Source organism: Pygocentrus nattereri, chromosome 17 (genome assembly GCF_015220715.1).
Source record: "Pygocentrus nattereri isolate fPygNat1 chromosome 17, fPygNat1.pri, whole genome shotgun sequence".
NCBI classification, from domain to species: Eukaryota; Metazoa; Chordata; class Actinopteri; order Characiformes; family Serrasalmidae; genus Pygocentrus; species Pygocentrus nattereri.
In genome coordinates this window covers 13354335-13488657 of record NC_051227.1, presented here as the reverse complement: position 1 = coordinate 13488657, position 134323 = coordinate 13354335, and the positions used below count along the sequence as shown (strand labels likewise).

Genomic DNA, 134323 nt, shown 5'->3' with positions numbered 1-134323 from the left:
TCAGTTTCTACCAGCACTGACGATAAAGACGATATTGTCAGAACAGCACACTGTACTGTATTGTCACAGCATTTATCACAGTAATAATGTATATAATCATATTTCTCGGTCAGACACTCTTAAAGAGGTGGTTCTTCAAGGGTTCTTTAGTAAATAAAATGGTTCTATATAGAACCATGAGCACTCACAGCTGAAAAGGTTCTCTGCATGGTGAAATGGTTCCTTAGCTTGATGGAGAATGTGTTGTATATGGTTCTATACAGGACCAAAAAGGATTCTTCTTTTTCAAGCTTGTGATAGTCTAAGAACCCTTTTTAGTGCTATGCAGAACCCTTTTCGAGAGTCCCTGAAGAACCATCCTTTTTAAGGGTGTGCTGGCCATGCTGGTAAGTTGCTCGGGGGCTGATGTGTTAGAATGTAGAATTAAACCAGGCTTATTCCACTGAGAACACTGAGTTCCACTGAGTTCCTTCAGAACGTGGAGCCACAGCAAATGCGAAGGTTTGTGAAGAAGGAACAGGAAAAGTCTCTGGCATGTTTAGTTTTGACTGTTCACTTGCTAAAGCAAGATCTGAATCCTCTGTTACTGAAGTGCCAGCAGCTTGAATTGAAAGCAACTGTTCAACATGTATCCTCTAAACTGGGTTGTCCTGAGTGCAGACATTGTATAAAACAGGTCCAGTCCTTTGAAGAACAACTGCAGGAACCCACTTCCACTCTTTTGTGGAGTAGTTGCGGGCAAGGACATGATCTCCCTCAGAGAACTGCCGATCTTTAGAACACTTGTTATGTTGGTTGACCTGACCTTGTTGTTTTTAGTGGACATGTGTCTTGGTAGGTGTGGGTCTCCACAAATCAAGTCGTGTGCAAAGCTGTCATTTCATGAGAAGACAGGCAGGAGATGCTCCAGTGGATGCGTGGGGGGTATTGCGATACTTTAGGAGGATGTATTGAGATGCTGCTTGAGAGGAGCTTCATGCTTTGATGATTTCAGTGCATGTGTTATGCTCTGGATCATTCTCTCAGCTAGCCTGTTCGTAGATGGATGGTAAGGGCTTGAGAGGATGTGTTTGATGTCATTATTCTGTAGAAACTCCTCCATCTCTCTAGACACGAATGATGGGCCATTATCAGTAACCATCTGCTCAGGTAGCCCAAACCAGCCAAACAAAGCCTTCAAAGCCTGAATTGTGGCCTCTGAAGTTATTGTAGGCATAACTGAGACTTCAGGCCATTTGGAATGGGCATCTACAGCTACTAACAACATAGCACCCTCTACTGGCCAAGATGCACATGTTGCCACGGACTTGCTGGCCACTCCCATGGATGTAGCGGAGAAGGACTTGGCGTATTTCGAACTGTCTGACATAATGGACATGAGTTGGCAGTTTCCTCAATTTCACTGTCCAGCCCTGGCCACCAAAAATAACTATGTGCGAGCTCCTTCATGCGGACAATGCCGCAGTGTCCAGAATGCAGCTCTTTTAAGACTGGTCTTCTCAGTTTGTGTGGAATGATCACACGCAGGCCCCACAGCATACACCCTACAGTAGTCAACTCCTTCCCCCATGAAAAGTAAGGCTGGAACTCAGGTACTGCCACCAGTGTTTGCAGTGACTGTCCTCGTATTAGACAGTCAAGCAATTTTGACAGTGTAGGGTCTGCTCTGGTGGCTTGTTTCACCTGGTGAGCAGTGACAGGTGTGTTTTCCACCATTTGAATAGAAATGGAGTATAGAATAGAAATAGAGTAGAAAATGGGTCTCGTGGGAGTCTCGACAAACCATCTGCGTTTCTGTGAGCTGATGATTTCTGGTATTTGATCTCATAGTTGTGAGGTCCAAGGATAAGTGCCCATCGCTGAAGTCTGCTTGCTGCAAGAGTTGGCAGACCCTTGTGTGGACCAAAAATTGACATAAGTGGGCGATGGTCTGTTAACAATATGAATTTGCATCCAAAGAGGTAAGTGTGAAATTTCTTCACACCAAAAATTATTCCAAGTGCCTCTTTTTCAAAGGGTATTTTGTCTCTGCTTTACTTAGAGTTCTTGACGCGAAGGCTATTGGTCTCTCTTCTCCTGTTGGTAAGATTTGAGACACTACAGCCCCAACCCCATATGGGGATGCATCACATGCCAGCTGCAGGGACAAAGAAGAGTCAGAGTGTGTCAGCACTGTTTCATTTGTGAGGGCTGCTTTTGCTTTGTTGAAAGCCATGTCACACTCTTTGGACCATTTCCATGTTTTGCAATCACAGAGTAATTCATGCATTGGTTTCAGTAAGATAGCTAACTGGGGTATGAATCGGCCATAATAGTTCAGAAAACCAAGGAATGACCTGAGTTGGCCAACGTTCTCTGGAAGAGGGGCATCCACAATTGCCTTCAGCTTTGATGGGCAATATGTAGGCCATCAGAGTCAATGACAAGTATTCCACTGAAGACTTGAAAATGTCACACTTGTCTTTTCATACCCATAAGCCATACTCTTCAAGTCTCCCCAGTGCCCTGTCCAGGTTGTTCAAATGCTCGGTGTCATTTCACCAGTAATTATAATGTCATTAAGATAACACTGTACCCCTAGAAGACCACTTAGAATTTGGTCCATGGCCCGTTGGAATGGTGCAGGCGTCAAAGTAATACCAAATGGTAACCAACAGTATCTGAATAATCCTCTATGAGTTGTAATGGTGAGAAACCTCTGAGAACTCTCTTCCACATGCATTTGCAGGTATGCTTGGCAGAGATCAATTTTGCAAATTTTCTTGCCACCAGCCAGCCCTGCAAAGAGATCTTCAATATCAGGCCCTGCTGCCTGTCATTGAAGATCTCTTTGCAGGGCTGGCTGGTCAAAGCTGAAGGCAATTGTGGATGCCCCGCTTCCAGAAAACTTCAGCCAACTCAGGTCATTCCTTGGTCTTCTGAACTATTATGGCTGATTCATACCCCAGTTGGCTATCTTACTGAAACCAATGCATGAATTACTCTGTGATGGCAAAACATGGAAATGGTCCAAAGAGTGTGACATGGCTTTCAGTAACTCCATACTGTTGAGTTACTAGCACTGGATTCACAATAACCTTAAAATCTCCACACAAGCGAACTGAACCATCTTGTTTGAAGACTGGAACAACAGGTGTGGCCCAGTCACTGTGGGAGACAGGTACGAGCACACCTTGTTCAAGCAGACGGTCAATATCAGCATCTACCTTCGGCTTGAGAGCATATTCTTGCTTTAAGAAACCTTGGCTGATGATCGGGCTGTACTTGGAGTTTCACCTTGATATCCTTCATGCTTCCCAGTTCATCTCTGAATACAGAGTTGTGTTGCTTTAGCACTGCTACCAAGCAAGATTCTTCAGCTGATATTGATTGTACTCTTGACCAGTCCCACCTCAATTTCTCCAGCCACGGCCTTTCTAAAAGTGCTGGATTGTCACCCTTCACAACATAGAGTGACAGACTGGCTTTCTGTCCATTTAGCTCTACTTGAACTTCTGCTTTGCCAAGCACTGGGACAGTCTCACCCTCATAGTTTCTCCTTGTAAAGTGTCTCTGATATCAATGAGACAGCAGCTCCTGTATCAATTTCCATCCTTATGGGATGTTCTTCTATTAGAACTGTGGCGCCACAGGTTGCAGAGCCCCCTTTTACTGTCAGTATCTTGATAGGCAGCGCACCCTCACTGTCACTTGCACTGCTATGTACACGTGTCTCTCTTACGGAGTGCAAATTTTTCTTTTTGTAATGCAAGTTCACATTTTTGTCCCTCTCTGGTTTATTTTGGCGAGTTCCACCTTTCCACCTTTCTGCTTAAGACTCCTGCATGCTCATTCAACATGCCCCTTTTTCTCACATTTATGGCAAATGGGATCTTTTGCCCAGCACCCAGTAGGTAGATGGCCTGTTTGTCAACACCGATAGCATTGCTTTGCCTTCTGTCTATCCTGTCCTGCTGTCACATTATACACTCTGGCTGAAACACCTAACTGTTGTGCCTCTTTGCCACCAATTCTATTGACAATGCTATTTCAATGGCTTTCTTTAGAGTGAGGTCAGCTTCAGTGAGTGACCGCTTCTGTATCACCCCACTTCTCAACCCATACACTAACCGGTGACGGAGAGCATTGTCCAAGTTATCTTTGAAATCACAGTGTTCAGTAAGCCTCTTCAATACTGCAACATACTGTGCAATGGTTTCTCCCTCCTCTTGGTTTCATTTGTGAAACCTAAACCTCTCTGCAGTTTGCAATGGCTTGGGTGAATAGTGTGAGTCCAGAACTTTAACAATGTCAGTGTATGACATATTACCTGGTTTCTCTGGCTGGACCGAGCTCCTCAACAGGCTAAACATCTTTGCTCCCATCACACTGAGGAACATTGCAACTTTCACTTCACCTTTAATGCTGTTTTTGCTGCTACAAAGAAGTCAAATCTCTCAATGTAAGCTCCCCAGGTCTCCACTGACTCATCAAATGCTCCAAAAGCTCCAGTTAGCAAAGCCATTTTCTTTCTGTTTTTGGTTAGCTTCTTTCTCACAGCAGTGCTAGTCCATGTGGGGTCTCTTACTCTCCCTCCCCTGTAAACATGCAGGCATGTCTCTGCTCCGTACGCTACCTGTGCAGCTCGCGGTAGCCACTCAATCCAGCAAAGAACTTTTACTCAACGACGACAGCAGCAGAGTGCAGCAAAAGCTTGTCAAATCTCCACGCCAGTTTTATGTTGTATCCACAAGTGATATAAACTCACACTGAGACAGGGGAACGATTATTTTGGTTTACTGAGTAGAAAATAATCGTACAACAACTCTCCAATAGTTACTCCAGTCTGGTGGGGCTCAAGACTACCTTGCTCATCATCCTTTAGTGCTCTGAAACCACAACTACAGATAGCCATATAGCTCAAAGTACTTTTCAATATACTACAAGGACAGCATGTATAAACTGCTGTACAGGGAGTTTCTCATTTTCTAAACGTTACCAGTTTCATTTCACACCTGCACTGATTGGTAGTTATTGGGACTATGCTGAAACTCCCATCAGGGCTCCAAAGTAGAAAACCACTTCACTGCGTATTGTTTGGTAACAGCAGTGTGTGAAACACCCGCTGGTATTCAGGAGGTCCCATGTTGGCTGGCTACTCATTTACAGCATTTGGCAGACGCTCGTAACCAGAGTGACTTACAATTTGATCATTTTTATACAGATTTGAGAATGTTGTGTTAGGAGTCTTGCCCAAGGACTCCTACCGGTTTAGTGAAGGGTGTTTACCCAGGCAAGAATTTAACCCCAGTCTACAGCATAGAAGGCACATGTGTTACCCACTACGCTACACCAACCACTACCTACTACACTCTACCAGCCAATACCCACTACACTATACCTATCATTACCCACTACACTACACCAACCACCAACCACTACACTATATCAACCACTACTCGCTCCACTATATCAACCACCAACCACTACACTATACCAACCACCACCCACTACACTATATCAACCACCACCCACTACACTATATCAACCACCACCCACTACACTATATCAACCACCACCCACTACACTATACCAAAAACCACCCACTACACTACACCAACCACTATCCACTACACTATACCAACCTCTGTCCACTACACTATACCAACCACTACCCACTACACTATATCAACCACCACCCACTACACTACACCAACCACTACCCACTACACTATATTTTATACTATATTTCATCTGTGCAATACTCAATACCAAATTGTAATTTTCATTTGGATAACAATAATAATAATAATTTAATTTTTTTAAAATTATGTGTGTAATAACTCAATATATAAAGTAATAACAGCAATAATTCGAACTGCTTTATACAGTATGCTTCATATTTTTTATAACAGTCACTGCCACTTTAAATGTGTACATATTACACATTTCTTAAGTTATTCAATTTTAAGTTATTAAATTAATTACATTTAATTAAGTTATTAAAGTGTTTATTCTTTTACATAAACGGTTGAAACTTTAATGACTGCAGTTTCCCTCTGGGATCAGCAAACTATTCTGAATCTGAATCTGAATACCAGCCACTACCCACCACACTATATCAGCCGTAAGGGTCCAGACGGCCCCGCCTGCTGCCAGCAGAGGGCGACGGCAGCAAGCTGTCCAGCCTGCTCCACCAGCTGCCAGCAGAGGGCAACGGTGGCAAAGGGCCATAACTTCAAGAAACTCCAATTCCCAGAAGCCCTCAGGTTGATGAGGTATAAATTGACTCACCTGTGGACTCCACTACTTAAGGCTGCGGCAAACAGTAGCATTTGTCACACCTTTGTAGAAGGGTGGCTGGTATGGTACTTAGTGTAAGAAAAGAAAAGACAACGCCCATGCCCCAAAACTAAAGAGAGAAAAAGAGGGCAGAGAGAAGAAATTGCCCCAAAACTAAAGAGAGAAAAAGAGGGCAGAGAGAAGAAATTGCCCCAAAACTAAAGAGAGAAAAAGAGGGCAGAGAGAAGAAATTGCCCCAAAACTAAAGAAAGAAAAAGAGGGTGGAGAGAAGAAATTGCCCCAAAACTAAAGAGAGAAAAAGAGGGTGGAGAGAAGAAATTGCCCCAAAACTAAAGAGAGAAAAAGAGGGCAGAGAAAAGAAATTGCCCCAAAACTAAAAAGAGGGCAGAGAACAGAAATTGCCCCAAAACTAAAGAGAGAAAAAGAGGACAGAGAAAAAAATTGCCCCAAAACTAAAAAGAGGGCAGAGAAATGCAATTGCCCCAACACTAAAGAAAGAAAAACGGGGCAGAGAACAGAAATTGCCCCAACACTAAAGAAAGAAAAACGGGGCAGAGAACAGAAATTGCCCCAAAACTAAAGAGAGAAAAAGAGGACAGAGAAAAAAATTGCCCCAAAACTAAAAAGAGGGCAGAGAAATGCAATTGCCCCAACACTAAAGAAAGAAAAACGGGGCAGAGAACAGAAATTGCCCCAACACTAAAGAAAGAAAAACAGGGCAGAGAACAGAAATTGCCCCAACACTAAAGAAAGAAAAACGGGGCAGAGAACAGAAATTGCCCCAACACTAAAGAAAGAAAAACGGGGCAGAGAACAGAAATTGCCCCAAAACTAAAAAGAGGGTACAGAAAAGAAATTGCCCCCAAAACTGAAAAAAAGAGGACAAAGCATAACTGTCACAGAGTCTACCTTCCCTTCACTCTAAAAGACGTGTGTTGTGTTCCTTTCTTTTTTCATCCTTCTAACTCTGTGCTGGTTTCAGCGTCTCTCTCGTTTCCCGCCTCTGCGTTTTCCCTTCAAGGTGCTTTAGCCATGGTGAGTCCTGTTGGTGCAGTGGTAACTCCACGGGCTGCTGATCAGTACAGCGGCAGTTCGAGCCTTGCGTCACCTCAATCATAGCCTTCCAAACACGTGTACAGACATCCACACTCAGTCTTCATTAAACTTTAACACTTCAGCCTCAAAACCCTCCTCAGTGACTCTGACTCTGTTTGGGCTGAGAATCAGGCCTGAATAATCTCTCCACTGCTGTAGAGCTGCTATGGCTCCACAGCAGATTTAGATTTCTAGGAAAAAATAATATGAACCACCTTTACTGTAAAACCGTTATAACAGAAATTGCCCCCAAAAGTGAAAAAAGAGGGCAGAGAAAAGAAAGTGAAGATGGAAAAACTGAAGATCAGCGCAGACTGCTGGTCACACAGCAACACAGACAACGAAACGGCAAAGAGAGAGAAGATTAACGTCGATAATCTGGCGATGAATGGACTTATTTACGTTTATAATCACTTTGGTTGCTGATGCATTTAATCTGCAGCAACTCTCGAAACTGAAGTCGCTTCTTTCTCCTGCTTCTCATTCAAACTGTCCTGTTCCACCTTTAATGGCGCAGCAGGACAATCAGGCGGCTCAGCCACCATTTAAGGTGGAACAGGACAAATCGAACAAGAAGCTGGAGGATGAGTAGTGACTTCATGTGGTTCTGCTTGATCATAAGAGCACGATGCGTAATGCATTCAGCAGAAGTAAAAGGATATATTTCATATTTATTACTTATTTACATTTCATTTATTATGTAATGACATTCATATTGCATTCAGAATTGACTGTTCACCGATTTACTTCACACATACACACTTAATAAAGATGGTTCTTTAGTAAAAGGAATGGTTCTATTTGGAACCATGAGTATAAGATGAGGTACATGCTTAAATGACTCTTCATGGTGAAGTGGTTCTCCAGATTGGTGGAGAATGTGTTATAGAACCTTTTTGAAAAACTTAACACTCAAGCCTTATTTGGTGCTGTATAGAACCATTTCACCAAAACCATTTACCTGTGAAATGGAACCATAGCCTTTACTAAAGAACCCTAGAAGAACCACCTTTTTAGGAGGGTAGAGCGCGAGCGATGATTAAAGAACAGCTGAGACGTGCCTGCCAGAGGGAACGTCAGTGAGCAGATTTATGACTGGTTATTAGATAAGCTGTATAAATGCCTCAAAGCAGAAGTTCAGCTAAGGGTTTGGTGGAGCAGTGTCAACATTGCAGCATATCAGCCCCTCGGAACTATGAGGTTCTATCAGTTATTCACACACTGTTTTCATGTTCTTGACAACTTAACATTCTGTGAGGAGGTGTGTTGTGGTGTGTTTTTTTTTTTTTTTTTTTTTTTTTAAGCTGTGCCTTTTTAGACTCTATCTAGAACACAAAGGTTCTGTCTCAAATCGAACTCTAACTTGGTTCTATGAGGTTCTGTCTGTGAGCCAATCAGCACTTCAAATACACGCATGAGAACCAGTCTGGTTCTGTTTCTTTGTCGTGCTGCTGCTCTGCTCAGCCTGTCGTCTTACAGCTTCTTAAAGTCTGACTGTCTTAACCTTTTATAAATATTAAGCTGATTATATAGTGAACGATTGAACTGATGGGGTCTAAATTATACCATCATTCATTCATCCGTCTCTTCTTTCTTCTGTCTCCCAAAATAAGACATTTCGGCTCATTAGAGTCTCATTAAAACGAAACCTCACACGGCCTTTAGACTGACCGGCTACTCTGACCTGCTAGGACAGTTTATTATAGCAGCCGGTTTCTGTCTCACCTACAGGACACCTAGACTACCCCCTCTAAAACTGACCTCTGCACTGGACATAATATTTAGCACTGACCTTTATGCTTAATCAGTGCTTTTTGAATGAGGAAAAGACTATTTGCCCTAAAATGAGAAATAAATGTCATTAAAAAATAAATAAATACTAAAATGACCAGTATTACCTTCAATGTCCTGATAGTTTAAATGCTCTGATACACTGATTTTTGTTTGCAAACTGTGTGTGTTGTGAAAGTCGTTGCTTCTCTTCATGTTTTGCCAAATAGAAACTTATAACTCCAAGCAGGAACTTGGGTTCTCAGGAGTGGAAGGTTCTCGTTTGGCCTGTTCCAAAAACTCATGCACAGATTTGATGGGGTTGATTTTGTATATTTAGTCCACTCAGGGCATCTGTCAGTCATACATACAGAGACATGTTCACAGGTCAGTTTTGCTACTTGGCATAAAGAACCTTCTAAAGCTCAACATCTCTGAACTGCTCAGAACACAGAACCTTATAGCTCCAAGGAGACAATAGCTGCATAATTAACTGCTTTATTTTTTTTCTTAATCATCGTGTGTGTTGAACACAGATCTGGTTCAGTGAAATCCTGCTCGTGCTTCATTCATGACATTTTAACTGATGATTTAACTGCTATAGAAATGGCTGCAGGCAACAAATACCTGGTCTTGTTCATCACCACTTTACAGGAGAAAGACAACATACTTAATTTTTAATGTAAGTCAATGGAACCAGACGTCTTTTCACATCTTTTTGGGCAGTTTCTTGTGGTCCATATCATGAAATTTACACACCATGTAAAAGGCAATAGGCGTTTTCAGATTGTCAAAAACTGAAATGACGAACGGAGATATGAGGTTTTGTTCCGACAGCAGTGATATGCAGCTATTGTGATGCACATATGAATGTATTATATCGCTGTTGTCATGAAAACCCTCATATCCCCAAAATGATATCATGGAGAAGAAGAAAAACACACTTTACTTTTGATGCAAGTCAATGAAACCAATTCCCCCAATTCATGTCCATTCATCATGAAATTTCCACACTGTGTAAAGGAACAGGCGTTTTCAAATTAACAGAAAAACCACAGAAATGGAGAAAGTGCTATGCAAGTGCAGGCCTAGAGTGGCCCAATTGGCTGGTTAGCTATCTTACCTCAGCTGAATTCAATATACAATACTCGGCACTGACCTATAAAGGTGTTAAAGCACCAGTTAGAAGTCAGAATTCTGGTTGGTTGGTTTGGGAAAAACCCCTGATGTCCCAGTAAATGCATTGTCTTGTCTTATATTTACATGATTTTGCCTCAACCTGACTGACAAAAATGTACCCAATTCACAGGCTTATCACACCATAAACATACAACTGTGGAAAGTACTTTCATCTCAAATTGTGGTTAAATTATCAGGTGATTTTATGAAATAATTCTAAAAGCTTTATATGCTACATCTTTGCTGCTGTCAGAATGAAACCTCTCCTTCATTTTTGATGTTTTTTAGTTTTAGACATAATTTGAAAACGCTTGTAGCTCCTTACATTGTGTGTAAATTTCATGATGAATAGACTAAAAGAAACGGCCCAAAATGACTTGGAAAGATGTCTGGTTCCATCCATCCATCCATCCATCCATCCATCCATCCATCCATTTTCTAAGATGCTTCTCCGTCAGGGTCGCGGGGGGGTGCTGGAGTCTATCCCAGCAGTCTTCGGGCGGAAAGCAGGATACACCCTGGACAGGTTGCCAGTCCATCGCAGGGCAGACAGACAGACAGTCACTCACACCCAGGGGCAATGTAGCATGTCCAGCTGGCCTGACTGCATGTCTTTGGACTGTGGGAGGAACCCGGAGAACCCGGAGGACATGCAAACTCCACACAGAGAGGACCCTGGTCGCCCGGCCGGGGAATCGAACCCAGGCCCTCCTCGCTACCCACCTCGCCTGTCTGGTTCCATTGACTTACATTAAAAATAATGTGGGTTTTTTTTTTTTCCTTCTCCTATATGGTAACTTTACAGGAGATACGAGGTTTTGTTCTGACAGCAGCGATGTTATACATTTTTGCTTTACTCAACAGGTACGAAGAAAAAGTAGTTGAAGCTCCTTTTTCTTTTTTTTTTTTTTTTTTTTTTTTTTTTTTTTAATTAATTAATTTATTTTTTTACCTGATTTGCTTAACCGGTATACTTCAAAGACAAGGACTCGATCATTCAGCATTAAGATCACAGGCGCTAGATATTAAACTCCTCACCATGAACTTTATGAAAGGGTTAGGCTTCACTTTCAATACAAAGTCAAATTCATTGGATGTTTTGTCTATAAAGCAGTTATTGGTCATCTTATTTCATATTTGTCTGCATTCATATCAAAAGTCTTGGTACAATAAGTTCTAATATTTCTATTAATCTGGAAGCTCTGCTGGTACAGTCTGAATATGGCAAGGCAGCTTTTAGTCAGAGCTCAATCTGCCTGGAATGATCAGCAGAAACACATGAAATTGGAGCAGGTTATGTCCTCGAGCGATTTAAAATGACTGCATCATTCTGTTTTGCTCTTGGTTTTGCCTCTGATGTGGTTCTGTTTGTTTCTTTGTTGGCTGTTTTTGTGTTCTGCCTTCTTGGCTATGCCTCACTTAATCTCAGTTCGATTACCTGGTTAAATAAAGCTAAAATAAAATGGTGTGAATCCAATGCAAAATTTTCCAAAAATTCTTTTTTTTGAAGGTTATATGGGCAGAGACGATGTTCAATATAATTTCAAATGTTCAGTGGCCTAATAGGTTGGGAGAGCAGACAGCCCTGTCCCCCTCACCTTCCTCCAGCTCATTCCTGGGGACCGCAAGCTGCTCACAGGCCGAACTTGGAGATATAATCCCTCCAGCGGGTCCTATAACGACCTCAGGGTCTCATCCCAGTAGGCCATGCCTGGTTAACCTCCACGCGGAGGCATCTAGGGGGCCCAAACCACCTCAACTGGATCCTCTCAGTGTGGAGCACCTCAAAGTTCCTCCTGGATGACAAAGCTCCTCATCCTGTCAGTGTAGCCCACTACCCTGTGAAGAAAGCTCATTGGATCTGTGATCTCATTCTTTCGGGCACTACCCACAGCTCCTGACCACAGGTGAGAGTGGCTTAGCTCCCTCTTCCCCACCATAGTCCAGTACAGTGACCGCATTACTGCCTATGGCCAGTCTCACGATTCTTCTTCCCATCCCTCATGAACAAGACCTCAAGATACTTAAACTCCTCCACCTGGGGCGAGTTCTCTCCCCTTACCTTACCCTTTGGTCCAGGTCTGATTAGAGCCGCGATAATAAAACCCTGCAGGAGAAGTTCAATTTCAGTAATCGCATTATTGCTGGACACATTTATCAACAAACCCACCTGTTTATAGGTTTGTAATCATAATGTCCATTCTCTCTCAAGAAGAAGAAAAGGCATCGTTCCTCATTGATAAGCATGTTTGTTAGAGAATGTATGTCAGCTTCTTTTGTTTTTGGCCGGTAAATGCTTGAAATACTCATTGTGGTTCTGTATCTCTCGGTGAGAAATCCGTCCACCAGACAGGCTGTAATCCTATAAATCTCTTCCACTTTACAATGTTTGCCTTTATAACTAACCGGGAACACTGCAAATTACCGACAGTGACAGAATACAGAGCTTTATGCAGTCGCTACCTGCACAGAACTCCGGTTCCCAAACCACAAATCACAGAAAGGATGGAAGCTGTCGTTCTGCAGGGGATATAAAGAGGGAGACGATGGATTGGCCTCCTCTCACTGTTCACGGACCTGCAGCACTCAGGTAGGGGTTAAAGACAGCTTGCATACATTTACATACGATCATTTATTCAGCAGTATTTACCCCAAAAGACTGTGTGCTTATAATTGCACTATAACTAAACATAAACGTCTTACAGTGAAGCTGGACAATGTTACATGTTGCTGTTGTCAGAAGAAAACCTCATATCTCCAAAATGGTAACTTTACAGGAGAAGGAAAAAACATACTTTACTTTTCATGCAAGTCAAGGGAACCAGAATTTTTTCAGAGTAATTTTCTGCCGTTTCTTTTGGTCCATTCATCATAAAATCTACACACACATTAAAGACCAGCAGGCTCTTTCAAAACATGTCAAACTGAAAAACGACAAAACTGGAGATACGAGGTTTCTTCCGACAGCAGCGATATATTACTTACATTCTTACAGAAGATGGTTCTTCAGAAGTTCTTTAGCTAAAAAATGGTTCTATATAGAACCATGAACACTCAAAGAATACTTTGCTTGCTTAAAGGGGCCTTTGCACTACGAAAGGGTTGATGGTGTTTTTAAATGGTTCTATATTGAACGTTTTTGGAAAGGGTTCTGTCACACCAAAAAAGCGTTCTGCTACTGTGATTATGCCGAGCTTGTTGCAACAGAAGAACCCTTTTTTGTTGATTCTATAGAATCCTTCAAGGGTTCTTTAACATAGATGGTTCTGCCCTTTGCATGATTTAAATGGTTCTTCAGATTTGCTAAAGAATGTGCTGTATATGGTTACGGGTTCTATATAGCACCCAAAAGGGTTATTCTATTGTCACGGCTTTGACGTTGTAATAATAGAAGAACCCTTTTTCTATATAGGAATTCTGTTTCTGTATAGAACCATTTAAACAGAACCCTTAAACAGCCAACAGTATTAAGGACGAGGGTAAATGGTTCTTTGCATGATAAAATTTGTTCTTCACTGAAACCCACACTGAAGGCAAATGCAGTGAGATGTGTTTGGTTCTCAGGGTTCCTCTGCTGCTCCGTCCATCATGACTGTGTCCTACACGCTGGAAGTGGCCAACGCCAGGTTTGCTGGCTTTACCAAACTTCTGTTCCGGTGGAAAGGCAGCATCTACAAACTGCTCTACAAGGAGTTCCTCGTCTTCTGCTTCCTCTACAGCTTCTTCAGCGTCATCTACAGGTGACGCCTCGCAGTGCGAGGATGACCTGCTTCACTGGAAACACGAGGAGTGATTTGCTCTTGCTGTTCCTTTTAAGAACCAAGAATACTCAAAGAACCCTTTTGCATGATTAAATGGTTCTTCAGACTGCTAAAGAATGTGTTGTATATGGTTCCGGGTTCTATATAGCACCCAAAAGGGTTATTCTATGGTTACAGACATTGTAATAATAGAAGAACCCTTTCTGTTTTTCTGTTTAGAACCATTTTGTTCCCAAAGAACCCTTAAACAGTCAACTTGTGTGTGTAAATGGTTCTTTTCATGATAAAATGGTTCGTCATACTGATTTAGAATGTGTTCTATATGGGTACATATTTTTGAAAAGGGTTCTATATGGCACCAAAAGGGTTCTTCTATTGTAACAAGCTTGACATGATCACAATAGCAGAACCCTTTTTTTTTTGGTGCCACATAGAACCCTTTTTATTTGTGTGTGTGTGTGTGTGTGTGTGTAGGAGTGCAAGAGTATCAGGACAAAAACTGCTTCAGTAACAAGCAACTTCTAGAACTGCAGTGCTGTATTTGGTTCCATATTGAACCTCTTAAAAAGGGTTCTGCTATTATGATGTCACGCTTGCTACAATAGAAGAACCCTTTTTGGCGTTGTATATAACAAATTTTTCAAAAAGCTTCGATATAGAACCGTATACAGCACATTCTCAAATAATCTAAAGAACCATTTCACCATGCAAAGAACCATTTAAGCATAAACTGTTCTTTGAGTGTTTATGGTTCTATATAGAACCATTTTCTTTACTAAGGAACCCTTGAAGGACCGTCTGTAAGAGTTTAGAGCTGGGAAACATTACAATACACATTATTATACACAGTGTGAGGACGAGCTGCTCTACTGAAAACATCTACTGTTCCTTTAAGAACAAACATCTGAATGTTCTGTCACCAGATAGCAGCTCTGTGTTGTTCTTTTGGGTATTACTTTTAAAAAACAATGGTTCTTCAGGGGTTCTTTAGTGAAGAAAATGATTCTATATAGAACCAAGAACACAAAGAAGCCATTTAAGGGTTCATTGCATGACAAAAGGGTTCTTCTATTGTTACACACTCTTAAAGAGATGGTTCTTAAGGGGTTCTTTAGTGAAAAAATGTTTCTATGTAGAACCATGAACACTCAGAACCGTTTGCATGATTAGAGTTCTTTGCATCATGAAAGGGTTTTTCAGATTCAACCTTTTTAAAAGGGGTTCTGTATAGCACCGAGCGAGGTTCTCCTGTTCTGATGTCTTTTTGGTGCTGTGTAATCTGCCTGACTTCAGTGTTGGACGGTGAGGCTGCGAGAGCCGCTTAAATCTGGTTGTGAACCTGTTTTCAGGTGTGTCCTCAGTGGAGGCCAGCAGGAGCTGTTTGAGAGAGCCGCACGCCACTGTAACAAATTCGCCAAACTCATCCCCATGTCTTTTGTTCTTGGTAAGGCAAATCTAGAACGTCCATCTAAACCTTTCCTTTGAAACCCCCATGAGCTGACCACTGTCCAGCAAACCCTCATGGATATGGTCATCAATACCAATGGACAAACTTAAGCTTCCAGTCAGCTGCTGCTGTTTCAACTAAACGGCCTTCTTTAGTTCAGGTTATAGATAACGGTGTCATGCACTCTTTAAAAAGATGGTTCTTGGGTTCTTTAGCAAAGACAGTGTTCTATATAGAACCACACTCAAAGAACGCTTTGCATGCTTAAGGGTTCTTTGGTAAAGACAGATTCTACACAGAACCATGAACACTCAATAATTAACAATAATAATAATAATAATAAAACAATAATTTGCATGCTTCAGGATTCCTCAGTAAAGACAATGGTTCTATACAGAACCAAAAACTCTCAAAGAACCCTTTGCATGCTTTAGGCACTCTGCATGGTGAAATGGTTCTTCAGATTGATGGAGAAGGAATTTTATATGGTTCTCTATAGAACCTTTTTGAAAAGGGTTTTGCTATTGTGTTTGTGTTGCATTTTTAAAATTGTTCTATATGTAACAATACATTCTCAATCAACCTCAAGAACCATTTCATCAGGCAAAGAACCATTTAACCACACACTTAAAAAGGATGGCTCTTCAAGGGTTCTTTATAGAATCATGAACACTCAAAGAACCATTTGCATGACTTTTCACCATGAAGTGGTTCTGCAGATTGAAAAATGTGTGGTATGTGGTTCTACAGAACCGTTTTGAAAAGGGTACTTCATAGTCTCAAAGGGTTCTGCTTTTATTACAAGCTTGACATTGTAACAATAGAAGAACACTTTGGTCTTCACCACATTCTTCATTAATCTGAAGATCCCTTTAATCATGCAAAGTGTTCTTTGGGTGTTCATGGGTCTATACAGAACCATTTGTCTTTACTAAAGAACCCTTGAAGAACCAAACACGTTCTGGTTTGGACAGGGGAAGCTGGGTGAAGCACATCATTGTTGTAATAAAGTAATAAAAGTCTAAGCTTTACTAACTGAACAGACTGGGTTCTCCAGGGTTCTACATCACGCAGGCGTTCCAGCGTTGGTGGGGTCAGTACACCAGCTTCCCACTGCCCGATAACCTGATGATGGTGGTGTCCGGCAATGTCCACGGGGCAGACGAGCGAGGTCGCCTCCTGAGGCGGACGATGATGAGATACGCCAACCTCTCCTCCGTCCTCATCCTGCGCTCCATCAGCACACGGGTCCACAAGCGCTTCCCCACAATGCAGCACATAGTGGAGGCAGGTAGGAGACTCGGATCAGACAACAGTGTACCTGCTCTTACCAGGGTTTACTGGAATATGTTCAGACCTACAATAGACATGTTCAAGTGTGGAATTCTGGCCAGACTAATGTTATACATTTGCTAAAGTATCAAATAATTCATATCATTGTTATAGATCAAATTAACAAACAATGAATGTGTTTACACTTAATAATCTGGGTCAGTAACCAGTTCACTGTGCTTATTTTGATTTATGTGGGATGTCACCAGCAGGGCTGTGTCATTTTGAACGGAAGTGAAGTAAAGGAGCTGGAGAACTGGATGTAACTGCATCCGAGCTTTAATGTCACAGCTGTGTAATATAATATCACTGCCCTGAATGTAGGATTTATGACTGAGGAGGAGCTGAAAACTCTCGATCATCTGTACTCGGACTTCAATAAATACTGGATGCCTCTGACATGGTTTGCAAACCTGGCTTCCAAAGCCAGAGAGGAGGGCCGAGTGAAGGACGACATGGCCCTGAAGCTGCTGATGGACGTGAGTGTGTTTACACAGACTCGCTCTTTTACAGTCTGTATCAGTTACGAGGACCAGATATACAAACTAACACTAGTGACCAGTGATTCGTCCTCAGGACTGGATTTTGTTTGGTTTCATTCAAGGTGACTTGCTTTGCTGTGATGATTAATATTTCCACTTTTGACCAGTGGACTCTGAACAGTCAGGACTCATTAAGTTTACTGTTTATTCATTTTTAACTGTTTTCACCACCAACTTTCATTTTTTTTAAAAAAACAAGCCATATTGTCGCTTCACTCCTCTGACCAGAAATGGTAAACAAAAGTAAACGTGCTTCACCTAAATAAACAGACTCACTGCTAGGTTTGCAGGGTGTGTCACTTTGTGGTTGCTACAGTATCCCAGGTGGTCCCAGGTTGCTAGTCATTTGCTATGGTATTCAGTTGGCTCTGGGGGTTGCTAGGTGGTTGCTAAGCATTTGCTATGGTATCCAGGGCATTTTCAGGGGGGTTGCTAGATGGGTGCTATGATATCCCAAATGGTTGGTAGGGAGCTGCTATGGAGTTGCTCTGGTATCCCAGGTGGTTGCTATGCATTTGCTAACGTATCCTACATGATTAATGGGGTGGATTAACATGATTTTATGATAAGCTGAGTGCACCCCACTTTTTTTCCAAGAGGAAAAGTATAGTGTAATTTAATGATGGCACGGAGACCATATGTCTGGTCAAAAATCTGTATACAAGCACACCATTCCCAATGAGAGTGAACATTCCAGAGTTGGAATGGTGTCACGCAGGACGTTTTAAGGCTTGCAATGTGCAATCTCTAACAAAAATGCTGTGAAAATATGAAATTTTCTTTCTGATCTGATATTTAGCCCCATTGTATTTGTGATGAGCAAAGTTATTTATGAATTCATGTGATTTGGATTGAATGTAAACCCTGCTGTTGTAGTGGTGGTGGTAGTAGTGTATATACACACTTGAAGAACCATCTTTAAGTGTTTTTGTTTTCTTTACTAAAATTCTATATAGAATCAAACACTCAAAGAACCTTTTCCGTGATTAAAGGGTTCTTTGCATGGTGAAGCAGTTCTTTAAAAGCACAGCAGATGTGTTGCACGTGGTTCATATAGAACCTTTTTGGAAGGGCTTCTATAGAGAACCAGAAATGTTCTATTGTCACAGGCTCGACATCATAATAGCAGAACCCTTTTCAAAAAGGTTCTATATAGAACCGTCTACTGCACGCTGCGATCTGCAGAATAATTTCATGATGCAAAGAACCCTTTTAATCATGCAAAAGATTCTTTAAGAGTTCTACCAACCAGCTTTTTAAAGACTGTACACTTATTTCTAAATATGTCAGTGTTTTCAGGAGCTGCCGTGTAGAAATGTCCCTCACCTGTGCTGTTTAGACTGCATTGTGCCAGTAAATCTGGACTGCACTGACACTTCTGACGCCTTGACTACTTCTCTGTCTGTCAGGAGCTGAATAACTACAGGGCGAAGTGCAGCATGCTTTTCCACTACGACTGGATCAGCATCCCAATGGTTTACACTCAGGTAAAGCAGCTGTCATGAGGAACTTCATGACATTTGAAGGTTAAAAAAAGCTTGACTTTGATTTAAAACCACTGTGAGGGGTTTGTAAAACTTCATAGTGACTGTATCGTGTGTGTTAGTACCTGCTCTGTGAGGGTCCATGGGGGTCCTGACCACTGAAGAACAGGGTAAAAGGGGCTAACAAAGTATCAGAGAAACAGATGGACTACAGTCTGTAACTGTAGAACTACAAAGTGCAGCTATACAGTAAGTGGAGCTGATAAAATGGACAGTGGGCGCATAGAAATGTTTCTTCCTCTGTCTGTAGGTGGTCACTCTGGCCGTCTACTCCTTCTTTGCTTTCTGTCTGATCGGACGTCAGTTTGTGAAACCAGAGAGAGCCGACGAACACAAAGTTCACGTGGATCTGTACGTCCCCGTCTTCACACTGCTCGAGTTCTTCTTCTACGCAGGCTGGCTGAAGGTTGGATTTAAAACAATCAAACAAACAAAATGCTCATATTAGAGCAATAGAACTGTACCTATCATATGCATATCATCTACTTAGAGGTGTATGGTTCTGTCCTACATGAGTGACAGACACCCTAAATATGTTCTAAATGTAAAAAATCTAAATTTGTAAATGAATTTTTTGGAACCTTCTAATCCTGAGAACGCATCTCTGTCAAAACATGAAAGGAAGCGTCAATTTTCAAGGAACATAAACAGTTAAAACCCGCAATTTGTTTTAAAGTGTGTGTGTGTGTGTGTGTGTGTGTGTGTGTGTGTGTGTGTGTGTGTGTGTGTGTGTGTGTGTATATATATATATATATAATGACATTTATTTATTTATTTATTTTTATTCTTGTTTTAGGACAAATCTTCTTCTTTTCCTCAATCCAAAAAGCACTGATACATAGATTAAGCATAAAGGTCAGCTAAATATTATGTCCAGTGCAGAGGTCAGTTTTAGAGGGGGTAGTCTAGGTGTCCAGTAGGTGAGACAGAAACCGGCTGCTATAATAAACTGTCCTAGCAGGTCAGAGTAGCCGGTCAGTCTAAAGGCCGTGTGAGGTTTTGTTTTAATGAGACTCTAATGAGCCGAAATGTCTTATTTTGGGAGACAGAAGAAAGAAGAGACGGATGAATGAATGATGGTATAATTTAGACCCCATCAGTTCAATCGTTCACTATATAATCAGCTTAATATTTATAAAGGTTAAGACAGTCAGACTTTAAGAAGCTGTAAGACGACAGGCTGAGCAGAGCAGCAGCACGACAAAGAAACAGAACCAGACTGGTTCTCTTGTGTGCATTCGAAGTGCTGATTGGCTCACAGACGGAACATCATAGAACCAAGTTTGACTTGGAGACAGAACCTTTTTGTCCAAAAAGGCACAACTTAAAAAAAGCACATCACAGAATGTTAAATTGTCAAGAACATGAAAAAGAGTGTGAAATAACTCGACTTTGGAGAATGTCAGAACCTCAAAGTTCCGAGGGGACGATAATGCTGACGAGGTGATAAAAACCCTGTTCATTTTTAAAGAACGAAAAACTCATCTGTTTGCGCAGGTGGGAGAGCTGATCATCAACCCATTTGGAGAGGACGATGATGACTTTGAAACCAACCAGCTTATTGACCGAAACATTCAGGTAACTGAGACGTAGCTCAGTGTTGGTTCCCTTTCTGCAGTGAGCCATTGTAACAGCTGCCTGCCTCTGCATTTATCACAGGTCTCCATGCTGGCTGTGGATGACATGCACCAGAGCCTCCCTCCTCTGGAAAAGGACAAATACTGGACGGAGAAAAGCTTCAGCCTGCCCTTCGGCCCAGCTAAGCCTGTCTTTATGGGCTCCACCTACGACATGAGGTGAACCTTTCTTTGATGATCTCCGCCAGTTTATAGTAACCGTCAGAGGTCTGTTACCTTTTTCTCAGGCGAAAAGGTGCAAAGACATTGTTGAGCTAATATTTCATCTGTCACATCAAAATCTCGCTGGCCTTTACACTGTGTGAACACTTCCTTATAAATGGCCCAATAAAAAGAGAAAAAGAACAAAATTCTGTCACATTAACGTGCCTCAAAGTTAAAGCTGCTTACTTCTGTGTAAGATTTGCTGTTTAAACTGAAATAAGTGTCATTACTGAGAGAAGAGAATGAGAACAGGCTAAAACGCGGTGAGCGTGAGCTGCTGTGAGTCGTCCTGTAAAGCCTGAAACAATCATTTAAAAGTCAGAGGCGTCGGGTTGGAATCTTTTCGGGACCACATTGTACATCTTTATGTATTAACCAGCTTGATGTTTCAGCCTCAAATGATCTCCATCAACACTATACTGATGAAGATGTGATGACAATAGATAATTCTACACGTTGTGTGCAGTTACACATTTCCACCAAAGAGGTCACCAAATCCCCAAATCTTACACAGTGCAGCTTCAACTACATTTTTCAAGTTACAATTCTGAGTATGGAAAGTGTTGCTGCTGCTGTAGCCTTTCCGTTTCCTTCAGGGTTAAAAGTTCCTTTTATGCCTTGAATGTTTTAGGGAAATTGATGACAATTTGGAGGACTCAACCACCAGCTACCAAATCCCGATGCTGCCGGTCAGCGTGTGGCCGCCTACCCCCAAAAAGCAGAAGAAGAGCCAGAGACTGTCCTGCTGCACTAAAAAAGTGAAATCTAAGAAAAAGACGCACACAAAAGACATGGAGACCGTCGACATCATGCCAGCTAAGCCGTGTGGGTGTGAACAGCAGCAGCAGCAGCACTACGAGGAATCAGTGGAGAGGCCCCAGTGTGTGGTCACTCTGGGCGAGGCAGAAAAGGAGCAAGAGACAGATTATACAAACAAGTCTGTGGCCTGAGCTGCTGACCCTCATTACTGCCTCACCTAATTTGGGTCTTCTTTTTTTATTCAGCACAAAAATTCGAAATTTTGCACATTAAATTCCATGTATTTTGAAAGTCCTCCTGTCTGATCCATTCGGCGTAAATATGGTGAATGTGGTTGTTTTGATTGTCGCTGCTGTAAAACCTTCCAACACTGAAGTGTCCTTTAATAAATGCTCTAATGAAGTTTTATTGCAGATCATTTTGGATCATTTCTGTTTTATACATTGTGAAATGTTCACACAAAGTAACACAGCTGATGTTTTCAAACAGTCAAATTCAATAAGCAGAGTTAACGGTTTTGATTATTTGATTTACATGATTTAAGAACTTCATTATGGATTCGGTCTAAAAATCTTCAGCTTGTACACATTTTTAAAAGATGGTTCCTCGAGGGCTTTTTAGTAAAAATGAAAATGGTTCTACATAGAACCACGAACACTTGAAGATCCCTTTGAGTGATTACAGCGTTCTTTAGATTGATGGAGAATGTGTTGTGTAGATGGTTGTATACAGAACCTTTTTGAAAAGGGCTCCATATAGCACCAAATGTTCTTCTATTGTTATGTCAATCTTGTATGCACTAGAAGAACCTTCTTTGGTGCTATAAGGAACCATCTACAACACATGCTCCATCAATCTGAATCTATTGTCTTTAGTAAAGAACCCTTGAAGAACCATCATTTTAAGTGTGCACTAATTACAGGTGGACAATATGGCAAACACATACATATTTGTCTGATCCACTTGTACCGGCACAACACACACTAACACACCACCACCACATCAGTGTTACTGCAGTGCTGAGAATGATCCACCACCCAAATAGTACCTGCTCTGTGAGGATCCATGGGGGTCCTGACCACTGAAGAACAGGGTAAAAGGGGGTAACAAAGTATCAGAGAAACAGATGGACTACAGTCTGTAACTGTAGAACTACAAAGTGCAGCTATACAGTAAGTGGAACTGATAAAATGGACAATGAGTGTAGAAACAAGGAGGTGGTCAGAATGTTATGCCTACTCGGTGTGTATTTGTTTTTTATTTGTATTTTTATATTTTTATTTATATTGTATTTTATTTCTTCAAGGGTTCTATATATACACATGTTTCCAAAGGTTTTCAGTCACCCATCCAAATCATTGAATTGGCATGCAGACTGTTTCTACAGACATTAGTGAAAGAATGGGTCGCTCTCAGGAGCTCAGTGAATTCCAGTGTGGTACCGTGATCGGACGCCATTATAACAAATTGGAAGTGATCAGGAACGACAGCAACTCAGCCACGAAGTGGTCGGCCACATAAAATGACAGAGTGGGGTCAGCGGATGCTGAGGGGCATAGTGCACAGAGGTCAGGAACTTTCTGCAGAGTCAATCACTACAGATCTCCAAACTTCACGTGGCCTTCAGATCAGCTCAAGAACAGAGTAGAGAGCTTCATGGAATGGGTTTCCATGGCCGAGCAGTGGAATGCAGTGGTGTAAAGCGACTCCACTGGACTCTAGAGCAGTGGAGACGTGTTCTCTGAAGTGACCGGTCACGCTTCTCTATCTGGAAATCTGATGGATGAGTGTGGGATTGGCGGTTGCCAGGAGACTTGTACTTGACTGCATTGTGCCTAGTGTAAGGTTTGGTGGAGGGGGTATTATGGTGTGGGGTTGTTTTTCAGGAGTTTGGCTCGGCCCCTTAGTTCCAGTGAAAGGAACTCTTAAAGCTTCAGCACCAAGAGATTTTGGACAATTTCATGCTCCCAACTTTGAGGGAACAGTTTGGGGACGGCCCCTTCCTGTTCCAACATGACTGCGCACCAGTGCACAAAGCAGGTCCATAAAGACACGGATGAGCGAGTTTGGTGTGGAAGAACTTGACTGACCTGCACAGAGTCCTGACCTCAACCCAACAGAACACCTTTGGGATGAATTAGTGCGGAGACTGCGAGCCAGGCCTTCTCGTCCAGCATCAGTGTCTGAGCTCACAAACGCTCTTCTGGAAGAACGGTCAAAAATTCCCATAAACTCACTCCTAAACCTTGTGGAAAGCCTTCCCAGAAGAGTTGAAGCTGTTATAGCTGCAAAGGGTGGGCCGAAATCATATTAAACCCTATGGATTAAGAATGGGATGTCACTCAAGTTCATATGTGTGTGAAGCCAGACGTCCGAATACTTTTGTGCGTGTTTGTGTGTGTGTGTGTGTGTGTGTGTGTGTGTGTGTGTGTGTGTGTGTGTGTGTGTGTGTGTAAACACATTTTCACAATACATGTGATATTTTGATACAGTGTATTTGTGGTGTCGTTTAAAAACTAAATTGAGACTAATTCTGCTCTCTGATTTTAATGAAGCATGTTCTGTTGGTCAAAGTTCAAGTACTGACCGTATGCATGATAAACGTTTCTCAAAATAAAAGTTCATCACCAAAATATCATCCAATGATCCAAAAGGCATCATCACCAAAATAATATCTCTAATTCTGTATTTCTTTTTCTTTAAATTGTCTCAAGGCATCATCACAAAATGCTAGGTAAAAATTAAAGCACGGCTGGGCCTTGACGTTTTTTTTAATATTAATCATTTTTAAGTGGTCGAGTTTGACACATCTGCACTAATTCATGTAATATTTGATTATAGTTAACCCTGGCTAAAGCATAATTACTCATTTAACATTAAATTTCTACATTTGGTGCATAACTTGAGACAGGGAATCTATCCTGAGAGCAGACAATCATGGGCCTATATTAACATTCACTTTACAGATTAATTTAACTGCAGTACAAAAATGACATTTTAAATCTACATTAGTGACATTTTAAACTCCAACCAAACTTTGGTTCCAAAGCGCACTTGGTCATGTTCATAAACTTTTTATTTCATAAGCTCCATTCAGAAGCTGGGCGTCGTGTGAGGCTGTAACTCTTCTCTCCAGTCAAATAGATGGTGATGTCATTTTAAACCCTTATAATAAAAGAAGCTGAACTCAGTTTGTTTTTCTACTGAAAGTCGAGCCGTTTTTCCCCAAATCTGGGCTATAAACTATAAACAGACGGCGTCTCTTCAGTGATCTGCTCTAATCTGTAACATTTTTCTGTTCATTTGAGGGGAGATTTACAAAAAATAAATAAACAAACCAGAACACACCCTGGAGAATAAGAGGTTAAACCGGCTGGTGTTGCTGACGGACATGGTTCTGCTGTGGTTCTGCTTAGTTAATGTTCCAAAGTTACATTTCAGCCTTTTTACTCAGCTCTGTTGATCTGATCTGTGAGTGAAGTCTTGGCTTGGTCAGTTCTGGCTTAAGGCTGAAGACTGAACTCAAAATAGCACCAGTATTCATGCATTCGTATAGTACAGTACAGTACAGTACAGTACAGTATAGTAGTGAATGTAATGCAGTTTTGGGTTCAGGTGAAGGCAATTTCCACATAATTCAGTGTTCAGGTGTAATCGGAGATTCAGAGGGTTTGGTGTGAAATGGTTCAGACGTCTTTACAGTGGTGGTGATAGGAACCAGGCGTCGCCATGACTACAACACAGATATAGACGTTTTATTTACCATCTAGAACCACCAGAGAACCTACACAAATCTTCTGAGTTTATATGGAACGTTGATGGTATGTGATTACATCACAAGCCTTGCTTCTTCTCAGTCTCTTGACTTTCTGGCTTTGACAGAGACCTGGATCACTCCAGAGAACTCTGCTACCCCTGCTGCTCTCTCTTCAGCTTTCTCTTTTTCACATTCTGCCCGCCGGATTGGAAGAGGTGGAGGCACGGGTCTGCTTCTGTCTAAACACTGGCGCTTCACACCACTTTCTTTTCCACAGCTTGTTATCTCTACTTTTGAATTTCATGCTGTCACTGTGTACTTTCCAAGCAAATTTCACATTCTTGTTGTTTATCGCCCCCCTTCTGCACTAGGTCACTTTATTGAGGAGCTGGACACTCTCCTGAGCCTCTTTCCAGTTGGTGAGACTCCACTCATCCTACTTGGTGACTTCAATTTGCCGTTAGACAAGTTACAGTCATCCTGCCTCCTTCCTTTGCTGTCTTCCTTCGACCTGACCCTCAACCAGTCACCTCCCACACATAGAGCTGGCAATGTCCTTGACTTGGTCTTCACCAGACCCACGTCTGCAAAGGACCTTGTAGTAACTCCACTAACCTGTTCGGATCACTACTTTCTCTCATTCTCCCTCTCTCTCCCTTCTCTCCCAACTTTCCCTACTTCATCACACACCACCACAACACATCGCAACCTGCATTCCATCTCTCCCTCAAACCTTGCCTCTTGTATCACCTCAACTCTGCCATCCCCTGACTCCTTCTCTTCCCTCTCAGTGGAATCGGCCACAGATACACTTCTGTCCTCCATATCATCTTCTCTTGATCATCTATATCCTGTCTCTTCCAGACCATTAAGATCATCTCCACCTGCTCCCTGGCTGACTGAGGCTCTACGTAGCAACCGACGGGCTCTCAGACTGGCTGAGAAACGATGGAAGAAGTCAAGACTCACTGCTGACCTTCTTTCCTATCAAACTCTTCTGTCCAAGTTTTCTAAAGAGGTGACTGCTGCTAAGTCTTCTTTCTACAGAGAGAAGCTTGAGGCATCTGCAGCAGATCCACGTAAACTTTTTAGCATCTTTCCTTCCCTCCTTAACCCTCCCCCTCCTCCTTCTCCCATCTCTCTTACTGCTAATGACTTTGCTTCCTTCTTTAAAGAAAAGGTGAATAAGATCTGTGACTCCTTTTCTCTGACTCCAACCACTGTATGCCACCACTCACTCTCTCCTAAAACTCTTACCTGCTTTTCTTCTCTTTCAAATGAGGAAGTACATAAACTACTAACATCTTGTAACCCTACCACCTGTCCTCTGGATCCCATCCCATCTACACTGCTCCGGTCTATCTCTCATGAACTTCTTCCCTTCATTTCCTCCGTCATCAACAGCTCCCTGTCATCTGGAATGGTTCCATCTTCTTTCAAGGCAGCTAGGGTGGTCCCCATCCTAAAGAAGCCGAGTCTCGATGGCACCGACATCAACAATTACCGACCGGTATCTCTCCTTTCCTTCCTTTCTAAAATTCTCGAACGTGCTGTTTACAACCAACTATCTGTCTTTCTCTCTGAAAACCAGCTACAGGACCCCAACCAATCCGGGTTCAAACCAGCCCACTCTACTGAAACTGCACTCATCGCAGTTTCAGAGAAACTCCATGCAGCAAGGTCAGCTGGACTGTCATCAGTTCTGATTCTTCTCGACCTCTCTGCAGCCTTTGACACTGTCAATCACAAGATTCTTCTGTCTATCCTTTCTGGCCTTAGCATTTCAGGAACAGCATGGAAGTGGTTTAAGTCCTACCTAGAGGGGCGCTCCTACCAGGTAACATGGAGGGGCTCAACATCCACTCCATGCAACCTCTCCACTGGTGTTCCTCAAGGTTCAGTTCTGGGTCATCTCCTATTTTCTCTCTATACCCGCTCACTCGGACATATTATTTCTTCTCATGGCTTTTCATGTCACTGCTATGCTGATGACACACAACTCATCCTTTCTTTTCCTCCTAATGACCCACAGGTCTCGACTCGGATCGCAGCATGTCTGGCAGACGTTGCATCGTGGATGACAACCCACCACCTCAAGCTGAACCCAAACAAGACGGAGATGCTTTACATCCCGGGATCTTCTGGTATTCGGTGTGATCTCTCAATTCCCTTTGAGCACACCCTGATTACTCCATCTACAGAAGCTCGTAGTCTTGGGGTAGTTGTAGATGACCAGCTCTCTTTCACGGCTCATGTTGCTAACCTGACTCGGTCATGCAGATTTCTCCTTTACAACATCCGGAGAATTCGACCTTTTCTCTCTAGAGAGGCCACACAGGTACTTGTTCAGTCTTTAGTCATTTCTAGACTAGATTACTGTAACTCCCTTCTGGCTGGTCTTCCAATGCGTACCATCAGGCCACTGCAACTGATCCAGAATGCTGCAGCTCGACTTGTCTTCAACCTTCCTAAATTCAGCCATGTCACTCCACTGCTGCGTTCCCTTCATTGGCTTCCTGTAGCAGCTTGCATCAGATATAAAACCCTGATGTTGGCCTACAAAGCCAAAAATGGTCCAGCTCCTTCCTACTTGAGATCAATGGTGAAAGCTAGATCCGTACCGAGAGACCTTCGTGCTTCAAGTACGGCTCGACTTGACCCACCATCTTGCAGATCACAAGGAGTTTTCCTTGCCTCCAGACTGTTCTCTGTCCTGGCACCAAGGTGGTGGAATGAACTTCCCCTAAGTGTCCGAACAGCAGAATCACTTGCTGTCTTTAAACGACGTCTGAAGACCCATCTCTTTACACTACACTTATCTAATCACTAACACTGTCTATTAAAGATCTTCACCTCTTTTTGTTCACTGTATTTTATTACAAACTTTTTTTCAGCAGGTTTAGTGTTGTGTAGACTCTGTGTTGAGTTGTAGGTATTTTTCTACTTGTATTTGTTTTAGGTCTCAATGCATAGATAACTTCAGGTAGCAATTTAGAGCAAAGCTCTTTAAAATTATGTCGACCTTTATTAACATGAGATATTCTGAAGTAATGACAAGCACTTTTGTAAGTCGCTCTGGATAAGAGCGTCTGCTAAATGCCATAAATGTAAATGTAAATGGTAGTGAAATATATAAAGCTCCTCTGGTGACGTGGTGAGTATTTTTAAATAGGTTGCCTGGATATATGAATTTGTGGCCTCAGTATAGTAAATGTGCGGTCTGGATATATGAAGGTGGGGCCTCAGTATAGTAATGTGTGCACAAAGCTGTCATAAAACAGCGTCTCAGTCATCAGGCAGTGAATTCATAGCCATTTCATGTAGGAACTTTCTGTGAGGAGCTTTTAGAGGGGGACGTCTGGTTCCTATCACCACCACTGTGAACAGCTCTGACTCGGTAAGTTTATCTAGAACAGAAAGTTTCACACCAAACCCCCTTTTGTTTACATCTGTTGATTTATGGTTGTGGAATCTTCCTCTAACGTGACGTAACTCTCACTGCGCTGGTAGTTTGATATTTTTCCTTTCCTGCGCAGTAAAACGCCGTCATTAAACGAGGCTGAGCCGAGCTGAGCTAGTGCCCTAGGTAGGCTGCCTGCGTGCGGACTCGGACTCGGACTCGGACTCGGACTCGGACTCCCCCCCCCCAGTCTTCTCGCAAAGTCTCGCGATACGTGCGTCCTTGAAACATGCCCATGATCCTTTGGGGTCCCTCTTTCTAGCCGGCGCCTGAGAATGGGTACGTGTTTACAGAGCCGAGCGGGGAATAATCCGCCGCCATCTGCGTGTCTAGCGCTGTTTTTTGTTGTAATCTTTATTCGGAGTGCTGCAGTAGAGATGTCCTCCGCGCTGTACGGGCATATTTCGGTGCTGAGCGGCGGTTTTCGGTGTTATTTTTGTGTTTTCTGCGGAGCGGCTGCGGGTGGGGAGGGTGGCCGGGCCTAAGATGGCCGGGCTCGTGTGTGAGCCGTGGAGCTGGCTCGCTGGTGTGAAGTTCAGCGCGGCGAGGTTAAAGCGACCCGGGCCGGTTTTGGAGGTTTTCAGTGGTTAACGTCGGTTCTGCGCGTTTCAGAGCTGCGAAACGCCGCGAACCCCAGGCTGGCTAGCGCGGCCGGCTAGCCTAAGACACCGCGCGGCCCGGTTCTCCTCTAGCGGGCCATATTGTTCTGGTTCTTCCGCTCGGACTGGGTTTATCCGCCGAGTCTGTGCCGAACCTCTGACTCGAGTCTGAAATCGTGACCCAGACGGCGAGTTCGCACGGGCGCCCTGCGGCAGCGTGTTAGCCGAGCTGGCCCGGGGCTCCGAGCGGCTTCTTGCGCACCTAAAGACGGTTCGGCTGTTCGCTGGTAAAGGGAACGGTTCTGTTTCCATATAGAACCTAAAATGTGCAGACCTGGATGACTTCTTGTCTGGTAAAGTGGTTATTTAGCTTGGGGGATGCTGTATGGGTCTGTGTGGAACGTTTTTTGAAAGTTGTTACTGAAGTAGCACCGAAAAGGTTCTGCTGTTGTAACTGTGTAGAACCAGAATCCTTCTTGCTGTTATTTAGAGCTCTAAAAACACGCCGTATTAATTTGAAGAGCCATGTAAGAAACAGGTGGTTTTAGATTGAACTCGTGGTTCTGTAACGTTATAGAATCTGTGTTGAAGAATATTTGTTTCCTAGAACCGTTTGCATGCTTGAGTGGTTCTTTAGCTGGGTTGAATGCGTTGTGGTACTGTACATCTTTTAAGTTGTTTTCTAAATGGCACCATAATGGTTCTGTTGACTAGTACCAGAATCCTTCTTGCTGCTATTTAGAACCATAAATAACATGTTGTATTAATCTGAAGAACCATGTAAGAATGTAGGTCGTTCTACCACGTTATAGAACCATTGTCTAAGGAAGTTTGCATGCTTGAGTGGTTCTTGGCATGGTGAAATGGTTCTTGATTGAGTGTGTTATGGTTCCTTTTTTTTTTTTTGAAAACGTCTCTATAGCACCAAAAAGGTTCTGCTGTTTTGACTGTAGTACCAGAATTCTTCTTGGTGTTAATTAAAGCCATATACAACGTTCTGTCGATCTGAAGAACCAAGTAAGAATGCATGTACTTGTACATTGAACTCATGGTTCTGTCTAGACCTGTTTTCTAGAACCATTTGCATGGTTGAGTGGTTGTTTGCCTGGTGAAATGGTTCTTCAGATTGATGGAGAATGTCTTGTTCTGTATAACACCAACAGTGGTTTTGCTGTTCCATCAAGCTCTAAACAGTAGAAAGAATGTTTACATGGTGCTCTAAAGAACCTCTATCAATCTGAAGAACCATTTAAGCATACAGGTGGTTCTAAATGGGACCGTTGCCTTCAGTAAAGAATACTTGAACCGTTACTGCTGTTTAGAACCTTTTTGCATGGTGAAATGGTTCTTCAGATCAATGGTGAATGTTTATGGTTCTGTCTAGCACCAGAAAGCTTTTTCAAAGAGGTCCCATGTACAACCGTATGTCAGATCATTTCACTGCAGAGAACCATTTTAAGCCTACAGATGCTTCTAAATAGAACCACTTCTTTTAGTAAAGAATCCTTGAAGCCTGTTTCTAGGTGTCTATAGATGGGACCGTGTAACTTGAGTGCACATGATGATCTCTTTTTGCGGAATCCGACTTTAATGTGTGGATACACACCTTGGAGAACTGAGCACTCGGGTTCCTGGACTTGAGGAACTCTGATGGCCTGGACCTCATGCCTTGATTTGAGCACTGATTGTCTTCTCTCCATCCAGGTATCTCAAGGGACAACTGGCATAAACGCCGCAAGACTGGCGGCAAACGCAAACCCGTCCACAAGAAGAGGAAGTATGAGCTCGGCCGGCCGGCCTCAAACACCAAGGTAAGCCTTCAGCCCACGTGGAGGTGAAGCCCACGTTCGGCCTGTGTGAGTGATGTAAACACGTCCTTAGGTTGGTCCTTTTTGGCCGTTTTGGTCAAAGCTCTGGACCTCCCAATGTTAGGATTAGTCATAGTTACACTGACACACAGCTGTCCTCAGGAGCCTCGGCTCGTCTGGGATGTGGGTGTGGAGATCCTGTTGAGTGAAGTGCTTTGATCTAACACGCCTTCTGCTCCATACAGCTTGGACCTAAGCGCATCCACACGGTGAGGGTCCGTGGTGGGAACAAGAAATACCGTGCCCTGAGGCTCGACGTGGGCAACTTCTCTTGGGGCTCAGAGTGTAAGTGGGTTTGTTTGCCAACTCTTCCAGAGTGGTGTTCCTCAAGCCAGTCTCCAGGACCCACCAAGCCAGGGCTGCCCAATCCTGGTTCAGGAGATCAGCTCAAACCATAATCTAACACACCTGGTCCGGGTAACTGAGGCTTTCAGGAGCATCCGAATACTCAGGTGTGTTGGATCTGAGCTCTCCAGGACTAGGATTGAGCGCTCCTGCACCAGGCTGCCCATTGCTTTAACACCAGCTCCCAACACACCTGAACCAAGTTTTTATGAATGTGGAGTATCCGCCACAGGTGTGTTGCTTGGTTAGGCTGCAAAATGTGGCTTGCAGTTGGGTCCACTCATTGTGAAGATTGCAGGAGCACCACTGCTGTGTTAATAAGGCTAAAGTAAGTGAGTATCGTTGCTGTCCAGAGAATCTCCAATCTCCAAAATAGTAACTTTACAGAAGGTAGACATTCTTGCCCTTCAGTGTAAAGAGAACTTGCTCCACATGATTTTAGTGTTTCTTTTAGCCTGTTCATTGTGAACTGTTCACACAGCGTCCAGGACAGCTGGTGCTGGAATGATCTTAGAAAAATAGCCAAACATGGAGATGCATGGCTTTCTGTGGACAGTGACCATGTCTGAGCATAAACCATCTGTTTGATCCCCAATTTTAGGTTGTAAAGCAGCGTTAGAGGGTTTAAAATCATGTCTTTCGATGACGATACCTTGTCCAGTTCTGCTGCTGAACATTTGTGATGGATACCAATGTTCCAACGCTGAGAAAGACCTGTTGCTCCTTTTATTTTTTGCTGCTACATGTTCAGAACGGTGGCATCTGAGTGTTTGTGCTGTTTTTTGTTCCAACAGGCTGCACCCGTAAGACCAGGATCATCGATGTGGTCTACAATGCCTCCAACAACGAGCTGGTGAGAACGAAGACCTTGGTGAAGAACTGTGTGGTCCTTGTGGACAGCGGTCCATTCAGGCAGTGGTTCGAGTCTCACTATGCCCTTCCTCTCGGACGCAAGAAGGGAGCCAAGCTGGTATGTGTCTTTTCTGCTCCCGGGGCAGATTCCCTGCCTCTAGGCATGTACCAGTATACAAATTTAATATGTAATCAGTTTTATTGCAGTTTTGAATGCCAGGGCCTTGGTTTTTGTTTTCCCTGCTCTTGTGGTTAACTCGATGTGAGAAGGTATTAAAGACCTGTTTGTCAGGAAACCTGTACACCTCCTAATTGGCTTCGATTACTTATTAACTACATTAGCTTCCTGCCTCCAGTGTAAAACTAAAGCAAACCTCAGACATCAAGAATATATGTTTGGAGTTTGAGAGAGTGTAAATTTGGGTTTTCGGTCAAACCATAGATTTAATTACTTGATTTGTGGACTGCATTAGAGCTGGGGAAACGGCCTTGTCTCGGGGCTTGGACTGAAGACCCTCAAAGCTTTGTTCATGGTCTTTCTGTGATGATAACTTTGTCCAGTTCTGCTACTGAGTGGAAGTGATGCAGTTTAAGACTCTGAGAAAGACCAATCAATTGAGCATGCTTTCAGTTTTGATCAGAGCTTAAGACATTTTTCAGTATTTGCGTATCACTGCTGTCGGAACAAAAACTTCATCTCTGTTTTTTGGCATAATCTGAAAATGCCTTTGACCTCTTTACATTGTGTGTAAATTTCATGATGAATGGACAAAGAGAAACCCAAAATGGCTTTGAAAGACGTCTGGTTCCATTGATTTGCATTAAAAGTAAAGTAGGTTTTTCCCTACTCCTGTAAAGTTACCATTTTGGAGATACAAGGTTTTGTTCCTACCGCAACGATTATACTGCTGAAGCATAGCGGAGTTGTTTGATTCATTTAAACAAGCTTGTAATTTGTCCTGCAGAGCCCTGAAGAGGAGGACATCCTGAACAAGAAGAGGTCAAAGAAGGTCCAGAGAAAGTTCAGTGAGCGCAGAAAGAACAGCAAGATCAGCCCTCTCCTGGAAGAGCAGTTCCTGCAGGGTAAACTGCTCGGTAAGACCCGCTTCCACCAAAACAGTCCGTGTTTTTAAGCCTCGCATTGGTGTGATGAGACCTTAACCAGTTCTGCTACTGAAACCACAGCGATGAAACCTACCAAACTTCTGACTCGTGCTTGAACGTGATGTGAATGACTTCAGGCACGTCTGAATATTTGCTAACGCTTGTTTTTGTCTGTTTTGCTGTGTTTCAGGCTGCCTTGCCTCCAGACCCGGACAATGTGGCAGAGCTGATGGCTACATTCTGGAGGGTAAAGAACTGGAGTTCTACCTGAGGAAGATCAAGGCCAAGAAAGGCAAATAAATGTACAGCTCTGTTTGATACCATCACTATTAAAAAGGAAAATGCCCCACAGTTGCGGTGTTCGTCTATTTTGTAGGGCTGTGATGCACAGTTAAAAATTAACTACTGAGCTGGACTGTTATAGGAAGTCAAACTGAGGCAGATGCTCAAGTTGTAAGGCAAAGTATTCAGTAGCTGCATCAAATCTACATTTATTTTTTTTTGTAAAAGTTCCCCTCAAATAAACAGAACACGTTTTATGATCTACACAACTATACGTTTAAAATTTACTGCTGAAAGGCAAAAATCTCAGACGCTCTTTGTGTTATATTATTAAAGTAATCACTGTAATTCAGCAGATCACTGAAGAGACGCCGTCTGTTTATAGTTTATAGCCCAGATTTGGGGGAAAACGGCTCGACTTTCAGTAGAAAAACAAACTGAGTTCAGCTTCTTTTATTATAAGGGTTTAAAATGACATCACCGTCTATTTGACTGGAAAGAAGAGTTACAGCCTCACACGACGCCCAGCTTCTGAATGGAGCTTATGACACATGAAAGTTATGAAGTGCATTTTGGAACCACTGGTGGTCCCAAGGAGTTTGAGGCTATGGAAAATTTAAAAATCAACCTGGTCTAGCTCATCTACTAGGTTCTTGCTACTGTGTTATTACTGAGTATGTGACTGTAGGGAGGAGGCTACACACTTCTGAATAGGACACCTCAGTTCTCAAACTATTCAGTGTCATTTTCCAAGTCTCACAGACTCTTGATAGCTTTTGTCTGTTTTTATGCAGTAGAGAAGGGGTCGACTCAAATTTGATCATTTTAAATGGTCTCTAAATCACAGGAATGATCACATTGATCTTAGACTTATACGGGTGAAAGAAATGAAAATGGGCACTGCTGTGTCAAGAGCCCAATTAAACCACCTCAGTGTCACTGCTGGACTGAGAATAGTCCACCAACCAAAAATGTCCAGCCAACAGCATCCTGTGACCACTGATGAAGGACTAGAGGATGACCAACACAAACTGCAGCAGCAGATGAGCTGTCGTCTCTGACTTTACATCTACAAGGTGGACCGACAAGGTAGGATCGTCTAATAGAGTGGACAGTGAATGTCTGATCCACTCGCACCAGCACAACAGTGTTACTGCAGTGCTGAGAATGATCCACCACCCAGATGGTACCTGCTCTGTGAGGGTCCTGACCACTGAAGAACAGGGTAACTATCAGAGAAAGGCTGTGACTGTAGAGCTACAAAGTGCAGCTATACAGTAAGTGGAGCTGATAAAATGGACAATGAGCGTAGAAACGAGGTGGTCAGAATGTTACGCCTGATTGGTCTATATTGTGTTATGGTTCATATACTGGTGTTAATAAAACACTGAAAAGGAGTGAATGTTTAAGATATTGGTTTATTATGTACATCTGCAATTGGCAACACTATAGATACGTTCTCGTGGATAGTGATGTCTAAAGCTACCGATGTAAAAATCCTGTGGTGTAAAATTGGTAAACGTGATGTGGACCGGTCACTCTTCCCAAGGGCTCATGTCTGTGTCGATGGCCACACAATTATACGCAGCGTAGCGAAGCTTCTCTTCACAAACTTTAGCACTGCAGAACACAAACACAGAATATTGATGAAATACATATAAAAACCAGCATACAGTGCCGTGAAAGTGTTTGCCCCTTCATAATTTTCTCTATTATTGCAGATTTGTCACTTTAATTAGATTCTAAATCAAAATGTAATATAAAGCCCTATTTGAGTTGGATTAGTTTAACCAGAGGCGGTCCTGTAATGTAATTTGTAAAGGATTTCACTTCTAAGACTGATACGTTCATGTCAACATTGAACCCATTTCATTTTAATCTTAAACTTCCAGTTAATATTGGATGGAATGGATAGAATAGCCTTGGAGAGAATGGACTCATTCATCGTAAACACAGCCCAACAGGACACACACACACTACACTGCACTGCCCTGAATGAGGTACTTTCAAAACATCTGATTTATTTCTCCGTGCCAAAAACGACATAGATCACAGACTCCAGTCGTCCTGTTTTGAACCGGAGAATAAAGGAACTGGAACTGTGCCCAGCCCTATTTTAGTGGTTAGTCTCGTCTCCCGCTCACCAAAATGACTCCGGTACCGATGTTTATTAGCAGGATTTTTATGATGTTACTGTGAGGTTAATTTGAACAGGACTACTGTTACTGAAGGAGCTCTGTGTTCGAGGAATTATTACGTAGCAGACTTTAAAACTGACGTTCGTACAGGATTAAAAATCACAGATCTCATCTGTCACTCAAATTACAGCACCTCCCCAGATGAAACCAATCCGGCTTCTGTAGGGCTTAAGAGAACTGTTTGTATTACATCATTATTCGATGAGCAAAGAACCTTTTGTGACTTGGATGATTTGCCTCTCTGCCTTCTTGGCAGGCCGCCTACTCCAGGGAACATTCACTCATGTTCCTAGGGCTCTCAGTTAGTAGGCAACAGCCCTCGCTATGGTTCTGGGACGTCCTAGAACCCTAATAATGATTTTGTAACCCTTTCCACACACATATATTTAAACAGATATAAATATATCATCACTTCTGGATTTTCTTTTGATCGTGGCCTGGTGTGCTAGTAAAGACCTCATCACTGTGATGGTAAACCTCAATATGAGTGAGGCGTACATTCAGCAGGGCTGCTTGCGTTCAAGCCTGGCTGTGTTGAATCAGCTGAACCGCATCTTCAATTTAATTTAATGGGTTTTATTGCCTGAGTGAATAAGGGGGCAATTACTTTTGCACATGAATATCTTTGCTACTTCAGTATAATAAATAATAATAAAAAAATATGCTTTTATAAGATTACATAAAGTGAATATTATATTTTGTTTAAGGGGCCCAAATCCTGCATTTTTATTATTTTAATTTTTTTATTTTGTTACTGTGCCTTTACACTGATATATGTAAATGAGTTCTCGTTTGATTGGCTGCCCTCAATTAGGCCTCCTTATAACTTCAGAGTGAATGGGCGGGGCCAAACTGAATAGGTACATAAGTCAATTATTTTTATGGTTTTAAAACCATAATAATGTTTACATATTACTAACAAATACTTTATTTCAAAGCCAGTGATGGAAACTCATTTTTTCCATGATATGAAGCCTCTAAAGACCTAAAAGCATTCAGTGTGACACACGCAACAATGAAGAAAATAAAGGGGGGGGGCACTTTTTCACAGCTCTATATGTAAACATCTCTGATATGTCACAAGCAGTGTGTGTTTCACAGAGCGTGAAATATGAAGTCACCTTGGATATTTTGGTAGATAAAGTGTGCTGGAACAGGTTGAAGACTGTGGAAGTGCATCTGTGGTTTCAGATCTGTATATAAATATAGAGAAATTGGTCAGTGATCAGCAGAAAGTGAACAAATATTTAAAAATCACACACCGCGTTTTCGGCCACTACGTCATAAAAGGCTGTTCCAAAGTGAAGGACCCTTCGTTTATAGCCTAGAAATGCAGCCCATGCTCCATGAGTGATTCAGAGGATGCAATTGATGTAGCCGCCTTTGGTTACCCACAGTTCTCTGCACACGAATGACGCAGAATTAAAAAAAAAAAAAAAAACAGCACCATGAGAATGTCGGAAGACGAAGCCGTTGGAGCAGACCCTGATTTAAATGGAAGTTGTTCACGTCCTTGAATTCGTCTTTGTTTCCTTATAAAGCGTAAAATGATTGATTATTTAAAGCATCGTATATCGTCCATACACGGATCAGGAAGAACATCATGACCACCTCCTTGTTTCTACACTCACTGTCCAGTTTATCAGCTCCACTTACTGTATAGCTGCACTTTGTAGTTCTACAGTTACAGACTGTAGTCCATCTGTTTCTCTGGTACTTTGTTACCCTGTTCTTCAGTGATCAGGACCCCCATGGACCCTCACAGAGCATGTACTATTTGGGTGGTGGATCATTCTCAGCACTGCAGTAACACTGACGTGGTGGTGGTGTGTTAATCTGTGTTGTGCTGGTCTGCGTGGACAGCAGTGCTGTTGGAGTGCTGGAGTTTTTAAACACTGTGTCCACTCACTGTCCACTCTATTAGACACTCCTACCTTGTCGGTGCACCTTGTAGATGTAAAGTCAGAGACGACAGCTCATCTGCTGCTGCAGTTTGTGTTGGTCATCCTCTAGTCCTTCATCAGTGGTCACAGGATGCTGCCCACAGGACACTGTTGGCTGGATATTTTTGGTTGGTGGACTATTCTCAAACACTGAGGTGTTTAAAAACTCCAGCAGCACCGCTGTGTCTGATCCACTCAGACCAGCACAACACACAGTAACACACCACCACCACATCAGTGTTACTGCAGTGCTGAGAATGATCCACCACCCAAATAGCACCTGCTCTGTGAGGGTCCATGGGGGTACTGACCACTGAAGAACAGGGTAAAAGGGGGTAACAAAGTATCAGAGAAACAGATGGACTACAGTCTGTAACTGTAGAACTACAGAGTGGAACTATACAGTAAGTGGAGTGTAGAAACAAGGAGGTGGTCAATATTATTGTGCTACATAAGAACATTTGAAGGTGGAACCTTTCTGGTGGCATCACCACAAAGCATCGTTAGGACTGATCCATTTGTGTGACCAATACGCTACTAAGGAGAAATCTTCATAGGAGGTTCACTGAGGTCCCGTCCTACGTCGGCTGCAGCTTGGGCTTTGGAACGCAGCTACAGAGAGCCAAGCAGAGCACAGACTTACCCTTGTTTATCTGGGAAGATGTAGATCGGAGCAGGAAGTCGACTTCTACCCGTCACAAACCTTAAGAACCTGCTGCGGTCCTCTGAAAAATCAACACAAACAGGCATCAGTGACATGAAGCATTTTTACAGGATCAGTAAAGAAGTGGTCAGCGAAAGGACCTGGACATGTACTCACCGTTAGTAAAGTTGGTCAGGGCCTCCCAGAGATACTGCACTCTGATATCTGTCGGCTCCAGATCCTCATAGCGAGCTGGAGGAAGATAAACAGAACTCATTACTGTGATTATCACAAAAGAGCAGTCTGTATTACATGCATTAGCAAAATATGAGTAAATAAACAAACTGTTTAACTTAAGCCCAGTTCACACTTGAGTCATAGAAGACAGTGGAGAGTTACAGCTTCAGTTTTACAACAAAAAAAGAGTCCTTCAGCAAAGACCTAACAGACCTAACCTTCAGTTAAAAAAATAAATAAATAAATAAATAAATTAAAAAAACAACAACAAGTGGAGGTTAGGGAACCAGCCTCGTGACCGGAAGGTCACTGGTTCGATCCCCAGAGCCAACAGTATATGACTGAGGTGCCCCTAAGCAAGACACCTAACCCCCAACTGCTCCCCAGGTGCTACGGATAGGGCTGCCCACCATTCCGGGCAAGTGTGCTCACTGCCCCCTAGTGTGTGTGTGTGTTCACTAGCATGTATGTGGTGTTTCACTGCACGGATGGGTTAAATGCGGAGGTGACATTTCCCTGTCGTGGGACTAATAAGGGTCTCTTAATCTTAATCATCATGCTTGTTATACTTAAAGCAACACTGTGTAGGATTCGGGGATTTGGAGACCTCTCTGGTGGAAACATGTAACTGCATGCAAGGTGTGGAAGAATGTTTTATAACACCGCTTGTGCTTTGGATCCTAAACAAGCAGATAAATCTGATTTTTTTTTTCTTAAGACATCAAGGAGCAGCAGAGAAATCTGTAAGTTTATTAAGAATTAAGGCTTTTACGAAGAGCACAGCATTAATCCTGAGTTATTCTTGGGAAGTAAGTAAAGGCACAAGGAAAATACACGGTTTTAAAGGGCTCAGGGTAAAGGAGGGGCTCACCTGTCTACTAATTTTGCCCTTCCCACGTTCATGCATCACCTCTGCATAATTCAGGAACCTTTAAACTATTAAACTATAAAATTCTCCTCACTTTTGTGAGTGTAGAGAACTCAAGATTTAGTTTGGTCAAGATCTTCAGCTGTACAGTGTTAATTTTGAGATCATTTGAGGCCGAAACATCGAGCTGGACCTTTTGTTTGCGCCTGTGTGTGACATTAACACGTAAAGACGCACAACATGGTGTGAAAAACTTACTTTTATATGGCTTTACAGCACGACTCACAGCAGCACACCCGCTCCATATTTTAGTGTATTCCATTTTCTCCTTACTCAGTAACGCTACTTCTTTATTTTAACAAAAATATTACACGCTGCTGCTTCAAACTTCTTAAATATTGTAGTAATATTTTTATTTCATTATTATGTTTTGACTGAAAACACCCAGCAGAAAATGATCCAATCAGGACTGTTTTCTCTGTGGTATCTAAGTAGATACAGCCAAGCAAGCTCTCCCATTGGTTAGGCCTTCAGGAGCTGCACTAAGGTCCATAAATAAGGTCCAGGAATAAGGTCCACTTATTTGGTGCCCCAGTGATCTTTGTTACGTTTTCAAATGAACCACATTAACAGAACATTCACACCAGGGCTCATTTTAATCTAAGGAAATCTGACCACTGTGAGCATTCTAACACCGTTTGGTCTTGTCAGCTGACTGTAAACTGGGCTTTAGATAACATTTATATAAACTGAGATACAGGTTACTCTGATTCAGTACAGAGTCGTTCTGCAGAGAGCGGTCAAAATCAATAGTGAATGCTTTTCGCCTGCAGTGCTGTGTGAGGTCAGTGACTCACTGAGACGTTTTAGAGCCTCCACAGTGATCTCTGGGTCTCCGCACACTTTCTTCTCCACCTCCTGCCACGCCAGAAGATCCAGGACAGCCTGCGGCACCACCTTCAGAAGGCCTGCCTGAATGGCTGCTATCTGTAATACGTAAACAAACAAATGTTTGGTTAATTTGGCTGAGTTTAACATACCGGAAAAAATAAAATGTGTGCCATAACTTTTGCACAGACTGTGTTTTATGTTACATATTTATCCACAACACATGAATAAACAGTAATTGTGAGTGGAGATATGTAGAAGTGTGCTCTCAGCAGAGGATGTGTTCAGTTATTCACACTCCAAGTCAACAACAGCATGGAATTTGACCTGGGGTGCCCAAACATTTGCACACAACTGTATTTATATGGTGATTTATCATCAGCTGTAAGCAGCACATCCATCCTTTTGTTTATATATAATTAAAAGCACCAACTTTAAGCATGTACACAGTTCTCGACCTTATATTTTATAGTGTCCATGTGTGTATACAGTGTGTCTGCGCAGGTGTGTTTTACCTGTTCCCGGCTCTCCTCAAGTCTGGCTTTCTGCACCAGCCGGACGAACTCCATGCGGTCCTCATAACGCACCACCACTGACCCGCCCCCGGGGATCAGCTCCACCAGCCGGCCGTCGCTCAGCGGAGTGCTGTACACCAGCTCCTGGCCAAACTTAAAGTCAAACGTCTCCTTATCCATGTGCTCCATCGCCTCCAGCAGCTTCACCTGAACACATTCAAACACAACACGGGAAACTCAGACATGAAAAGTGAGATAATCATTTCAAGACTCGATTTCAGTGTTTACTGAAACAACACTGCAAAAAATGGTGTATTGTCAAGTAAACATACCTTAAATACTGTTAACAAATCTAATATTTTTCATGTGGAGATTGTAAGTAGGGCTGGGCGATATTGTCATAAGAATGTCATATCGTTCGATATCGATACATATCGCGATAAATGTCAAATCATTATTTCTTGCAGGTTTGAAGGCTGATTTTTGCTCCCGAGTAGTTTATTGTCATTTTAAACTATCCATTATGGTCAGAACACGACAAACACTCACCAAACAGTGGAACATGACAAATCTCTCAATGGACAGCGGGACAAAGTTTCGGGGAACCGCAGTATATCGGATGCTGGCTGTGTAAAAGCATTAACCACAGTGTAAATCTCACACCAGACAAATCGGGGCTTTTTTGTCTTGTTTGATCAACAGTAACATCAATTCGCCGTGCTGTGTGAGTGACAGAGCGCTGCTTACAGTTAGCCAGCTGCTAAAATCAGGTAGCCTGGTGAAGAATCCAAACCCTAACTGTACCAGGGGAACAGCCTGATGTCTGGACAAGTGAAGTTTATTCGTTTGCGTGTAGGTACCAGACAGCCAGCCAAGCCTGCAAGACACTGGACTGACAGTTTTATAGCTGGACTGATGCCAAGATTAGACCCAGCCTATACAGGACAAATGACAGGTGTGACAAACACGACATTGTAGGGAAAAACAGCCTAAAATACAACTTCAGCGCATGACCATACAATACTGCTTATAATAATGTATAACACAGCACTAAACACATTACACAACTATAAATTCCTTCATTGGGAAGATGGCGCTCTCTCACTCTCCAATGCCACATATACAGAATCCTCAGTTTACTTTTATCAGGCCTGTAACTCACACGAACCCACTTTCTTTCACTGTTTTTGCTTGTGAATGCACTAATACTAAAATATGACTGAGTGCTTTAACAGTGCTGTAGTTTTGATGAGAAAAAAAAGCCACCAGGGCTGTCGCTAAACGTAGAAGTGTGAGAATAGCATATTATATTGAACATTTATCAAAGATTTCTTACAACCCCGATTCCAATGAAGTTGGGACGTTGTGTAAAACATGAATAAAAACAGAATACGATGATTTGCAAATCCCTTTCAACCTATATTCAATTGAATACACTACAAAGACAAGATATTTAATGCTCAAATGGATAAACTTTGTTTTTTGCAAATATTCACTCATTTTGAATTTGATGCCTGCAACACGTTCCAAAGAAGTTGGGACAGGGGCAACAAAAGACTGGGAAAGTTGAGGAATGCTCAAAAAACACCTGTTTGGAACATTCCAAAGGTGAACAGGTTAATTGGAAACAGGTGAGTGTCATGATTGGGTATAAAGGGAGCATCCCTGAAAGGTTCAGTCGTTCACAAGCAAGGATGGGGCGAGGTTCACCACTTTGTAAAGAACTGCGTGAGTAAATAGTCCAACAGTTTAAGAACAACGTTTCTCAACATGCAATTGCAAGGAATTTAGGGATTTCATCATCTACAGTCCATAATATCATCAAAAGATTCAGAGAATCTGGAGAAATCTCTGCAAGTAAGCAGCAAAGCAGAAAACCAACACTGAATGCCCGTGACCTTCGATCCCTCAGGCAGCCCTGCATTAAAAACCGACATCATTCTGTAACGGATATTCCCACATGGGCTCAGGAACACTTCAGAAAACCACTGTCAGTGAACACAGTTCGTCACTCCATCTACAAGTGCAAGTTAAAACTCTGCCATGCAAAGCGAAAGTCAGATATCAACAACACCCAGAAACGCTGCCGGCTTCTCTGGGCCCGAGCTCATCTGAGATGGACTGACGCAAAGTGGAAAAGTGTCCTGTGGTCTGAGTCCACAAATTGTTTTTGGAAATCATGGACGTTGTGTCCTCCGGGCCAAAGAGGAAAAGGACTGTCCGGATTGTTATCAGTGCAAAGTTCAAAAGCCAGCATCTCTGATGGTGTGGGGGTGTGTTAGTGCCCATGTCATGGGTAACCTGCACATCTGTGAAGGCACCATTAATGCTGAAAGGTACATACAGGTTTTGGAGCAACATCTGCTGCCATCCAAGCAACGTCATTTTCAGGGACGTCCTGCTTATTTCAGCAAGACGATGCCAAGCCACATTCTGCACGTGTTACAACAGCGTGGCTTCGTAGTAAAAGAGTGTGGGTACTAGACTGGCCTGCCTGCAGTCCAGACCTGTCTCCCATTGAAAATGTGTGGCGCATTATGAAGCGCAAAATACGAGAACGAAGATCATACATCAAGCAAGAATGGGAAAGAATTCCACCTACAAAGCTTCAACAATTAGTGTCCTCAGTTCCCAAATGCTTATTGAGTGTTGTTAAAAGGAAAGGTGATGTAACACAGTGGTAAACACGCCCCTGTCCCAACTTCTTTGGAACATGTTGCAGACATCAAATTCAAAATGAGTGAATATTTGCAAAAAACAATAAAGTTTATCCGTTTGAACATTAAATATCTTGTCTTTATAGTGTATTCAATTGAATATAGTTTGAAAAGGATTTGCACATCATCGTATTCTGTTTTTATTGATGTTTTACACATGTCCCAACTTCATTGGAATTGGGGTTGTATATTTCTATCAAGAAAAGTTAATTGCGATGATTATTATAGTTTTATCGCCCAGCTGTAGTTGTAAGCTTAATTTAACGTTATTTGCCTTTTTTTAAAAACATTATTTACTTGTATTAGGAAATTTTATTAAGTAAAATTATCTCACTATACTGGCAGATAATGTTCCTTGTTTTAAGAAATGTGGAGGCAAAATTAACTGCCAGTATATAGTGAGAGAAATTTACTTAATAAAACTGCCTTAAACACATAAACTATGTCTAAAAATGAGTGAGAGAATTTTATATCAAGTACATCTCGAAAAATCTTAGACATATTGACTAGATTTAGGATCACTTCACTTGAGATGACACTATTTTTTGCAGTGAATATAGTGCTTAAGTTGGTGTTGCTGACCAGCACAGAGTCCACTGCAGGAAAATCTTCGCTCCAGCTGACTGCCTCTCCAGTGAGCTGCTTCCACACCAGCCCAGGCAGAGCAAGAACCTGAACAAAGGAATCCAGAGAAATAAACACAGGAAAGCACATAAGCTGTTAATACTTTACAATAATAGGTTAAAGGCTCTTTAAAGGATCACAGCAGAATATGTCATTCACCAAGAAATCTTTCCCGCGCAGAGCCGCTCCCATGAGCTGCCCGATCCACTCCAACTTGTGGAACTCTCGGCACGACGGGTTAGGCACGTAAAAATCTCTTGCCTCTCCAGCTCCCTGATGAAGAAACAAGTACAGAGTCATTCTGCTGCCTGAGCTCATAACAGCTCAACTCAAACAGGCAGAATCCCCATTATTTCCATTTTCTTCGTTCAATACAAACTATATACACTGATCAGCCATAACATTCTGACCACCTCCTTGTTTCTACGCTCACTGTCCATTTTATCAGCTCCACTTACTGTATAGCTGCACTTTGTAGTTCTACAGTTACAGACTGTAGTCCATCTGTTTCTCTGATACTTTGTTACCCCCTTTTACCCTGTTCTTCAGTGGTCAGGACCCCCATGGACCCTCACAGAGCAGGTACTATTTGGGTGGTGGATTATTCTCAACGCTGCAGCAACATTGACGTGGTGGTGGTGTGTTAATGTGTGCTGTGCTGGTAATGTTCTGCACACTTACATCTGCATGTTTGCACCTTGTACTGTCTATTCTGGTCCATGTTGCACGGTGTTGGTCCTGGAGGAACGTAATTTCACTCCACCGTGTACTTGTACACAGACGCAATGACAAAAGCCTCTTGACTTGACTTGTACTGGATGTTACTATACTGATAGGTGTTGGATGGACAAAGGCCCAGTCCCATTTCTTTTTACCCCTACCACTACTTTTTGAGTGTCACCCTAACCCCTTGGAACTGAGTTACAGGGCAGTGGTTGAGATCTTTCCTCTGAAATGAGAGCCTCAAATAAAAACAGCATCACTTCATTAACAGCTACTAGCGCTGCTCTGTAGGAGACCCTGCCCGTCTGCAGTGACAGCAGAGGAGGGGAAAGTTCAGCTCCTCACTGCTGGGCTTTAGTTACATTTAGGGATCACACGCCTTCAAAGAGGGGGGCAATTATTTATTATCACCACCCCTAATTCTTCAGTGATATGAAGCTGAAGTCAGATATTCTCGTTTCTTGTTTGAATTTTCCCGTTCCACCTTAAATGGAGCAGCAGTTCTGATGTCTGAAGTGCCAGAATGTAACTGCTACATCATTTAAGGTGGAACGTGAAATTTAGCTACAGAGACACCAGCACAGTAATAGCGATTTTTTTTTTTTATGCTTGCTAAAAAGAAAAGGACCAAAATACTGCTACTACTACTACTGCTGCTACTACTACTACTACTGCTGCTACTACTACTACTACTGCTGCTACTACTACTACTGCTGCTACTACTACTACTACTACTACTACTACTAATAATAATAATAAATACATACATACATACATACAACATTAAACTAATATAAAACAGTGGTTATCTTAATTTTTTAACAGAGAAAATTCTCGCATTTATGGTTTTCTTTGGTCTTTTGTTCAGCCGTCTTGTCAGTTTTTCTTTTCTCATATCTCTCTGTTTAGAATCTCTGAAAAACCTCCATTTGGAGGGTCATGCAGCCCTCGCTTCACCCTCCCCTCTATCTTGGCACAACTTACCCCTAGACGTGATTGTGCAAAACAGAGGGGTGAGGCCTAGGTGGTAGGGGTGAGGGGTGAAATGGGATTGGGCCTAAGAAGTTCCACTGCAGTTTTATAAGTTAATCTGTACTAAGGAAGTTTCTTAAGCTGCAACTTTTCTACTTTATTAAAGTCGTCTCTTGTGAAGGTATTTTCACCTTTACTGCAGTCGTTATTTCATTACAGCAACAATATTTTTACTGGAGTGCTGGGTACCTGGTTCGAGGTTCTGGTGAAGAAAGGCAGAGGCATGGCACATTCAGCCGAGCTGGGACAGAGTTCCTCAGACATGTCCGCCAGACTGTCCCGAAAGCCTCCTCCTAGACAACAGGGAGAAAAGTGTTTAGGCCTTACTTCTTAAAGGGCCCATATCTTACACCGGTATGGACCCTTTAACAGTGTTTATACACTACATCAAGCTTTTGTATTTCAAAAAACATTAGAGTGGTGCAACATTGTTCTACATTAATGTGTATATTTTTACATATATATTTATACATATACAGCAATGAGGCATAACATTATGACCACCTCCTTGTTTCTACGCTCACTGTCCATTTTATCAGCTCCACTTACTGTATAGCTGCGCTTTGTAGTTCTACAGTTACAGACTGTAGTCCATCTGTTTCTCTGATACTTTGTTACCCCCTTTTACCCTGTTCTTCAGTGGTCAGGACCCCCATGGACCCTCACAGAGCAGGTACTATTTGGGTGGTGGATCATTCTCAATACTGCAGTAACACTGACGTGGTGGTGGTGTGTTAGTGTGTGTTGTGCTGGTCTGAGTGGATCAGACACAGTGGTGCTGCTGGAGTTTTTAAACACCTCAGTGCCGCTGCTGGACTGAGAATAGTCCACCCACCAAAAATATCCAGCCAACAGCGTCCTATGGACAGCGTTCTGTGACCACTGATAAAGGACTAGAGGACGACAAACACAAACTGTGCAGCAGCAGATGAGCTGTCGTCTCTGACTTTACATCTACAAGGTGGACCGACAAGGTAGGAGTGTCTAATAGTGTGGACAGTGAGTGGACACAGTGGTTAAAAACTCTAGCACTGCTGTGTCTGATCCACTCCCCGTGCTCTGTGAGGGTCCATGGGGTTCCTGACCACTGAAGAACAGGGTAAAAGGGGGTAACAAAGTATCAGAGAAACAGATGGACTACAGTCTGTAACTGTAGAACTACAAAGTGCAGCTATACAGTAAGTAGAGCTGATAAAATGGACAATGAGCTGGTCGTAATGTTATGCCTGATCGGTGTGTGTGTGTGTGCGCATACATACACATTCACTCAGCTGTGCACCTGTGTAAATGTGATGTGACAAACATGATTTGGTTTGGTTTAAATTATATTAGATCTAAATAATCCCTTTAGAGCTGTTTATCCTCAGAAATGAGGCTCAGCTTAGACAGCAGCCGTCTGACTCCATGGGCAAAATAAAGAAGTGAAAGTTCAAGCGAGTCTAGCTGCTTAAACAGAAACACCAGGACTGTGATGTGAAGCTGTTACCTTGATCGATGATCCCCTCTGCGATAAACTTACACTCCCACCACTGGTCATGACGCACAGGCCATCTAAGGTCATAAACATGGAGAACATTTGTTATTTTCTTTTCAAAAACAGGGTATAAATAATGTAAATGCCTCCTAAAAAAGTACAAGTGTCCAAACACTTGAGTGTATAAATTGTGTGCATCTCACTGTGTTGCACTGCAATGGGTACAATTATGTTCTTGAACTAAAAACACTGAGTTTTTTATGTGGTGTATACAGTAAAATAAAACTTACCTGTAGTCTAGAGTCTTTTCATATTTGTCTGATGGCTTTAAACCCTCATACACCTGCAAGATGGATCAAAAACAAACAAAAAAGTCAAATTTATGATACGGAGAGAGAAAAAAACGATGGACAAATTCAGGCTGCTGCTGTTTTTTTTTTGTGACCTATGCAAACATGGCTCTGCCCATGTGTATAGCTAAGTGTCACACTGTCAGAAACCACACACAGTGCTGTGCAAAAGTATTTACCCACACCCAATTTCTTCTATTTTTGCTACTTGGTCACATTGAAATGTTTCAGATCATCCAATTCATTTTTATATAAGACAAAGACAAGGCGAGTGAACACAGTGCAGCTTTAATATGATCTTTCCATTTATTAAAGATAAAGATTTATTCCACATCTATATCACCCACGGTTACTGTATAGTGTTGTGTTTCTGCTACTGGCTGCTAAATTTCCTTTGAGATCAATAAAGTATCTATATATCTATCTATCTATCACGTGAAAAAGCAGTTGCCCCCATAACCTAATGACTGCTTATGCTGCTGAGGACAGTAACAACTGCAATCAAACGACTGTGATAACTTGCGATGAGTCTTTTACATCACTGTGGAGAAAATATGGGCCACTCTTCTTTGCAGAATTGTTTCAATTCGGCTGCACTGCAGGGCTTTTGAGCACGAGTTGCCGGTTTAAGGTCTTGCCACAGCATCTCAGTGGGATTCAAGTGAGGACTGTGGCTCTCCAAAAACTCTCCAAGACACAATCAGAGGTGGATATGAAATAAATTGATGAAATCATCATTCAGAGGCACCACTTTGTGTTTACTTGGGTACATTAGACTTAGACAGTCTAATTAACATCGTACAGTGCGCATTAGAATGAAATTTCGCTGCCTTGGCTCAGAGTATATCGGTAACATAAGTATTACGATGTAGTGCAAAGTGTAGTGCATATGTAAACATATGTATATCAGCAGATAAATAATTTTAAATAAGAATATGTACAAGAGTATATTGCACTGGAGAGCCCAAGTATGAGGTAATAAAAAAATACAGAATAGGAGCAGCATGTCATTTAGAGTTCAGCATTCTTATGGTGTGTGGGAAGAAGATGTTTTTGAACATGGCTGTTCTACTTTGAAGGCTTCAGAACCTCCTTCCAAAGGCCAGCAGCGAGAACAGTCCATGGTGGGGGTGGGAGGGGTCTCTGTTTATGTTCTGAGCTCTGGTCACTCAGAGGCGCTGCAGGCTCCTGCCCAGACAGAGACCCAACTGGTCAGTATACTCTCTACAGTGCCTCTGTAGAGGGTGGTGAGAATCGGAGGGGGTTGGTGTGCTCTTTTCATCCATCTCAGGAAGTCCATGCGCTGCTGAGCTCTTTCTCTATCTTTGTCTAATATTGAAAGTAACTCATGATCTGAAACATTTATGTGTCACAAGAATGTAAAAAAAAGAAGAAATGGGGAAGGGGCAAATACTTTTTCACAGCACTATAATCACATCTGTTACAGATTACTGAACAAATCAAACGCTTTGAGTCATGTATGTGATGACTCGTGCACAAAACTACCTTGCCTTGTAGCATCAGTGCAAAAACTAACTACACTTGGAGTGAGTGAGTGGGTGATGAGATTACCTGAGTGAAAACAGCATTTTTGCAGGTGGGGTCGAGGCTGGGGTTGTCCCGGTGCTCCATGGCCAGGCGGCGGTTAATATAGAGGCGAGGCATGAAGTTAGGCTTGCTGGATTCGGAATCTTTCAGGCACTGGATGATGAGGGTTGAGCGGCGTTTGGACAGAAGCAGGAACTGCTTTATACTCTAGGGGGCAGCAGAGAGTAACCTGTCATTATTCTGAATGCAAATAAACCTGGCAGCAGCTCCTGAAGTCCTGAAATACTCTGCATACTTTAGAGCTGTACTCACAGCAGACATGAGCAAACAGCCTACGAAGACACTAATGAGGGTAAGTAAATATAGAAAACTGGTGGGAATCAAGAGGATTTTAAAAAGAATCAGTCTTCAAAAAAGAACCTGTACATAAACGGAATGACATCATTGCCACTCAAATCCCAGCATCTCTCAAAACACTTCCTTATGGGAGCGCCAAAATGTAAAGACATCACTTTCTATTTGTCTATACATCATGAACTGTGAACACAGCATGACAGAGACAATGTTCTATTGCTCAATGATTAAGCTCAGATTACAGTGACCCAGTCATCTTTGCACGAAGGGTCATTACGCCACTCCTCTGTTGACGGACTAAACCTTAATCTAGGTGTCCATAGAGCAGTTACAGCTGACAAAGTATGTTCAGCTAAGGGAGTTGCCAATCAGCCCTGTCCAGAATACAATCTAGCTCACCTGAGTGAGCAAGCCAAGGTGTTCAGGAGAAACAGGTGTGTTGGGTTTTAGGTTAGAACTAATCTCCATGGGGCTCAAGATCTGCATGAGTCGGGTCCAAATAGGTGATTTAATCCTATAACAGTGCTAACGGGGGTGTTGGTTCCGCTGTGGTTAAATACTCACTTTAATCTGGTTAAAGGTGCCCAGGCTGTAGTCCCAGGCTGGCACCAGGTGAGGCAAAAGGCTATCCAGGAGTGAGATGAACCTAAAAATGTAGGAAATTAACACAGTGAATGGGCCGGGACTAACTATGGCAGAGCCATGTTTAAAGCTACTGAGTTCATCAGTGCAACTCTCTACTGCCAGTGCTTGTCTATGGAGACTTTATGACTGTGCACCTGACTTCAGTAATTAGAAGGTGTGTCTCTAATACTTTTAATACTTTTGTCTCTCACTTTCCATACATGTGTGTTTATGTACACTCACCGGCCACTTTATTAGGTACAGTTTGTTCAGTTGCTTATCAAAAATAGGTCCAAAAATCAGCCAATCACATGGTCGCAACTCAATGCATTTAGGCATGTTAGAGGTGGTCAAGGCAACTTGCTGAAGTGCAGACCGAGCATCAGAATGGGGGAAGAAAGGTGATTTAAGTGACTTTGAACGTGACATGGTTGTTGGGGCCAGACGGGCTGGTCTGAGTATTTCAGAAACTGCTGATCTACTGGGATTTTCACGCACAACCATCTCTAGGGTTCACAGAGAACGGTCAGAAAAAGAGGAAATACATGCTATTGATAATGACACTATGATAACTACACTAAGATGTCCAAAGGCTATAGAGCAATAACGTGGCCATACTACTGGCCTGAAGGAAAGTCAGTGTGTTAATCATTATATATAAATATTGTGGGCAGGACCGCAAGGGCTTGTGAGTATATTTTGTTTTTTCCATCTGGATTAACATACCCAAATCCTGAGGCAAATTATTTAGTAACTACATGAAATACAAGTAAATTTTTGTTTTGTTTTTTTTTTGTTAAAAGTTTCTCTCAAATTAACAGAACATGTGTTTTATGATCTACACATATCACTATATGTTTACAATTTACTGTTGAAAGCCAAAAATCTCAGATGCTCTTTGTCATTTTATAAAAGTAATGTTTACAGAGCAGATCACTGAAGAGATGCAGTCTGTTTATAGTTTATAGCCCAGATTTGGGGAAAAAAGGTTAAAGCCAGTGCTAATAGACATAAAACAGGACTGACTATCTCCAACCTGCAAACCTGTGGTACTGGAAGCTTTAGTGCTGAATATTCAAAGCATGTATTTCTGCCATCACGTGACAGTAAAACACACATAATTTGTTTGTGCAGGAGTGGCAAGTGCATAATGACCAGCCTCTTTTACAGCAAACAGGGTCTGTGTGTTTGCTTTAGATCCGGTTGGTGTAGTGATTTTAAACAGGCGTTCCTGTAGGCGTCTCTCTCTGTATGTGAGCACTACCTCAGGATGACGAGCGCGCGGCGGTACAGCACGTCAGGAGGAGTTCCCTCCAGTCGAGGGTACCGCACCAGGTGGGGCGACTGGAACACGTCAGCGTTCAGACCCAGATCACGTTCACATGAAGACTTTATCTTCAGCCCTCGGATCCGCACGTCAATCCCCCCATCTGAGGAAGACCACCACAGATGATTTAGGACCAGAACAATGAGTTTAAGTTCACAGAATAGAAAAAAACTCTCGAATGGTCAATCGACCAATACAGTATCTCCCACCATGGATTTGAACATATGGGTATCTGAAAATATGGATAACTCAACTGGTGTTAGAAGAAGGCATAGAATAAGTGAATGAAGGCTAAACCATCTATGTTTTTGTTTTTTAGCACCTCATGGACTTCACTAAAGTGAGGGTTCAGTAAATGACATTGTGTGTCCTTCTTTATTCATAACTATAAAAATATTTTCTTACTGGAATCTGTTAAAATGGGCCAGAAAGTAGACTGGATGTTGAGATCTGACACCCGATGCTGTAACAGACACCGTCAAATTCTTGCCAAGTCAATAACTTTGGGTGTCATGTTGATGACATCCAGAATTATTCTTGCATTTTATTTCTTTCTTTGAGATCCACTTATGACACGTGTGATTTCATGTATCATACATTTCTAGATGACCGCATTCAAACCCCTGATAGACCAATAAAACAAGCCAATACTATAGACAGAAAATTACCATGCCTTTAAGACGGATATATACTATATTTCCAAAAGTATTCAGTCACCCATCCAAATCACTGAATTCAGGTGTTCCAATCACTTCCACAATCACAGGTGTAGAAAACCCAGCAACTCAGCCAGGAAGTGGTCGGCCATGTAAAATGACAGAGCAGGGTCAGCGGATGCTGAGGGGGATAGTGCGCAGAGGTCGCCAACTTTCTGCAGAGTCAATTGCTACAGACCTCCAAACTTCATGTGGCCTTCAGATCAGCTCAAGAACGGCGTAGAGAGCTTCATGGAATGGGTTTCCTTGGCCGAGCAGCTGCATCCAAGCCTTACATCACCAAGCACAATGCAAAGCATGGAATGCAGTGGTGTAAAGCGCCGCCACTGGACTCTAGAGCAGTGGAGACGTGTTCTCTGGAGTGACCAATCACGCTTCTCTGTCTGGAAATCCGATGGACGAGTCTGGGTTTGGCGGTTGCCAGGAGAACCGTACTTGTCTGACTGCATTGTGCCAAGTGTAAAGTTTGGTGGAGGGGGGATTATGGTGTGGGGTTGTTTTTCAGGAGTTGGGCTCGGCCCCTTAGTTCCAGTGAAAGGAACTCTTAAAGCTTCAGCACCAAGAGATTTTGGACAATTTTTTGGACTTTGAGGGAACAGTTTGGGGACGGCCCCTTCCTATTCCAACATGACTGCGCACCAGTGCACAAAGCAGATCCATAAAGACATGGATGAGTGAATTTGGTGTGGAAGAACTTGAGTGGCCTGCACAGAGTCCTGACCTCAACCCAACAGAACACCTTTGGGATGAATTAGAGCGGAGACTGTGGGCCAGGCCTTCTCGTCCAACATCAGTGTCTGAACTCACAAATGCGCTTCTGGAAGAATGGTCAAAAATTCCCATAAACACACTCCTAACCCTTGTGGAAAGCCTTCCCAGAAGAGTTGAAGCTGTTATAGCTGCAAAGGGTGGGCTGCCAACATATTTAACCCTATGGATTAAGAATGGGATGTCGCTCAAGTTCATATGCGTGTGAAGCCAGGCGACCAAATACTTTTGGCAATACAGTGTATGTAAATGAGCTTTGTTTGACTGGCTGCCCTGTGCTGTAACTCATTCAAAAAGCAGTATGGACTGAAACACTCTTTATAACTTCAGAGCGAATGGGCGGGGCTATAGGGGAGCGACATGGACTAGAGAGCGAATGGTATGTTTTGAAACTTTAACAATGTTTATATACTACTCTAACTCTTTGATTTAAAAATATGAGGACAATTACATTTTCCAAGATATGAGCATTTAAAAAAAAAATCACAAACATTTCTTATTCTTACAGTACAGAATAATGTGTTTTGAAAAGCCTGTGGCTGAATAAAATCTGCTGCATCTCACCTCTGCACTCCTCGATCCTGATCTCAATGATCGGCAAGTGTATCGTCATGTCCTCCAACACGCACACCTCACCGATCAGATTCCTGTGAATGAATATCGGAATACAGTGAAAGCACCCAAACACAAAGTTAAAAAAACATTAAACAGTAAAATATAAACATTAAAGGTTATGCTCCACGGGTGGCTGTGGTTTATCTCTTCATCATTCTCAGAAAAGAATCTTGAGATGTTTCTCTTCAGCCATGCTTTCATGAATTCATTTCAGTTTTAAGTAATTCGAAATTTCTTTTCTTGAGAAGAATCTTAAGACTTTTCTTTTTAGACCTGTTTTTATGAATTAAGTTTGCTTTGTTTTAGAAACTCCGATCTTTGAAGAAGAATGTTCCTTTTAGATGTTGTGTTTTTATGTGTTCATGAGTTTTGTTTTTAAAAGTTCTGGATATTTTTTTAAGTAGAACCTTAAGACTCTTCTTTTTAGACGTGTTTTCATGAATTTTGTTCAGTTTATTTTTCTGTAAAGCACCTTCAGTTGACGTTGACACAAAAAATGTGCCTTATAAATAGACGTTCTTCTTCTTCTTCTTGTTATTATTATTATTATTATTATTATTATTACTACTTCTAGCCAGTATATCCACTATTTCTATTTATGACATGTTGTAGGACTATTATAATATTAAACCTATTTCTATACAATTTCACCTGTTTTAAAGCGCCCATATCACACCCTTACATTTGTTAAGCCATGAAAACCAACTCATTTACATATATCTGCCTATTCAGCCTATAGCAGCTTGGCTCCACCCACTCAGGCTAAAGTTATAAGGAGTGTTTTCAGCCCAGGCTGCTTTTTTGAGGCAGCAAATCAGAACTGAGCTCATTTACATATATCAGTATTAAAGGCACAGCAACAAATACACATTGTTTAATTCTAAGAGATAAATGTACAAACAATCAAGCAAATGTTTTGTGGACCTCAAGGGAAAATGTAGGATTGGGGCTCTTTAATGAATTTTATCTAATGAAAGTGTCTTATTCCAATGGCAGACCATTTTAGCAGTTTTGAGAAATAATGCAAACAGTTTTGCTTATTTGAAGACAAAATATCAAACTATTTATAAACCATTTATTTGCCAATGGAACAAGATAGTTTCACTAGATAAAGTGACATAAAACTGTGCATAAAGAAATGAAAAACCCAAAAATGTTCATACAACTCTCATAATTGAAGTCGAAGATATATTCTCTAGATTGAAGTTGCTTTCAGTTTTAAAATGCCTGATGATCCCTGAGGAACTGTGAAAAGCGTTTTTGAGGAACTCACTCATCAATGTTGACGTCGCCGTATTTCTTAAGGTTATCTCCCTCCCCACCAAACACTGTCACTCTCTTAGGCATGTAGGTGTCATCTGTAGAATCCACTGTCAATATCAGCTTACTAGAGAAGGAAAAATGGAAAGATGGAAAAGATACACAAACAAAAACCACGGTGAGAAACCAAGAAAAAATGCAGGGTTGAGTCAGTTACTCTAAAAGCAGGATTATGGATCCTCTATTAAATAAATCCAAACACTACACAGTCATTAAAGGGCAAAGTCTCCATTTCACATCATTCAGTTGTGAAGGTTCTTGTGAAATGCTCCAGTGCTCTTCAAGAGAAACTTACTGAGTCAGAACAGTTCACAGTGGTGGTGACAGGAACCAGATGGCCACCACAAGTTAATGGTTATGATTTCACTGCCTGATGTCTGAGACACTGTTTTATGATAGTTTTGAGAAGATTTTCAGTTAATTCATGGTGGAGTGGCACAAAACTCCACGTGTAGGTTCACTGGTGGTTCTGGATATTAAATATTTGTGTTGTAGTCATGGTGACGCCTGTCTCCTATCACCACCACTGTAAAGACATCTGAAGCATTTCACTCCAAACCACTCTGAACCTCTCTGATTACACTTCAGAGGAACTTGTGAAATTTGGTGGAATACCCTTTTAGTGACAAATTAAGGGTAGTAGGGGCTAACTTGCTTTTGATATTGTTAATAAACCTTTCTTGGGTGAAGCGTTTCTTTACTTAAGCAGTAGAACCTGAGAGGAAGTGTGTTATTGTGACATTTTTATGAAGTTTTTGACAGAAGAAGCTGTGACAGAAGAACAGCCGAACAACCTGGAATCAGCCAGAAATGAACCCAGTACCATTCGCCAGACGTGTTGTCTGATCTTCAGTCTGACCAAATCAGACTGAGCCATAAAACTGACCCAATATCAGGTTCAGCTCATCTTTGTCAGTTTTTTTCCAGATCAGTATTAATGTTGTTTTGTTCCAGCCAGTCTGTAAAGCTTCTTACAGCCTGTGTAGTTTGGCGCATGGTACTGGGTTCATTTCTGGCTGATTCCAGGTTGTTCAGCTGTTCTTCTGTCACAGCTGCCGACTGAAAAGCTGCTCAGTGGTGATGACAGTTTGGGAATTTAGTGTCGTCTCATCTTCAGAGTCGGACCAAATCGGCTTTCGCTCAAATGTGATCTTAACAGTGTCTGTTTTCTGTTTGTGGCAAAGTAAGAAGTAAAAACATTCAAATGGCTTGAGCGTCTCATACAACTGCTTCGCAACAACATCTCAGCAGAGTGATAGTGTTTGTGGAAAACCTGTGATGTTATGGTGAAATATCAGCACTGTTCGAACTTTCTCGACCAATCAGCTCACGTGGCCGGAACTAACTGTTGTATAAATGTACAAAATCCACCCCCTACACTAAACTAAGACACGTTTGGTGTCTGAAGTGGATACAATTTTTAAAAACTCCAGCAGCGCCTCTGTGTCTGATCCACTCAGACCACCACCAGTGGTGTTAGTGTCAGTGTTACTGCAGTGCTGAGCATGTTTGGTGAGATGACTGGTGTAGAACTGCATGGAATTGAGGTGTAACCACTGTCCCATAGATTCTTGCTGGGGAAGTGGGGGTTGGGAGTGCACATTACATTGCAGTGCATGCTGGGGATTGTAGTGCAGCAATGCAGCAATGTGAAATGAACTAATATCAAGAAAATCTAAATAATTTTGCGTGCTGGACAGGATTGTGCTGTGGACCTGATCTGGCCCACTTATCGGCTATATGTTTGACATACAGGGCACACAAGCTAATTGTTAAGCTACATTAGCATCGTAGCTCCAGTGCAAAACATCTCAGTTTATTGGCTACATTTAATGACTAAACTGAGTAAATCTGATTTTCCGCTGAACTATCGGATTAAAGTAGTAAACTCACTTGACCACAGTTCCTCTCTTCATGTGCAGGCGGATCCAGTGCTGTCCCTGCATTCCGTCGCTCTCCCAGTACGTCTCAGTGTCTCCATCAGTCAGGCAGCTGGCTCCACCATTCGGGTCCTTCTTCACCAAAACACATTTACTAGCATACAGATTCAACTTCAACATGCACATCACTGCTGTCGGAAGAAAACCTTGTATCTCCGAAATGACAACTTTACAGGAGAAGGGAAAAACCCACATTACTTTTAATGGAAGTCAATGGAACCAGAATTTTTACAAGTCATTTTGAGCCACATCTTTTGGTGCAGTCTTCAAGAAATTCACACACAATGTAAAGGACAACAGGTATTTTCACATTACATCAAAAACTGAAAAACGATCAAGGTTTTCTTCCGATATTCAACTTTAACAGTTATTTTAAATGTGCAAAGCAGGCTGTGGAGTGAGGTTCATCTGTATTAAAGCATACTAGATTAATTATACATCTGAATGAAGTGTATTAGATTAAAAATACAGATTTGGCTGGACTACAATCTAAGATGAGCTGGGGGCTGAACTCTGCTTAAGGGGGAATTCCATCAGTTTTCCAAATTTTCCTCAATATTTAAGTGGTTAAGATGTAAACAGAGTCATTCAGAAGGGTTTGGTGTGAAACGCTCTGTTCTAAATAAACTTACCGAGTCAGAACTGCTCACAGTGGCGGTGATAGGAACCAGACGTCCCCCTCTAAAAGCTCCTCACAGAAAGTTCCTACATGAAATGGTTCTGAATTCACTGCCTGATGACTGAGACGCTGTTTTATGATAGTTTAGAGAACTTCAACTCCATTCATGGTGGAGGAATAATAACATTTCTTTACAATCAGCTTTTCATATAAACTCAGAAGACTTGTGTGGGTTCTCTGGTGGTTCTGGATAGTAAATAAAATGTCTATATCTGTGTTGTACTCATGGCGACCCCTGCTTCCTATCACCACCACTGTAAAGACGTCTGAACCACTTCACATCAAACCGCCCTGAATGCTTCTGTTTACATTGTAATGTAACTGAATTATGAAATATTGGTGGAATTCCCCTGTAATATTATCCAATATTGTCCAATAGGCCACAGCCTGCTGTAAAGGCTACTGTAAAGTGATAAAAACAGCTCTGATTTGGTCTCTACATACCGAGCATGAGGAGACATCAATGCTGCTCACGCACTGCTTCACACTGCCTAGGTTTTCATCCTCTTTACCAACATGATCATAAAAATAGTGAACAAGGTCCTCATCACACTCAAACGTCCAGGTGGCGGGAACATATCTGAAACGTAGCAGAAAAAAAACGAGCACAGGGGTCACACAAAGGTCACAACCGGCTTTTGAGATTATGGCTACGTTCACACAGCAGGTAAAAGTGGCCCAAATCTGATTTTCTCACCAAATCCGATTTTATAGTTTGGCTGTTCACACTGTCTTTTAAATGTGGTCTGTATGCGACAGTCTGAACAGATCAGCTCCTAAACTGAGCCGTATGGTCAAAAGAACAGGGCTTTACATGGTTCGTCCAGAGGTCAACAATCATGACGGCCAGCGAACGCCTGTCGCTCCCGAAGCTTCAGTTTCGTCTTCGCCAGCATCGCAGGAGTGATTATGAAGCTCCAGTGGTGGACAGCTGGGCTCATCACTCACAGTGAGCTCGATTTCACTGTAAACAGTGCACGTTATTCGACCACGGCCACTTCTTTGGTTCGTGTCCTCAGATTCTTTAAACTGTTCTCTGACGCTGCAGCCTCGGTCTCCTCGAACACGGTGCGGTTACGATGAGTCTGTTTATGAGCCTCAGCAGCGCAAAATTATGATGAATGTCGAGTTGGATTGACGTAAAAGTCACATGAATTCCGATCTGGCTGTTCAGAGTCGCATCGCTGTGGATCGGATACGTATCGGATTTCAATAGCACATATGAAAGAGTCTCAAATCGGAATTGAAAATGTCAGATTTAGTGTGTTTATCTGTTCACAGTGACACACAGACACACATCTGTGTCACATTCGGACAAAAAGATCGGATTTTGTAGCCTATTCGGCTACATTCACATTACTAAGTTAAGGTGGCACGAATCAGATTTTTTGCCCTAATGTGACTCAGATCTGTTGTTTTCAGGGCTGTGTGGACACAAATCTGATCTTTTCAAATGCAATCTGAGTCACTTTCCTATGTGGTTCTTGTTTGGATACGTATCTGATTCGTGGCCAGGGTTCATCACATTAATGACGGATTTGAGTCACTTACTTAAACAAGTGTGAACCGTCGAGTGAGAGAGATCGGATTTGAGCAGCAAGGATTGTAATGTGAACGCAGCTTTAGAGCCAGAATAAGCATCAAGAAAACAACCAAGAAAAATCAACAATCATGTAAATGCGTAAGAGAGAAGTTAGATTAAAGGGCCCATATCGTGGAAAACTGAATGTTCCTCATGCTTTTTAATAAAATAGTTTGATTTAGTATATAAACACTGTTTACATAAGACATCAAGCTTCAAAGACAGTTTTGCATTTATTGTTTTTGTGATGTCATGAAAACCAACCCAATCTGCCCATTCAGCCTACAGCAGTTTAGCTCCACCCATTCATGGTGAAGTTATAAGCCGTGTTTCAGTCTGGACTGCTCTTTAAGAGAGGTACAGTACAGGGTAGCCAATCAAAGCAGAGCTTATTTACATATCACTGCTGTCGGAAGAAAACCTTGTATCTCCATTCTTGCAGTTTTTTTTAGTTTTTGACATAATTTGAAAGTGCCTGTTGTCCTTTACATTGTGTATACATTTCATGATACATGGACCAAAAGAAGTGACCCAAAAAATGTCTGGTTCCATTGACTTACATTAAAAGTAAAGTGGGTTTTTTCCTTCTTCTGTAAAGGTTTTGTTCTGACAACAGTGATATATCAGGCTTAAAGTGTTAAGCTGTGGCTGTACATAAAACCACACAAAATATTTAATTGAAAAAAGCATGGAATATGGGGCCTTATAATGCTGGTGTCCTTCCCACTTCATCCAAACACCATCAACACAAATCCTGTTTCCAGCTCCACCAACCTGAGCTTCTGCACCGCGGCCTCATCATACTCTGCCACTCTGGGTTTGCCCCCCAGGTACAGGCAGTTCTCCGCATCCACCACCTGCTCCCACCTGAAAACAGCCATCAGCAGGATCAGGATCACTCAGAGCTCGGAGCTACAGTGTCTAGAGCAGCCTAGGTTTAGACTGTGGTAGAGGTTATAGCTGCACTATTACTGCTCTATCTGCAATATTTCCTCCTGAACACAGTGCCAGACGTGTTAATGCACCATAAAGTTCAAACTGTGGTTAATCCCATATTAAGACATTGTGCTTGTCATCTACGTTACCCCATTTGTTAGTTCACTCAACAGTGTCAGTGCTGTGCTGAGAACAGACCACCACCCAAATATCATCTGGACAACAGCAGCCCTGTGTCAACACAGTGTAGGTGTTTCTAATAAAGTGGCCAGTGAGTGGAAGTACAAGGTGGGTGTTTCTAATAAAGTGGCCAGTGAATGGAAGTACAAGGTGGGTGTTTCTAGTAAAGTGGCCAGTGAGTGGAAGTACAAGGTGGGTGTTTCTAATAAAGTGGCCAGTGAGTTGAAGTACAAGGTGGGTGTTTCTAATAAAGTGGCCAGTGAGTGGAAGCACAAGGTGGGTGTTTCTAATACTAACTTTTAGGTTTAATCAGGTGTGCCTGAGCAGGTAAACCACTAAGCTTAGGGTTTCTTCTGAACTCACTGACATCACTGTTTGGGTATTTGGTAGATTATAATCACAGGAAAACAGGAAGAAAATATGACAGCAACAAAGAAAAGCCACATCTTATGTGGTTATGTGACACTCAAAAAAGCTTTAGCTGTACATTCATCTGTACTACCAAGATCGTATTAACACGTGTGTGATGCGGACTAGAGGAACGTTTGTACTGGAAAAAGAATTCTTTTTTATATGTTGATACCGTCTATATATTTCCCTCCCTGCAGTGATGCGAACCTCTGTTCATTAGCTCTTATGGAGACGCATATCATATCGAAATGAGTCAGAATGCACATCCATACACCAAACAGCACTGGACTAAAGCCCTCCAGGACCGAGGCTGGATACCAGCTTAAAGATGATTTCTTGCGCTTTTTTTCAAAAGGTTCTATATAGCACCCAAAAGGGTTCTGCGATTCTTACAGTGTTAACCCTTTTCAAAAAGGTTCTAAACACAACCATTTATAGCACTTTCATGCACATTCTCCATCAACCTGGACAAATATTTCATGATGCAAAGAACTTTTAATCATGCGAAGGGTTGTCTGAGTGTTCATAGTTCTACATAGAACCATTTTCTTTCATAAAGAACCCTTGAAGCACTGTCTTGTTTACGCGTGTAGGTGGATCTTAATTCCTACACTGTGTAAGTGTTTACCAGCCCACATTTCCCGTACCGCTGCCTCCCTCAGTGACAGTGGATCACAGATAAGGAGCGAACCTGTTGCAAGGCTTGTGGTCGTAGCCGAAAAGCTGCTGCTCCCTGCTGGCTGTGTCCGGGGCTTCAACGGGAACGAGCCGGTGTCCTCCCTCGGCGTGTTTACAGGCCAGGATCCAGCCCTCATCCATCTCCACTCCATTGCGGTACTCCTCCAGCTGCTCCTATAGAAGGAGAAAACATCAGAGAGAAGGAGAAGACGCTGTAATATCTGCAGAACAAGCTACTAATACAACTCCTACTCACTCACATCTTTTACATGCTTATAACTGCTCTCTTAGCATGACTTGAAAGGGGAAGTCCAGTGAATTTTCTAAAATTCTGTGTACTTATATGGCCAAGATGTCTGAGATGTTTATCTTTTGGGATAGTCTCAAGAAGGTTTTGGCCTACAGTGTATTTTTGAGTACTTTCATGGTGGAGGGATACATGCAGGGCGCTGTGAGGCAACAAAATAGTCCCCAAAGAAAACTTATTTTTCAGATTTTACATCATCAACATGCCATATAAACGTGTAGGTTCTCTGGTGGTTCTGGATAGTAAATAAAATGTCTATATCTGTGTTGTAGTCATGGCGACACCTGGTTCCCATCACCACCACTGTAAAGACCATTTCACACCAAACCACTCTGAATCTCTCTGTATCTATAAATTTTGAAACATTTGGTGGAGTTCCCCTTTTTCCTATCTGTAAGAAAAGTACTTGACTGACTTGATGTTGGCCTTTACATTGTGTGTAAATTTCATGATGAACGGTCCAAAAGAATCCGCCTAGAATTACTCAGAAAAACTTCTGGTTCCATTGACTTTCATTGAAAGTAATGTATGTTTTTTCCTTCTCTTGTAAAGTTACCGCTTTGGAAATACGGGGTCTTGTTCCGACAACAGCGATACTTTTAATATGTTATCACAACTATTATTGTTTTAGTATTGTTCTCTACTTTATCTTGATGCTCTTATCCTACTCAGGAGTTTTATTTACTTACTTTTATGAGTCATTTTTATTTATTTTTGTATTATTCATCTGCTTTAACTGTTTGTCCTGATTGGTCTTAATTGGTTTAAGGTTTCCTCGTTAATTTTATTTACTGCTTTAATAATAATTTAGTAGCCATACTTCATTTTCTCTGCTGTACTTTTAGTACCACAAACATTTATTTTACTCTTTTCAGTCCCTTCTTTACTGAATAATGCTTGGCTACACTGACCCAACATACTGACTGGCCACTTCAGCGTCCAGTTTTTACGCTCATTGTCCATTTTATCAGCTCCACTTACTGTATAGCTGCACTTTGTAGTTCTACAGTTACAGACTGTAGTCCATCTGTTTCTCTGATACTTTCTTACCCTGTTCTTCAGTGGTCAGGACCCCCATGGACCCTCACAGAGCAGGTACTATGTGGGTGGTGGATCATTCTCAGCACTGTAGTAACACTGATGTGGTAGTAGTGTGTTAGTCTGTGTTGCGCAGGTCTGAGTGGATCAGACACAGCAGTGCTGAAGTTTTTAAGCACCTGAGTGTTGCTGCTGGACTGAGAACCAAAAATATCCAGCCAACAGCGTCCTGTGGGCAGCGTCCTGTGACCACTGATGAAGAACTAGAGGATGACCAACACAAACTGTGCAGCAGCAGATGAGCTATCATCTCTGACTTTACATTTACAAGATGGACCAACAAGGTAGGAATGTCTAATAAAGTGGACAGTGAGTGGACACAGTGTTTAAAAACTCCAGCAGCACTGCTGTGTCTGATCCACTCGTACCAGCACAACACACACTAACACACCACCACCACCACCACCACCACGTGAGTGCTACCGCAGTGCTGAGAATGACCCACCACCCAAATAGCACCTGCTCTGTGAGGGTCAATGGGGGTCCTGACAACTGAAGAACAGAGCTGATGAAGTGGACCCTGGCCACCAAAAGTTAACGCTACTAACTACCTTGCTGATTTTGACCCACAGGCCGTGGCTGTTGTAGTACTCTTCCCCTGATGTCCGTATGCAGGTCCCTTTTTTAGGCTCGATGGTGCATTTGGCTGTCTTCCTGTTGGGGGGCTGGTTCGGGTGGTCCCACACTGGAACCAGGGTCTTACCCCCGGAGTTTCCACATGAAGCCGAAGAGGAGGAGGATCCGGAGCCGGCGGACGAGTCCTTACAGATTTTGTAGCACACCTCCTTCGGCACGAAGCACAGGCTCTCCGGCAGAGCTTCGCCTCTCCTGAAGCACTCGATACAGCGGTTCAGGCAGCGAATCCGCCCCAGGAGAAGGTGAGGGTTCTCCCCCGGAGACATCTCTCCCCTCGCACGGGTCCTGCGCCGCGGCTCCTGGCTCAAAGTCCGGCCAGCTAACTCAGCGATAACGTCAACAAGGAGTTGTTGAAGCTAGCTAGCAAGCAGGAAAGCGGTTAAATCACACACGACAGCTCCCTTTTCCCCCGTTTTCTCTCGTTTCTCCGCCTCCGGTCACCGTTGAGACCCCTGTTATGGACACAAAAACCAAAAACAAGACAGTTTACGGTCTTACAGACACCAGAACCTTCCCCACAGCGCTTAGCCCACAAGCCACCAACTGTCATACTGGCTAACGAGTCCGACTCGTCAGCGAGTCGGCTCTTTCCAACTGAATCTTTTCCAGTGATTTGGGCGAACCGATTCACAGCTCCAGCTGACTCTAGCGTTCAAACCAAACAAGCATTAGGATTCCCACCCTGATGTTTTTACTTTTTCTAATGGGAATTGGCTTAATGGTTTCCATTAGAGACCGCTAGCTTGCTGTGGAACACCTTTAGGTCCCATTAGTAAACCACCAAATGCATATAGAATCAGCCAAAACTATCAGGAACCTACAGAGCTCCGCTGGTGACATCCTGTAGAAATGAAAAATAATGCGTGGCCACGACTTAGTAAGGCGTGGGAATGAGATCCTAATGTGTGGCCACGACTTAGTAAGGTATGGGAATGAGATGATTAAGTCATGGCTATGACTCAGGAAAGCGTGGGAATGAGATCCTAATGTGTGGACACAAATTAGTAAGCCGCAATCTCGTTCCCATGGCCACAACTTGATTATCTCATTCCCACGCCTTACTAAGTCGTGGCCACACATTAGGATCTTGTTCCCATGCATTAATAAGACGTGGCAATGCATTATTTTTCATTTCTACAGGATGTCACCAGTGGGGCTCCATAGGAACCAACAGAAACACTTATTGGGTTCTTTTTTCAACGGGGTGTTGAAACATTAGAGCCCTTTACGCTGTGATATCAGCCCATCAGGAAAACACAGAATACCATCAGAGGCTATTGGACACCATCAGGAAATAACAGAAATGTTGAATGTTTTCCTTTGGTTTTTTCAGCAGGGAACAGAGTGTGTTAGACAGGCTGAAGATGTCTGGCAAACTGAGAATGACAATGTCAGAAAACCACACACATCACTGCTTATTGGGAAGAAAGCCTGGGAACAGGATCGTATAATGTGTGGCCACAACATAGTAAGGTTTGAGAAGTCATGGCCATCACTTAGTAAAGCATGGGAACAAATTAAATATGCTGTGGCCATGACTTAGTAAGGCATAGTAATGACATAATCATCCAAACTTATGCTTTCATACGTAATGACTACAATATAACTTTCCCAACTTAATTATCTCATTCTTACACATTACTAAATCACACCCACAACCTATCCTAACTTAATTATCTCATTCATGGCCATCTTACCAAGTCACAGGCACAACATAACTTTCCCAACTTAATTATCTCATTCCTACACCTTACCAAGTCACAGCCACAATATAACTTTCCCAACTTAATTATCTCATTCCTACACCTTACCAAGTCACAGCCACAATATAACTTTCCCAACTTAATTATCTCATTCCTACACCTTACCAAGTCACAGCCACAATATAACTTTCCCAACTTAATTATCTCATTCCTACAGCTTACCAAGTCACAGCCACAATATAACTTTCCCAACTTCATTATCTCATTCCTACACCTTACCAAGTCACAGCCACAACATAACTTTCCCAACTTAATTATCTCATTCCTACACCTTACCAAGTCACAGCCACAATATAACTTTCCCAACTTCATTATCTCATTCCTACACTTTACCAAGTCACAGCCACAATATAACTTTCCCAACTTCATTATCTCATTCCTACACTTTACCAAGTCACAGCCACAATATAACTTTCCCAACTATCTCATTCCTACACCTTACCAAGTCACAGCAACAACATAACTTTCCCAACTTCATTATCTCATTCCTACACTTTACCAAGTCACAGCCACAATATAACTTTCCCAACTATCTCATTCCTACACCTTACCAAGTCACAGCCACAATATAACTTTCCCAACTTAATTATCTCATTCCTACAGCTTACCAAGTCACAGCCACAATATAACTTTCCCAACTTCATTATCTCATTCCTACACCTTACCAAGTCACAGCCACAATATAACTTTCCCAACTATCTCATTCCTACACCTTACCAAGTCACAGCCACAACATAACTTTCCCAACTTAATTATGTCATTCCTATGCTTTTCTCAGTTATGACCATGCAATAACTATCTCAACTAATTAATTATTTTTTCCTACGTCGTACTATGTTGTGGCCACACATTATTTTTATTCATAAGGGATGTCACCAGCGGGGCTCGGTGTGTTTTCGATGATACTTTCATTGTGGTTTGAGTCATTAAACCGATATTTCTCTAAATTCTCTTTAGATTCTCCCGTTTTCTCTCACTGCACTCTGTAGGCTGTTCAGTCATGAATCGATCGCAGGTGTGAACGGAGGGAATAAACCCGAATTAAACCGAATAAAACCGAATTAAACCGATTAAAACGACTTCATTAATGACTGAGGGGACGACAGTAAAGCTTACACGGCAGAGGAAACGATGACTAATCACATGACAATCATTGTGCTCCACCCCCAACTACCCCCCCCTACACACACACACACACACACACACACACACACACATTCGCTCGAACTTTTGCTTCATCGAATGAACAGGTCGAAAGAATCGGTTCGATGAACTGAATCCAACTTCCCTTAACTGAAACTGTAGGGAGTCTGTTGGCCGACAGGGTTCGCAACAGCGCAGAAGCTTTAACTGACAAGCGCGCCATCTGCTGGCCTGTTCTTTATTCAAAACACAAATAAATCCATCCATCCATCCGTCCATCGATCCACCTACCTACCCACCCACCTACCCACCCACGCTCCTATCCATCCATCCATGCACCCACCCAACCATCCATCCACCCATCCACATATCCATCTATTTATCCACCTACCTACTTACAGTAGGGCAAAAAAGTATTTAGTCAGCCACTTATTGTGCAAGTTCTCCTACTTAGAAAGATGAGAGAGGTCTGTAATTTTCATCACAGCTACACTTCAACTATGAGAGACAAAATGAGACAAAAAATCCAGGAAATCACATTGTAGGATTTTTTAAGAATTTATATGTAAATTATGCTGGAAAATAAGTATTTGGTCAATAACAAAAGTTCAACTCAATCCTTTGTAACATAACCTTTGTTGATGACAGAAGTCAAACGTTTCCTGCAAGTCTTCACCAGGTTTGCACACTGTAGCTGGTATTTTGGCCCATTCCTCCTGCAGATCTCCTCTAGAGCAGTGATGTTTTGGGGGTGTCGCTGGGCAACACAGACTTTCAACTCCCTCCACAAATTTTCTATGGGGTTGAGGTCTGGAGACTGGCTAGGCCACTCCAGGACCTTGAAATGCTTCTTACGGAGCCACTCTGTCCGTCTGTCTGTCTGTCCGTCCGTCCTATCCATCCATCCATCCACGCACCTATCCATCCACTCACATATCCATCCATCCACTCACATATCCATCCATCCACCCACCTATCCATTCACCCATCCACCCACATATACATACATCCACCCATCCACCCACCTATCCATTCACCCATCCACCCACATATACATACATCCACCCATCCACCCACCCACTTACCCACCTATCCATCCATCCATCCATCCATCCATCCATCCACCCACCCACCTATCTACAGTACATTATCCTGATCACACTCCTGTATCAGTGATACTGTAATGGAACACATATTTATGCTCATATTTATAGTCGTGTTTACAGTGCCAGCGCTGTGATTAATCAGCGTGTTGTGCAAGAGCCCACGATGTAGGCCATACTAACTCAGGAAGTAGGGCTAAGGTCGCAGAGGGCGTGGCCACGAAGCACGTGATCAAACCTGCGCTTGTGACTGGCTCGGTGAGAAAGAGCCTAAGCGACAGCAAGTGATCACGTGAAACAAATCCTCGCCTGTGATTGGCTGCGCGCTCGGAGCGGTCAGCAGGGCGACGAAGCGCTGGTGGGTGTGGCTGCGCGCTCGGAGCGGTTAGTCGGGCGAAGAGGCTCCGGAGGGTGTGGTTGCGCGCTCGGAGCGGTCAGCAGAGCGGTCAGCAGAGCTGAGAGACGAGCGCAGTAAACATGCTGAATTTCGGGAAGGTATCCGCTTCTTTCCGGGCCTAAAACTGGAAGCACGGGGCGCTTTGCGCTTCATTTAACCCGCTCGGCTGCTAACGCTACTTCTTCGGCTTTTCCGTTCCACCTTAAGTGATACTGTTACTGCTGCACCGTTAAAGGTGGTGCTTGAACGCTTTGTGCTGATTTTCAGCAGTTAAAATGATTTAAGCGTAATTACGTGTTTGGAATGTGGTTCCCAAGGCAGTAAAGCGGACCACCTTAAACCGACAGTGCCGTGGAAGTGACCCTGACCTCTCGCGCTCGACTTTGGCCTGAAGCTCTTTTTGGTTTTTTTAGCTGTATTTCTGTTTAAATGCATATTATTGTATCATTAATGCCTGATTAATGTGTTTTTGCGTGATTTTGATTTGCACGTCCAGAAATCAGTGCGTATGAAAATGTTAATAAGCTGCGGCTGTAGTGGGATCGTTTACCAGCTTTGAGCGTTTGGGCTTTATGTCGGGTCACTGGGTCTCAGCTCCAGTACTGCAGCCCACATGCACAACATATATCAGTGGCCAGGGTGGGCTTTATCAGCCCTAAGCCAGGTTTTTTGGGGGGCTGCCATCTGCTAACACCCCTAGACCTCTATACCGCATTACCTACAGTTTAAGGCCTCGATTTCGCATTATCAGTGTTATTTGGTGACATACTTGGTGTGTTATTAGTGTTGTATTTAAATGCTCTTGTGCTCATTTATTTAGCCTAGTTTTGTTTGTTAAATTACAGATTTTCTATATTTCGTCATCATGTAATCCAAACATTTCTATGCTTAAATATTAGGGCTGGACCCAAATGTTTGAGGTTGGTTCGGATATTCGTTCGTTGATTCCTGACGAAGTTTTAGAGCCCAAAAAATGGAATTTGTTACAGCCCTAACAAATATATGCAAAAATTAGACGTTTTAGTCTTAAATACACACTCCTTAGTTACCAGCGCTAGCTTATATATTGAAAAATTAGAGGCTTATTAACAATAACTACTACAAGTGGTGTAAATTGCATTAAAAAAGCAAGAAAGAAACTAGCAATTTTGTGTATTGCTGATAATTGCATGGTAAAGAATGTCTATTTACCGTATTTATATTACAATTTAAAAACAGAAAACTGTTTGTCTGAATCGACTGATTGTTTTCTGAGGGGGAAAAAAAAAGAGTCACATTGTTAAGCCCTCAAACCAAAACATACCTTTATTATTTAGTTTATCTACTCATCTTTGATAATTTTTTTTTTTTTTGAGACATGGCTTATCAGTTCACTAGATGTTTTTAGGGGACCTCTGGTAGCCACAGAGCCCTAAGCTGCTGCTTATGTCGCTTATTAGGTAGAGCCGGCTCTGTTAGTGACCTTTCTTCTATTCTAAATCTATTGTTTTGCCTCTTATATCACAATATTACACTGACTACAGAATAAGACATGATAAAAAAACAGATGCTTCTGAATCCTTGTGTTCTACTACGTAAATTCTGGTGTTTGTGTGTGCAGGTCTTGCGGGCAGGTGTTCGGGCAGGTCTGCAGTTTCAGAGCAAAGGAGCTGCAACAGGAGCTCAAGTGGCCAGCGCAGCCAAAGCGTCCCATGGGATATCTTTTGGTATGTTTACTGCATAGCACAAAAGGGTCCCTCAGTCCACACTTTGGTGACAGCAGCATCCAGATCTGTAGTGCAGGAAACCTTGAGGGTGCACAGTTTAAATGCTTGCATTTGGGACAGAACTGTGTGATGTCCATGCTCCATGTGTGTTGCGCCTGGTGTATTTGTCTTACTCGATATATTTTTAGCTACTTTGCTTATCTGCAGTGACTCGGTTCAGGTTACAAGCACAGTGCAAACTCATGTTGGTTACAGCTGTGAACAAAGTCGTCCGCTGTAACTGGTCCTTGTGTGTGTCTCGGTAAATTTTGGGTGTTATAGTGGGTGGTGTTCAGGTTACAATTCATCATCAAGTCGCTTTGTTCTACCTGTTTTCCCTGTTGTGCCAATGTTGATCCCTTTAGCTGAATCAGGGATGTTTTAGTCTCATTTCAAATGAAAATGAAAACACAGCAGACTGCCCATCAGCTCCCACTGTCCACTTCACCTGAAGTCGTCTGCTTTGCTTTCGAGTCAGTGGACATAAAGGACAGCAGGTACTTTGGGGTTCATTTTCTGTGACTCTTCTGTTTCCTCTCATAGCACCTGAAGAGCCGCTTGATTTGCTTTTAGCTGCGTCAGGTAACACTGTGGCCTCAGGGGGCGAGGGCGTGTATCAGACAAATGACAGAGATTTGAATGTTCACTTCTTATTTTAATTTCTTGTTCTACATAAAATATTGCAGCAGGCATCTATGCAGGTGTCAAAACGTAACTGCTACTCCATTTAAGGTGGAGCCAAAGATTGTAACAAGAAGCCAAATACAGCTTTTAGAAATTTAGGTATGAAACAACATTCAGCACCATGTTAGAGAAAAGTTTATCTTTATGTTGTTTAGTTTTGTTTTTACTGTTTTGCAGAATGAAGGGACATCCCAGAATAATAAGCCACTGTTTTACCTAGTTTTACCTATTTACCTACTTGTAAGATTTTTTTAATATATCGCTGCTGTTGGAATAAAATATCTTATCTCTGAAATAATAACTTTACATATTTCAGTGTAACCACACATTTTTCACAAGAAATTTTCGGATGTTTCTTTTGGTCCATTCATCATGAAATTTACACACAAATTAAAGAACAGGCATTTTCAAATTATGTCAAAAACTGAAAAACAAGATACAAGGTTTTGTTCCAATATCCATCAAATATTCTGATACCATAATATCTGCTGAAGCGCCAGAAATGAATTATACCTTAAATTTTTGGCCATACCGCTCACGCCACAGGCTGCAGCAAGTGTGCATAGAGGGCGCTAGTGAGCACGAAAGCCAGAATGAGAAGTGGGACACCCTACAGCCTTGCTGTCCTTGTCGTTGCGGGACAACTTTTTTTATTGAGTCCTTGTGTTTTTAAATACATAGAGGTTACTCATTTTCCCTGCTTGCCCTCAGAACTCACTGACCAGCAGAAGGAATTCAAGGAGGTAGCCAGAAAATTTGCTCAGGAAGAGATTATTCCAGTCGCTCCGGAGTATGACCGCAGCGGCGAAGTGAGTTCATCACATGCTTAAACTGAACTGACGTTGAATCTTTAAACACGCTTTCTTGATTTTTGTATCCGTATGTTTGTCCCGTCTCCTCTGTAGTATCCATTTCCCCTCATCCGGAGGGCGTGGGAGCTCGGCCTGATGAACTCCCATATTCCAGAGGACTATGGTGAGTTAACATGCATGTCGGTCCTTTAAGTTTTATATCATTATTATATTACCGTTATTATATATTTATTGTGCTTCAGCTCTTAGTGACTGATTACTTCGTCACTGTTCCAGGGGGTCTGGGTCTGTCCAGCTTCGACTCCTGTCTCATCACAGAGGAGTTGGCGTATGGATGCACAGGAGTGCAGACGGCTATCGAGGCTAACTCTCTCGGAGTAAGTCAGACCTGTTTGGCTGTAATGTCTGGTTCTGATCCTGGAGGCTCACAGCACTGCGGTGCTTTACCTGCTCTACAACATCTCACTCAGCCAGAGATGCACAGAGGTGCATTGAGAAGAGGGGTGTGGAGGCTTATAAGAGTTTATATAATATAATAAAATCACTATAGATTGAGTTATTGAGTAGTTTAACTACAATTTTGGTGATCAATCAAGTTTTTTTTTTTGTATTTTTTGAACAAATTGTGCAGAGCCTTCCAATGATTCCAGAATATTTACTCCAAACTATAAAAAGGAATCCTTTGAAAATACTGTGTAAATGATTAAAACACCACATAGTCAATAACAAACATAAACATGTTTGTGCATCTGCCTCTGCTTTTTAAAAAAAGGACCAGCGGAATTTAAAATAAGCTGTATCTGGGAATCTGCAGGTATCAGCTTAGTTAATGTAATGTATTTTAAATCAATACAGTTAATATAATGTAACGTAGAGACTTTGTGTAGCTTTCAAATTGCACATAAATTACTAGCTGGAATAATATGGAGTGTGAATTTTAATTGATTTCTTTTTTAAGTTGATAGTTGTGCTGGCCTTAGAGCTGTTTTCTATAGTTTGACAAAATTACAGATGCAGGCATTAAGCTACAGTTGTATGCAAAAGTTGTTTGTCATATTTTATCATTTTTTAAAAATGAAAATAAGTGAAAGGGCTCGTATTGTGAAAAACTAACCTGCATAAACAGCCTGTTCTGCTTTGTTTCTGTGATGTTATGTACCCACCTATTCAGCCTACAGTTCAAAAAGCTCTAAAACATATAAAGTAGTTAGAAAATGTTCGTATAAAAGCCACACAAACATTGTTACACTCAGGGGGAAAATAGAATACAAGAACACTGTAGAACCCCTTTAACACACTGTACACACTTAAAAAAATAAAATAAAAAAAGATGGTTCTTCGAGGGTGCTTCAGCATTCTATAGAACCATGAACACTTGAAGAACCCTTTGCATGAATTTCATTTGCATCATGAAATGGTTCTTCAGATTGATGGAGAATGTGTTTTATATGGTTCTATATAGAACTTTCTTGAAAAAACGTTCTATACAGCACCAAAAGGGGTTTTTCTATTGTTACAGGCTTGGCAAAACCCCCTTTGGGACTATATACACTCTTAAAGATGTTTCTTTAAGGGTTTTTAGTAAAGTTAAACTTGTAAAGGGTTCTTTGCATCGTGAAAGGGTTCCTAAGAATGTACTGTAGATGGTTCTGTGTAGAACCTTTTTGAAAAGAGTTCTAGATAGCACCCAAAAGTGTTCTTCTATAATTACAGGGTTGATACAACAACAGAAGAATGCTTTTTGGTGCTATGTACACTCTTACCACTGGTTCTTCACAGGTTTTTATAAAGACAGTGGTTCTATGTAGAACCATTAAAGTGTTCTTTGCACCATGAAAGGGTTCTCAAGAATCTGCTGTAGATGTCCTTGTTGAAAAGGTCCTAAATAGCACCAAAAAAGTCTTCTACTGTTACAGCCTTGACATTTATACCAGTAGAAGAACCCTTTTGAGACTATGCACACTGTAAAAAAAAAACAAAAAAAAAACATGGTTCTTCAAACGTTCTTCAGTGATTTCTATGTTGAAATATTAGAAGATTCTTTGTATCACGAAAGGGTTCTTAAGAATGTGCTATAGAACGTAAATAAAACCTTTTTGACGTGTTCTATATGGCACCAAAAGGGGTTCTTCTATTGTTATGATGTCAAGCTGGTTACAATAGAAGAACCATTTTGAGTGCTATATTGATCCCTTTTCAAAAAAGTTCCGTATAGAACCATCTGTACATTCTCCATCAATCTGAAGAACACTTTCATTATGCAAAGAACCATTAACTCATGAAAAGGGCTCTTTGAGTGTTCATGGTTCTATATAGAACCATTTTCTTTAATAAAGAACCCTTGAAGAACCATCATTTTTGAGAATGTATGGACGACAAACTTGATGTAAATGTTAGAGCTCAGTGCTCGTCTCTCCTTAATAACAGCAGTGAATGGCTACGACTCAGTAAGCTGTGGGAACGAGATAGTTAAGACGTGGTCACACGTTTGGCTGTAGGTGTCAGTGCAGTTTGCTGTAATTGTTGCGGGGAAGTTAAAGCGGGGCAGGTGAAGTTAAAGCGGGGCAGGTGAAGTTAAACCGGTGCTGCCGTTTTGATCTCTGTTAATCCTGTAGAGCCTAAATCTGAACTCTGTGTTCTTGTGTTCCACAGCAAATGCCGGTCATCATCGCTGGTAATGAAGCTCAGAAGAAGAAGTATCTGGGCAGGATGACCGAGGAGCCGCTCATGTGTGTGAGTGGTCTGTTGTCCCTTATGTGTTTCCTAAACGTCGCGGTCAGCTGTGTATGCGGTCACTGTAAATTAGGGGCAGATACCGTTACTCAGTTCAGCTCAGCAGCGTTTAATTCATGAGTGTTCGGTGTGATCGTATGCGACTGTGTCCGTATGCTTTTCTAAGCGTATTATGGATTTTGTTAGTACTTAAAGAACCCCGACTGTGTATTTCATTACAGAGAGAGCAGAATTAGTGTCATTTATTCGGATTTGTGCAGAACAGTGTGTGTTTAGTAAAAAACGTCTTCAGTTTTTCATGCTATTATTTTCAAATGTTTGTCTATTTTGACTCACACCTCAGAAATTTGATCCAGGAGAGATGGAGATGCATCATCTCACCCTCCTAACTCTACAGAATTCTTGAAACATGAATCTTTGGTGCTCTTCTTGAATCCCAGCACTTCATCACTCTGGATTTGACATCGTCATTGTTTGTTACGTTGGGAGTGACACAAAAGACATTTTGAAATCTGAACTGAGCATCCAGACTGAGACGCATCTGGAAAAATCTGATTGGAATCACATTTCAAACCACCTTCAAATGTCAATCTGGATATGCCAAAAATCAGATTTCATGTGGGTTTTAGCTGTGCGGACAATCGAAAAAAGGTCTGAATGCAATCTGGATATGCAGAAATCTGATTTAGGCTGTCTGTCTGAACAAGGCTTTAATCATAAACCTCTGAGGAAGAAAATGTGAAAATGTCTTGTAAGTATGGTTATGTTTATGCTGCGCCACCTGCTGTCAGTACATAACGGATATCTGGTTTGGTGTGTAATGTGTGAGGCAGGCGTACTGTGTGACGGAGCCCGGCGCAGGCTCCGACGTGGCTGGCGTAAGGACTCGAGCTGTGAAGAAAGGGGACGAATACATCATCAATGGCCAGAAAATGTGGATCACCAACGGAGGAAAAGCTAACTGGTGCGTTTACTCGTTTATTGAGGTTTTCTCTGAGCACACACTGCATGTTTATTCATGCTCATTCATTGATCAATTTTAGGCTCCCTGTTAGATAAAATATTGCAACATGATGTGGGTTTTTCAAACCGAAATGAGGGCGGAAATGCGTGACTGAGGCTGGATAACCTGTCCATCCAAACCAAAACGCACTTCATTTCCACAGAAAACAACAGAATGTAGGATAAATTTGTCTCAGCAGCCGTGCGTCTTCACCGATGTCTACGGCATCACAATACAATCGTGGCGCTGCCAGACAGCAGTTTCGCCTAGCTAGTAGCTAATGAGGAGGCAGAGAAAAATATTTAAGATAAACATCGATAATTTGGCAACAAATGGACTTATTTGCATTTATAATCACTCCAGCTGGTTTCCTGATACATTTAATCTGCAACAAGAAACTAAAAAAACTGAAAAGTCAGAAAACTGAAGTCAGTTTCTCGTTCGCCGGCTTCTTATTCAGATTCTCCTTAAATACTGCAGCAGTTACGTTCTTTAAGGTGGAACGGGAAAATTAGAACAAGAAGAATGAGAAGAGACTTCAGTATCATAAAAAGTTGGAATGCTGAGAAACATTTTACAAGAAACTGATCTACTTCTGAAGAAGAGTTTCCTGCTGGAGATGTGAGAAAAGCTTCTCTAGCTGAGCTGAAGCTTAAAGCAGAGCAAAGCAAGTCTGTGTTTTCATTTAGATTATAATTTATAGCCTAAACGAAGACGTCAGCACACACTGGGATACATTTACAGCCAAGATGGTAAAATAGATGTAAAACGTGGCTCCCAAGGTGGTTTGATTTTTGTTAAAAGGACAAAGCGGCTCTTCGTAACATTTGGGTTGCGACCTCTGATCTAGGTCCAGCCAAAATCTGTCACACCTGCTCTAGCTAATCAACTTCACCTGAAGTTTATGACTGAATCAGATGCGTCAGTGTTGGATAAAGGCAGGAACAGCATTCAGCTGCAGGCTCGAACTAAACTTTGCCAGAAAGTAGGTCTCCAGTGGGAGAGTTGGTTGACCAGTTGGCTCCCACCCGTGACATGTCACGTTGGGTTTCATCCTAATTTGAAATCATGCCTCTGATATAATAAACTTTTCTATTTGTTTCAGGTATTTCTTGCTGGCCCGCACAGACCCTGACCCCAAATGCCCAGCCAGCAGAGCGTTCACAGGCTTCGTCATCGAGGCGGACACTCCGGGAGTTCAGCCCGGCAAGAAGGCAAGAACCTTTCAGCTGCTGAGAATAAAGCCTGATTAACGCTGTCCTGGCATTGCTACATGATGCTGCTATGCACTGTTCTTGTTCTGTCCACAGGAAATGAACATGGGTCAGAGGTGCTCAGACACTCGTGGGGTCACCTTCGAGGACGTGAGAATCCCCAAAGAGAACGTCCTGCTCGGCGAGGGAGCGGGATTTAAGATCGCCATGGGGGCTTTCGACAAGACTCGACCTCCTGTAAGAGTTTTCTCCTCTCTTAAAGTTATCATTTTGTTTAAATCTAATACCCAGTATTAGTCTACCCAGACGCACTCGATCAAGACGTGTTCGGTGTCTGAAATCTGCTTCTTTAGTTTTAGTGCTGGAGTTACGAGGATAATGTAGCTAACAAGTAAAGGAAGCTTATACTGCACCAGTAAGCATGATGCTAACTGTAATCCTTAAATCTTGACACATTTGCCTCCAATTGCATCAGATAGTATCAAGTAGACTTCAGTTTCTGGGAACTAAAAAAGTACACCTGTTTTTATTTATAAGTATCATCATGTTGTAGCTCTGCAAGTATTACCAGTACTCATAATTTATCATTAAGTTTTATTTGGAAGCAAATGGTTTCAATTCTTGAAACACCAAAAAAAAAAAACGATGCAATCAGGATTGTTTTCTCTGAGGTAGATACAGCCAAGTGAGCTCTCCCATTGGTTAGGACTTCAGGAGCTGAACAGATGGCCTTATATGGTAGATTGACTACCAGTATAATGAGTCAGTGAATAAGGAATCAGGCAGTCATGATTGGATTTACTTCTGGAAGTTCTAGATACGTGACTGACTGAATAGCAGTCAAAGTCTAAGCAGGTTCTGGTTAGTTGTTAGGAATGGGAAACAGTGGCGGTGGCTCTTTGCCTGGACTCTTTACTGAAAGTCACTGTAAAACTGATACATACAAGCTCAGATATATATGATAATGCTTGTTACAAGCTTCATATGTTTGTGTTTAATCTAGAATAGCCAGCAAAGTTCATGTGCGCTGCTGTTAACTTGGTGCTAACATATTATTGCACATCCCATAGGTTAGCTAGCAGAAATTAGCATTCTCATTTTTTGAGTTTTTATTTTTGTGGCTTGAACTAAAGGCCTAATTGTTGATGCTAAATGATGAGCTGTTGTCTATGATTTGAACTGGGCAAGATTTCTCCACTTATGTCTGTTTTTATATTCTGTTTTTGTGGTTGTCAGGTTGCTGCAGGTGCAACAGGACTGGCTCAGAGAGCTCTGGATGAGGCCACCAAGTATGCCTTAGAGAGAAAGACTTTTGGCAGGCTTATTGCTGATGTAGGTGAACTTAACTACGCCCTGCTTATCCTGTTCATGCATCTTATTTGTCTAAAATCTAAAAATCCTTTTATTTAGCCTAGTGCACTAAAACCAGACACACACAGGCACACACTATATATTCTGTAGTGTACTACATTCTGTCAGAGTGACTGTGTGGATCATATGAACATTATAGAGCTTTTTAAATGAAACAGTAGAAGCCATATCGCCCCCTACGCTTCCTGTAGTGTATTACAGTCTGTCAGAGTGACTGTGTGGATCATATGAACATTATAGAGCTTTTTAAATGAAACAGTAGAAGCCATATCTCCCCCTACGCTTCCTGTAGTGTATTACAGTCTGTCAGCGTGACTGTGTGGATCATATGAACATTATAGAGGCTTTTTAAATGAAACAGTAGCAGCCATATCGCCCCCTACGCTTCCTGTAGTGTATTAAAGTCTGTCAGAAAATTAGTTGCCTTATTTCCATATTCGTCGTCATCATTTCCTAATTGTGGCAATCCTAATAGGGAGCATTTAATGAGGTTATTTTGGATGCATCCAATTATTTATTTCTTGTAATTATCAAAGGACCTCATTTTTTACCCTTTTTCTCGTGCAGCACCAAGCCATTTCCTTCATGCTGGCGGAGATGGCCATGAAGGTGGAGCTGGCCAGGCTGGCCTATCAGAGATCAGCATGGGAGGTGGATGATGGCAGAAGGAACACTTACTACGCATCCATCGCTAAAGCCTACGCCGGAGATATCGCCAACCAGGTCGCGACTGATGCCGTCCAGATTTTTGGCGGGAATGGATTCAACAGTGAATACCCTGTGGAGAAACTAATGAGAGACGCGAAGATTTATCAGGTCAGAAAAGCAGTTTGTGATAAAATTTATTTTAAAATGAGTTCTTAAAGGCTTTTAGCACACATTTAGCACGCATACACACAGAGCACTGTATCTACACTTATTTTATCAGCTCCACTGACCATACGGGAGCACTTTCACCCTGTTATTCAATGGTCAGGACCCCCACAGGACCATCATATAATTGAGTGGTGGGTCATTCTCAGCACTGCAGTAACACTGACTTGGTGGTGGTATGCTAGTGTGTGTTGTGCTGGTACGAGTGGATCAGACACAGCAGTGCTGCTGACGTTTTTAAACACTGTGTCCGCTCACTGTCCACTCTATTAGACACTCCTACCTTGTCGGACCACCTCGTAAAGTCAGAGGCGACAGCTCATCTGCTGCTGCTCAGTTTGTGTTGGTCATCCTCTAGTCCTTCATCAGTGGTCACAGGACGCTGCCCACAGGACGCTGCTGGCTGGATATTTTTGGTTGGTGGACTATTCTCAGTCCAGCAGTGACACTGAGGTGTCAACTCCAGCAACACTGCTGCGTCTGATCCACTCAGACCAGCGCAACACACACTACCACACCACCACCACATCAGTGTGACTGCAGTGCTGAGAATGACACACCACCCAAATAGTACCTGCTCTGTGAGGGTCAATGGGGGTCCTGACCACTGAAGAACAGGGTAACAAAGTATCAGAGAAACAGATGGACTACAGTCTGTAACTGTAGAACTACAAAGTGCAGCTATACAGTAAGTGGAGCTGATAAAATGGACAGCGAGGTGGTCATAACGTTATGCCTGGCCGGTCTATAATGTACATACATTTTTCTTCCATATGGATGGGCTGTCCACCAGTGCACATATGAAAATTATGCTGCAGAAACCAAACTTGCGACGTTACAAGGAGTGTTCCAGCCTGGACACAATACACGGCAGCCAATCAGGAAGGAGCTCATTCACATACATGTGTTATAGGCACAGTAACATAAACAGTCTGTTTAATTCTGAGAGCTCTAAGGTGGGAAAATGACCATGTAAAGATGAAAATATGATTCTTTTGGGGGGATAAACCATGAAAACGGTAGTATATGGGCTCTTTAATGCACAAAAAGTCTCGAATCACCGGTGACATTTGGTGTTTTTTTTTGTTTGTTTGTTTGTTTGTTTTTTTTAAGTGTTTTTAAAACTTTGAACATTTTCTCTCCTTTCAGATTTATGAAGGAACTGCTCAAATCCAAAGGCTCATCATCTCACGAGAGCATCTTGCGAAATACAAGCGGTGAACGTGTCCCAAGACGTCACCAGCAGGAGCACTTGTTTAGTTTGAAGGGGTAGTGGGTGGGGCTGACATGTTAAAATGGCTCTAAATGATCACACTAATTCAGGTTCTGTTGTTTTAACATGAGCCGCTGTCCAACGTGAAATGTCAGTAGCCCGATTGTTCAGACCGCGTCTTTTTAAGATCAACAAACAGTTTGGTTTCTATCTTCTGCACCATTTGCAGGCTCTTCTACACATGAATGGTTTTGATCTGTGGATCTCAGGATTGTCACTAATGCTATTAGTGGTTTGCCTTAATTGTGTCGACTGACCTTGATCATATATTGTATATTACGTAGAACAATTAAGTTGGAACTGAACAATGAAAGAATGAACAGCGCAGAACATGTAATGCGTAAGCTTTTCTAACTGGTATGACTTCCAATAAATAAAGATTAATGTAAAAATACCTGTTTTACGGTTCGTTTTCTGCCACAGTGGTGCTGTTTTGGTGGAATAGAGGCTGATATTTGTGTTCATGGACAGGTTCCTGTTCGGTTCTTCTGGCTGATGTTCCTGCCAGAAAAGAGAAGCCATTGGGCCTTCATTATATAAAAGAAGGTTCTCGGCAACAAAACCTTTGATCTAGTGTTTCAATCTATTGTAGCTGCTTAGAAAACAATGGCTATAATGCAGTAATGTATCCTGTCATGTTTTCATGCAGAGAGACCAGAATAGCCCAAATAATCAGCCTGTTAATGTACCGTTAGATGTCTAGATGAAGATAAGTACATATTCAAGAACGATGGTTCTGCAATTGTTCTTTACTAAAGAAAATGAAAACAAAAACCACATGAACACTCAAAGAACCCTGTGCATGATTAAAGGGTTCTTTGCATGGTGAAAGGGTTCTTCAGATTAATGGAGAATGTGCTGTAGATGGTTCTATATAGAGCCTTTTTGACAGGGATTCTATATAGCACCCAAAAGGGTTCCTCTACTGTCATTATGTCAAGCTTATAACAATAGAAGAACAGTTGTGGGTGCTATATAACCCAGGCTGTAATCATGCACACTTTATAAAAAAAAAGTTCTTCAAGGGTTCTTTACCAAAGAAAATGGTTCTATATGGAAGCATGAACACTCAAAGAACCCTTTGAATGATTTTTTTTTTCTTTGCATCATGAAAGGGCTCTTCAGATAGATGGAGAATGTGCTGTAGATGGTTCTGTACAGCACCTAAAAGGCTTGACATGTATAACAATAGCAGAACCCTTAGCAGGACCCTTTCTGGTGCTATATAATTCAAGCTTTAATGAGTACAGTCTTAAAGAAGATGGTTCTTCAAGGATTCTTTAGCAAAGCAAACGGTTCTATAAAGAACCAACACGTATGTGTTGTAGATGGTTCTATATGGCACCAAAAAGGGTTCTTCAATTGTTGCAAGCTTGACATCGTACACTTAAAAAAAAAAGACGGTTCTTTAAACATTTTTTAGTAAAGAAAATGGTTCTAAATAGAAAACATGAACACTAAAGGACCCTGTGCATGATTAAAGAGTTCTTTGCATGGTGAAAGGGTTCTTCGGATTGATGGAGAATGTGCAGTAGATGGTTCTATATAGCACCAGAAGGGGTTCTGCTATTGTACACAAGCTTGATATGCGTAACAATAATGAAACCTTTAGCAGAACCCTTTTTGGTGCTTTAATAAGTACACTTTTTAAAAAAGATGGTCCTTTAAGGATTCTTTATTAAAGAAAACGGTTCTATAAAGAATCATAAACACTCCTGTTGTAGATGGTTCTATATAGCAGCAAAAAAATGGTTCTTCTATTGTTACAAGCTGACATTGTGCACTTAATTGTTTTTTTAAACATTCTTTCGTAAAGAAAATGGTTCTATGTAGAACCATAAACACTCAAAAGAACTCTGCATTCTCTGATTAAAGGTTCTTCAGAATGGGCTGTAGATGGTTATATATAGAACATTTTTGAAAAGGGTTCTATGTAGCTCTGCAGAGGGTGGTGAAGGCTGCACAGAGGACTGTTGGAGTCCCACCACCGTGGACATTTACACCTCCAGATGCAGGAAAAGGGCCACTGGCATCATGAAGGACCCCAATCATCCAACACACACACTCTTTGTCCCGCTCCGCTCAGGTAGGAGGTTGTGGAGCATTAAGAGCAAAACAACCAGACTGAGGAACAGCTTCTTCCCTGAAGCCGTGAGACTCTTAAACTCCAGTTAGACGTCACCGCGATGGCACTTTATGTCCACTTATTAATCTCTGCTGCTGTACTGAACCAGTGCCCCCACTAGATCACCCCTAACACAAGTCACCCCTACACACGTCACTTTATACATCACCAGTATTAAGATGTACACCTTCTACCTCGTACTCATGCTGCTGTGGTTCATGCTGCTGTTTTGCACCTTACTATTTATTGTTAATTGTTACTTTTGGGAGTTAACTGGGACCTTGAGTACACTATTTCATTCCACTGTTCCACTGTTTCACATTTAATCGTGCAAAGGGTTCTTTGAGTGTTCATGGTTCTATATACAACCATTTACTATACTAAAGAACCCGGGAAGAACCGTCTTTAAAGTGCTTCTTCTCACAGCAATGCACAGGGTAAGGTGAATGAGATTCATATTCAGATAATAATGTGTTGGTGATGAGAATCTGTTCCATTAAACTGGGCAATGGTACTAATAATTCATCAATGAAATCATTCAGGTATATTTTAACTGTTCAATCGGGCGAAAAAATACGTCTTAGTCATTTATATTTTTCTATGTTTTTGTCATCTTTTTGCTCTAAAATAAAACCAAAGCTCCAAAGTGAGCAGAGCTGTAAACTGTATGTTGTTTAAATGACTGTGTAAGTGTGCTGCACGTGACTGGCTCAGAGCCACTTTATGAGGAGCCTGGCCACTTCCTATTTCCCCCATTATATCAACAACACTGCTAAACAGCTTCTGAGTGCTGATTGGTTAGCATTACAGCTGAGAGCTGATTGGTTAGTGTTACTGCTACTGGGAGCTGATTGGTTAGTGTTACTGCTACTGAGTGCTGATTGGTTAGCATTACAGCTGAGAGCTGATTGGTTAGTGTTACTGCTACTGAGTGCTGATTGGTTAGCATTACAGCTGAGAGCTGATTGGTTAGTGTTACTGCTACTGAGTGCTGATTGTTTAGCATTACAGCTGAGAGCTGATTGGTTAGTGTTACTGCTGCTGGGAGCTGATTGGTTAGCGTTACTGCTACTGAGAGCTGATTGGTTAGTGTTACTGCTACAATGAGCTGATTGGTTAGTGGTAGTGATTGGTTAGACGCTCACTGACGTCATGAATGTACACGAGGTGCCGTTTTAAACTCGAGTTTAAAAGCTCTTAAATATAACAGCAGTGTTAAAGTGTTTTATGTTGTTCAGGATGTGATTCCATTCTTTTACATTAAAAATGTTTCAGCATTTATAAACTATGATTTTGCTCAGATGCTCCATATCAACCCATTCATTCTGGACTCGCTCGGGAGCGCCCTCTAGCGTCAGGTTCTCTGGCTGGCTCTTGTTTTCATGACATTAACGAAATCGCGAAGTGTCCCACAAGGGCGCCCGTAGTGCCGTGACGCCGCTAGCTTTAGCTGTAGCTGTGGGCCGGGATGGTGAGTCTCATCGACTATTATGATCATTATCTGTATTACTCTCGATTTAAAACGACCAGATTTTACTGTTCAGCGCTTGAAGTTCTGATGTACTTTAAAATCTCGAGGTTTGGTGCGGAGCGGAAGACGGAAGAATCGCCCGTTTCACCTGAAATGGTGCTGCAGCTGATCTGCTGATGCTCGGGTTGTGTTGTCCATCCTCTAGTCCTTCATCAGTGGTCAGTTTCTGAACACAGAGCCACTCTGTGTTGGGTATTTTTGGGTGGAGGTCCACTCTCAGGCTCTCGCCTTGTGCCACCACCCACACAACATCTGGACAACAGCAGCCCTGTGGTCAGAGACTGACCAGTGATGAATGAGGTGGAGGGGCTGATGCATTGTACAGCACCTAAGGACGTAGAGGAGCTATAAAGTAGGTGTTTCTAATAAAGTGGCCAGTGAGCTGAAGCACAAGGTGGGTGTTTCTAATAAAGTGGCCAGTTAGTGGAAGCACAAGGTGGGTGTTTCTAATAAAGCGGCCAGTGAGTGGAAGCACAAGGTGGGTGTTTCTAATAAAGTGGCCAGTGAGTGGAAGCACAAGGTGGGTGTTTCTAATAAAATGGCCAGTGAGTGGAAGCACAAGGTGGGTGTTTCTAATAAAGTGGCCAGTGAGTGGAAGCACAAGGTGGGTGTTTCTAATAAAGTGGCCAGTGAGTGGAAGCACAAGGTGGGTGTTTCTAATAAAGTGGCCAGTGAGTGGAAGCACAAGGTGGGTGTTTCTAATAAAGTGGCCAGTGAGTGGAAGCACAAGGTGGGTGTTTCTAATAAAGTGGCCAGTTAGTGAAAGCACAAGGTGGGTGTTTCTAATAAAGTGGCCAGTGAGTGGAAGCACATGGTGGGTGTTTCTAATAAAGTGGCCAGTGAGTGGAAGCACATGGTGGGTGTTTCTAATAAAGTGGCCAGTTAGTGGAAGCACAAGGTGGGTGTTTCTAATAAAGTGGCCAGTGAGTGGAAGCACAAGGTGGGTGTTTCTAATAAAGTGGCCAGTGAGTGGAAGCACAAGGTGGGTGTTTCTAATAAAGTGGTGTTTCTAATAAAGTGGCCAGTGAGTGGAAGCACAAGGTGGGTGTTTCTAATAAAGTGGCCAGTTAGTGAAAGCACAAGGTGGGTGTTTCTAATAAAGTGGCCAGTGAGTGGAAGCACATGGTGGGTGTTTCTAATAAAGTGGCCAGTTAGTGAAAGCACAAGGTGGGTGTTTCTAATAAAGTGGCCAGTGAGTGGAAGCACAAGGTGGGTGTTTCTAATAAAGTGGCCAGTGAGTGGAAGCACAAGGTGGGTGTTTCTAATAAAGTGGCCAGTGAGTGGAAGCACAAGGTGGGTGTTTCTAATAAAGTGGCCAGTGAGTGGAAGCACAAGGTGGGTGTTTCTAATAAAGTGGCCAGTGAGTGGAAGCACAAGGTGGGTGTTTCTAATAAAGTGGCCAGTGAGTGGAAGCACAAGGTGGGTGTTTCTAATAAAGTGGCCAGTGAGTGGAAGCACAAGGTGGGTGTTTCTAATAAAGTGGCCAGTGAGTGGAAGCACAAGGTGGGTGTTTCTAATAAAGTGGTGTTTCTAATAAAGTGGCCAGTGAGTGGAAGCACAAGGTGGGTGTTTCTAATAAAGTGGCCAGTGAGTGGAAGCACAAGGTGGGTGTTTCTAATAAAGTGGTGTTTCTAATAAAGTGGCCAGTGAGTGGAAGCACAAGGTGGGTGTTTCTAATAAAGTGGCCAGTGAGTGGAAGCACAAGGTGGGTGTTTCTAATAAAGTGGCCAGTGAGTGGAAGCACAAGGTGGGTGTTTCTAATAAAGTGGCCAGTTAGTGGAAGCACAAGGTGGGTGTTTCTAATAAAGTGGCCAGTGAGTGGAAGCACAAGGTGGGTGTTTCTAATAAAGTGGCCAGTGAGTGGAAGCGCAAGGTGGGTGTTTCTAATAAAGTGGCCAGTGAGTGGAAGCGCAAGGTGGGTGTTTCTAATAAAGTGGCCAGTTAGTGGAAGCACAAGGTGGGTGTTTCTAATAAAGTGGCCAGTGAGTGGAAGCACAAGGTGGGTGTTTCTAATAAAGTGGCCAGTGAGTGTTTCTAATAAAGTGGCCAGTGAGTGGAAGCACAAAGTGGGTGTTTCTAATAAAGTGGCCAGTGAGTGGAAGCACAAGGTGGGTGTTTCTAATAAAGTGGCCAGTGAGTGGAAGCACAAGGTAGGTGTTTCTAATAAAGTGGCCAATTAGTGGAAGCGCAAGGTAGGTGTTTCTAATAAAGTGGCCAGTGAGTGGAAGCGCAAGGTGTGTTTCTAATAAAGTGGCCAAACTGCTTATGCTGTCCATCAGTAAAAGTCTCTGTGTTTTTGTTTTGTAGGGGACCCAGATTAAAGACGTGGTCATTAAGCCTGATGCTCCTAACACTCTTCTCCTGGATAAACATGCTGACTATATCGCTGCTTATGGCTCCAAAAAAGATGATTATGTAAGTAGATGGAACAAACTAGACAGTTTATATTTATATTCAGAGCTGTTTTTCTGGTAGTTCATATATATTTAACGTGTGTGTGTGTGTGTGTGTGTGTGAGACCTCCCACACTGGCTGATTGGCGGCTGTTCTCATTCCTCTCCTCTGTAGGAATACACCCTTTCGGAGTATTTGCGGATGAGTGGTATTTACTGGGGTCTCACTGTGATGGACCTGATGGGTCAGCTTCACCGCATGAACCGAGAGGAGATTATTGACTTCATTAAATCCTGCCAGCACGACTGTGGAGGCTTCAGTGCCAGCATCGGCCATGACCCGCACCTGCTCTACACGCTTAGCGCCGTACAGGTCACACAGTCTACAGCTTTTAATTAACTGGTTTTTTAGTGGTTTGGTGTGAAACGGTTCAGGCGTCTTTACAGTGGTGGTGATGGGAACCAGGCGTTGCCATGACTACAACACAGATATAGACATTTTATTTACCATCCAGAACCACCAGAGAACCTCCACGAGTCTTCTAAGCTTATATGGAATGTTGATGATGGGAAAATAGTGGAAAATCTGGAATAATACGTTTTTGTTCCGTCACATCATTCGCGTATCCTTTGACGACGAATGGAGTTTGTGGCCAAAATCTTCCCCAAACCATCATAAAACAGCGTCTCAGTCATCAGGCGGTGAATTCATCATCATGTCATGTAGGAACTCTCTGTGAGGAGCTTTTAGAGGGGGACGTACATCATCTAGAGGATGAAGAATACAGGGCGTCCCAAAAAAATGGTTTTGTTTGAATCCTTTGAGAAGTGAATATCAAGAAATTCACAGGGATGTAGATTTTATAGCCGACTTCACAGCTTCACAAATGTTCAATATGCACACCACCTGGGACATGACGCCCATCAAGTTGGTGGTCTTGTGTCTCCAGCGCTGGTCCAGTTGGTGCATTTTTATTGAATTTTCTGGAAATTCTGGAAATTTTCTGCACTCTGCTCCGTCTTGTTTGACTGTTTGAGCAGATTCTAACACACAAAATGCCTTTTTCATTTCTAGTGAACGCCGTTCTTCAACCTGAAAAAAGAAATTAAAAACTAAACTGGGTTTGTTTTTACACATTTTGGTAAAATTTGAGATCATTTGAGGGAGAATTGGCTGTTATTAGACTCTGAAATGGTGTCAGTTTTTTTGGGACACCCTGTATTTAAATCCTCTGCTTCGTCAAGCATGTATTTGGTGTCAGTGTCACTCCAAATGTGTTTCGCTGCGTCTTGCAGCGACAATGCTGGCTTATTTCCGGTACCGCAGTCTGTTTTGACACATGCTCAGACTGAGAAATCAGAAAGAAATCAGAGTCCACAGCACTGAAAAATCTGACTACTGAGCTAAAATCCAGCCTCTTTCTCAGATCTCCAGACCTTAATCTGATGTAAGAAATCAGAGTGTACAAGACCATGTGAATAATCAGATAAATGCAGAAATCTGATTATGATCGGATGTAAACAAACTCACCGACTGGACTTCTATTGCTTTGTTTTCCAGATCTTGACACTGTATGACAATGTTAAAGCCATCGATGTGGACAAGGTTGTGGATTATGTGAGGGGACTTCAGCAGGAGGATGGGTCATTTGCAGGAGACAAATGGGGTCATTTTTTTTTCCATCTGATGTTTATTTAGACTGTCTGTTAAAACCTTTTGGGATTTTGCATCATTGCACTTTTAACACTGTTCCTGTGTCTGTTCTCTTGTAGGAGAAATAGATACCAGGTTTTCCTTCTGTGCTGTTGCAACTCTGGCATTGCTGGTAAGACCTTCTGGCTTCTTTGTGCAGATTTTAGCTGTGAGAGCATTCATGAGGTCAGGCGCTGATGGTGGATGGTCAGTTCTGGATCTCCGAATCATCCCACAGGTGTTGGGTGGAGCTTCATCACTCCAGAAAACACAGTTCCACTGCTCCACAGCCCAGTGTTGGGTGGCATTATCAATCAGTTAATCAATCAATCAATCAGTCAATCAACCTACTTTTATTTAAACTCTGAACACGTTGAGGGCGACCCTCATTTGCAATGTAGCCGAGTAATACAGGAATCAGGGACTGAGAAGTTGTACAGTAAAGAAATTAATCAAGTGCTATAATTAAATAATAATAATCATAAAAGTCCAATTTAATGATAAGAATGTACCAATAAACTATTAAATCAATAACTGATTAGACAGACAGACACAGACAGACACTTTATTGATCCCGAAGGAAATTAGCAGCCTGAGATGAGAGATGCAGTGCAATAATGACTGTACAAACATTTGACAGCATATAATGACCACAGAATGAAATTAAATTATTATATAACAACTTATCAAGTAACAGAGCACATAAGGATAAAATAAATAAAAACATAAATGAATGAAAAAAAGAAATAGATGTAAGACAAAAAATTGACAATAAGAAAATAAATAAAATGAGTGCTAAATAAATAAATAGAATAAAATATTTATATCTTTGGCACTGGACATTGGTTCATGTGCATCGGCTCCACAGCGTCCCATTCTATCGGTCAGTGCGTTTCTGTGGAGATTGTGGAAGCTGGTTATGGATCGTCTGTGTGTGTTTTCAGGGCAGATTGGATGCTGTTGATGTGGACAAGGCCGTGGAGTTCGTTTTGTCCTGTATGAACTTTGATGGAGGATTCGGCTGCAGGCCTGGCTCAGAATCTCACGCTGGACAGGTGAGGCCTCGTTAATGATGGTTCATTTTATAACGATACCGTTTTTCGAGACTCTCCCACGGCAGATCCCAATATGCACTCAGTACTGCATTTTGCATGTAAATGATGCATGTGCAGCCCCTTGTTTAGCAGTAATGGGCGTCAGAATTAAGGATGCAGATCCAACAATACAAATGTTTTTCTCCAGATACCTGAGGATATGACCCATAAAGATTACTGATCTGATTTTGCATGCTGGACAAGTATTTCATAGTCCATCTTATTTCTCTAACTTCAGGGTTATGAAGTCTAACTTTTCGCTGTAGACGTCTTAACTATCACCTTATCTTAACTATCTCAAAAATCTTCCAAAAATCTGATATGTTTACTTTTTTAAGTCTGTACTGATCAGGCATAACATGATGACCACCTCCTTGTTTCTACGCTCACTGTCCACTTTATCAGCTCCACTTACTGTATAGCTGCACTTTGTAGTTCTACAGTTACAGACTGTAGTCCATCTGTTTCTCTGATACTTTGTTACCCTGTTCTTCAGTGGTCAGGACCCCCATGGACCCTCACAGAGCAGGTACTGTTTAGGTGGTGGATCATTCTCAGCACTGCAGTAACACTGATGTGGTGGTGGTGTGTTAGTGTGTGTTGTGCTGGTGTGAGTGGATCAGACACAGCAGTGCTGCTGGAGTTTTTAAACACTGTGTCCACTCACTGTCCTGGTAGACTATTCTCAGTCCAGCTGTGACACTGAGGTGTTTAAAAACTCTAGCAGCACAGTGCTGAGAATGACCCACCACCCAAATAGTACCTGCTCTGCGAGGGTCCTGACCACTGAAGAACAGGGTAAAAGGGGGCTATAACAAATATAGTAAGTGGAGCTGATAAAATGGACAATGAGTGTAGAAACAAGGAAACTGTAAAAGTCTGAAATAACAGAATTTGATCAGCGCCTCTGCACAGGGCTTTTATTCTGATCTGCTGTCACAGTTTGTGAAAAGAGGCTTTTATTTTGACAAGGTGCCACGCTTTGTGGAGAAACACACGGCACATTTCGTGTTTGTAAAGAAACACTTACGTCATCTCCGTAAACAGGCAGGTTTATCTGTGATCACTCATTGTTAACGGTATGTAAAGCATTCAGTGTCATTGAGGAAAAACACAAAGTAAGAGTTTGCTGTGTTTTGTGTTTTGTAATGACACGACTGTGGCTAAGAAACCGCACTGAGAGTGGACGTGACTGGCTGAAACCGATCTGTCTACTAAAGTATCGGCGCCAGTATCAAGCCAGTGTATCAGATCAGTGCATCAGTAATACAAATATATTGATGCATCGAGAGGCGTTGATCTTAGAGTGGTGATTTAGCTGCACTTGGACTGTTGGAATCTATTATACCTAAAGTTGTAACAATATTTGGTAAAGAAGAGCTTTTTTGACTAAACCTGGAAAATAAAGGAATTTTTCACTAAAATATTAACTGTATCCTATTTTCCATTTATCCCAGATATACACTCACCGGCCACTTTATTAGGTACAGTGAGGTACCTGTTCAGTTGCTTGTTATCACAAATAGCTAATCAGCCAATCACACGGTCGCAACTCAATGCATTTAGGCATGTAGAGGAGGTCAAGACAACTTGCTGAAGTGCAGACTGAGCATCAGAACGGGGAAGAAAGGTGATTTAAGGGACTTTGAATGTGACGTGGTTGTTGGGGCCAGACGGGCTGGTCTGAGTATTTCAGAAACTGCTGATCTACTGGGATTTTCACACACAACCATCTCTAGGGTTTACAGAGAACGGTCAGAAAAAGAGGAAATATCCAGCGAGCGGTCAGTTGTGTGGACGAAAATGCCTTGTTGATGTGAGAGGTCAGAGGAGAATGGGCAGACTGGTTCCAGATGATAGAAAGGCAACAGTAACTCAAATAACCAACCAGAATCTCTGAGGAACGTTTCCAACACCTTGGTGAAAGTCTGCCACGAATAATTAAGGCAGTTCTGAAGGCAAAAGGGGGTCCAACTTTTCACTAGTAATAAAGTGGCCGGTGAGTGTAGTTGATTGGCTGGGACGTGTTTGGTGTACAAATATTGCCTCTATGGTTTAGTACAGGAGCTATGAGGCTAACACTGCAAAACAGATACAAGAAGTCAATAGTTAACCCTAAATTAGCCTAAATTTTGTCTATAAATACATCCACAAAACTTCTCACAGTCTGCTCAAACCTCAAAGGTCTTCCTTAAGATTTGCTGACTTGTAAGACTTACAGTGAGTTATGACTGAAGCTGTACCTGTTTCTGCAGATTTACTGTTGTACGGGGTTCCTGTCCGTCACTGGTCAGCTCCATCAGGTCAACGCTGATCTGCTGGGATGGTGGCTCTGTGAGAGACAGCTTCCGTCTGGAGGGCTTAACGGCAGACCGGAGAAGGTAAGATACAAGGAGGGGATTTTTGAAGAAGTATTATTGTTCACTCTTCAGTCTATGTATACAAACTAGGCTGCAAATACAAGCCATTTTGAATTCATAATGGTTGTGATGTCAGAACCATGAGCTTATTTACAAGTGACATCACATTCAGCCTTCAGTAATCTAGCCCCGCCCATTCAGCCTACAGCAGTTTAGCCCCACCCATTCAGCTTACAGCAGTTTAGCCCCACCCATTCAGCCTACAGCAGTTTAGCCTCATCATTCAGCTTACAGCAGTTTAGCCCCACCCATTCAGCCTACAGCAGTTTAGCCTCATCATTCAGCTTCTGCAGTTTAGCCCCGCCCACTCAGGTTGCGGCAGTTAAGCCCCGCCCACTCAGGTTGCGGCAGGTTAGCCATGCCAGATCCTTGCTAATGTGATGCAGGTTGTTATTTCTGGGAGAGGACGATGTGGGAAAATTATTCAGCTTTGTTGTCCCTTGACAGTTTGAGGCACAACACAGGGCCAATCAGAACAGATCATTTGCACATAACGGTCTTAAAACAGTCTGTTAAGAGATTGGAAAAATGAATTATTACAGTTCATTAGAACATTATAGATCTATTATAAAATAAAGAATATGGCCCTTTTTTCTTATAAGCTGTAAAGTGTGATGTTTGTATTTGCCTCAGTTGCCAGATGTGTGCTACTCGTGGTGGGTTCTCGCTGCATTAAAGATCATCGGCAGAATTCACTGGATTGACAAAGCCAAGCTGAGGACATTTATCCTGTCCTGTCAGGACGAGGAGACGGGCGGATTTGCTGACCGACCAGGAGACATGGTAACCTTAAAATAATGGACTGAGCTTAGAACATCCAGTCTGTACATTAGGACCGGTATCACTAGGACTAGAGAGCCGGCACTCTGTCGATTTCACCTCCACGGAGTATAATTAGTCATTTGAATCATATTAAGATGTAGTATAAAATACTTTTATTCCCATTGAAACTTATCAACATTATATAATGATATTTTTAAGGGTTCTTTAGTAATGAAAATGGCTCTGTATAGAGCCATCAACACTCCAGGAGCCCTCTGCATGATTAAAGGGTTCTTTGTATCACTGAAAGGTTCTTCTTCAAGTTGAGGGAGAATGTGCTGTAAATGGTTCTGTATAGAATCTTTTTGAAAAGGGTTCTATAGCAGCAGAAAGTGGTGTTCTGTTGTTAAGATGTCAGTGGTTCTTTGCATTATGAAAAGGTTCTTCAGATTGATGGAGAATGTGCTGTAGATGGTTCTTTATAGAACACCTTTTAAAAGGGTTCTTCTTTTGTCACATTGTCAAGCTTGTCATAACAGAAGAACCTTTTGTGGTGCTATACAAATCCCTTCTCAGAAAGGTTCTATACAGTGTCGTGACCCAGAGCAGTCCAGCCTCCACCCTGGGTCTCGGACGTGGTGTTAATTAATTTTGGTTAATATTCTAATTTTAATTGAATCTATTCTCTAATGCAAAAAAGGTAATGACATCAAAAGATTAAAAAGACGTTCTTGCAAAATCCAAAAAGTAATACAGTCAAAAAGTTTAAAAAGTTTTCTTGCAAGAATAGAGATGAACAAACAAATTTAAGCCGTTGGTTCTTTTGAAGGAAAAGGCTTTTATTAAGTTCCAAGTGACAAGTTGGCGTCTGGATAGCCAGAAATGTGTAGGTCCAACACAATACATCAGTTTTTATGTTTTTTCCAAATGTGCTCATCCCCCTCCCTGGTGTAATTTCTTCACTCCTCACTCCTCCTCTCATCCTAACCTTCCCATTGGCCATCATTATATTTGCTATATTAAATGTACTTTTTACGCCTATATGCTTTGTCAGACAAAGACCGTTTTTCACGACTCTCCGTATTGGGCCTTCTTGACCTCAAGCCGGGCACCTTCCTAATTATTTAAGAGTTACGACCTGTTCCTGCTCACTGCTTGTCTATTTCCTCATTAAAAGCTAGCTTGTTTTTACCAAACAGGCAGTATTTCTTATATGCAGGTGTCTGCGTATCTCTCAAGGCTTTCTAACACTGCAACAGTGCCTGGCACGGACACCCTCTCAGCTGAAAGCGTTAGGCCTAATTTTTCCCTACCTAAGCCTGCCGGCCTTAGTTAAAAATGACTTTATCCTTTATTTTAATCATTTCTAATGAATGATTGCTGCAAAGCTTTTATTAATGATGACTCAAGGACATGTTTTATCAGTATTTCCCTCAACAGAACCATATACGGCTCATTGTCTTCCCTTTAATCATGCAAAGGGTTCTTTAAGTGTTCATGATTTTGTATAGAACCATTTTCTTTACTAAAGAGCCCTTGAAGAACCATCTTTTTAAGTGTGTAACTTCAGTTATAATTCCACACGTTTTTGGTAGTTACTGTATCATTTGCATTTCTTAAAGGGAAACTCCACTGAATTTTCCAAAATTTCTGTATAATTCAGTGTGTGAGGTGTATTCAGAGGGGTTTGGTGTAAAGTGGTTGAGATATCTTTACAGTGGTGGTGATGGGAACCAGGCTTGGTACGTTTATCTAGAACAGAGTGTTTCACACCAAAACACTCTCAACAATTCTGTTTACATCTTAACCAGTTAATTATGCAGATTTAAAAAAATAGAATTTGAAATTTTTATTTAAATTAAGTGTAAATGAAGTATAAATGAACTATTTTTCCCCTGTCCAGGTCGATCCTTTCCATACACTGTTCGGTGTAGCTGGTCTGTCTCTTCTGGGAGATGAGCAGATAAAGCCGGTAAACCCAGTCTTCTGCATGCCTGAGGACGTTCTCCAGAGGATCGGCCTCCAGCCTGACCTACTAAGTTAAAGCTGGAGACCAGAGAGGTCACAGGATCACAGCGCTGTACAGTTTAGATTTTTCTCTGCTTTAGCTTTAGTTTCTGCTCTCGTTGAATCAGTCCAATAAAAGTTTCATAATGATCACATAAGTTGCATTAGACTCATTAAATCAGGGAAAATGATCGGCTGTGCAGAGCTGTGGTCCTGAACGGACTCTGGCCTGAGCGATTTGTCTCTGTTCCTCCTCACTGTTCTGCTGAAGGTCCTGTGGATCACTGACTTTTAACCAATGGTTAAAAGAATGCTATAGGTATTGCTGTTATGATCCAGTCATGGAGAGCCAGATAACTGCATAGTTTCATTTTTAACCACTTCTAGCACATCGATTTAGCTTATGAAGGACTTTAACTTTCCATGCTCTGCCCACAAATGCATTCTCAAAGCTACTGTTTTGTGATTGGACAAGATGTAAAGAATGATGGCAACCTCAGTTTATATCACAATACCTACATTTAGAGCCGGTTATTCATTCAGCCTAATGAGAAACTGTAGAACAGACTCAGTTTATATCACAATACCTACATTTAGAGCCGGTTATTCATTCAGCCTAATGAGAAACTGTAGAACAGACTCAGTTTATATCACAATACCTACATTTAGAGCCGGTTATTCATTCAGCCTAATGAGAAACTGTAGAACAGACTCAGTTTATATCACAATACCTACATTTAGAGCCGGTTATTCATTCAGTCTAATGAGAAACTGTAGAACAGACTCAGTTAATATCACAATACCTACATTTAGAGTCGGTTATTTATTCAGTCTAATGAGAAACTGTAGAACAGACTGGGTTTATATCACAATACCTACATTTAGAGTCGGTTATTTATTCAGTCTAATGAGAAACTGTAGAACAGACTCAGTTTATATCACAATACCTACATTTAGAGTCGGTTATTCATTCAGCCTAATGAGAAACTGTAGAACAGACTCGGTTTATATCACAATACCTACATTTAGAGTCGGTTATTCATTCAGCCTAATGAGAAACTGTAGAACAGACTCGGTTTATATCACAATACCTACATTTAGAGTCGGTTATTCATTCAGCCTAATGAGAAACTGTAGAACAGACTCAGTTTATATCACAATACCTACATACAGATCTGACTTTCTGGCTGAATGGAGTGTTTTTCTAATGTGGCTAAATCACTCCTAGCAAACTGTGGACTCAGAGCAGAAGCTACAAACATACATATAAGAGTCAGATATTATTTCTGTTCTGAGTCAGCACTGAGGCTGTGTTCAGACTGCAGGCAGGTTTGATTTGTTTCTGAAATCAGATCTTTTAAGTCGACTGTCTGCTTTGTTATTTACGAGTGATCAGATCGGATTTGTGTGTCCAGACACCAGTAGTCTATCTGCATTGGTTACCGTGGTAACGACATTGGCGTCGATAACTACGTAGCTACGCTGGTGATGTGTATTTCAAACGCGGATGCAGGAGAGATGGAGGAGCATCATCTAGCACTCCGAACTCTACAGAATTCTCTTTGTAATCATGAATCTTCGGCGCTCTTCTTGAATCCCAGCACTTCATCGCTCAGGATTTGACATCGTCGTTGTTTATCGTGTTGCGAGTGACACAAAATAGAGGTCTACACTCCTATGGATTCCCGTGGGATCCGCCACAAAATCTTGCAGTGCAGGACTTAATTTTGGTGCTATGCTTGCGCAGGAGCGGGTGGGAGCTCCCAGATTCAATCTGGATATGCCATTAATCGGATCTGGGCCTGCAGTCTGAACAAGGCCTTAGTGGCTGCTTGAATCCTGTTCCACTTTGAGTGGAGCAGCACATTCTCCATTTAAGGAGAAATGGAGAATCGAGTAAGCAGCTTTGCGTTTTCTTCTCGTGCTGGTAGCTCACACATTCGGGTGATGTCATCACAAATGAGCTCAGCATAGTTGTATTCGACACTCGGGTTGAGTGATGACGGTCTACTAACCACTGCTGTACTTCACTGGGAAACCAAAGTGTTTACAAACAGGAGATGAATGCCAGGGCGATTTCAGTTAATCCAGCTGTCAAGATCTAGTGTAGTATCTGTTCTTATCAGTTTAATATCTGATACATCCTCTATACGAGGACCAGATAATGGGGGCAGTTATGGGCTGGAGGTTAGGGAACCAGCCTTGTGACTGGAAGGCTGCTGGTTCGATCCCCTGAGCCAACAGTATGTGACCAAAATGCCCTTGAGTAAGGCACCTAACCCCCAACTACTCCCTGGGTACCGTGGACAGGGCTGCCCACTGGGCAGTGTGCTCACTGCCCCCTAGTGTGGGTCTTTCACTGCACGGATGGGTTAAATCCGGATGAGTTGGCTAATGCTTCTGAATTCAGTTCAACTTAACTCTCTGCTCACCATTTCAAACAGCTTGGCTAAAAAAAAAAAAAACGACTATTCCTGAATCATTCCATTTTATAACAAGGAACGTCACTGTACTCCATTCACAGCGTGGCTTGTATATATAAAAAAAAATATATATATATATATTAATATGTATTGTGACCCTGCTATTAGTGTTCCTTGAGGTATTTTGTTGTGTAAAACTATTTGTCTGGCCATAAACATGTATTTCTTCAAAAAACACACTAAAACTAGAATAAATACAAACAAATCTAAAAAAATCCACTGTGACTTTCAATTTCAAAGCTTTCCTCCAGAGACTTCAGTATTTACAGTTAACAATGACTGTAACTTTTGTGTGAACATTGGCATGGTTGAGTGGGGGTCTGGGGGGCATGCAGCCACTAGAAACCAATATCAAAAGGCTATTAAACAGCTTCTGGAAATATACGTTTATTATGATCAGCCCAAATTTATTTAAACCTGAGGAGGTGCCAACCGAATCTGTGTTCTTTACAAATAATATTAGTAATAATTATATTTATTTACAGTTGCAGTTATTGCTGTAAAACCAACACTTTTCATGTTTCATCAAATTTAGTAATCGTGACCATACGGCCTTGTTATAATGGTTGGAAAGGTTGTAAACCACCATCCATCCTGGAAATTACATTCCAGTGACGTTTTACTGTGTTTCTGTTTATCTGTGTTTATTCTAATATTTATATCGTTGCTGTCAGAAGTAAACCTCATATCTCAGTTTTTGTTGTTTTTCAGTTTTTGACATAATTTGAAAATGCCCACTGTCCTTTGTATGTAAATTTCATGATGAATGGACCAAAAGAAACGGCCCAAATGACTTGGAAAGACGTCTGGTTCCACAGACTTACATTAGAAGTAAAGTAGGTTTTTTCCTTCTCCTGTAAAGTTATCATTTTGGAGATACGAGGTTTTGTTCCGACAGCAGTGATATATAGTTTTTATTAGCAAAAACAATCTTACTGCCCAGATAAATAGTTTTAAACTATTTTTTTTGCTGGCTAAAATGCAGTCCTACATATTTTACAGAGATGTAAGGCACTCGTGCCTCTAAAGCCCTTGTCTTTTTCTTGTACCCTGGTTTATCAGAACTAACATGGGAAAAAACACAAACAAGATGATATCGCCACCTGCGGGTGTGTCTGACGCATGGATCAACCTACCTTTTAATACCACAGAGAGTCTCCCGGTCAGTCAGACGAAATTTGTTTTCATTATGATTTTGATTGATAACTGAGGTAACAGTTATGCTAAAACTAGCTTGGTTGTATTTGAACAGCAGTGGACGAAGTACACAAACCATGTACTCCAGTTAAAGTAGAGACGCACAAGGTAAAATATTACTCCAGTAAAAGTAGAAGTTCCTCCTTTTAGACCTCCACTTGAGTAAAAGTACTAAAGTATTTACATTCAAATGTACTTAAGTATCAAAAGTAAAAGTACTAAAAGAGTAATTCTGGCTCTGATGTCCTGTTATCATTTTTATAACAAGACTGGCTTCATGAACTCATTTCAGGTGAAAGTCCTCCAGCGTCTCTCTTGGTAAACCAGTCTTTTAATAGAACGTCATTAATTAGTGACGCTGACGTCTATTAAAATGATCAGAAGCACAAAACACTGAAGGTAAACAGTTTCCATCAGGGAGAACCGAGTGGCTCTGAAATCACTTTTACACACAAGCAAAGTTTCAGTTTCAGATTTATTTACAACTTAGTTCCAAGTTTAAGTTTAATAAAAACTGGCTTTAAACTCAGGATCACAGATGAGCTCCTTTACTATGTTGATCTGTAGGCCTCTGTTCATAAACATAAACCAGCCCAGACTAATTTACTATAAAATGAAATGGTGTTTGTAGAAATTCAGAAAAAAGCCGCGTCAGTCTCGACTGCATATGTGGACATATTTCTATATTGTGCTCTATTTACACAAAGTTAGGTTAGTTCATCATTTATGTTGAACAGACTCTCCCAAAATTTTACGCTGCTGCGCTGACGTTGAACCGTGTGCTGCACTGGGTCGGTATGACCAACAGGTCAAAACCAGCTCTAAACAAAGTGACCGCTGGGCCCTGATTGGTGCTCTGGCTTTGCGCTTCTTTCATTTTGACATGTTACGTTTTTATACACACAGAAACCAAAAGGAATGACAGATTTCTCAAAATGTAGTGGAGGAAAAAGTCAGATATTAGACTCTGAAATGTAGTGGAGTGAAAGTGAAAAGTCGCCCAGAATGGAGAAACTTCAGTACAGATAGACGAACAAACTACTTAAGTACAGAACCCAGGGACTAGGCTAGCTGCCATGATTAAGTGACACCACAGGGATTCCCAATGGTTCATAATGGATTTGTGTAATGCATTATGGGGATTGTAGTGAGAGAACCTCTTAATAAAATATACACTACATGTAGAAATGAAGTTGAAAATACTTTTTTATAAATAGTTTTCCTGTTAAAGCTCTGTGTGTAAATGGAGGAGGCGGCAGACATGCAATGAAGGGGATGAGAAATAGACGATGGTTGAAATTGGGGCTGTACAATATGTTGTTTATTAATCGTTATCACAATACTGGCTTAGCAATAGTACCACAGAGCAGTATGCAAAATATGTAAATGAGCCCTCTTACCAACCATAATACACGCATCATTATTATGGTGGTCATAATAATCCAAGCTGATCTTGATCCATGCTGCCTTATTTATGGTGTTCGTGTTCTTAATAAGCTGCAAGGTGTTCTATAATACATAGCAGTCTAATCACAACACTAATGTTTTGTCCAAATTGTGCAGCCGGGAACAGTTCCTGTTGCCTTTCTATCTGGAACCAGTCTGCCCGGTCTCCTCTGACCTCTCACATCAACAAGGCATTTTCGTCCACACGACTGCCGCTCACTGGATATTTCCTCTTTTTCTGACCGTTCTCTGTAAACCCTAGAGATGGTTGTGCGTGAAAATCCCAGTAGATCAGCAGTTTCTGAAATACTCAGACCAGCCCGTCTGGCACCAACAACCACGCCACGTTCAAAGTCCCTTAAATCCCCTTTCTTCCCCATTCTGATGCTCGGTCTGCACTTCAGCAAGTTGTCTTGACCACCTCTACATGCCTAAATGCATTGAGTTGTGGCCGTGTGATTGGCTGACTAGCTATTTGTGATAACAAGCAATTGTACCTAATAAAGTGGCCGGTGAGTGTATATTCAAATATAAAAATCCAACCATCAGAGGTGGAGCCAGGTGCTTGAATATATATGAATGTATTTGAATATATAAGAATATATTCGATTATAAACCTCCAACCGTCAGAGGTGGAGCCACGTGCTCGAATATATATGAATGTATTTGAATATATAAGAATATATTCGAATATAAACACCCAACCATCAGAGGTGGGGCCAGCTGCTCGAATATATATGAATGTATTTGAATATATAAGAATATATTCGAATAAAAACATCCAACCATAAGAGGTGGAGCCAGGTGCTTGAATATTTTTGAATATATAAGAATATATTCGAATATAAATGTCCAACCATCAGAGGTAGAGCCAGGTGCTCGAATATATATGAATATATTTGAATATATGAGAATGTATTCGAATATAAACATCCAAGTATCAGAGGTGGAGCCAGGTACTCGAATATATATGAATATATTTAAATATATAAGAATATATTTGAATATAAACATCCAACCATCAGAGGTGGTGCCAGGTGCTTGAATATTTTTGAATATATAAGAATATATTCGAATATAAATGTCCAACCGTCAGAGGTGGAGCCAGGTGCTCGAGTATATATGAATGTATTTGAATATATAAGAATATATTCGAATATAAATGTCCAACCATCAGAGGTGGAGCCAGGTGCTCGAATATATATGAATATATTTGAATATATAAGAATGTATTTGAATATAAACATCCAAGTATCAGAGGTGGTGCCAGGTACTCGAATATATATGAATATATTTAAATATATAAGAATATATTTGAATATAAACATCCAACTATCAGAAGTGGAGCCAGGTGCTTGAATATATATGAATATATTTAAAAATATATTTGAATATATTGGATTACTGACACAATCTGATTGTCTGCATTTTTCAGCTTATTAAGTACATGTAAACACAGTGTTTTATGTTTTTAGAAGAATTTGGCCTTAAACTCCATTCATGGTGGAGGGATACATGCAGGGCGCAAAAATAGTCCCCAAAGAAAACGGATTATTCCAGATTTTCATCAACATTTCATATAAACTCAGAAGACTTGTGTAGGTTCTCTGGTGGTTCTGGATGGTAAATAAAATGTCTATATCTGTGTTGTAGTCATGGTGACCCCTGTTTCTCATCACCACCACTGTAAAGACGACCGAAACATATCACACCAAACCGCTCTGAACCGCTCGTGTTTCCAGCTCACACACTCAGTTATGTAGTTTTGCAATTATAATTTTGAAAATATTGGTGGAATTCTCCTTTAAGTAATAAATAATTCATATTATTGTTAAATGTTCACCTAAAGTATCTCAGACTGAGTGCAGACATGAAAGGGTTAACATTATGAATAAGAACAGGCCTGATTATCAGACCTGCCTCTTCAGGAATAACAGTAAACCTCATGTTCAGAGATAATGACACAGACCACAGCTGATTATTATATAATAACAGGTTTAATCAAGGATTTATTCACATTTCAGATTTATTCCCCATTCATTTTCCCTCGGTCGTCTACTTCCTGCTCTGTACAGACTGTAAATGAACAGAAAAGATAAGAAGAATGTGCAAAAAAAAACTGCTATTAAAGATTTGAACAGTGTCTGTTCAGAGAAGCTGCGGCAGAAATGGCTTTCAGCGACATCTGAGCGCAGGAGGAGAGAAAACAGCACTCGGCCGAGCCTCCCCGCGTTCAGAGACGGAAAACTCCAGAGAAAGAAGGAGACCTTGCTGTACCAGAGCCGGTTTATGAGGAGCCTGGCCACTTCCTACTTCCCCTGTTATATCAAAAACACTACGAAACAGCAGAGGTCGCCAGCGAGCGGAGTCCTCAATGAATGGGAGTGAATGGAGCCCAACGGCTAAAAACGAACAGTTAAAATAGTTTCTAATCACTTTCCCAGAACTTTCCTTTAATTATAGACAGTAGAAGGACGAGTTTCACTAAAAAACAAAGAAATCTCACCAGTATGTTTCCTTTATTCTACAGTAAACGGGTTTTGGGCAGCAGGAGGCAGGCTTTACTGCCAGAGAGTGACGACTGGTTGCAAGCGGAGCAGCTCATTGGCTGTTCGCGCTCACTGACGTCATGAACGTACATGAGGCGCCGTTTTAAACTCCTATAACTCGAGTTTAAAAGTTCTTAAATATAACAGCGGTGTAAAAATGTTTTACGCTGTTCAGGGAAATGAATGAATTCTTTTACATTAAAAACGAGATGGAATCTTATTGCCCAGTGATTAGCATCGTGCTAACTGGTGCTGTAGCAGTAAACAGTGGTTTCTGTGACTCTCTGTTCTACAAACATGGACTAAAGCACATTAGCTTAGCCAAAACAATAGCAGCCACCTGGAAGACTGAATGTTGTCTGTTCATTTTTAAAAATAATGCAAAATTCATAATGTTCATAATTCGCTAGCTTTCTTATTTTCTGCTTTCTATCTGCTTATAATGAATTTTGAAATCAGCATGAAGGCATGCAGTTAGCACCATGCTAACTGGTGGGCTATATGCTTCCATTACTTGTGAGCTGCATTCACAGCTCCAGCACTAAAACTAAAGAATCAAACCTCAGACACTGAACAGTGAATAGTGGAAGTAGTAGTGAAAGGAAAGGCACATTATCAGGAGAAAACCTCGACTGTAGGGACATGGCTAATATTTAGAGATAATTCAAACCATTTCTAGATATTTCGGCTTATTTTAAGTGGTAAAATCTGACTGCGTGTGTCTTACTGGCAGGTAACTGCGCTTTTTTAACAACGCATGTTAAAAGTGGCCCAAGCTGTAAGATCATTTTCTTGGATCACAACATAAAATAATGAAAAATGTGTAGAAATAAGCTGAACAGTCCTGTAAAGCTTAGTGTACACTAAATATTAGACATGCTGGCCTCTTTCTGAGTTTCCATTTGCTAAAATCATTTTTTTGCTGTTTTACTGTTACGGTTTATTGTAAAAACGTCATTTTTATATTCTATATTCTGCATTTGTTGCTACTGACAAGACAAATATGATGTAGTCATAGGTAGGAACTGATACGGAGGTGTTTACACCCTCCTAAGGCACTTCACAGTGAGCTGCCCGCCTTCATACGATTCGCTTCATTTCAGTTCATCATGCAGTTTCTTCACAGCTCGTCCAGAAGGGGGCGCCGTTTCGCCTCATACGGACTCCGTGTTTACGGTCACAGTTTCAATCAGGTCCAGATCTCGGCGGGGACCATGGCCTCCTTGGTGCCGATGGAGGGCAGCAGGTTCTGCTCACTCAGGAAGTCCAGCGGGAACTGAACCAGGAAGCCTCTCCTGCAGGTTCCTCACCAGGCTGGAGGGCAGGCAGTGGAACACCTGCAGTGGAACACAGTGGTGGTGAGCAGAGGAGAACGCGGTGGTGCTCCGACAGAACCTGCTGTGGTTTAGTTTCACTCCTTCTGGAAGCTTTATTTATGTTTATGGAGCTCCTGCAGGTAAATGAGGCCAGATCATCCACAGGCCACTCTCAGGCCCACAGCCTCTCTAGAGAACACTCCTGCACAGTCTAATGCACAGCCACTGTTTACCTGCTCGTTTTGAAACGTCAGGGACATTTTCTAAAAGAAAAACTGGTCTGAGCAAAAATTATGGAACATTTTAGGTTTTGTTTTTATTTTTTTTTTCAGTAAAAAAATTGAAATTTTTACAATTTGACACAGACTTACTACTGATTTACTGACACTGCCAGTGGTGGACGAAGTACACAAACCATGTTCGGTTAAAGCATTACATTAAAGCAGACACACCCAAGGTAAAATATTACTTACTATACTTAATATTATAAAAAGTTCCTCCCTTTAGACCTCCGCTTGAGTAAAAGTACTAAAGTATTTACCTTCATATGTACTTAAGTATCAAAAGTAAAAGTACTAAAAAAGAGTAATTCTGGCTCTGATGTCCTGTTATCATTAAGCACAAAACACTGAAGGTAAACAGTTTCCATCAGGGAGAACCGAGTGGCTCTGAAATCACTTTTACAGACAAGCAAAGTTTCAGTTTCAGATTTATTTACAACTTAGTAAAGGAGCTCATCTGTGATCCTGAGTTTAAAGCCAGTTTTTATTCAACTTAAACTTGGAACTATGTTGATCTGTAGGCCTCTGTTCATAAACATAAACCAGCCCAGACTAATTTACTATAAAATGAAATGGTGTTTGTAGAAATTCAGAAAAAAGCCGCGTCAGTCTCGACTGCATATGTGGACATATTTCTATATTGTGCTCTATTTACACAAAGTTAGGTTAGTTCATCATTTATGTTGAACAGACTCTCCCAAAATTTTACGCTGCTGCGCTGATGTTGAACCGTGTGCTGCACTGGGTCGGTATGACCAACAGGTCAAAACCAGCTCTAAACAAAGTGACCGCTGGGCCCTGATTGGTGCTCTGGCTTTGAGCTTCTTTCATTTTGACATGTTACATTTTTATACACACAGAAACCAAAAGGAACGACAGATTTCTCAAAATGTAGTGGAGGAAAAAGTCAGATATTAGACTCTGAAATGTAGTGGAGTGAAAGTGAAAAGTCGCCCAGAATGGAAAAACTTCAGTATAGATACACGAAAAACTACTTAAGTACAGAAACTAATTACATTTACTCAGTTACTGTCCACTGTTTACTGCCTTACTTATTTACTGACCTATTGCCTTACTGACATACTTACATACTGACTTATTACAGCCAAGATAAATAGTTTATGAACAATTGTCTGGTTGGACTTAGACCCTGAACAGCACTGTCTCCTCTACACGAGCTTAAATAAACATACGCACCTTCTCGTAGATGGTGGCGTTGCGTCCTGCAGTGGTCATCCAAACCTCCTTACAGAAACGGTCACCGATGAGGTCACTCACGTCTACGCTGGGGTCCGTAAAGGCACCGAGGATGGTTCTAGAAAAGAGAGAAAACTCTCAATCCTGAGCAAAACAGCATTCGGTATACATACATTATATATACCTCCATCAGCGTCTTACTGTCTAAACAGTGTGAGCCGACGTCCCAGACTGAGTTACTGCTGACCTGCTAGACATCTGACTATACATGCACAACTACACAGCTAAACTGTGCTTCCAGTCTGTACGGAGAGGTGGAGTCTGCACTGCTTCTCTTCAAAACAAATAACAGAAGCAGCCAAATCGACTGAACGACTGAACACACAACCACAACTTTCAATAATAAAATAATACAAGAATAAAATCTCTCCTCTTCTGCTTATAAACACTAACATGGATTGGACTGAAAGATTAGAATCTGATCTTTCCACACAATTTTCCATGTATTTCAATCAGAAATCATTCATATAATTAATATTAATAATAATAATAATAATAATATGTAATCATGTATTTTCGATGATTGACAAGTAACTCAAACATGATGCCTAAAAGGCATGCTGGGAAACAGACTGAAAAATAGAGAGGACTAATTTACAATTAACCCACTTGATTAATCATTTTAAATCATAGGTACACATGATTTAACGCACATATATTTTATCCATTTTTATTATTAAAATATTGGATTATCATGTGCCTTAAAAATCTGCGTCATTAACTGTTTGAGAAAAGCTCGCAGTATTTTCCGTACAGCTAAAGTGGTCCGATGTCTGGCTTGAATGTCTTAAAAACTATGAAACTATATCATTATTTGCTTTTCCAAAGGAAAATATAACTGAATTCCAGAGTGACTTCACTATAACAATGGAAACGCCTTGTTTAATATGTAAAGCAGGTGGGTGTGGCTTTGGAAGGTGCTGCAGTCTGAAGTTTCTCCAGCAGGGAGTGCTTTTAGCAGGCAAGTCGCCATGAACCCACACTAGAAGAAGCTCAGGAGCACACGTCTGCAGTAACTGCTACCAGAAGTACTTTTCAAAAGATGTCACTCAGTATTACATCATTAACTATGTGAGTTCTAGACTGAAGTCTAAGTCCAAGCCGCAGCAGGCCGAGTGTATTAGTTGGTGACATAATGGACAATTAAATTTTTGAATAGAAAATATTGTGCAGATTCTTTTTTTAGATATTGCCCAGGCCTAGTGGACACATGGGAGGCCACGCAGGGTAAAGTCTGAGCAGAAGCTTTTCTGACCTGCACTGAGCTCCTGATTTACACACAGGGAAGCTTCTACACCAGGGCTAACGAAGCCAAATCACCTGGAGGCTACGAGCCAGGCAGTCTTCGCCAAAGGGGGCGCTGTCTTTTGAGTATGAATCTTAATTACAGAACATTTACACTATTTATGCACATCTTAGTAGTTTTAGTTTTAATAAATCATGTTTAATAAACATTTAGGTGTTTAATTAAATCAAGTAAACTTTTCCACTGCATGGTACTGACTCGACTTGGCTCGACTCGCTTTTTCTGGTTTTTGATTAGGCGAAAGGTGGTACCTCGTACCCAGTCCTTTTTTGGTACCATCTCTGTTGAGGTTCTAAGAGAGGTGAGTAGATACCAAAACACATGCTTGCTAAACACATATGCTAACGTTAGCTACCAGGTTGGTTAGCCTAGCCTCTTGTGACGCCTTTTTGAGCAGCCTGATTCGTCTCGTCATCTGAACTCTGATGGAGTTTTCCCCCAAACTCTTCTGTCTCCTGAGAGACACTCTCTTCTCTCTCTTCTTGTCACAGCAGTCTCATTTGGCGTCGCTATGACAGCCAGCTACATCAAGGGGGCGCTATATCTGCAGTGGAAATCGAAGTAGCTGGTAGCAAAAGCGAGTTAAGTCGAGCTGAGCAGATACCATGTGGTGGAAAAGCAGCTTTACATTCACAGTAGAATCACAAAGGCACGGCGGCGTTTTAGGGCCACTGTTAAAAATAAACATGGCAGGCAGTCAGCCCCCCTACAGTTAGCCCACTTTATCCTCCAAATATTGAGTTTTTTCTCTCTAAATATTACAACTTTATCATCTAAATGTTATGCTTTTCTCAAAATTATGACTTTTTTTCTCGAAATATTTTGACATTTTTTCTCAAAATATTACGTTATTCTTGAAATATAAAACATCTTTCTCTAAATATTTCGACTTTTTTTCTTGAAATATTAGTTTTATTCTTGAAATATTATGACTTTTTCTCAGATTTTTTCTTGAACTCTACTTTTTTATTTTTATTAACAGTGGCCCTAAAGCACCATCATACAAAGGACTCTTATTCTGAAGCCTTTATCATAATCAATGCCCAATATGACTATTTTAATGCTGTTATGTAATGCACGTGATTTGATCACGCCAGCAACTCTCAAGAGTTAAAGTAATGCTGGAGCTGGATTAGCTTTAATGGTGCTGGTTCTTTTCATTTGAGAGATCTGACCAGCTGACTGGTACAGGATGAAGGCGGCTTCCAAAATAACGGTTTCTCTAACTTTTTGTTCTAAAATTGCACTTCCAGAATGACTAGTGAGCCCAAAACTGCGGGACTCATCAGATAAAAAGTATTTGGAGTATATTAACATCACATCATATACACCAGAGATGCGTTCATGACACGGAAATAACTTCACAAGTATTTGGGCAATCATATATCGATATATCAATATATAGATATTGTATATCAGCAAACGTCTCACTGCACCCTCAGATATTCCAAAATTCCCCCATAACTCAGTGTGTGACAAACAATCAGAGAGTTTCAGAGCGGTTCGGTGTGAAATGGTTCAGACATCTTTACAGTGGTGGTGATAGGAACCAGGGGTCGCCATGACTACAACACAGATATATTTTATTTACCATCCAGAAGCGAAGTTGTGTGTCCACCTGTAGTGTCTGTCCATTAGATCAGTGTGTACAGCTGCTTATTCTGTTTGAGGTCATCATCGTTTGGTAGCCAATCAAAAAAATAACTGGCTACCAAGTGATGATGAAAATGATGATGATGGTGGTGATGATGATGATGATATTATCCAGCAGATCCAATCAAAGCAGAGATTCAGACTAATGAAAACCAGAATTTTCAAAGGACAAGATTTTCTTCAACACTTCTCATGACTTTTATAAGCTGAAAAAGTGGTCTGCTGTTCAGATTGTTCATACAAATCTTCAATTCTGTTTGCTTTTGTTGTTTATCTCAGTAAAAACGAGGGAAAAATCCAGTTGTGTATTATTTTGCCTTTGTATGCTCTAACACTGAACACTTGTGTTGAATAGCTGATACTGAACATCTGAGTTTGTGCTGAATCAGACAGTTTATAACTCGGTATCAGTACTTCAAAATGAAAAATAAGACTTGTCCAGGCGGCCACCTGTAAGCTCAGTCTTTAGAGTGTAATCTGACCGCTGCTCTGCTCCTGTCTGCCAGTAGGGGAACGAGTGAGTCATCTGCCTCACAGCCCATTCACCTTAAACCAGGGGTGTCAAACTCAACCACGAAAAGGCCATTTTAAAAAAAGTCTCAACAGGTCTGTTGGCCAGCTGCCATGACCCCCAACTGACCACTGTTTATTCAAAATACGCCAAAACTACAACAGCAAAATAGGCGCTGAATACCGTTAAAAATAATTCTAAATAAAAATGTAAATTGTTTTTGAAACTGCCTATTTGCTTGAATGAAACACCAGGCATCTTCTCCTTTTGTGTAACCGCTGACCCACAGACTGTGGACAGAACACACACTATGCTGCAGTGCATGCTGGGAACTGTAGTGCATCTCAGGGTGAAACGGGCTGATAAAAACAGAAAATGTAAATAATGTTGTGGGCCGAAAGGACAATGTCAGGGGCCCGACTTGTTTTTTTTTTTTTTTTTTTTAACAAATGGACCTTAAACAGTGAAAAAGAAGTGAGGTCTCAGTGACTGACCGATGATGACCGTGTTGTTGTCGATGATGAGCAGCTTGCTGTGGACGTAAATCAGCTCTGCAACCAAACAGCCCTCTAACTCAGCGTGAGTCCATCACCCACAGAATGAGATGTAGTTCATCCACTGATCGTCCACTGCACAGAGAGAGAGAGAGAGAGAGAGAGAGAGAGAGAGAGAGAGAGAGAGAGAACAAAGAGAGATCACTGAGACAGAGATAAACAGAGAAACAGAGAGAGAGAGAGAGAGAGAGAGAGAGAGAGAGAGAGTGAGAGAGTGAGAGAGAGAGAGAACAAAGAGAGATCACTGAGACAGAGATAAACAGAGAAACAGAGAGAGAGAGAGAGAGAGAGAGAGAACAAAGAGAGATCACTGAGACAGAGATAAACAGAGAAACAGAGAGAGAGAGAGAGAGAGAGAGAGAGAGAGAGAGAGAGAGAGAGAGAGTGAGTGAGTGAGAGAGAGAGAGAGAACAAAGAGAGATCACTGAGACAGAGATAAACAGAGAAACAGAGAGAGAGAGAGAGAGAGAGAGAGAGAAGGGAGAGAGGGAACAAAGAGATCACAGAGGGATACACAGAGAAACAGAGAGAGACAGAAAAAGAGAGAGACAGAAAGAGACATAGAAACAGATAGAAAGAGTGAGACAGAGAGAGAAAGAGAGTTAAAGAAAGAGAGAGAGTTAAAGAGAGAGAGATAGAGAGAAAGACAGAGAGAGTTAAAGAGAGAGAGAGAGACAGAGAAAATGAAAGAGAGTTAAAGAGAGAGAGAGAGACAGAGAAAATGAAAGAGAGAGTTAAAGAGAGAGCGAGACAAAGAGAGAAAGAAAGAGAGAGAGAGAGTGTTAAAGAGAGAGAATTAAAGAGAGTTAAAGAGAGAGAGCATGAGAGAGTTAAAGAGAGTGAGAGAGAGTTAAAGAGAGAGAGTTAAAGAGAGAATTAAAGAGAGAGAGGGAGTTAAAGAGGGAGAGTTAAAGAGAGAGAGGGAGTTAAAGAGAGAGAGAGTTAGATAAAGGGAGAGAGTGAGAGAGAGTTAAAGAGAAAGGGAGAGAGTGAGAGAGAGAGTTAAAGAGAAAGGGAGAGAGTGAGAGAGTTAAAGAGAAAGGGAGAGAGTGAAAGAGAGTTAAAGAGAAAGGGAGAGAGTTTTGCGTGCCTGTTTGTGGCTAGTATCCCATGTACGATCCTCCACTGGAGGTCTCCCACTCTCTTTTCAATGGGCCTTTTGTACAGAGACCGCCAGCTACCTTTAAGTGACGAGTCTGCCCCCACAACCTCAGTCCATTTGGTTTCCCGCAGATCCACGAAACTGAAAATTCAACACTTTAGTGCATGCAAAGTACAACGACCCTCACAGAGCAGGTACTATTTGGGTGGTGGATCATTCTCAGCACTGCAGTAACACTGATGTCGTGGTAGTGGTGTGTCAGTGTGTGTTGCACTGGTATGAGTGGATCAGACACAGCAGTGCTGCTGGAGCCTTTAAACACCTCAGTGTTGCTGCTGGACTGAGAATAGTCCACCAACCAAAAATATCCAGCCAACAGCGTCCTGTGGGCAGCGTCCTGTGACCACTGATGAAGGACTAGAGGATGACCAGCACAAACTGTGCAGCAGCAGATGAGCTGTCGTCTCTGACTTTACATCTACAAGGTGGGAGTGTCTAATAGAGTGGACAGTGAGTGGACAGTGTTTAAAAACTCTAGCTCTGTTATGTCTGATCCACTCAAACCAGTGCAACACAGACTAACACACCACCACCACGTCAGTGTTACTGTAATGTTGAGAATGACCCACCACCCAAATAGTACCTGCTTTGTGAGGGTCCATGGGGGTCCTGACCACTGAAGAACAGGGTAAAAGGGGGTAACAAAGTATCAGAGAAACAGATGGACTACAGTCTGTAACTGTAGAACTACAAAGTGCAGCTATACAGTAAGTGGAGCTGATATAAAGGAGGTGGTCAGAATGTTATGCCTGATCAGTGTTTTGTGCAGCCCTGACATGAACGTTGTTGGCTTCAGCTGTTGCTCTAAATTCTGATTTAAAAATACTGTAATTACCTTTTACACTGTAAAGCTGTCTGTTTTTATTTCTCTTGAAGTTTTATTTGGTGAATGAGTCTTGTTAATGCTGTAACAGCCTGCAGCTCAACCCTCAGATTAATAACAGCCCTAATACATGTTCAGTAACCGTATTCTGTAGTCTTGCTTTGAGTGACCCTCTACCTTATTTATGTTTATTTTATTATAAAAAATCATTGAAAGTTCAATTTTGTCACTACTAAGTCAATCATACTTTACCCAAACCTAACTAAATGTGTCACTAGTGACTGTTTCGGGAACAATTTCAGCTCATTTTGAGATCAAAAACGCAGCCGGTACATGACCAGCAAACAGCTTTGAACAGCTGTTCACACAGAAAATCATATTTATTATTTAATATTTTTTGTTAAAACTGAGGTGTCATTACTGAGTATGGAAAAAAGGAACACACTGAAATATGGTGAGTGTGCAGTGCTGCAAGTTGCCCTTTAAAGCCTGAAATAATCATTTAAAATTCTGAGGAGTCAAATTTTTCCCACCACGTCGTACATCTTTCTGTATTAATGTCACACACAGGACTCAAAAAGAAGGTCCGGCTCGATGTTTAGGCCTCAAATAATCAACATCATACTGATGAAGATGTGAGGACAGCAGTAGATAATTCACTCACGTCTTCAGAGAGGTTCCTTCACCGAGTTTAGACTGAGTTCTCTTTTAATTCTCTTACAAAATGTTCCTCCACACGTTGCGTGCAATTACATATTTCCACCAGAGGGGTCTCCAAATCCCCAAATTCTACATAGTGTTGCTTTAAAACACAAAAAAGTTACTTAACTTCAGAAAATGTGTTTCGGTTAGTGCCCTGTGATGGACTGGCGACCTGTCCAGGGTGTATCCTGCCCTCCGCCCAATGACCGCTGGGATAGGCTCCGGCTCCCCCCAAAATCTCTCAGGTCTTACAGGTCTGCACATTTCTCCCACATCCAACACATCGACTATGAGAACCGACTGTTCGCTGAACGTCCCAGATCTTCACACGCATCTCTGTTATGAGATAATCAACATTATTAACTTCATCTCGCATCTCATCAGTGCTCATAATGTTTTGGCACTTCATCTATATCTATAAAAGCTCATTTTCCTTCTGTAACATGGCGTATTTGTGACTGTACAACAAAACTGTTGAACAAAGCACATCAGATCTGTGGATCCTATGTGAGCTTTTTGCCCGGCAACTGAGACGGAACAACAAGAAGCTGGAATCAGTCAGAAACAAACAGAATACAATTCAGCAAACAAGATGGGTTGTGAAACACTTTACAGACTGATGGGAACAAAAGCACACTCTGCTTCATATGGAAGACACCGAAAAAGCGGAGCTTAACCTGATATTCATACAGTGTGATGGAAGGAACTGCTGATATTAAAGCACATTCGATAGAATCGTAATATGCCTGTAATCTACTGTACATGATGTTATTCGCGATAACACACTCAATCTCATGTTCTGTTGCTGAAAGTCGGGTCACACTGCATGATTTTTACCCTGATTTAACCCTGATTCTCAGTCTGGCTGAGTCTGTGCTGGTCGGCTCTAGTCTGGAGATTTCTGGGTCAGTCGGAGTCACAGTTGGAGAGAGTCGAATCATGTTTGAGGGGCGCAGACTCAGATTTACTGCCTCCTCATCACGTTTCAGACCAGTCAGAGTTTATCAAACGTTTGATTTTTTCGACCAGTGTAAATACAGCATGTAAACAAAGAAAAATGGCAAAAAAGTCTTTCATGTGTACATCAAAGCTTTTTAGCCTCTTATTGACCAGGGAATATTTTGGCTTGTCCATCTGAATTTTGAATCCAAATTATTCAGTAACTGTTTTTTTCATGAAATGTCATTTTTAATTTTTAAAAATGTATTTATTTTTGTAAAAGCCCCTCAAATGAACAGAACGTGTGTTTTATGATCTACACACATCACTATACGCTTACAATTTACAGCTGAAAGCCAAAAATCTCAGACGCTCTTTGTGTTATTTTATATTAGTAATGTTTACAGAGCAGATCACTGAAGAGACGCCGTCTGTTTATAGTTTATAGCCCAGATTTGGGAAAAACGGCTCGACTTTCAGTAGAAAAACAAACTGAGTTCAGCTTCTTTTATTATAAGGGTTTAAAATGACATCACCATCTATTTAACTGGAGAGAAGAGTTACAGCCTCATATGATGCCCAGCTTCTGAATGTAGCTTATGAAATATGAACGTTATGAAGAACATAACCAAGTGCGCTTTGGAGCCACCTGTGGTCTCACAGACTTGAAGAGGTTAATGAGCTGAGTTTAAGGCACGATCGAGTTCATGTACATTTAAAACTCTAAAAAATACCAAACTGCTCACATTTTAAATCCATGGCTTTCACTTAAACATGTTTACCTACTGCTTCTCTACTGTTTCATGGCAAACGGCAGACAAAACGGCAGCAGCAGCTCCATGTCTGTTTATTTGGGTCTCCTAGTAATGGGAGAACGCAAGTGTTTACGAGAGTTTGTGAGAGTTCAGTAGCTCTGTTCAGTTCAGCAACAGTTAAATAGTTGAGTCGTTTGTGATCCCTAATCGTTTAGTGTGGATCCCAAATATTTCAGTCCTCCAAAACAACCTGCAAAAAGCAGTCTGAGTGAAAAGTCGTGTAGTGAACCCAAACAGAGGGTCTCTGTGCTAGCTGAGCATTTTCTCTTGGTTATTATTGGTATATGTTATTTTGCTCCACCTGCTGATGCATGGTGATGTCATCAAAAAGCAGAAAACGTTTTAGAGGCGGGGCTAAAGTCAGTACATTTAGATGGAAGTTTATGGAAAAACAGGACTATAGCATTTTAAATGAAACATCACACTTAATCCAACCCAGGACATCTAGCAGGTTAATTTTGGTGTCATGCTGACTTTAATCAACCTATTAACAAGTTTCTCAGTGGCAGAGCTCCCCCTGGTGATGTGAAGGACCTGTCAGTGTTCTAGATTAAGATAGTTCTTCAGATAAGTGGGTAGAGGCAGAGTCTTTATGCTGTCCGGCAAGCCTCCTGTAAGCATAAGAGTCCGTCTGATGGCCACGCGGCACAGGTGGGTCAGTTCGCAGGGCTGCTGGTAGCGGCTGGGTGGGATAAAGACCCTCCAGTCCTCCAGCAGAGGAGAACAGCCATGAATGACCTGCAACTGAGAAAAGAGGTCATTATCTAGAACATTGTCTGGAACAGAAATGGTTCCCTAATCACTGTTCCCTACATTAGAGCACTATATAGAACACTATTATAGGGAACTCAAATGGTCCCTAATCACTGTTCCCCACATTGGAGCACTATATAAAACATTATTATAGGGAACACAAATGGTCCCTAATCACTATTCTCTACATTAGAGCACTATACAGAACACCATTATAAGGAACACAAATGGTCCCTAATCACTGTTCCCTACACTGGAGCACTATATAGAACACTATTATAGGGAACCCAAATGGTCCCCTGATCACTGTTCCCTACATTAGAGCACTATACAGAACACTATTATAGGGAACCCAAATGGTCCCTAATCACTGTTCCCTACATTAGAGCACTATACAGAACACTATTATAGGAAACCCAAATGGTCCCTAATTACTGTTCCCTACATTAGAACACTATACAGAACACTATTATAGGGAACCCAAATGGTCCCTAATCACTGTTCCCTACATTACTTTTCAATCTTTTTTCCACTTAGAATGAACCAGTTCGCCCTCAGTTTGGGGTCTGCTTTGGCCTGAAGACGCCCACCTCTATGTCAGCGATGGAGATGTGGGTGAGCACTCTGAAGCAGAGGGCCATGCAGTCTTCAATGTCTTTAACGACCTGTGTGTGGCTCCGCTTGTCCGGCGCCTCCTCCAGGCGAGGAGGGCTGAAGAGGATGGACAGGAGGACGTTTGAGGGCCGGCTCTCGCGCTCCAGGTGGCCACACTGGAACAGCTGCTTTAGGACCCTGGAACAGCGCCACTGGGCCAAGAACGCAAGAGGGGTGATGTGACCTACAATCCCGGGGCTGACCAATCAGAACAGACAGAAAGGAGTTTCACACAGACAAGTGAGGGAGGGAGTTACAGGGAGACCTGGACAGATGACGTCTATTGAAAATAGGCTAACATCCTCTACAGGAAACCCACTTAAATATGAAATAATGCTGAACAATGTTTATTTATCTGCTGTGAGTAAAATATAAAATGTGCTGTAACTTTTGCACAGGTCTCATTTACAGTCTTGTTCTTCCCCAGTGTGTTAAATTTAGAAAATAAACGGTAAATGTGTATTAAAACTACTACTACACCACTGTCACTGGGTCAGGGTCCATCTCGTCACTGGGGTGGAACCCTCAAGGCTCCATCTCAGTACCTTTAGTCAGGGAACATAACTGAACTATAATCCACTGAAATGATGTGTTCTAAGCTGTACTGACTCCACACACCCCGCCTCGCCTCCAGGCTTTTATTCTACTGTTCTGTTTTAAAACATTCAGTTATGAAAAGGTACAAATACCAACTTTTCACCTGGAAAAACTGTGAAGCTTAAATCAATCAGACCTTAAACCCACTGTAGAACCTTTGAGGGAACATTTACACTGTTTGTACCTTGCTGAACGAGAACTGCACCTGAACAGAACCTGAATTTCTAACTGTGTACTACTACTTATAATGATAATGATGAGAGAAGAAGAGGTTAAATACGTTAAAATTTATACTCAATGTTACTATATTAATCAGCTTTTCATATGAATTTTTTATGTTTTAGTTTTTTACTCCAAAATGAAAGAGAAGAACTGTTTCATACACAGTAATCTGGGGACCCTAAGCGACATCGTTCTTGCATGAAAGAATGACAAAAATAACAACACTGAACTAAAACTCGACTGAAACCGAAATTCAGGCCAGAAGAACTGACAGAACAACACAGGACTACTTTAACTTTGAACATCTGGCTTAATAATATGAAATCATGTTCGTTCCCTTTCACTGTTAAAACAGTGGATTATTATGGAGCATTAAAGAGCTGTTAATAACCCCCTGTACAATCGGTTCTCCGCGGTTTCTGCTGGCGTTTCTCAGAGTGAGACACACCGTCTGAGGACAGTTCCCAGTGTCCCGCTGCTTCAGATGAGCTGTTACGCTATAAAATATAACACTCCATGTTTTCCTACAGGCAGCTAGAGCTGAATTCACATTAACGATGGAAAACGCCTCGTGTTTGGAAGGTGTAGTGCGTGTGCAGGTGGATTTGGAACGTACTGCTCACCTGCAGCAGCCTGACGTTTCTTTAGTCCATTATTTAAAGAGAGTAAACCCACATAAACCAGCAGGATCGCATAAATGCAGGATTGCAGTTTTCAAAACAGGAGCTAAGTGTTTATTAACAAAAGGTAATGTTAAAAAAGCAGGCAAGGTAAAGACCATATGAGTTGCTATGGTAACCCAGGTGGTTGTTAGAGGTTGCTAAGCAGTTGCTATGGTATCTCTGGTGGTTGTTACAGTGTTATTTTGTGATTGATAAAGTATTCCAAGGTGGTTGCTATGGTGTTGCCGGGTGCTTTGTATGGTATACTGGAGGTTGCTAGGATGTAGTGATGGTGTCCCAAGTGGTTCATAGGGTGTTTGCTATGATTTCCAAGTTGGCTGCTAGGGGTGTTGCTGACTGGTTGGCATATTATCTTTACTGGTTGCTAGAGTGTTGCTATGATATCTCTGGTAGTCATCAGGGCGTTGCTAGGTGGTAGCCGTGGTCTTCCATTTGGTTTCTAGGGTGCTGCTATGTGTTTGCTATGGTATTTCAGGTGGTTGCTAGGATGTTGCTAGGCAGTTCCTATGACTGGTTGGTTCAGTTGGTATGAGTGGTCTGGTTGTCATCAGGGTGTTGCTAGGTGGTGGCTTTGGTCTTCCATTTGGTTTCTATGGTGCTGCTATGTGGTATTTCAGGTGGTTGCTAGGATGTTGCTAGGCAGTTGCTATGGTGCAGCATGTCTATGCTAAATGTATTATCAGGGCCATTTCTTTACACTTTGTAACAATAGCAGAACCCTTTTTGGCGCTATATACAACCACACAGGCGTCCTGTGCAGATCAAATCAGAGATTTGCCCTCAGAAGGGGCAAGTTACCTGGCTGTGATGGTCAGGCCGGTGTGGGCGCTCCTCTCCAGCAGGACCCTCACCGCGTCCTCTCTGAGGGTCCTCCTCCTCACACAGGCAGCGCTGTGAGGGCTCGCTCCGTGAATGAAGTCCAGCAGGAAGGACTGCAGGTCCGCGCGGCTTCTCGGGATGTGAGCGCGAGCTCTTATCATCACGCGCGCCACCAGGTGGAGTAGCACGTGCGCGCGGCGGGACATCGCGTGAGAGTTAGCTCAGAGACACATCTGGATTCATCAGCTTCGCCACGTGCACTGTTGCGTAGAGGCGCGCGCCCGACGGAACGCAGCGTCGTCACAAACGCAATTCAAGCCCCGTGGTTTAACACACACTTACAAACAAGACGGTTCTTTAAGGGTGCTTTACACAGAACCACGAGCACTATCAAGAACCATAGCACGCTTAAATGGTGAAAGGGTTCTTCACACTGCTGGAGAAGGTGCTGGAGATGGTTCTACATAGAAGCTTTTTGAAAGTGGTTCTGTATAGCACCGAAAAGGGCTCTGCTAAGCATCTTAGCGATGGCAGAACCCTTTATGGTTCTGTGTAGAACCATACACAACACATTCTTCATCAACCCTGAAGAACCGCTTCACCATGCAGAGAACCATTTAAGCATGCAAAGCATTCTTTGAGTGTTCTCGGTTCTATACAGAACCAGTGTCATTGCCAAAGAACCCCTAGAGAACCATATTTTTTTAAGAGCAGTGGAAATTAAATGCATAACACTGCATTTGAGAACTTGCTCATGCTTAAATGGTTCTTTGCATTGTGAAATTCTTCTTCAGACTGATGGAGAATGTGTTAAACATGGTTCTGTGCCTAAATGGTTCTTTGTGTTGTGAAACGGTTCTTCAAATTGATGAAGAATGTGTTAAAAGTGGTTCTATGCTTAAATGGTTCTTTGCATTGTGAAACGGTTCTTCAAATTGATGGAGAAGGTGTTAAATGTGGTTCTATGCCTAAATGGTTCTTTGCATTGTGAAACAGTTCTTCAAATTGATGGAGAAGGTCTTAAACATGGTTCTATGCCTAAATGGTTCTTTGCATTGTGAAACGGCTCTTCAAATTGATGGAGAACGTGTTAAACGTAGTTCTATATAGCACTGTTGCCAAGCGATTTTTGCCGCTATACAGAACCACCTACAGCACATTCTCCATCTGAAGAACCATTTCACTATGCAAAGAATTCTTTAATCATGCAAAAGGTGTTCTACACAAAACCACTATCCTTAATAAAGAACCCTTGTAGAACCACAGTTTGCAAGAGCGTATGTTAAATTGTATTAAAATATGTTCTCACAGCACAAAGGTCTCCATCAAACCATAATGAACTTTAAGTACCTACAGGGGAACTCCACCAACTTTCAAAATGTTGCTGCCGTGAAATGGAACTGTGTACTCCACCGACTGGCGAGGTGTTAATGCATGCCTTAATCATCACACACTTACCTCAGATCTGCTACTGAATTTGGCCTCGTACTCAGCAGCTTCTTGATCTAAATCGGGGGTGCCCAGTCATGCTCCTGGAGATGTAACACCTTGCTGAGTTTAGCTCCAACTCTAATCTTACACACCTGATCCAGGTAATGAAGCCCTTCAGGAGCATCTGAGCATTAGAGCCAGGTCTGTTGGATCTGAATTGTCCAGAATGGTAGATTTCCAGGACCAGGATTGAGCACCTCTGTTCTAAATGTTCTGTTCCACCTTAATAGTGCAGCAGTTGCATTGTGGTGTCTGCAGCCTGCTGAAAGGGTGAGAATGCATTTAAGGTGGAGTGGAACATTAAAACAAGAAGCTGTGAAATAGTTTGTGTTATTGTACTATACACTTATCTTTAAACATGGACTAAAGTACATTAGCACAGCTCAAACAAGTAGCAGCCATCATGAAGAGGTCACTGCTGTCATGTCTTCTGCCATAACAGTGCTGCCCCCTGCTGGAAGTACTGTGATCAGTACTTGTATGATCATTGTATCTGATAGAGCACAACTTGAAGGGGAACTCCACCGAGCGTTTTCCCAACTTTCTTCATAATTAACTGGTTAAGATGTAAACAGAGCGGTTCAGAGTGTTTTGGTGTTCTAGATAAACTTACCGAGTCAGAACTGTTCACAGTGGTGGTGATAGGAACCAGAGGTCCCCCTCTAAAAGCTCTTCACAGAAAGTTCCTACATGAAATGGTTCTGAATTCACTGCCTGATGACTGAGACGCTGTTTTATGATAGTTTAGAGAAGTTAAACTCCATTCATGGTGGAGGGAGACATGCAGGGAGCTGTGCGGCAAAATAGTCCCCAAAGAAAACTGATTATTCCAGATTTTCCACTATTTTCCATCATCAACATTCCATATAAACTCAGAAGACTCATGTAGGTTCTCTGGTGGTTCTGGATAGTAAATAAAATGTCTATATTTGTGTTGTAGTCATGGCGACGCCTGGTTCCCATCACCACCACTGTAAAGACATCTGAACCATTTCACACCAAACCGCTCTGAACCGCTATGATTACATCTGAACACTGAATCTTCTTCTTCTTCTTTCGGCTGCTCCCTTTAGGGGTCGCCACAGCGGATCATCTGCCTCCTCTACTTTTACACCAACCATCTCCATATCCACCTTCACTACATCCATAAGCCTTCTCTGAGGTCTACCTCTTCTCCTTCTACCCGGCAGCTCCATCTCCAACATTCATTGCCCAATATATCCACTATTCCTCCTCAACACATGTCCAAACCATCTCAACCTGGCCTCTCTGGCTTTATCTCCAAACTGCTCCACCTTCACTGTCACTCTGATCTGCTCATTTCTAATCTTGTCCATCCTTGTCACTCCCAACGAAAATGTCAGCATCTTCATCTCCGCCACCTCCAGCTCAGCCTCCTGTCTTTTAGACAGAGCCACAGTCTCCAAACCATATCTGAACACTGAATCATGGAGGAATTTTGAAAAGTTGTTGGAGCTCTTCATTAAACGCAGAATATCAAAACCAGTCTTTTTAATTCGAAGGAATAAAGAGAAGCTGGAAAATCATTTAAAAATGAATTAGGATTTTTTGGGAACATAAGACGACATAAATATAATAAATATCAATCCATTAGTGCATCTCCATGGGAAACACAAAATATTGTGTTCTCAGGCCCAGAGAAGGTGGCAGGGTTTCTGGATCCTGTTTATATTTGGTTTCTTCTTTGTATTTTAGAGTGTTTGTGTTTTTAACAGCATTTGTGGATGCAGTGATTAACTGTTTTCACAGACAGTGGTTTTCAAAAGTGTTTGAGTCCATGCAGTGATTTCCACTACAGAATCATGTCTATTTTTAATGCAGCACAGCCTGAGGGCCCAAAGATCACAGCCAGCAAATACTGGTTTTTGACCTCGTCCCTTACATACAGAGATTTCTCCAGATTCTCTGAATCTTTTAATGATATTATGTACCGTAGACGATGAAAAGCAGATGTCCTTTGCTGTTTTATGTTGAGAAACATTTTTCTTAATTTGCTGCTCTATTTGATGGTGCAGTCTTTCACAGAGTGGTGAACCCTCCTCATCTCTACTTCTGAAAGGCTCCGCCTGTCTGAGATGTTCTTTTATACCCAATCATGTGACTGACCTTTTGCCAGTTTAACCAAATTAGTTGTGAGATGTTCCACCAGGTGGTTTGCATTAAACAGCTTCAGTCTTTTGTTGCTCCTGTCCCAAAAACAATAAAATATGTTTCAACATTTGCTGTGTTGCCTTTGTACCATTTTTAATAAAATATAGGGTTTAAATGATTTGCATATCATTCTGTTCTTATTTACATTACGGACAGCATTACAACCCTTTGTGAATGGGGTCATACAAGAAAAGTTTAAGAGAGATTTTTATCGATTTTTTCCTGCAGTTCTTTTTGTTTACCAGGTCTCATTTTATACAGGCCTCTGAACCGCTGGTCACTTATGTCCTGACAGAAAGTTGAAAGAGCCGGATCGTCTTCAGTGTGATGTCCATTAGGGCCTTTTTAACCTATTGAATTTCATTGTTAGGCAAAAATATCGACTTCAGATCACACTGTAGCGCATCATGTCCATCTGCAAATCTCCACTCAGGATGTTTATTTTGGAGTATAGATTTTCAGCAGATGCTCTACACACATCAACCTGCCTCGTATGACCTTCACACACTTTTACACTGTACGAACAAATTTCACACACTTTCTGTAGTTTAAGGAGAACTGTTACTAGTTTTTGCACAGTTTATCCTCTTACCGTGTTTGTCTCTGTATGTTGAAGTGTAATTCCACCCATTTATCAAAATTTTTGCATAATTCAATGCGTCATTCGGAGTAGTTTTTTTACGGTTTTTAGTGTTTTACGGCAGTTGTGAGAAGATTCCGGTCCTATAATGTATTTCAAAATCCATGCATGGTGGAGGGATACACGCAGGGTGTTGTGAGATGAAGAAAACTTCACTTTTTTCAGACTTTCTACTATTTCCCATCATCAACATTCCATATAGGGGTGATCAGGGTTACCAGGGCCCTACCCTGGAGCCAGCCCTGGGGGAGGGGCTCGCCAGCGAGCGTCTGGTGGCCGGGCATTCACTCATGGTGCCCGGCCGGGCCCAGCCCAGCCCAAAGGAGCTACATGAGTCCCCCCTCCCATCGACCCACCACCGATGAGAGGGCCAGTAGTAGGGGTTCGGTGCATTGTGGATCGGGCAGTGTCCGAAGGCGTGGGCCTTGGCGTTCTGATCCTCGGTTGCTGAAACTGGCTTTTGGAACTTGGAACGTTACCTCACTGAGTTGGTGCACGAGGTTGAGAGATACCGTCTAGATATAGTCGGGCTCACCTCAACACACAGCTTGGGCTCTGGGCCCAATCTCCTTGAGAGGGGCTGGACTTTATTCTTTTCTGGAGTTGCCCATGGTGAGAGGCGGCGGGCAGGTGTGGGCTCTCTCATAGCCCCTCGACTCGGTGATTGTATGTTGGGGTTTTCCCCGGTGGACAGAGGGTAGCTTCCCTACACCTTCGGGTTGGGGAACGGGTCCTGACTGTTGTCTGTGCTTTGAACTGCTGTTCGGTGCATGAGTACCCAGCCTTCCTAGAGTCCTTGGGAGGGGTGCTTGAAAGTGCTCCTCCTGGAGACTTGATTGTCCTACTGGGGGACTTCAACGCTCACGTGGGCAATGACAGTAAGACCTGGAGGGGTGTGATTGGGAGGAATGGCCTCTCTGATCTGAACCCGAGTGGTGTTCAGTTTTTGGACTTCTGAGCAAACCACAGTTTGTCCATAACGAACACCATGTTTGAACACAAGGATGTCCATATGTGCACATGGCACCAGGACACCCTAGGCCGCAGTTCAATGATTGACCTTGTAGTCAATCAGTCATCGTGTCATCGTGACACATCAAATGTGTCATCGGACTTGCGGCCATGTGTTTTGGGCACTCGGGTAAAGAGAGGAGCTGAGCTGTCTGAGTGGTGAGTTGGATCAGGTGGTGGGGGAAGATACCGGTCAGACCAGGCAAACCCAAACGTATAGTGAGGGTTTGCTGGGAACGTCTGGCAGAAGAACCTGTCAGATTGATCTTCAACTCACACCTCCGTCAGAACTTTGACCAGATATCGGGGGAGGTGAGGGACATTGACTAAGAATGGGCCATGTTCCGCTCCTCCATTGTTGAAGCGGCTGACTGTAGCTGTGGTCGCAAGGTAGTTGGTGCCTTTTGAGGCGGTAATCCTCGAACCCGGTGGTGGACACCCCAGGTGAGAGATGCCGTCAAGCTGAAGAAGGAGTCCTACTGGGCATGGTTGGCCTGTAGGACACCAGAGGCAGCTGGCAGGTATCGACAGGTCAAGCGATCTGCGGCTTCAGTCGTTGCCAAGGCAAAAACCCGGGTGTGGGAAGAGTTCGGTGAGGCCTTGGAAAGTGACTAAGTCGGCTCTGAAAAGATTCTGGCAAACCGTCAGGCGACTCAGAAGGGGAAAGCAGTGTGCCACTAGCACTGTATATAGTGGAGATGGTGTGCTGCTGACTTCGACTGAAGACGTCATTGGGCGGTGGAAGGAATACTTTGAGGACCTTCTCAATCCCACCAACACGTTCTCCAGTGAGGAGACAGAGTCTGGGGACACAGGAATATGCTTGTCCATTACTGAGGCCGAAGTCGCTAAGGTAGTTAAAAAGCTCCTTGGCGGCAGGGCTCCAGGAGTGGATGAGATCCGTCCCGAGTTCCTCAAGGCTCTGGATGTTGTGGGGCTGTCTTGGCTGACACGACTTTTCAACATTGTGTGGACATTGGGGGCGGTGCCACTGGATTGGCAGACTGGGGTGGTGGTGACTCTTTTTAAAAAGGGGGACCGGAGGGTGTGTTCCAACTACAGGGGAAATCACACTCCTCTGCCTCCCTGGTAAGGTCTATGCAGGGGTACTGGAGAAGAGAGTCCGGCTTATAGTCAAACCTCGGATTCAGGAGGAGCAGTGCAGGTTCCGCCCTGGTCGTGGAACACTGGACCAACTCTTCACCCTCTCCAGGATTCTGGAGGGTTCATGGGAGTTTGCCCAACCAGTCCACATGTGCTTTGTGGATTTGGAGAAGGCATTCGACTGTGTTCCCCGGGGTATTCTGTGGGAGGTGCTTCGGGAGTATGGGGTACATGGCTCTTTGCTACGAGCCATTCAGGCCCTGTACAAACAAAGCAGGAGTTTGGTTTGCATGGCCGGCAGTAAGTCAGACTCGTTTTTTTTCTTTGAATATGCATATAACTTTGTAAACATACATGCTTTGGGCTGTGCAGAACCAAATGTCAACAACGTTAATACAAACAATTTCAGACTATAATGCTCTCCAAACAAAGTAAGGGAAGCGTGAGATATGAAGTCTCCATGTTTGCTAACTACATGAACTGTACATGTGACAGCATGTGTACAAGAATAGCTTGACTTTGCATAATAATCTGAACAGTTCTGTGGTGCATATATGACAGTAAGTTTCAATTCAGTCAGCTGATCAACGGTAACTTAAACTATGTCCTGTGTATGTGTGTGTCCAAGATTCAGCATTTGTATCTTGCTGGCGTTTTCACTTGTCTTCCAGACCTTGTAAAGTATTCCTCTCTCGAATGTTTCTCAGTTAAATCAGATTGTTCTGCAAAACCAGCTTCAGCAGGTGAACCAGATTCACTGACCTGCGGCTTGAAACAAAAATCAACAACAACATTGTGTGAGGCTGATGGGAAGTCCTATTCAGCTGTTTCAGGAGGTGTTTCCGGTTTCTCCTATTGGTTCTTCCATCTGGCATCTGAACAATGAATGATCTTGGTTGCTTATGCTTGCTGATCACAATAACAGGTTGCTAATGTTGCCTTCTCTGAATTCTCACCTTGTCTCCTATGTATATGCTTGGCAGGTTCTTTGTCTGTCTGTCATAATAGCTCTTCTGCTTGACTTGTCTCCTCTCCAGATTGTCCTGAACCTGAATTTTGCTTTTAGGTGTTAATAGAACATTGGAGGTAGGAAGTTTGGATTTCAATTGATGGCCCATCAGTAGCTGTGCTGGTGAGTAACCTATGCCGTCTAGTGGTGTGTTACTATATTGCAACAGTGCAATGTATGGATCACCTTTACCATCTTGAGCTGTCTTGAGTACATTCTTGATGGTCTGCATGATTCTTTCTGCTTGGCCGTTTGACTGTGTATGTCCTGGACTTGACGTTATGCGTTTGAACTCCCAGTCTCTTGGAAAGTTGCTGAATTCTGCACTGGCATATTGTGGACCATTATCAGACACAACAATGTCTGGCATGTGCCTGGCAAACACTGATCTTAGAGACATGATGATGCCTTGGGCAGTTGTGTAGGAATGTTTGCTGATCTCAGGGAACTTGGAATAGTAATCTACACATAGGAGGTACTCTCCTCCATTGTAGTGGAACAGGTCAGTGGACCATGGTCTTCCTGGCAGTGAATGGGACAATAGAGGCTCTCTTGGATTGTTGTTTCTGTTGGCATTGCGCACAGCACATTGTGACACAAAGTCCTCTGTTTGAGCTGACATGCCAGGCCAGTACAAGATGGCCCTTGCTCTTTCTTTGCATTTTAACACTCCAATGTGTGATTCATGGATTCTGTTCAGCATTTCTTGTCATAGCTGATTTGGGACAATGATTTTGGCAGCTTTGAACAGCAGTCCTGATGCGTAGCTTATTTCCTCTTTGAATGTCCAATGTGCTTGGATTTCCTTTGGGATGGCATTTTTCTCATTGGGCCATCTATCGATAGTCATTGTGCGTAGTAGTTGCATCTCTGGATCGTTAGCTGTTGCCTTTTGGAATGTGGTTAGCTTTTCTTCAGATATGGGCAGCTGTGTCATGGTCCAGTTCACTTCTAGTTCTTTGCCTAGCAAGTCTTCAGTCTGCTCATTCAGATGTGCACGACTCAGTTTTATCTGAGATGTGCATTTCTTTGCCTGGTTTGTATTTGACACAGAGAATGTATTTTTGAAGCCTGAGCAACATTCGATGTAACCTTGGTGGGGCCTTGTGCAGCAGCTTTTTGAATATGGTTTCTAGAGGCTTGTGGTCACTTTCAATCAGTATTTCTTTTTCTTTTCACAACCATGTGAGTCAGTAATTGCACGAGATTCAAAAGCCACTGGCTTTCCATCCTGAAGAACAGCTGCTCCAATGCCTTCTGAGCTCGCATCAACAGATAGTGTCACAGGTACTTTTACATCATAGAGCTTTAGTGTGGGAGTGTTTGTGAGCAAAGATTTCAGCTTTTCAAAACCTTGTGCTTTACCTTGTTCCCAGTGCCACTGACTGTCATGCTCAAACAGTTTTCTGGGAGGTGCACTGATTGCTGACAGGTTGGGAATAAACCTGGAAAGGTACTGGATCATGCCCATGAATCTCATGAGTGCTTGCTTGTTTTCTGGTGTAGGCATATGTGTTACAGCTCTCACTTTCTCTGGATCTGGCTTGAGACCTTCTGCAGATAGTATATGTCCAATGTACCGGATTTGTGATGTTATGATCTTGCACTTGTTTTTGTTGAGTTTCAAATTCCGCTGTCTTGCCCTTTTCAGCACTTGGACGAGTCTGCTGTCATGTTCCTTGACTGTTTTACCCCAGACTAAGATATCGTCCATAACATCGCCAACACCTTCCAGGCCTTCAGTCATCTGTGCAATTGACCTTTGAAATACCTCAGAGGCTGAGGACACCCCAAAAGGAAGTTGAAGGAATCAGTATCTCCCAATGGATGTGTTAAATGTACAGAGCTTGGAGCTTTCGTTGTCAAGTTTGATCTGCCAGAATCCTTGATTGGCTTCTAGCACAGAGAATATTTTTGCATTTGTTATGCTGGAAACCACCTCTTCTACTGTGAGCAGTGGGTAGTGTTCTCATTTAATTGCTTTATTAAGGTCTTGGGGATCAATACATATCCTGATGGTTTCACCACTGTGACCATGCTGTTTACTCAGCCGGTTCATGCTGTGTGGTGATTACTCCCATTTTCTCCATTTTCTGTAGTTCAGTTCATCAATGATTTTGTCTTTCAGGGCAATCAGGGTTTTTCTTGGCCGATGAATCGCTGGTGAGTCCTTGGGATCTACTTGAATGTGGTGATGCCCTGGTAGGCATCCAAGACCAGTGAACAGATCATCAAAGTCTTTCAAAATGTCATTTTCAGTTGTGATTCCATGCACTCTTCTAATCACACCTAACATCTTACATGTCTCATGTCCTAGTATTGCTGGTACCTCACTGTCAACAATCCATCCATCCATTTTCTAAGCCGCTTCTCTGTCAGGGTCACGGGGGGGGGGGGATCGATGCTGGAGCCTATCCCAGCAGTCATCGGGTGGACGGCAGGATACACCCTGGACAGGTCGCCAGTCCAGCGCAGGGCAACCTTCAACAATGTATAATTCAATTTTGCATTTTTGGCTTTTGTGTTCACAGGTGAGTGTTAGCTTTCTCAATGTTGACATGTGGTGGCCAGAATATATGAGCAGTTTTTGCACGCTGAATTTTTGAGCTTTGTTCCAAGTGTTGCCAATGGTTTTCAGATTTTCTGTTCTTTTGATTTCAATCGTTCCAATAAAGAAATCTTCCTGCTCTGGCTTTTGCTCTACTGCATGCATTTTTCTCATCATACTGATCTGATTTTTTGTTTCTCATGTATTGGCGAAGTGATACTTGGCCATAGGCAGGACATTGTTTCTGTTTATGTTCGTAACCACATCTGGAGCAGATTGTTTCTGTTGCTTCTAGTTTGGATTTATTTTTGGGTTCAAACCCAACTGTCATTGTTTTGTTTCTGTCATTCTGTTTTGTATTTCTGATGCATTTGATCTTGTTTATTTTAACTTCTTCATTGAGCATTTTCACTTGACTGGATGTCACTTCATTTGCACGACAGATATCTATGGCCTTTGTCAATGTCAGATCTGATTCTCTTAACAGTCTTGCCCGCACTTGGTCTTCCTTAATACCACAAACAATCCTGTCTCTGATTAACAAGTCAAGCAATTCACCGAATTCAGTCTTTTGCCTTATTCTTCAGATCTGTGACGTACGCATCAAAGCTTTCAACTAGAACCTCTCGTGAAGAACAAATGGCGAATGTATGGTAGGTTCTATCTTGGCTCGCAGTAATCCTTGAACTTGTTTTTCAACACATTTATTTTATTTGTTTCTTCCTCTCTGAATTGGAATGTGTTGTAGACCTTCACTGCTTCTTCTCCTGTGACGTGCAGAAAGGTGGCGCATTGCACTTTTTCAGACATCTCAGTGATGCCACTCGTGGTGAGAAATAGGTCAAACTTTTGCACCCACACTCTCCAATTTTCGGCGAGATTGCCTAGCAGACACAGTGCTGAAGGTGGCTGCAACTGTGCCATTTTAGTCACTAGCTCTTTTACTTTATTCTGACACCATGTAAAGTATGGACGAGGGACAACACATGCAGTTCACCCTTGCTTCTTTGTTTACGTACATGCGCAAGTTTCAGAACTACGGGTGCCCCTTAGGTACATAATATGTGACAGTCAGGACCCCATGGACCCTCACAGAGCAGGTACTATTTGGGTGGTGGATCATTCTCAGCACTGCAGTAACACTGACGTGGTGGTAGTGTGTTAGTGTGTGTTGTGCTGGTCTGAGTGGATCAGACACAGCAGTCCTGCTGGAGTTTTTAAACACCCAAGTGTCGCTGCTGGACTGAGAATAGTCCACCAACCAAAAATATCCAGCCAACAGTGTCCTGTGGGCAGCGTCCTGTGACCACCAATGATGGACTAGAGGATGACCAACACAAACTGTGCAGCAGCAGATGAGCTATCGTCTCTGACTTTACATCTACAAGGTTGACCGACAATGTAGGAGGGTCTAATAGAGTGGACATTGAGTGGACACTCACTCCAGCAGCACTGATGTATCTGATCCACTCAGACCAGCACAACACACACTAACACACCACCACCACGTCAGTGTTACTGTAGTGCTGAGAATGACCCACCACTCAAATAGTACCTGCTCTCTACATGGGGGTCCTGACCACTGAAGAACGGGGTAAAAGGGGGCTAACAAGGTATCAGAGAAACAGATGGACTACAGTCTGTAACTATACAGTAAGTGGAGCTGATAAAATGGACAATGAGTATAGAAACAAGGAGGTGCACCAAATTAAGTGGCTAGTCAGTGTGAATACAGCTAAATACTGATGTTAAGGTGTTAAATCCACAAGGGGGCAGCAAAGACCCTTTAGAAAACAGAGAAGGTCATCAGGCAACTCGTTTTTATCTTCCCTCTGTTTCTGAATCTCTCTCTCTCTCTCTCTCTCTCTCTCTCTCTCTCTCCTGTTTCTGTGCCTCTCTTTCTCTCTCCCCTCTGTTAATGTGTCTCTCTCTCTCTCTCTTTCTCCCCGTTACTGTATCTCTTCCTCTCTTTCCCATTTCTGTATCTCTCTCCTTCTCCCTCCCCTCTGTTATGGTGTCTTTTTCTCTCTCTCCCCCATTTCTGTATCTCTCTCTCTCTCTCTCTCTCTCTCTCTCTCTCTCTCTCTCATATCTGTTACTGTCTCTCTCTCATTTCTGTCTCTTCTCTCGTTTCTGTACCTCTCTCCCTCTCCCGTTACCGTGTGTCTCTCTCTCCCCCCTGTTACTGTCTCTCTCCCATTTGTGTACCTCTCTCTCTCTTGTTACCATGTCTCTCTCTCGTTTCTGTGCCTCTCATTTCCCTGTTACTGTCTCTCTCTCCCATTTCTGTACCTCTCTCTCTTCTCTGTTACTGTGTCTCTCTCACATTTCTGTACCTCTCTCTCTCTTTTCTATTTCTGTACCTCTATCTCTCACCTGTTACGGTCTCTCCCATTTCTGTACCTCTCTCTCTCCCCGTTACAATCTCTCCTGTTTCTGTACCTCTCTCTCTCTCCCGTTACAATCTCTCCTGTTTCTGTACCTCTCTCTCTCTCTCCCCTGTTACAATCTCTCCTGTTTCTGTTCCTCTCTCTCTCTCTCCCCTGTTACACTCTCTCCTGTTTCTGTACCTCTCTCTCTCTCCCCTGTTATGATCTCTCCTGTTTCTGTACCTCTCTCTCTCCCCGTTACAATCTCTCCTGTTTCTGTACCTCTCTCTCTCCCCTGTTACAATCTCTCTTGTTTCTGTACCTCTCTCTCTCCCCTGTTACAATCTCTCCTGTTTCTGTACCTCTCTCTCTCCCCTGTTACAATCTCTCCTGTTTCTGTAACTCTCTCTCTCCCCGTTACAATATCTCCTATTACTGTGTCTGTCTCTCTCTCTCTCTCTCCCGTTTCTGTACCTCTCTCTCTCCCGTTATGGTCTCTCCCCTGTTACTGTACCTCTCTCTCTCCCATTACTCTCTCTCTCTCTCTCTCTCTCTCTCTCTTTCTGTACCTCTCTCTTCCCTGTTACTGTCTCTCTCTCCCCTGTTACTTTCTCTCTCTCCCATTTCTGTACCCCTCTCTGTCCTGTTTCTCTCTCTCTCTCGTTTCTGTACCTCGCTGTCTCCCGTTACTGTCTCTCTTTCCCCTGTTACTGTGCCTCTCTCCCATTTCTGCACCTCTCTTCCCTGTTACTCTGTCTCTCTCCCCTATTACGATCTCTCCCATTTCTGTACCTCTCTCTCTTCTGTTACTGCCCCCCCTCTCTCCCCTGTTACTGTATCTCTCTCCCGTTTCTGTACCTCTCTCTCTTCCCTGTTACTGTGTCTCTCTCCCATTTCTGTACCTCTCTCTCCCGTGTTATGGCCTCTCCCATTTCTTTACCTCTCTCTCTTCCCTGTTACTGTGTCTCTCTCCCATTTCTGTACCTCTCTCTCCCCTGTTATGGTCTCTCCCATTTCTTTACCTCTCTCTCTCTAGTCTCTCTCTCTCCCGTTTGTGTACCTCTCTTCCCTGTTACTGTCTCTCTCTCCCCAGTTTGTGTTCCTCTGTCTCTCCCGTTTCTGTATCTCTCTCCCTCTCCCCTGTTACTGTGTCTCTCTCCCATTTGTGTACCTCTCTCTCTCCTGTTACCATGTCTCTCTCCCGTTTCTGTGCCTCTCTCTCTTCTCTGTTACTGTGTCTCTCTCACATTTCTGTACCTCTCTCTCTCTCTCTTCCCTGTTACTCTCTCTCTCTTTTCTACTTCTGTACCTCTATCTCTCCCCTGTTGCGGTCTCTCCCATTTCTGTACCTCTCTCTCTCTCCCCGTTACAATCTCTCCTGTTTCTGTACCTCTCTCTCTCTCCCCTGTTACAATCTCTCCTGTTTCTGTACCTCTCGCTCTCTCCCCTGTTACAATCTCTACTGTTTCTGTACCTCTCTCTCTCTCTCTCCCGTTATGATCTCTCCTGTTTCTGTACCTCTCTCTCTCCCCGTTACAATCTCTCCTGTTTCTGTACCTCTCTCTCTCCCCTGTTACGATCTCTCCTGTTTCTATACCTCTCTCTCTCCCCGTTACAATCTCTCCTGTTACCTATTTCTCTCCCGTTACTGTGTCTGTCTCTCTCTCTCTCTCCCGTTTCTGTACCTCTCTCTCTCCCATTATGGTCTCTCCTGTTACTGTACCTCTCTCTCTCCCATTACTCTCTCTCTCTCTTTCTGTACCTCTCTCTTCCCTGTTACTGTCTCTCTCTCCCCTGTTACTTTCTCTCTCTCCCATTTCTGTACCCCTCTCTGTCCTGTTTCTGTAACTTTTTGTCTCTCTCTCTCGTTTCTGTACCTCGCTGTCTCCCGTTACTGTCTCTCTTTCCCCTGTTACTGTGTCTCTCTCCCATTTCTGTACCTCTCTTCCCTGTTACTCTCTCTCTCCCCTATTACGATCTCTCCCATTTCTGTACCTCTCTCTTCTGTTACTGTCCCCCCCCCTCTCTTCCCTGTTACTGTCTCTCTCTCCCCAGTTTCTGTTCCTCTCTCTCTCCCGTTACTGTGTCTGTCTCTCCCGTTTCTGTATCTCTCTCTCTCCCTCATTTCTGTACCTCTCTCTGTCCTGTTTCTGTATCTTTTCGTCTCTGTCTCTTGTTTCTGTACCTCGATCTCTCCCCTGTTACTGTCTCTCTATCCACTGTTACTGTGTCCCTCTCCCATTTCTGTACCTCTCTCTCTCTCCCGTTTCTGTATCTTTTTCTCTCCCCCCTGTTACTGTGTGTCTCTCCCATTTCTGTACCTCTCTCTCTTCCCTGTTACTGTGTCTCTCTCCCATTTCTGTACCTCTCTCTCTTCCCTGTTACTGTGTCTCTCTCCCGTTTCTGTACCTCTCTCTTCCCTGTTACTGTGTCTCTCCCATTTCTGTACCTCTCTCTCTCCCCTGCTACTGTGTCTCTCTCTCCCATTTCTGTACCCCTCTCTGTCCTGTTTCTGTATCTTGTCTCTCTCTCGTTTCTGTACCTTGCTGTCTCCCGTTACTGTCTCTCTTTCCCCTGTTACTGTGTCTCTCTCCCATTTCTGTACCTCTCTCTTCCCTGTTACTCTCTCTCTCTCCTGTTTCTGTACCTCTTTCTCTCCCCTGTAACTGTTCCTCTCTCTCTCCACTGTTACTGTGTCTGTCTCTCCCATTTCTGTATCTTTCTCTCTCCTGTTACTGTGTGTGTGTCTCTCTCTATCTCCCCCCATTTCTATACCTCGCTCTCTCCCCTGTTACTGTGTCTCTCTCCCTTTACTGTGTCTCTCTCCCATTTCTGTACCTCTCTCTCCCCTTTTTCTGTATCTTTTTCTCTCTCCCCTCTGTTACTGTACCTCTCTCCCCTGTTACTGCCTCTCTCCCCTTTCTGCACCGCTCTCTCTCCCCTCTGTTACTATCTCTCATTCACACACTCTCTCTCTCTCCCCCCTTTTACCGCCTCTCTGTCCCGTTTCTGGATCTCTCTTCCCCGTTTCTCTACACCTCTGTCCTGTTTCTCTCCATCTCGTTTCTTTATCTCTTTCCTTCCCCTCTCTCTACTTTTCTCAGCCTCTTTTCTGTTTCTCTTTATCCCTCTTTCTGCTGTTTCAGTACCTGTCTTTCACTCTCTATCCCCATTTCACTCACTCCCTGTCTCCTTCTCTCTAACCACACCCAAAAGACGAGCTGTAGGGTGACTGTAGACCTGTAGCCCTTACAGCAGCTACTCTACGGCCTCAGTCCTGCAGTAAGCGCTGTGATTGTAGTGAAGTCAGGAGAGTCAGACGGAGGAGCAGCTGCTCTCTGATAGAGACGGAGATGCTGAGCTGACTCTGTAAACAGGCTGCGTCCGTCCCACATTCCCATCATACCCCACAGGATGAAATGTTTTTTTCGGGCCCTTGCTGAATGTCAGTCCGTGCTGACGACCTGGACAGATGGTATCTGGAGTGCATCTTCCTCGGCGGAGAAGGCCTGGTAGCTTTCCTGCCACATGTATTTTTTATCACAGTCTACACGGCATAAAATATTCACACAGGACCTTCACGTCTCCGGGGCCAGCCAGACCACGATCCCTCATCTCCACCACCTCACACACAGCTGTGCTTTACACGGGCCCAAAGGGGAACTCCAGAGTCTGCGAATTTTCTGCATAGGTAAATGGTTACCCTGCCGAAAACGGACAAGTAGCAATTGTCTAAAGCCTTCCAATAGAGACCTTTAGATTTCATTAGAAAACCATCAAATGCCTTTAGAATCAGCCATTGGTCACCTGTTAAACCATTAAGACCCTTAAACTATGATACTAACCCAAAAAAAGCCAAAACACATTAACCCAAAAAAAAAAACAGCAGGAACCAACAGAAACACTTAACAGTTTCTATTGCTTTTGTTAGCAGGGTAAGAGATCATTCAGAATGGTTTGATGTGAAATTCTTCATTGTAGAGAAACTTGGGACCAGTCCCATTTCTTCTTTTTACCCCTACCTCTTGTTTTCGAATGTCTCCCTAACCCCTTGGAACTGAGTTACAGGGCAGTGGTTGAGATCTTTCCTCTGAAATGAGACCCTCAAATAAAGAGCATCACTTCATTAACAGCTACAAGCACTGCTTTGTAGGTGACCCTGCCCGTCTGCAGGGACAGCAGAGGAGGGTAAAGTTCAGCTCCTCACTACTGGGCTTTAGTTACATTTAGGGATCATAAGCCTTCAAAGAGGGGTCAATTATTTATTATCACCCACCTCTAATTCTTCAGTGATATGAAGCCAAAGTCAGATATTCTCCAGATTCTTACTCAGATTTTCCTGTTCCACCTTAAATGGAGCAGCAGTTACATTCTGGTGCTTTAGGTGTCAGAACTGCTGGACTATTTAAGGTGGAACGGGAAAGTTAGCTAGCCAGCTACCATGACGTCAGCATAGTACTAGTGATTTTTTGTGCCAAAATACACTGAAATGACATTAAACTAAGATAAAAAAGTGGTTATTGTAATTTTGTAACAGAGAAAATTCTCACATTTGTGGATTTCTTTGGTTTTTGGTCTCACTGGTTTTTCTTGTTTTCTCATATCTCTCTGTTTGCAGTCTCTGAAAAAAACTCAGTTTGAAGGGTCATGTAGCTTCGCCCTACCCCTCTATCTCAACAAGAATCAGGACCCCCCCCACCCCTAGATGTGAACGCCCAAAACAGAAGAGTGAGGGCTGAGTGGTAGGGACGAGGGGTGAGGGGTGAAATGGGACTGGACCTTACAGAATCAAAATTGTTTACAGTGGTGGTGATGCCCACACAGCATGCGGATGTGGGCCACTAACCACTGACACTGGCAGATTGCATGTTAAAAATGCCCATATGGCCCATATGTCTCAAAACATATGGGCTACTTCTGGTGAGGCCCGTCAGTGCCAACCTGAGCTACATGGACATGATTTATGCTTTAAACAGGGATTAACAGGATTGTGGGGGCACACTGTACTAATCCAGATCTCAGCCTGTACCGCATGGTACACTGTGAAAGTCCAACCCAAAACTTGTTGGCCTGTGCGGCGTTTTGTTTGGTTTTTGAACAAAGAATAACGTTGGGTTAAAATGTTAATTTGCATTAGTCTAACACAACCTGCCTCAGCACAACAGTTAGAAATGGTGGTTCTTCAAGGGTTCTTTAGTAAAGAAAATGGTTCTGTATAGAATCAGGAACACTCAAAGAGCTGTGTGCATGATTACAGGGTTCGTTGCATGGTGGAATGGTTCTTCAGATAATTGGAGAATGTGTTTTATATAGAACATTTTTAAAAAAGCGTTCTTTATTGTAACAAACCGTCGTAACGACAGAAGAA

The 134323-nt window shown here is 42.3% G+C and overlaps 6 protein-coding genes, 1 long non-coding RNA gene, 3 other non-coding genes and 1 pseudogene across 12 annotated transcripts; 8 read left to right on the top strand and 3 right to left on the bottom strand.

Annotated features, from left to right (window-relative positions):
* The first annotated feature begins 12891 nt into the window (after window positions 1-12891).
* On the top strand, window positions 12892-22002 carry best4 (bestrophin 4). The gene is made up of 10 exons (XM_017706274.2): window positions 12892-12916; window positions 13891-14066; window positions 15437-15531; window positions 16592-16825; window positions 17191-17345; window positions 18818-18895; window positions 19203-19358; window positions 20450-20530; window positions 20612-20748; window positions 21425-22002. The coding sequence occupies exons 2-10, from the start codon at window positions 13915-13917 to the stop codon at window positions 21741-21743; spliced, it is 1407 nt and encodes a 468-aa protein (XP_017561763.1). The 5' UTR covers window positions 12892-12916; window positions 13891-13914; the 3' UTR covers window positions 21744-22002.
* Window positions 22003-28918: 6916 nt separating this feature from the next.
* rps8a (ribosomal protein S8a) lies at window positions 28919-33888 on the top strand. The gene is made up of 6 exons (XM_017706314.2): window positions 28919-29048; window positions 31073-31179; window positions 31422-31521; window positions 32376-32551; window positions 33399-33528; window positions 33728-33888. Exons 1-6 carry the CDS (start codon window positions 29045-29047, stop codon window positions 33835-33837), a joined length of 627 nt encoding a protein of 208 aa, XP_017561803.1. The 5' UTR covers window positions 28919-29044; the 3' UTR covers window positions 33838-33888.
* On the top strand, window positions 30922-30994 carry LOC119265823. Its single transcript, XR_005131755.1, has one exon. It is a non-coding gene; the product is annotated as a small nucleolar RNA SNORD55/SNORD39 (small nucleolar RNA).
* Window positions 31222-31327, top strand: LOC119265825. The gene has a single exon (XR_005131757.1). It is a non-coding gene; the product is annotated as a small nucleolar RNA SNORD46 (small nucleolar RNA).
* LOC119265824 lies at window positions 32970-33038 on the top strand. Its single transcript, XR_005131756.1, has one exon. It is a non-coding gene; the product is annotated as a small nucleolar RNA SNORD38 (small nucleolar RNA).
* Window positions 33889-35217: 1329 nt separating the features above from the next.
* hectd3 (HECT domain containing 3) lies at window positions 35218-64313 on the bottom strand. Of its 2 annotated transcripts, none has more exons than XM_017706312.2 (21): window positions 63666-64313; window positions 61723-61883; window positions 60279-60371; window positions 58367-58502; window positions 57197-57318; window positions 55257-55370; window positions 53933-54015; window positions 51822-51987; window positions 50498-50579; window positions 49604-49786; window positions 47972-48024; window positions 47694-47758; window positions 46397-46500; window positions 44612-44725; window positions 44411-44500; window positions 41112-41318; window positions 40566-40695; window positions 38781-38855; window positions 38604-38685; window positions 37139-37210; window positions 35218-35439 (listed from the first exon to the last, which is right to left on the bottom strand). In XM_017706312.2, exons 1-21 carry the CDS (start codon window positions 64014-64016, stop codon window positions 35355-35357), a joined length of 2568 nt encoding a protein of 855 aa, XP_017561801.1. In that variant the 5' UTR covers window positions 64017-64313; the 3' UTR covers window positions 35218-35354. The 2 variants fall into 2 exon arrangements, with proteins under 2 accessions (XP_017561801.1, XP_017561802.1); XM_017706313.2 differs by having other exon boundaries at window positions 57197-57315.
* A 3785-nt stretch (window positions 64314-68098) lies between these two features.
* On the top strand, window positions 68099-80258 carry acadm (acyl-CoA dehydrogenase medium chain). Its single transcript, XM_017706311.2, has 12 exons — window positions 68099-68254; window positions 69757-69862; window positions 71297-71394; window positions 71491-71560; window positions 71674-71774; window positions 74050-74130; window positions 74964-75094; window positions 76239-76347; window positions 76444-76584; window positions 77584-77679; window positions 78286-78534; window positions 79741-80258. The coding sequence occupies exons 1-12, from the start codon at window positions 68237-68239 to the stop codon at window positions 79810-79812; spliced, it is 1272 nt and encodes a 423-aa protein (XP_017561800.1). The 5' UTR covers window positions 68099-68236; the 3' UTR covers window positions 79813-80258.
* A 3117-nt stretch (window positions 80259-83375) lies between these two features.
* rabggtb (Rab geranylgeranyltransferase subunit beta) lies at window positions 83376-94047 on the top strand. Its single transcript, XM_017706284.2, has 9 exons — window positions 83376-83460; window positions 85828-85935; window positions 86089-86286; window positions 87475-87580; window positions 87687-87739; window positions 88551-88661; window positions 90956-91081; window positions 91754-91903; window positions 93786-94047. The coding sequence occupies exons 1-9, from the start codon at window positions 83458-83460 to the stop codon at window positions 93924-93926; spliced, it is 996 nt and encodes a 331-aa protein (XP_017561773.1). The 5' UTR covers window positions 83376-83457; the 3' UTR covers window positions 93927-94047.
* Window positions 94048-95989: 1942 nt separating this feature from the next.
* LOC119265818 lies at window positions 95990-96047 on the top strand (annotated as a pseudogene).
* Window positions 96048-100993: 4946 nt separating this feature from the next.
* LOC119265809 lies at window positions 100994-108518 on the bottom strand. The gene is made up of 3 exons (XR_005131748.1): window positions 108383-108518; window positions 104359-104476; window positions 100994-102901 (listed from the first exon to the last, which is right to left on the bottom strand). It is a non-coding gene; the product is annotated as an uncharacterized LOC119265809 (long non-coding RNA).
* Window positions 108519-113230: 4712 nt separating this feature from the next.
* LOC108432459 (ankyrin repeat and SOCS box protein 17) lies at window positions 113231-118536 on the bottom strand. Of its 2 annotated transcripts, none has more exons than XM_017706283.2 (4): window positions 118070-118536; window positions 116591-116871; window positions 114227-114488; window positions 113231-113621 (listed from the first exon to the last, which is right to left on the bottom strand). In XM_017706283.2, exons 2-4 carry the CDS (start codon window positions 116815-116817, stop codon window positions 113421-113423), a joined length of 690 nt encoding a protein of 229 aa, XP_017561772.1. In that variant the 5' UTR covers window positions 116818-116871; window positions 118070-118536; the 3' UTR covers window positions 113231-113420. The 2 variants fall into 2 exon arrangements, with proteins under 2 accessions (XP_017561772.1, XP_017561771.1); XM_017706282.2 differs by having other exon boundaries at window positions 113231-113627; window positions 118070-118530.
* Between the last annotated feature and the right edge of the window lie 15787 nt (window positions 118537-134323).

What these genes read in the sequence shown, in the direction of transcription:
- rps8a (XM_017706314.2), top strand. An exon ending in GGCCGGCCTCAAACACCAAG is followed by an intron (nt 31,180 to 31,421) that starts GTAAGCCTTCAG and finishes TGCTCCATACAG; the next exon opens with CTTGGACCTAAGCGCATCCA. An exon ending in CTTCTCTTGGGGCTCAGAGT is followed by an intron (nt 31,522 to 32,375) that starts GTAAGTGGGTTT and finishes TTGTTCCAACAG; the next exon opens with GCTGCACCCGTAAGACCAGG.
- LOC108432459 (XM_017706282.2), bottom strand. Translation starts at nt 116,817, where the DNA reads ATGTCCCGCCGCGCGCACGTGCTACTCCACCTGGTGGCGCGCGTGATG. An exon ending in GGCCTGACCATCACAGCCAG is followed by an intron (nt 114,489 to 116,590) that starts GTAACTTGCCCC and finishes CTGATTGGTCAG; the next exon opens with CCCCGGGATTGTAGGTCACA. An exon ending in TCTCCATCGCTGACATAGAG is followed by an intron (nt 113,628 to 114,226) that starts GTGGGCGTCTTC and finishes CTCTTTTCTCAG; the next exon opens with TTGCAGGTCATTCATGGCTG.
- best4 (XM_017706274.2), top strand. Translation starts at nt 13,915, where the DNA reads ATGACTGTGTCCTACACGCTGGAAGTGGCCAACGCCAGGTTTGCTGGC. An exon ending in CCCTGAAGCTGCTGATGGAC is followed by an intron (nt 17,346 to 18,817) that starts GTGAGTGTGTTT and finishes TCTGTCTGTCAG; the next exon opens with GAGCTGAATAACTACAGGGC. An exon ending in TTATTGACCGAAACATTCAG is followed by an intron (nt 20,531 to 20,611) that starts GTAACTGAGACG and finishes CATTTATCACAG; the next exon opens with GTCTCCATGCTGGCTGTGGA.
- acadm (XM_017706311.2), top strand. An exon ending in TTGGCAGGCTTATTGCTGAT is followed by an intron (nt 77,680 to 78,285) that starts GTAGGTGAACTT and finishes TTTCTCGTGCAG; the next exon opens with CACCAAGCCATTTCCTTCAT. An exon ending in GAGACGCGAAGATTTATCAG is followed by an intron (nt 78,535 to 79,740) that starts GTCAGAAAAGCA and finishes CTCTCCTTTCAG; the next exon opens with ATTTATGAAGGAACTGCTCA.
- hectd3 (XM_017706312.2), bottom strand. Translation starts at nt 64,016, where the DNA reads ATGTCTCCGGGGGAGAACCCTCACCTTCTCCTGGGGCGGATTCGCTGC. An exon ending in GCCGCGGTGCAGAAGCTCAG is followed by an intron (nt 58,503 to 60,278) that starts GTTGGTGGAGCT and finishes GCTACGTTTCAG; the next exon opens with ATATGTTCCCGCCACCTGGA. An exon ending in CTGCAGTGGACTCTGTGCTG is followed by an intron (nt 41,319 to 44,410) that starts GTCAGCAACACC and finishes GAATGTGTTCAG; the next exon opens with GTGAAGCTGCTGGAGGCGAT.
- rabggtb (XM_017706284.2), top strand. An exon ending in GCTCCAAAAAAGATGATTAT is followed by an intron (nt 85,936 to 86,088) that starts GTAAGTAGATGG and finishes TCTCCTCTGTAG; the next exon opens with GAATACACCCTTTCGGAGTA. An exon ending in ATTTGCAGGAGACAAATGGG is followed by an intron (nt 87,581 to 87,686) that starts GTCATTTTTTTT and finishes GTTCTCTTGTAG; the next exon opens with GAGAAATAGATACCAGGTTT.